We start from the raw sequence: 142,283 nt of genomic DNA, 5'->3' as shown, positions 1-142,283 counted from the left end.
AACCATCCACTCAAATAGCCTTTGCACAGTGAGTATCTGTTTTGAGCAACTCCTCCAATTACTTCTTTTAAAGAAATGTACCGTATGTGGTTGCTATGCCCCCACTCCAGATCTTTACACACACACAGACTGTATTGCTCTCAGGATATTTGTTTTGGCAAGGGATACTGGTGAATTCCTAAGCAGTTCTCAACTCCGGCTGTTGCTGGGAACAACAACTCCTAGAGAACAATGTAATAAGGCACACATGCAAAGCGCCAGCAATCTGCATGCACCAAACCAGGAGAGAACTCTTAGAAATAGATGGGATGCTCAGAAGAACATAGGCTCTGATCCTAACCAGGGCTTCTTCCGTTCATGGATGGGACTAAGATCTGGTGGAGGAACTTGCTGGCAGAAGAAAGGCTAGGCATTTTTTGCCAGTAAGAGGAGGGGAGAATGCGTGAACATTGCCTCCTCCCTTTCTCCTGATAGGAATGTACCATGAGTGAACATAAGGAGAGCCTGCTGAATCAGGCCAATACTGATTCTAGCATCCTGGTCTCACAGTGGCCAGCCAGATGCCTACTGGAAGACCCAAAGCAGGACCTGAGCAAAATAGCACTCTACCCACTTGCTATTCCCAGTAATTGGCATTCAGAGGCATGCTGCCACCAACAGTGGAGGTAGAACATAGCCATAATGGTCTGTAGCCACTGGTGTAAAACCTCATTCAGGGGATGGCCCCATCAGTAAAAGCCTAGTTGCAAGCCATGGGAAGAAACATAGCAAGCTACCTGTATACCAAATCAATCTAACTCACTATTGCCTACAGTAGGTTGGCAACCTAAGGCCCATGGACCTCCACCGCCCGCTCGGGGACTGCTGTAGCCTGCTTGGTCGGCTTCCGTGCGCCGTGCTAAACCAGCGCAGAGCAGAGCGGAGGCCGCCTTCCGAGATGCTGGCCGGCTTTCCATTGGCTGGAGGAAGCTCCTGCAGCCAATGGGAAGCTGAACACACCTACTCTGCACTGGAAGGAGCACCGGAAGTAGTGTTCGTGCGTTCGTGTGTGCGTGCACACTCCTGCCCACCACGGCGTCTGCAGGACCATGAACCAGCCCAAGCCACAAAAACTTTGCCAACCCCTGTCCTACACTGACTGGCAGAGCCTCTCCAGAATACTTTCCCAACACTTCCTGGAGACGCTAGCGACTCAACTTAGGACCTTTGGCATGTGCTTTAACCACTGAGCTACAGCCCGTACTTCACAAGCTAGTAAATATCAAGCCAATTCTGAACTGACTCAAGGAGATCATATTCATCAGTATCCCAGGCTTTCTCTTAGCGGAAACATACACAAAAGCAACAGATCCTATTGTGTTCTCTGATTCAGGATACTTTTGGAACACTCATACTAGATATTTTGCACTGATTTTGGAATACAGCAACCTTTAACAGTTCTGAATTTTGAAAGTCTAGCTTTCAGTGGTATCTTTTAAAAAGCTGATGAAAGCTCTTGATGAATTTTCAGGCAATAGTGATAATTATCAACTTCTCAAAGTTAATAATTCTATTTCTTTTATAACTCTGAATATGGAGGAGAGGGTCACTTCTAATTAGATGTTCTCTTTGAATGGTTTTTTAAAACATTTTTAAACATCAGACTTTTTTTACTGTATCTAAAACTTAGCTGGTTTTGTATTATGCTTGTAAATTGCTTTGACACATATGTAAAGGGTGATTAATTAATTAATTGAGGAATAGGAATTAGAACTGTAGTAAGGAAATGCAAATTTGGATAATGTGAGCAGCCCCCACTCCCCAAATCATTTCAGCTCTAGTGCATTGTGAGTGTAAAATTAAAACCAGGCAAGTTAGCAAGGTTTTTTGTCCTTGTGTAACTTAAATCCCACACTTCTCAGACTGATAAAAATAAAAGCCAAAAATGGCCCTCTAGTGGTTATGATAAATAAGCTTTCACATTCTTCTCTTACTATTTAATGCTGGGCTGTCAAATGCAAATAGGTTGGAGAGCTGAATTAACTGATGCCCAAAAGTTACAAATATCCCACCCTCCCACCCCCGCCACCACCAAAATATGTCAGCTCCATATGACACCAAAGTATCAATTCCTTTCAAGAAGATGCTAAAAGTGGAGTGGAAATTAACATTTTTCCTGGAGCTTGGGTGATTTATCTGTTCTTAAACATTGATTACATGGATGGACTGACTAAAATGGTATTGTGTATGCATATGTAACACAATGCTGAGAGATGCAATAATGGCCACGCATGAATTTTTGACTGCAACTCTATACACATATCCCTGGGAGTAATTCCTATTGAACTCAGCAGGGCTTACTTCTGAATGCACATGCAGAGAATTGGAGAGGACACCCATGCAGAGAAGAGTCTTTAGCTGGCACACACAAAAAACAAACCAAAGTTAGGATCAGCTGAAATTTGGGAGAGATAGCTGAGAAGGACCCGTGGTGAGTTACCCACCTCCTAGCCTCCTGCAATGATGGCACTGCCAGGCCCTTCCCAAAAGACAACAACCCCAACCTACAAAGTTTAAAAACACGAACCTTCATTGTGAGCCAGCAAAACTGGATTTTCTTATTATGGTATTTATGCTGAGGTACACTTACCAATTTGGCTTTGAGGATTATTATTCTGACCTCAGTTAGGATACCCTCCCACAGTGCTTCATCATTTATCATTTAACATACTGCCTAATATGACCCTTAGTATTGGCCTGCAAACAAATCCAAACCTTCATTAAAAGGCATACTTTTGGAACTGTCCTCTTGTCTTGTACAATCTCTTGCACCCGTCAAGATCTGCACAGTATATTAGTCATATGATTCTTGAAACTGATCAATATATAATTCCTATGAAATGCAATATATAATTCCAGATGAAATTGTACATAATTTCCCAGCATTTCAATGCATTAATTTTCCATCAAATAAAAAAAAGGACTGCTACCATTCTAGAGTCAGCTGCATCTGAAAAAAGCCACAAAAATAAAATGTCTGTGGGATGGTTTTAAGCATGACACCATTTAGATATTTTGTAAAATAAAAACAAAACCACTGAGAACTTTCCTTTCTTGGTAACACTATAACCATTGGACTCAATAATGTGAAGTACATAAACTAACAAGAGTCATGTTTTGGGGTTTCTTCGGCCTCATATTTTTTAAGATCATAAAACAACATATTGTTCCATTATATAAATAGTTAAAACCTTGCATAACAATGCAATAGTCATAATTGGGAATTACCTATGAGAATAAATTTCATAAAATTTGCAACCATAGAACATGCTGTTTCTGCACCATAATGCACATCTACTACATTTCAAAATTTTAGGAGTTGGACAGACAAAACAGTTGCACAAAGGGCACGATCGCAGCAATGGTCTTTTCTTGCACTACACACACATTCGCCAGTGGATGAAGGAGGGTTCCAAGTGTGTTGCGTTGCCTGCTCTGCACCTTGGAGGCAGGAAAATGCCACAAACTTATATGCTTGCATTATTTGTGTAGCCAAAGCCATGGCTATTTGTGTAGCCAAAGCCATTACGAAAACAAAACAAGACAAGATAGGGCAAAATAAAGCACATTTCACCATTAAAACAAGTACAGTGGTACCTCGGGTTACATACGCTTCAGGTGACATACGCTTCAGGTGACAGACTCCGCTAACCCAGAAATAGTACCTCGGGTTAAGAACTTTGCTTCAGGATGAGTACAGAAATCGTGCTCCGGCAGCGTGGCAGCAGCAGGAGGCCCCATTAGCTAAAGTGGTGCTTCAGGTTAAGAACAGTTTCAGGTTAAGAACGGACCTCCGGAACGAATTAAGTACTTAACCTGAGGTACCACTGTAAAGTTAAGCCACAAACTTCTCCAGAAGACTTTTCTGCTCTCTTCCTGTTGAGGCTCAGCCCGTTCTCTGTCTCATCTCAGAGCAACATCCCATTTGGATTCTCTCTCCTTCAGTCTGCTCCCTTATAACCTACCTCAGGGCTTTTTTTCAGCCAGAACTTGCCAGAACCTTTCAGGTTGCACCATTGTCATTCTAAGAGAGCAAGGGAGGCATTCATGGTGCGATCCGGAACCTCTTTTTCTAGAAAAATAGCATTGCCCTACCTGTTGTTGTTTTTCTCCTTTTTTATTTCAAGTCTTTTGTCCTTATTTGTTGTCTCCAGTAGCTGTTTATCTGTTTTCTCTTACTGTGTTTTGTTAAAAAAACAACGCCCTCAGCTTTCCTCACACTTTCCCGCCTTTTTTATTCTTGCTCCTTTCTCACCTCTGCACTGCTCTGTGAAGTGAGGGATTTTGACTGCCCCACTATGGGGAAGACAGACAAAGCCCTACAAGTCAGGGTTACCCACAATTTGAACTTGGGGGTAGCTGCAGTAAGCACCCAATGGCCCCCATTTCTGAAGATCCCAGAGAAGGCCCTTCTCTTGAAAGTGTTGCCTCTTCTTTTGAGTTTTACACAAGGGATATCACCCTCTGCCACCTCCTTAAGCCCCAAATTCTCTACAAATTTCATGGATGCCTCTCTCAATGTCCCAGGCGAGTTGGCCATGTCCCTAGACTCATCCCAAGGCTTGATCAACTTTATGCCTAGGTCTCCTTAGAGGAAATACCTTTTAGGATGTTCACACCATTGTGAGTTGTTTAGTTTCCAAACATGATGGCCAGTTTAATAGGCAATAACCACTATATTGGTGTGTGAGAGAGAAAAGTAGGGAAGGTAGGAGACATCATCAATATTTTTTAATATTTACTATATGATTCTCAGATAACTTTCTCCTATGGGGCAGCATACAAATGTTAAATGATTTTAGAATTGTAGTTACATATCCATTTAATAACATTTGTTTATCTCTTGATTGTATTTTAAAAACCCAACAACCACCCTCCAAGTTATAAGCAGAGTAAAACAATAAAATCATCAGCTGGAACAGTTAGTTAAAAACAGCTGTTTAAAACATTAGTGATAATCCAAACATAGATTAAAGCACATGTAAACTTTCTACATATCTGGGTAGGCATGTCTAAACAAAAATGTTTTTAGCAGGCACAGAAAAGAGTGCAGTGAAGGCAACTGCCTGGTGTCAATAGGCAGGGAGTTCCAAAGTGTGTGTGTCGCCACACTAAAAGATTGACTTCTTATAAATGCAGATTGAGTATTATATACCACCTGTAAGAGTGCAAATTCCACCGATTGAAGTGGTCAAAAGAGCACATGTGAGGTAAGGTGATCTTGCAGGTAAACTGGTCCTAAGTTGTTAAGGGTTTCATATGCTAATCGTAACACCTTTAACTTGGTCAGTAGCAAATAAGCAATCAGGTCTAAGCACAGGTGTTATATAAGGTCACACACCTATCTGCAATCATGCTACACCAACTGCAGCTTCTGGATCAAGCACAAGGGAAGCCCCACCTGGAGTGCCCTGCAGGAATGCAGTCTTGAATTAACCAATGCATTGGCTATCGTGGCCAGTCTTTCCCAGTCCAGCTGTCATATAAATTAAAGCTGCTAAATGCACTGCTAGCTACTGAGGCTATCTGGGCCACCAGCGATGAAAGGTGGACCCAGAAGTGCACCCAACTGCAAACTTTCTCCTTCAAGGTGAGTGCAGCCCAACGGACCAAGTTCTCAGACAATTTTTTATCCGCAGCCTCTGATTCAGCATACTGATGGCACCTTGCCCCAGCATTCCTAATGACTGCCTCCAACAGCTTCATGTAGATAGTAAATAGTGCTAGAGATAAGATAGTGCCTCGTGGCATACCATAACGTAGCTGCCAGTGAGGCCAAAAGCACTCTCCTAATGCTGCTCTCTGAATTCGGTCCCAGAGGTAGAACTGGAACTACTGGAACACAATTCCTATTGCCCAGAGCAGGTCCAGGAAAAGGCCATGGTCAGTGGGAACAAAAGCAGGAGAGAAGAAGAAGAAGAAGAGTTTGGATTTGATATCCCGCCTTTCACTCCCTTTAAGGAGTCTCAAAGCGGCTAACATTCTCCTTTCCCTTCCTCCCCCACAACAAACACTCTGTGAGGTGAGTGGGGCTGAGAGACTTCAAAGAAGTATGACTGGCCCAAGGTCACCCAGCAGCTGCATGTGGAGGAGCAGAGACGCGAACCCGGTTACCCAGATTACGTGACTACCGCTCTTAACCACTACACCACACTGGCTCTCCAGAGATCAAGAATCAGGAGGAAGGCCATGTTCCACTTGTCCTGCTCTCTGCAAAGGTCATCCATCAAGGTAACCAAGACCAACTCAGCCCCATGGCCAGGACTGCACCCTGATTGGTATGGATCTATATAATCTGTGGTATGAAAGTATCCAAAGTGCTAAGTTAATGTTCACAAGGGCTATAGAACCCTGTGATGTCATACAACTGAGGCAGTTATTTCAGTTGGTACAGTTATGGCAGTTATTAACAGTTAGAGCAGCCAGTATGTTCTGTTATGCTAGGGCTGCCATACGTTCAGAATTTCCCAGACATAGCCAGGATTCATCCGCCAAAAATGGCGTCCGAGAGGAATTTTCAAAAACTGGCTAAAGACATCCTGGAAAACCTGGGCGTATGGCAGCCCATTTTTGAAGTGTTGGGGGGGGGGAATAGTTTAAAAACTTATTTTAAAAAAAGATTAAAAGCTCAACAACTTTTGTATCTGGATTTTCACTTCTTAAAATATTGCAGCCCTATGTTATGCTGCTGTCCGCCTCAGAGCTAATCCGTATTTATCTTAGATACAGTTTATGTAAGATGTAATAGCAACATAAGTAACACCTATCTGCATTGTATATATTTTAATCTGCAAGTGCATGTACACTAAGCAAAAGTTATATGTTATTTAAACTTTAAAAGAGAGTGTCCTGCATAGTTCTTACAGAAGGGGAAAGGGAAATAATTCAAGGGTCAAACGACCCAGGCTCTCTTCCATATAGCTCTGAAATTAGGAACTAAAGTTTAATTCCAACATCATCTGTGTAAGAATGCTTGCAGCTGCCCCACCACATCGCTCTCCAGCATCCTCCCCAAAAAGGGGGTATGTGATGTATCTGGTGATTATCTGGTCACTGGTGCTTATGCCAGCCTTCCCTATCCAGATGTTTTGGGCTGCCACTACCATCAGCCCTAGCCAAAAAATATAATAATTCATATCTTCTGGCTTGGATTTTGCATTCCAGGACAGCTATATTTTAATGCATTGAACAAAGAAGAATTCACTGTCCTTCCCAAGTGGGATTAGAGAGAGGGGTATTATGCATTCATTGTTGAAATATGACTTAGTTTGGCAGTTGTGAGTCACAACACTTCAAAAACGAAGCACTGTAAATCAGTGGGTCTTATTGCATAAGCCAGCTCCTTGATTTATATCTGCTGTGTCAAGAGTGTTTGTGAATGGTGCCACAGCACAGTGTCATGGAAAGCAATAGTACTTTCACCTACATAGAAGGATAATGTCAGCCATTTATACCGGCAGAGTGCAGAATGTGCGACAGGAGAATTGCTTGGTGTTCAGGACATTACCAGGAATAATGGCATTGATTCTGCAGTGGTGAGTAACTAAGGCAGTTTAATGTTCTTTGGGGGGGGGTGTCCAACTCTCCTTCTCTTCAAGGAGATGATTAACATGGTTGTTTGATCAGCCCTTCTGCTTTATAAGCACACCATAACCTATGCATTAAGCAGCACATTTTTAAACTATGGAATTTGTTCCTGCAAGCTGTAGTGATGGGCCACCACCTTGGGTGACTTTAAAAATTCATAGAAGATAAGGCTATCAATGACCTTACTATATCTCTACTGTCAGAAGCAATATGCCTCTAAATACTAGTTGCTGAAGAGAAACGGTAGGAGTGCTGTTGCGCTATTGTGTTCATGTCCAGTTAATGGGCTTCCCTTAGGCAACTGGTTAGCCACCATGAGAAAATGATGGTGGACTAGATGGGCCTTCAGCCTGAACAAGCAAGGCTCTTCTGATTTTCTTTGGCACATAACTAAGAAGTGGGCTCTTACATTCTTACTCCTTCAGGGCAAAGATTGTGCCATTTCTATATTCTGGGCACTTTCCTGGTGTGAAATAGTGATAGCAGGTAGCCTTGATCATGCAAACAGATTGAACTGCAAGTAGACCTACAGATTCTATTTAGTAAAATAGCACACAGAATATTCTGTGTTTGTTCGTATGTTGTTGTTGTAGGGTGTGTGTGTGTGTGTGTGTGTGTGTGTGTGTGTACACGCTGAAAGCACAAACACATGGAATATGGCAGACCCTGGTCAGTCTATATGTGTTCTGTGTCCCTTTAACCTGGGATTCTCTAAGGACTATTAATCAGCGGTTCAGTGGAAGTGGTTTATCTGCAAGCTGCTGGGAAATTCATCCAAGGAGAATTTTGCCATTGATAGGATAACAAAGCCATCCTTCTTCACTTGTCCACAAAACATGAGTAATCTTTCTGTCCAGTTCAACTCATCTAGTTACTCATTGCTGTTAAATAAAACCCAACAGAATACATCTCCAATAGACGTCTGTTGTGCCCACCCAAACATTCTATATTTACAGTGGGTTTGTATGCATTTGACTAATGCACCGATATGATCCTCCTGCATACTTCTGCTACATCTCTTGCATAAGTAATACATTGGCATAGCTCTGCCATTTGTCAGCCAGCAGTCTGCGAACACATTTGCTCGTCAATCTAATTTTAACCTTTTCTCACACAAGCACTTGTAAATCAACCAGGCATTCTGTCGTTCCCTACTCCCTGCTCTTTGTGGTAGTCTCCTTTATTTATTTTTATTTTTCATTTAATGTGCTTTATAAAACATTTTCCTTCTAGCCGGCAGGAAGAAAATTAAATGGGGCCTTTCTCTTTACTTCTAGAATGCTGATATGAGAATGCTGGGAACCTGTTCATTCCTAGGCCAAGGATAAATGATATGTCTGCTGAAAACGATTGATAATGGACCCAGCTAATGTAATTCGGCACTTTCCAAAATGAAAGACCTGCCCACCTTGAAAGGTAAGTCCTTTGATAAATGCATAGCTAATAAACTCACAGTACAGATGCATAGATCCATTCATGTCCTGTTGATCCCCCTTCCCTCCGGGGTCACTGGGGCTGAATCCATCAATGTATTTATAAATAATCCCTTTTTTGGTTTATTTTAGTCCAGAGCACATTCTTGGCATAACTGAAATGAAAGGGAACTTGGCTCATATATTTTGGTGAAACAAAAGTCACTGTTAATATGGTTTTCTTCATGTGTGCTTTTAATGCCAGTTTCCCAAGAATGTTACAGACTGGTATATGTAGAACTGCATTTGGCTTTTGTGAATGGTTTTCTTCAGCTGCTCCTGGTCTTGGATAGTGGTATGCTTTTTAAATCAGAGAGTAGGGTGTTTGAAAGTTTAAAATACCAAAGTGGTGGTGTCTTGAGTCTATAATTCCATTCTGTTTTGTGGCACCTTAAAGACTAACAAATTTATTATGGCATACATTTTGTGAGCTAGAATCTGCTTCATCAGATTCTGTGTACCTGGTGAAGCATACTCTAGTCAAAAAAAAAGCTTATACCTTTAAAAGGTGTTAGTCATTAATGTAACTCAATATTTTGTTTTTCCTCTATCAAAAAACAGAACTTTGACTCTGATAAATCATTTGATTTGTTTCTCCAAGATTGATGTAATCAAATTATTTTGTTTTGATTAATGAAATGTCAGGGGAAATTTGGGTACAATCCTAAAACATCTTAAATGCACCTAAGTCCTATAAAATTCAGTGCAAATTATGCACATAGTTAGAACACTTCATTCTCAGATTTCAGTGTACCTAACTTTCTCTAGATTTCACCATTATAAAGCTACATTCAAACCAACTACATTCAAACCAATAATTTATTGCTTGAAAAGTATCTTAAAACAACACTCAAATTCTCAACAGATTCAGTCCCACTCAATATTTTCCTTTTCCTTTTAACCTGCACCTTTGGAGTACTCAGCACTAACTTAACAATTCATCAAAACAAAATGCTTACACTGACGTATTCAGATCCAATAAACAAGTTGAAAATTATGGTGCCTGACAAACCTTTAGTAAACATTTTAGTTAGCCTTATATAACAAAGAGCTCAAGCAGTACTCTTCTTAGAATATGGTCTTGTTTAAAATCACTGTTTCCAGCAAATGAGGTTGGGAAGTTTCCTCAACCAACCTAGTTCATCTTCTGCATCACTGACACAATCTAACCATACCAATAAACATTCTAAACTCCATACATATGTACCTACACCATACACACCCTTCAGAAGCAGCTTGTTGTTGTTGTTTAGTCATTTAGTCGTGTCCGACTCTTCGTGACCCCATGGACCAGAGCACGCCAGGCACTTCTGTCTTCCACTGTCTCTCGCAGTTTGGTCAGACTCATGTTTGTAGCTTAGTGAACACTGTCCAACCATCTCGTCCTCTGTCGTCCCCTTCTCCTTGTGCTCTCAATCTTTCCCAACATCAGGGTCTTTTCCAGGGAGTCTTCTTTTCTCATGAGGTGGCCAAAGTATTGGAGCCTCAGCTTCACGATCTGTCCTTCCAGTGAGCACTCAGGGCTAATTTCCTTAAGAATGGATGTGTTTGATCTTCTTGCAGTCCATGGGACTCTCAAGAGTCTCCTCCAGCACCATAATTCAAAAGCATCAATTCTTCGGCGATCAGCCTTCTTTATGGTCCAGCTCTCACTTCCATACATCACTACTGGGAAAACCATGGCTTTAACTATGCGGACCTTTGTTGGCAAGGTGATGTCTGCTTTTTAAGATGCTGTCTAGGTTTGCCATCGCCTTTCTCCCAAGGAGCAGGCATCTTTTAATTTCGTGACTGCTGTCACCATCTGCAGTGATCATGGCGCCCAAGAAAGTAAAATCTCTCACTGCCTCCATTTCTTCCCCTTCTATTTGCCAGGAGGTGATGGGACCAGTGGCCATGATCTTTGTTTTTTTGATGTTGAGCTTCAGACCATATTTTGTGCTCTCCTCTTTCACCCTCATTAAAAGGTTCTTTAATTCCTCCTCACTTTCTGCCATCAAGGTTGTGTCATCTGCATATCTGAGGTTGTTGATATTTCTTCCGGCAATCTTAATTCCGGCTTGGGATTCATCCAGCCCAGCCTTTCGCATGATGAATTCTGCATATAAATTAAATAAGCAGGGAGACAATATACAGCCTTGCCGTACTCCTTTCCCAATTTTGAACCAATCAGTTGTTTCATATCCAGTTCTAACTGTAGCTTCTTGTCCCACATAGAGATTTCTCAGGAGACAGATGAGGTGATCAGGCACTCCCATTTCTTTAAGAACTTGCCATAGTTTGCTATGGTCGACACAGTCAAAGGCTTTTGCATAGTCAATGAAGCAAAAGTAGATGTCTTTCTGGAACTCTCTAGCTTTCTCCATAATCCAGCGCATGTTTGCAATTTGGTCTCTGGTTCCTCTGCCTCTTCGAAATCCAGCTTGCACTTCTGGGAGTTCTCGGTCCATATACTGCTTGAGCCTTCCTTGTAGAATTTTAAGCATAACCTTGCTAGTGTGTGAAATGAGTGCAGTTGTGCGGTAGTTGGAGCATTCTTTGGCACTGCCCTTCTTGGGGACTGGGATGTAGACTGATCTTCTCCAATCCTCTGGCCACTGCTGAGTTTTCCAAACTTGTTGGCATATTGAGTGTAGCACCTTAACAGCATCATCTTTAAAAATTTTAAGTAGTTCAGCTGGAATACCATCACTTCCACTGACCTTGTTATTTGCAGTGCTTTCTAAGGCCCATTTGACTTCACTCTCCAGGATGTCTGGCTCAAGGTCAGCAAACACACTACCTGGGGTGTACAAGACATCCATATCTTTCTGGTATAATTCCTCTGTGTATTCTTGCCACCTCTTCTTGATGTCTTCTGCTTCTGTTAGGTCCTTACCACTTTTGTCCTTTATTATGGTAGTCTTTGTACGAAATGTCCCTTTCATATCTCCAATTTTCTTGAACAGATCTCTGGTTCTTCCCATTCTGTTGTTTTCCTCTATTTCTTTGCATTGCTTGTTTAAGAAGGCCTTCTTGTCTCTCCTTGCTATTTTTTGGAAATCTGCATTCAATTTCCTGTATCTTTCACTATCTCCCTCGCATTTTGCTTGCCTTCTCTCCTCCGCTATTTGTAAGGCCTCGTTGGACAGCCACTTTGCTTTCTTGCATTTCCTTTTCATTGGGATGGTTTTCGTTGCTGCCTCCTGTATAATGTTGCGAGCCTCCATCCATAGTTCTTCAGGCACTCTGTCCAGCAAATCTAAATCCTTAAACCTGTTCCTCACTTCCACTGTGTATTCATAAGGGATTTGACTTGGATTGTATCTTACCGGCCCAGTGGTTTTTCCTACTTTCTTCAGTTTAAGCTTGAATTTTGCTATAAGAAGCTGATGATCTGAGCCACAGTCCGCTCCAGGTCTTGTTTTTGCTGACTGTATAGAGCTTCTCCATCTTTGTCTGCAGATAATATAATTAATCTGATTTTGATGCTGCCCATCTGGTGATGTCCATGTGTAGAGTCGTCTCTTGTGTTGTTGGAAAAGAGTGTTTGTGATGACCAGCTTGTTCTCTTGGCAGAACTCTATTAGCCTTTGCCCTGCTTCGTTTTGAACTCCAAGGCCAAACTTGCCAGTTGTTCCTTTTATCTCTTGACTCCCTACTTTAGCATTCCAATCCCCTATAATGAGATGAACATCCTTCTTTGGTGTCAATTCTATAACGTGTTGTAAGTCTTCATAGAACTGGTCAATTTCAGTTTCTTCAGCACCAGTGGTTGGTGCATAAACTTGGATTACTGTGATGTTAAAAGGTCTGCCTTGGATTCGTATCGAGATCATTCTATCATTTTTGAGATTGCGTCCCAATACAGCTTTTGCCACTCTTTTGTTGACTATGAGGGCCACTCCATTTCTTTTACAGGATTCTTGCCCACAGTAGTAGATATGATGGTCATCCGAACTGAATTCTCCCATTCCCATCCATTTTAGTTCACTGATGCCCAGGATGTCAATATTTATTCTTGCCATCTCATTTTTGACCACATCCAACTTACCAAGGTTCATGGTTCTTACATTCCAGGTTCCTATGCAATATTTTTCTTTACAGCATTGGACTTTCCTTTCGCTTCCAGGCATATCCGCAACTAAGCGTCCTTTCGGCTTTGGCCCAGCCGCTTCATCAGCTCTGTACTTGTACTTGTCCTCTGCTCTTCCTCAGTAGCATGTTGGACACCTTCCGACCTGAGGGGCTCATCTTCCAGCGTCATAACTTTTATATGCCTTTTGTCTTTGTCCATGGAGTTTTCTTGGCAGGGATACTGGAGTGGCTTGCCAGTTCCTGCTCCAGGTGGATCACGTTTGGTCAAAACTCTCCACTATGACCTGTCCATATTGGGTGGCCCTGCACAGCATAGCTCATAGCTTCTCCGACCACTGCCTTGCCGTGGCGAAGGGGCTTGAATAACTCAGAAGCAGCAGTCACACATTAAATCAATGTGAGAGCAGGGATGTCTCCCTAGCCTTGTCTGCTAAGTTGCTGGTTCTGGCTTCCTCTGTCCCTGGAAATAAATTCAAGTGTGCCGCACAAATGCAGGCAGCAAGGAAGCCTTCATGCATGATTAAGATAAGGTTACCAGACGTCCCCGTTTCCCAGAGACAGTCCCTGGATTTACAAATCAGTCCCCTGACAAAATCCACCTACTTAGTAGGAAGTTGAAAAGTGTCCCCAGCTTCATTGAAAAAAATCTGGTAACCTTAGGTTAAAATGCTTAAGATTTTAACATGTAGATCATAATGTGTAATGAGATCACATTTCCTTTTTTATGCATACACATGTCCACTCGCTACGTGGGGTTATCTACATAGCATGTTACACATTTTCTCATGATAAAGTGCTTTCAGTCTAGGGAGATGTTGTCTAAGATGGTCTACAGACTCCAGAAAGAAATCCACACTCGAGAAACACAAGTTATATACACAGATGTGCTACCTGAAAATATTCTTTGCCTCCACAAAATGTTACCTCTGCTGCTTCTTCCATACACATTGAAGTAGCACTTCATTTTCACACACACACACACACACACACACACACACACACAGCACTACGCAAATTATCTCACTAAGGTGGTTTTGATAATATATATGATAAGGAACTGGTCTCACTACCCTGATCTTTTTATACAGAGTGTGATATAAATCTAAATAACCAAATAAGAATAATCTACTTGGTATGTGAACTTTCAGCTTGTGATATGGATGTATTTGAGGCCTATAGGATCCATGACACTGGTCCGATTCAGCATCTGACAACAGCTGGACTAAAATATTTTGGCCTGTATTTTGAATGACACTTATGAAATCCAGCCAACTTTGATAGCGTTTACTAGGCAATATTAATAGAACTGCCTAGTTTTCTGACTTCCACCTGGGGAGTTGAATATTTTGGTTCTGGCTTTTCTCTCTCTGATTCAAATTGCCCCATATAAGCCTCTAAGTAGAAAAGGGAAATGTTTGTATATAATTTAGGTTTTCCCATTTTGAAAATAATTACCTGTTATTTCCCCCCACCCCAATTACAACGTATGTCAGAAATCCTTAAACTTACACGATATGCTTGGAAGACTATACAAAGCTATATGATCATGAAGGGGAAACTTTGGCCCTCCATATGTTGATGGACTCCAACTCCCACCACCCCTGACCATTGACCATGCTGGCCAGGGCTGATGGGAGTTGAAATGACATCTGAAGAGCCAAAGGTTCCCCACCACTGCTATACCAAAATGAACCATTTTGTGGACTCGTTTGAATATTAGCCTTCAGCGTTGCATTAGGATCTATGAGGCCCGTGTATAGAACTGAAAGCAGTAGGCAATCATGTGCCCAGAAAGGAGCAATATTAGGAAAGGAAAATCACCCCCTTGTTTGTGTACTGCTTACATTTGCGTAATACTGAGATGCTTCTCACAGCAGGGTGTTGAGTCTCAGTCAGGACAGCTTTCATTGCCTCTGAATGCTTGTTTGTCCACTGGCTTTTTGAATACTTTATACAAGGAAGGCACTAAGATACCCCTTTTTAAAAAAATTAAAATATACTATAAAAAGAGAGAGTACATCTTTGTATTTCATAAGCATTCTTGAGCATACTCACTTGTCATTTTGTATTGCACACTAAGATGAAATGGCTCTATATTTATGTATTGAAAAACATAAGCATTGTCTCATGAGACCAGACTCTTATCTAGAAATAGTACTCCACTTCAATGTGTGATCAGCCCAGTGTCTCTGCACCGGACTTTACAAAACCCAAAAACAAATTCCATAAAACTTGGCAATATTTTCTTATGTACTCTATTGGCAATCGCCATTAACAAATGGACTTTTATGGAAAAACACTGTGGGATGGCATGGCAAATGGATGGGATGGACATGATTTGCAATGCCATGCCCCATACGGATTTGATAATATAGTCCCATAATTCTGGTTTGTTATAACTGGGGGAAACTCTTGTGCATATTATGTTGTCCTCTTTCTTCTTTTTCTTCCTTCTCTCTTGGTTAATGCGTTGTACATAATTTTCTATAAAGGGAAAGTCCCACTGGATGTATGTACCTCCAAGCAAAGATTTTTTTAGGAGTGGGCTGCACTGACAATAAATGCTTAATCTGAGAGACAGTGACATATACTACTTTCTTGAAGATACTTCCACTACAATTTCAGATTAGAATTTGCGTTAGGTAAAAGCCCACAAACACAATTTTGTTGTGTTCAGTATGTGCTCCTGCTTCACTGTGTCTCAAGAGAGAACTTAAAGATATGAGGAAATCCTGCACTTTGCAAACTACCTTGTATTTGAGATAGCAATGAGATTGTGAGTGGAGGGTGTGAGTTCCATTCCACAGATAATGGGAAAGGAGGCTCCTTTGAAACTATTTGGCTTGGAAGTAGAAATGTGCCTAACTTCAATGCTGCTGTATTTATTATTTTTGCTGCTCCAGTTTTTCAAACCATTTAATCTGAGGATTATAGAAGATAACTGCAAGCTAAACTATCTGGGCAGGCCAAATAAACTGATTACATATTAACTCTTTTGTCCTACAATCATCCTAGCAGACCGATATAGAAGCACTGGTTTCATCATATAATATGTGTCTGGGACAGGAAAACAGTTATGTTTAGACATTGAGGATATATTTTTTAAAATACTTGGCATTTTCAGTTGGAGGGCTGTGCCCCAGTAGCTCCAGAGGACCAGCCCAAATCGCTGATGAGCAAACATGAAGGCCAAAGGCTTTTAAGCCATTTTCACAGGAGAGATTTAAGCACCCTCTTACTTCTTCCATTAAAATAAATGGGCTTCAGTGGGCTTAACTTTGATTTTCTTCTGAGGGTATATTCCCGCCAATAGTGAGTTGCTTGATAAGGGGGAGATATAAGTATGTGTTTAACTGTTCCATCCTGTCTGGATTTTGCCTTGTGATTGATCGTATATGTACCAGCCAGTCCTTTCTGTTTAATTATAGTATACCTACAACCCCACTGACATTTGTACAACCTAAATATCATGGCATACTATCATGACATGAATATAATCTCATACACACAGCATGAGTCATGAAGTGAAACTGCCAAAAGCTTTTTCCTGGAGACGCTTGAGCCCTTGTCAGATTTCAATTTCAATTAATGGCATCCCATGCCAAGCAGTGCTTCATTTCTAAAATAAGAGGTGCCAGGAGGATCTCTAATGCCGGGAAACCATCCCTGAACCTGGGAAAGTTCTGAGTCCTAGGTATGTGGGTGTTGGTTGTGGTTATTCATACATGAGAAATGGGATCAGCGTCACACTCTTCAATTTTATTTCTTCCCATATTCCAGAGCTAAGTTATAGCATTAAAAAGCCTCCCCAGATATACAGGATGCAGGTGTGCCTTTAGTTTATTGCTGGTTTTATTTTTTTTAAAGCTTTGTTTTTATTAATAACTTTATTGTTTTATTCTTTTTGCAAACCGCTTTGCTTTTTTGGTTTTTACAATCAAGCGGTATATAAATTTTATGAAAATAAATCAATAGCTGAAACAAAGCCTAAAATCAACTTGAGCAACCATTTTGTCTCAGAAACGCCACTAAAATCACACAAGTAGAATGTTTACTGTCATGCCTAGCCCCACTGTTTCAGAACAGCTCAAAAACTTTGCTTTGCCCGGCATTCCGCTGTTCGCCTGGCATTCCCTATAATAAGCTGTGTGTGGTCACACCCATAGCTTAACATCTATGCAGAAGCATCTCTTTAATGCTTCATCATGTTACAGGCTTCATCTTGGGTCAGCTTGATCTAGACTGAGGCAACTGCACTTAGCAATGGCTTCTGATGACTAAAAAGAGAGAGAATAAATAGGGTTCAGGCTGATGTACCCACTGTCACCCACCTACCCCATCAAGACTGTGCAGAGCTTGTCTGAGGCCCATGGCATGAATATTGTTAGAATAAAGTTATAAACTCAACAGCGTAAGTCCAGCAGGCCCCTGGCAAGGCCCCCTGCCCAGCTTAGCCTCTGAGGCCCGGAGCAAGTGTACCCTGCTGCCTCATGGGCCTGCACACCACGACTTTTGACAACAAGTGCATTCCAGCCCAGCATTCACCACCATGACATAGGTTATGCATGTTGGCCTCTATTTTTGCATTACCATCAAAGTACTCAAGTTGCTGGGCAAGCACAATCAGACCTTTTAAACTTGTTTTTCTGTTCTTAAACTGCTTTGCATTTCTTTGTTTGCCTTTGCTTCTTTGTTGCATTTCCCTGGCCATTCCTTTTTTGCTTTGTTTTCCCACTCCTCAGTAGCTTGGGGGGGGGGAGTGCAATTTAATATGAAGCATGTCCAAAACAGGGTTCTTAACACTTGCCACAGGAAAGGCTCAGAGGTAGAGCATCTGCTTTGCTTGCAGAAAATCCCAGGTTCAATCCCCGACATCTCCAGATATGAATGGGATGTCCCCTATCCGAAACTCAGGAGAGTCACTGCCAGACAATGTGGAAAATACTGGGATAGATGAACAAATTATCTGACTTTGTATAAGACAGCTTCCTATATTCCTAAAGCTCCCCACCTCCCAAAAAGAATTCCTCTTTGCTACCTCGATCAGCTGCCATGGCTATTACAAATATGTTCACCCCTTTCCCCAGCCTCCCTGGGCCCTGAACTAAGAGGTACAAAGAGCACATGGCAGCCTTTTGAACATATAAATAACATTGTCAGATCTGGCCTCCATGCTGTTCTGAACAATAACTATGCCCCTACAGATGGCGTAAGGGAAGGTCCAATAGACACAGGGACCTGAGAGTGAATATTAATGTGTGTGAGCACATCTGTGAAAACAGAGATGAAGGAACCCCTAGCATTGCACTGCACTCAGAGATGTTGATGGAGTAGCCTGGGGATAGTCATAGAATGCACATCTGCATAAACTGCCCAAGCGTAACATCCAATATTCAAAGGTTCATAACTTTAGAAAACTTAACAGATGCTCAAGCATTTTCCCACCTCAATGATGTATTTGTTTTTTCTATGCACTAACTTTCCTCCCACTGTTTCCTATGTTGGAGAATAGGGCACAGGGTGCAGAAGAGATCATTTGTCTTTAATACAAGAGGAAGGAGCCGTTATGGCACTCCCTTCTTATGTCTAATATATCAGGAAAAAATATCCCCAAATTTCTAGACAGCATGATAAGTTTGGGATGTGGAATGCCAACCATGTAAAGTCAGAACATTTTACTGCTACAAAAAAATGGAGTTAAAGTTGAATTTATTGCCCTATGATACACTAGAGGGCACTCCTCCAAACACACTAATATATATTTATTCATTTGCATGTAGATCTCCTAGCAGTTGTGTCACCTTTTGTTATCTCTTTGGGAAACCCATTATATAAAATGAATGTATGTTGATATAGACAAGAGTTAGTAATGTTTAAGACACTGTCAGTTGTATTATAGCTTGGCAAGCATTATAGCCAGAGGTGGTGAACCTGCTGCCTCCCAGATATTGTTGGACTCCAGCTCCCATCAGCCACAGGTGGCAGTAGGAGGGTTATAGTCCACCAACACCTGGTGAGCTTGAGGTTCCCCAACCCGCCTTAGAAAATAATTAAAGGCAGCACCAAGCATGTCCAGTGGAAATTACCTGTTAACTAGAAAACATATGGCAGGTTATTTATCCAGGATACCTATCAGATTCCATTGGTACTTGAATTATTTCCAGTCTGTCAAACTATATTTTGGCCAACCTACGAATGGCAGCTATACTTCAACTTCATCCCAGTTCCATTTAAATGAGCTATGCATGCATGAAAAAGTTAGGATATTAGAATTTTCCATGATTTCATATCGTTTCATATAGATGGAGCAATATATTGGAAGCTGTTCCTCCAGCAGACGCTGGGCAGGAAGTGGAAGCATATCCCAAGCAGTATTAGAACACATATTAGATACACAGAATTCCATCCAACCACTGCCGCTGTGCCGGTTGGCTTGCCCAAGTATGAGTGGGAGGTATTTAGGCCCATGATATCGGTAGTGATGAGTTACATAGCTTCTTCTGTATAGCCAAGCAATCCTCTGTGCCTTAGCTGTTAACTGTTATTCAAGGATGCATTGAGCATATCCTATCGTCCTTCCCCTAACTCTTTAGAAGCAGCAAATAGTAACAACATCGCTTCTCCCCATACCCAATCTCTTCCTAGATCTTTTCCTTTCCACTTTTGATATTTGGATTATCTTTCCCCCCTTCTTGATACAACAGTCTTCCAGGCATATAGAACAAGGCTTATCAGTTTCACCTTAGACAGAAGATGTGAACTGATAAAGCATCACAGCAAGGTATCTTTCCTCTGGCCTGTTTCTTACTCCATGGAGATTTGATATGGTATTTTATGAGATGAAGACAGGAACACAAAGGAGCAAAAATGCAGCTCATGTATACTGTGTGGAATTGTGTGGATAAAGCCTTAGAAAAAGTATTGCATTGTAAGTGGTATGTACTAGTCACAATCCAATGCAGAGGGTGAAATCCAGTGAAATCCATTCTCAGAACAGCTTTTGATCAAGTGGAAACATCTGCAGACATTAGAGAAGGGGAAGTGGTTTTCCCTGATTTTCCCTGCAACCCTTTCCACACAGTTCTGGATGGTCCTCTAGCCCTCTGGAGCAGTTTTTAAGTGGCTGTTGTTTTTATGCTATGTATAAAGTATATTGGTGCTTAAAACACACTTTAAAAAACTCATCCCCTTCTCTTATGTTAACAGACACATCTGCTGGATCAAAAGCCATTCCACAAGCAGAACAGCAGTGGTGGGTTTCACCCAGAGTCAAGCAAACTTATATCAATGTATTTCAATACAATATATATGTTAACATTAGACCATGAAATTAGCACTTTTCGCTGCTTAAACTCAGGGACCTAAAAGATGCCCCTCTCTGCAGCACAGATATTATAGTAAATCATTAGTCCACAAAAGAATATTCTGAAAAATAGCAATTGCAGAGGGTACTGAAAACATCATGACAGTCATTATGTATTTATAAAATGATCTCATGTCTGAACCTTTTCTATGCAAACAAAAGTACAAAAATCACATTTGTCTTCCATAGAAACTGACTCAGATGTCTAATATTCTTTCTTGAACATAAATAAAAGGAGAACTCATTATATTTTATCTATGTTGGCTATTCAGACATTTATTTCCTATTAATCAGGCTGAACATTAACTCTAGTTGACTGACTCTTTTTATAACAGACAGAATGTTGTTAAGTAGGAATGATTCAGCAGCTATGTTGACGTAGGAAATCAGTGTAAGAAGCAAGACAGCATAACCCAGACTGCCTTCTAGTGCTGACGGCATTCAAAATGCCTGCAACCTGGCAGTCCATGAATTTGGCACATGGTGCCAGATCACTGAAGTGCCTAAGTAATGAAATTTTGCTGATGTGTGTGTAGAAAGGGGGGGGGAACCTTCCCCAAGAGGTATTTCCATTTTTACTTTGCAAAAGTAATGAGTATCTTGGCATCAACATCTTCAAAATTTGGGGGCAGTGTGAGCTGCTCTGTCAGGTCTTGCCAGTCGCACCATGGGAATTCAGCAGAATTACTGGTATGTAATATATGACATCAGATGTATATTTTGGTGGGCATGGCTTGGCCAAAATGGCCTCATGGTCCAAATGGAAAGGCCTGGTGGGACTCATTAGCAGGGGGAGCTCTCCACCCCTGCTTTATGGCTACTAGCAACCACAGCCAGCCACCCCAAGACATCCAGGTATGTCCTCTGCCACTGCAGCACCACCCAAGAATTTCAGGTGTATTCTGGAGTGAAAGTTAAGGATGCTGGAAAATCCGCCAAATGAACAGACAACGGCATTTGCAATAGTGCCTGTTGCCCCACCCCTCTGTAAACGACACAGAAATGATTGATTTCTTTCTTTGAGGGTGAAAAAGAAGCAAAGGTTAAAAACTAGGAAATATCTTGATGCCTGGAAGTATGCTGCTTCCCAAAGAAAGAATATCAGCTGACAGAGGGTGGGTACTCAAGTGGTCTTCACATATGCACTGAACATGTTAATGCAACTTAAGGTTTTTAAAAATATCTTCAGCATTCCCAGGAGTGACCAAACTGCAGCTTGGGACCTGAGCAGTTCCAGTGCAGCTCTGCGGCCTTATCTCCCTGTCATCTCCTAGGTAATCATGGTCAAGTTGGCAGGAAATGAGAAACTGGATTATCCAAGTAGAAGTGACAGAGTTGGCCGAGTCCAATGGGGAGTATGGTTGTGGCAGTGAAGTGGCATGAGCCACACTAAGAATGCTGTGAGGTAAAAAAGGAAGCAGTGGGAGCCAGAAAGCACCTGGGGTTTTATCAGATTCTATATATTTTAGATTATAAATGCAAACAAATGAGTTGCATGCAATTAAATTGTATGAGTCCAGGGCAACAACAACATCCCAAACCATTGCATCATATTATTTGTGAAATGTTAAACCAAAAGTTATGATTGGCTGCCTTTATTCTATATCTTATCTTAAAAACAACAACAGTGTGCTGGTTTTGTATTGATTTTCTGTATAGTATCAGCTAATCATTAACCAGAAGTGCCTTAAATACTTTCAGGAGAAATGTTGAACAATTGAACAATAATTGTTGAAAACAATTTCAATATTTGTTGAAAGCAATAATCAAGTTGAAAAAGGACCATATTTGTACCATAGCTTTTCACTAGTTATTTTTTTCTATTGATACCTCTTCTGTTTAAAACTTGTCCCATGTAATAATAATAATAATAATAATAATAATAATAATAATAATAATAAATTTATTTATTTATACAACACCCATCAGGCTGGGCTTCCCCAGCCACTCTGGGCGGCTTCCAACAAAATATTAAAATACTGTAATACATCAAACATTAAAAGCTTCCCTAAACAGGGCTGCCTTCAGATGTCTTCTAAAAGTCTGGTAGTTGTTGTTCTCTTTGACATCTGGTGGGAGGGCGTTCCACAGGGAGGGTGCCACTACCGAGAAGGCCCTGTAACTTGGCTTCTCGCAGTCAGGGAACCGCCAGAGGGCCCTCGGCGCTGGACCTCAGTGTCCAGGTAGAATGATGGGGGTGGAGACGCTCCTTCAGATATACTGGACCGATATTATTATAAAATCCAAAGTCATTATCCTTATTTGTGTGTATAAACTAGCAGTCTTAGTGATCATTATAAAGGCATATATATTGAGACAGAAGCCTGGCTACAAAAATGCAACCATGTACTGTAAGTCAGTCAAGACTTCAAGTTCTTTATTCAGATTGTTATCATTTTGGTGATTAAGCCTATTATTGCTTTAAAAACAAATGAACACCAAAAACAGAATTATCTTCAGACTTGCAGAAAGTTAAAATGGTAAAATTCCTGATCTTTTTTACATAGGAAACAGGTGGATAAATCTTTAGCTTTTTGTGCCTTGCTGAGTCAGAAACCTGGGAAAGAATTAATCAGTCAAAGGTTTTTGTTCTTGAAGAAACTGCAGCTGTTGTCGGGTGTAACTGTTCACCCACATAGTGGTTTGGGCTGAATTGCTTTCCATTGACTGAACTGGAAGTGCACTAGACCAGAAGATCAGGTGCCAGAAATGATCAAACTAAAATATTTCATGGCACTGACCCATCTTTTGAGCTCCTCTCTCCTTCCAGTCCCACCCACCAGCCTCTACCCCATGCCATCCTTTGCATGTCTCCACTTTATCCCTTATGAATTCCACAAAGTCAATTTGTACAATGTTGGTGTCACAGAGGAATTCACTTAAAAAGCTTCTCTGTGCCAGGGACAATAGGCAGCATTCCATATGGCATCTACCCAGGCCAGATCAGGAGGGTGGGGGTGGTAAAAGAGGGGCACATGCTGCAGGCAGCAGATCCTCCAAGTCTCCCTATTTTCCAGGGACAGTCATGGATTTACAGAAGCCGTCCCAGTTTCTGATTTGATCCCGGAATGTTTTCCTTAGGAGGTCCCTATTTTCATTGGAGAAATACTGGAGGGTATGGTGGCAGCAGGTGAGGGGTGGCAGCAAACAGCAAACTACCTCCTCCCTTTTTCATACCTGTAGCAATGCAGAAGTGAGTCCTTTTGAAATGGGCTTCTTTAGAGGGTTTGTACTCTGCTCAGGGGTTGGGGAGGAAAGGAACAGCTAGCTAGGACAGGAAGGCGCGCAGGGAGGAGCTGAGTTGCCAAAGAGAGCAGCAGCAGGGGAAAAAAATCAGCCAGCAAGGTGACACAGATATTTATGGAAATCCCCAACTTGTGATTCCCAGCAACTAGTATACTGATGCATACTGCTGTCAACAGTGGAGATAGAATACAGTGGTCACTGAAGGTCTTAAACTCCCTGAATTTATCCGATTCTCTTTTGAAAGCCACATGGAAGCTTTTCCAGAGGCTTCCATTGGGCACCCTGAACATGCAAACAATACACCTATTATAGCCACTTTCCTGCTACTGCACTGGATACTTCCGCTCTGTTTACAGGTAGGTAGCCATGTTGGTCTGCCGTAGTCGAAACAAAATAAACAAATTCCTTCCAGTAGCACCTTAGAGACCAACTAAGTTTGTTATTGGTATGAGCTTTTGTGCATGCACACAAAAGCTCATACCAATAACAAACTTAGTTGGTCTCTAAGGTGCTACTGGAAGGGATTTTTTTACTTTGTTCCACTCTGTGTTTGTGTTTGTGTACTTGCTGCAGCTCTCATTTTTGGGAGCAGTGAACTACTACGCTGTCAGCTACTTTCCAGCAGCTGACCAGTATTTCCCATCGAGTCTTATATCTCTTCCTTCGGCCTCAGAGAGAAATAATCAGTCATGCACTTTTTCTTATAACAACCAGTTTTCCACTTTTTTTTTAGTGCAGCTAATTCTCAGTAATTGAGAAAAAACAACAGCCAAAAAGAGGGCAGCCAAGTAGCATTATTTTAAGTACCAAACAATGCAAAACACAACGTTGTTACATTCTGGTATGGCAAAGGCCCTTTTTGTCAAGCTATTAATTTGTACTTGATCTTTGGGCAAGTAGGGGAAGGCAGCTATTAAGGCAAGAATGATTTCAGCTACCTGAGGAATTTTTTTAAAGACAACAATAAACGAAACCTAGGAAATCCCCTGGCTAGACCTACCAGCTTCAGGAATGTTCGTCACATTGCCTGGAGCACACAAAGTAGCACGAAGAACATGCCAGACAAAGATAATATTGTCTGTGCTTTCCATTGCATTAAGAGATGTGTCATAAACACCCAGGTGACCTACCTAGCCATGTGCTTGAGCATATTTGTCCAAAGAGCAAACCAAAGAACTTTAAAAACAGCAACATTTTGCTTCATACAAGAGGAAAAGATTGAGTTAATATGCTGTTGTTTATAACTGGAAGCTTTACAAAGCAAAGAAACCAGCACCTGCAGTGGTGGAGTAGCTGAAAATGAAATAAGAGGTTGAAAAGAAAAGATCCGTCATAGTTTCTTCATGATAGACAACCCCAGCATGTAATGCTTTTCTGTGATCCTGATATATAGAATGAGAGAGAGAGAAAATAACTTCACTGACAGCACATCAAGGACTTACTTTTTAAAACTGGGACTTGAAAAAACAGGGGATCAGTCTTGGTGAGTTATAGTATTATTGTCACCCTACATGAATGTGGTTACCAGTGCTGATTCCCGATCATTGATACCAGTTTGGAGATCACCCTTGAAGAAAATAGTTCTTTTCAGATGCTGTAGGGATGTGCTACAGGACACAATAGCCATCGTTTGGCACTGTGGGGACAACAAGACCCAAAGGGAATTGGTCCTCTTCCTACCCCCCCTTTCACATATTGTGATCCAAGAGTCAGCAGAAGCCTGTGCAAGGACTTCGACTTGTGCATTGGGGCTTCCTCCCTCTCCTCCCCACATATAACCTCTTCACACACACCCAAAATTTGGCCCTGAGTGGGTCAGGAAAAACCCCCCAGGACAATGCATGGGGGTTGAGGGGGGTTGTAATATACAGTTACTGATTGTCATGAATTGACAGCACAACGGGGAGGAGAAAGAGGATCCCATTGAGGGGTGTAGCTGGGACTGGGACACACTGAGGCAAGGTGGGGATGGGGAAGGAGAGGTTGGTGTAGGAAGTACTCATGATGTGATATGTTAATTTGTGTCTGTACAGAAATTCAGCACTCATGCTATCTATCTAACCAAATAATCAAGGCTCAAGAACTAATTTCTCCCTTCACCCCATTATTTTAGTCACTGTGCAAACCTAAAGTGTCTATTCTGACATTTACACATTGTATAATGAAGATAATGTATTATTTCTGAAACCCTTTCCAATTTTTAGGATTCTTTCACTAACAAAAAATTAAAAATGAAAGCCTGCAGGAGAGAGTTTATTTGTACCCTTCTTTCTTTTAGAATTGGATTCACCATTCTTGTCTCCATTACTTCCTTTAGCAATGTTTGAAAAGCCATTCCAAGGTCGTGAAGTCTTAGTCAAGCATAATGTATAAAAGGTGCTTGAACATCACAAGATTGTGTAAGTCATGTCTGTAAAATCCAAAGTTTGAATTTCTAAAACTTCAAAGGCCACAGTGTAATATTTTTGCCTGCCAAATAGTTATGTTACCAGGAGATGGCAGCACTTTATATAAACACAACCTGTATATCAAGCTGTTTTCTAAAACAGCATAAGAAAGATTCTTCTCTGCCATCCATCCAGCAGTGCTTCAGTGTCCCAGGTGTCCAGGATGGAGCAGTGTGTTGGGTGGCCAAAAGAAACAGTGCATCAGATCACTGGAAAAAACTAGAGCAACTATAATTATAAGGGCAAACTCCCCAAGCTCTACACCAGGAGTGAGGAACTTTTTATTTAATCTAGCCATGCTGGCCACCTGTCAATCACCTGGCGTCACAATAACATTAAGCAGAAAGGGAGGGGGGAATGACATCAGCAGATAGGGCACTTTGATGTTCCAAAATTAACTGATGTGCTGTGGAGCCAAAGCCTGGTTTTTGCAGGCATCAGTTGCATGAGCAATTTAACCATGGAGAACTCACAAGCACAGCTGATCTAGTAGACTTTTGTTCTACTCTCCATCAGCACTTTAAGACTCCTGATTGTGCACCTCTCCCTGCTCCCCACGTATGACCATCAGGTGTGGGGCGGGCATACATGGCTTGACAGAAATGGCCTTGTGGGCCAAATTTGGCCTGAAAGCCTGAGATTCACCATCTGTACCCTAAACTGCCGCTAAATATGAGTCTTTCTGCCACTTGGAGAAGTTATACTGTTGGCAAATCCTTTTCTTTTACTGTAAGCCCATGCATGGCGATTTAATCTCCTCATTTTCCCATGAAACAGTTCTTGTACGAAAACCTGCCATTTACCACAATAGAGTAAATACTTTAAAAATCTATCATTTATGTGGTAGTTACTGAGATTTCTGTATGATGACTGTTTCACACATGCAAATATATGTGAAATATATATATTTTTATTTTTTTAGAGTTGAAAGGCAGGATATAAATGTTTTAAAATACATGATTCAATTGCTTAAGTTCTTTACTAGCTTGAAATTCATATATTGTCATTCTCAGGTGTATGTACACATTAAGAAAATAATAATACAGTAGAAAGAAACACTGGAACACAGTATTCTCACAGGCAGGAGAGTCATTTTCCTCTCTACCCTTTATGAGTGAGCCCCATGCCTTTCATATGTGGGCACAAATGGCCCCAGAAGGGTTAGGTGGAACTAACAGCACCCACAGGTCAGTGAAGTAGTCCTTGGGACTGCACATGACAAGCACATGTCTGCCTGTGGTTTAGTGAGTCTACACTTTGCGCTGGCAGATTTGCTATACACTGATAACATTCAATAATTCCTCCCCTCTTTGTCTTTACCAAGCCTTGTAATCTTCTGCCCAGTGATCTAGCTACCCACAACTCATGCACTAATATGTGCTACTTGATTAAATCTGAATCCAACCAAAAGTGCTGGTGGCTTTCAGCTCTTGTCATGCTTAAGGAGTGTTGCTGAATGATGAACTTTAAGGAGTCACTCCCTAGTCCTGAAATCCTGTGAATTACATTGCCACTCTAGGGAGGCTTACTCAATAGGACTTATTTTGAGTAAGCATGTATCTTATTACACTGCACATCATATGATAAATACGTTCAAACAGTCATGATTTTCTCATCCCTGACCCTGGTCACCCACTGCCCTGTTTCTCCTTATTTGTGCAATTGAAGAATGTCATATTCACATTTTAGGGCAAGTTGTCAGGAGTTGACATTATAAGCTCCCTCCCATCCAGAGAACCCAACTGGGATCTGGGAAGAGAATAACTGGCAGGTAATGGATGCCTCTTGCCTCATTTATTTATTTATTTATTTATTTATTTATTCATTCATTCATTCATTCATTCATTCATTCAATCTAGCTCCCTTCCTCCCAAAGGAGCTCAAGATGATATACAACATAGTTCATTAACAAACATCAACAACACTTCCATGCTGACCCACAAACACCCACCTACAGTTCTTTGCTCTCCTATGGTTGCTCCTCTTTATTGTTGAGGTTGCATAGTAGTGTGTACGGAAGTAAATTGGTACAGGCTTCTGATTTGGATTGGGGCACCATGACTTCCTTTTCTTCAGAACTGATGTGGACAAATTAAGCATGCATATAACATAAAATGTAAGTAGTGCACAGCCTGTCATTCCACACACCATAGCTTCTGAGGAATATTTTTGAACTGTCGATAACCTGCTGCAGAACAGTTACACACACACACACACACACACACACACACACACAAAACACCCTAATATATTATTTCTCTCAGCAAACTAGCAAATGCCCTTCTGACTTTTAAATCAGTAGAAGACAAGCTGCCACTTCCTGCCAAGGTCGTGGGTTTGATCGCCATACAGGCCACCTGCATATTCCTGCATTGCAGAGGGTTCAACTTCAACTACAGAAACCTCTGGGTCCAACTCTATGATTCCATGATTTTGAAGCCATTGTACTGTGACTCATATATGTAAACTAAAAACGCTCTTCAGTTTGCTTGCTTACTTTCTTGCTCCCCCCCCCGCCCGCCCGCCCCCTGCTTCTTTCCCCTTATGATTACTCGGCTTGTGTTTACCGAAGGTGAGGACGTGATTTTTCAATCTGAATATGGCATGTCACTGCACCTCGCTACAAGCAGCCTAGGGAACCATTTGAGAGATGTTGTGAGTCATATTTCCTCCAATAGTCATCTTTAGGACTTGTGGAGTAAACTCCCTTGCATATAAAGCTATTAACTCTTGAAATCAAAACTACCGGTATGTTGGTAACTGAACGGGGGCAGAGTTCAGAGGGAGCTGCAACTGTGGTCAACCTTAAGGGTAGGTGAATCCGTCAATGTGAGTTTCTCGTTTTTCCAGTCTTCCACATTTCCACATCAGTTTGTGATTTTATTTTTAGTCCTTATGGAAATTCAGCAACATTTTTGTTCACCATTTCCACATATAGGCACATTTTATCTTATTTTGGTACCCATTAGTTGGCTGGGAACCTGCACTTCAAAATTCAGAGAGATGCCAGTTTTGAAGGATGTATGTATTTCAGTTCTCTTATTGTTTTGGAATGTGCAAATTAGTTAAGTTTGCCTTTCACTTGTAAATGAATCAGATTTCTCTCTTCTCCCGAGTCAGCACCCAGTTGTCTGTGGTGGGTCTGTATTATAGCCAGCCTAAGACTCTTTCCTGCCTGAGGAGGAGTAAATGGCACTCCATCCCCTCCAGTCAAGGCACAGAGCACCAGAGCCTAGCCAAGTCTGAACCAGTAAATTCCACATGCATCACTCCATCACCCTGGCAGCACAAAGACAACAATAATATATTAAATAACTATCTTCTGCCCTTTCATGACATCCAGCTCAGGGCTGTCTTAGGTAGGCTTAGCTCTGTGCCACAACAGAAAAGTTGCCTCTACACATAATATATTCAGCTATTCAAAAATTAGCCACTTATTTACCTTCCTGGCCTGAAAGCTTTGCTGTTGTTTTTTAACAGACCATTTCTTTCTTTCTTTCTTTCCTGGTCAGATGTCAATCCCATTTGCATGTCTGGCTATTTTCTTTCACCAGTGAAATTTGTCCCCCTTTCTGCTCCATTTCTTCTCTTCTATACTCCCTGCCACTTCATCTCAGGGAATCAAAAGAACCCATAGTATTCGCAGCAGTGGAACGTATTTATTTCTTCGTTTGATTATTTAGCAATTTTTGAACTGTCCCTTCACCGAAAACATTCACAGGGCACTTTATTTTTTTTAAAAGCAAGAAAGTAATTGTAAAGATATAGCCCACATTTAAGAAAAACATTGAAGCAATTCTCATAAATTACACAAATGGCATACACGGTGGCCAAGTAGATGCCTGAGGAAAAACCACAAGCATGACCCTGAGTACAAGAGCACTCTCCCCTCCTTTGGTTTCCAGCAAATGGTATTCAGAAACATTACTGCCTCCAACTGTGGAGGCAGAGCATAGCCATCATGACTAGTAGCCTTCAAAAGCTCTCTCCACCATGAATTTGTCTAATCCTCCTTTAACTCCATCTAGGTATATGGCCACGACTGTTTCCTGTGAGTACAAATTCCATTGTTAAACAATGTGCTTCATGATGGAGAACTTTCCTTTATCTGTCTGGAATCTTCTGATATTCCGCTTCATTGGATGCCCATGAGTTCTAATGTTGGGAGGGAGGGGGTTTCTCTATCCATGTTCTCCATGCCATGAATAATTTTAATTGCAAATTGGTTTGTTTTTTATGGTAAAGTGCATTGCGAGTCATTAGTTGGGTATAAATATAGCCAATGAGTGAATGAATGCTTAGCAGGAGTACCATAGAAAGGAAATGGCTTGCAGTGAAAGGGGCTTTCCTCCCAAATGATCCACTGAGTGTCCTGACTTCACCATGACTCCTACTCATGCCTAATCAGATAAATTCAGGCTCTTAATGCAGGGAACAGTAGTTATCATCTGAAGGGCATAGCTCTCACCATTCAGGTAACAGGTGAGTCAAGGCCTCTAGCCTGGGAAAGGGACATAAATAGCATTGTAATAAAGCAGCTGACTGAAGCTTAATGTTGGGCGGGGGTGAGCTAAAATAGCAGGGATATTGTTTCAGATGTCAATTGGGGATGAGACAAAAGTTTTCAGGAAGTTGTGCTTCAGCAAAATCTAAAATCCTGCTCTTTGATTCATTCAGGGATGTATTTAAAGTGTGTGAGAGTGAAAGAGAGCACATTTTTGTTTCCTATAGTCAGTGCTTTTTTTCTAAAAAAATGTTTAGGGGTACCCTCATTTTCTTACTCATATTGAAATACCACCCCTCAATGAGGCCAAACTTAAATTCACAAAATGTTTAGGGGTGTGCGTACCCCCAGGGGAAAAGCACTGCATATAGATATCGTGAGATGTTAAGCAAAGAGACTTGTGCCTTTGATGTGCTTAGCACACCAAACAGGCCCCAAAATCCCCATAATGTGAGGAATATGCTAGTCTGCCACACACAAAAATATCTTGTGTGACCCAATAGTACTGCTCCCACAGAGGGTGCCTTGCCCTCTCCTCACCAGTGTATCTGCACGATGTACTGCTCAGGCTTTGCTCATCTGTTTGAGGGTAATTCCATCTCTCTGCCAAGTATGATGGGAGCATACGTAGCTCTTCTGAGGCATTACCTCACTTTAAAAGAGACCATCTGCTGTGCATCTTCTAATTAACAGGGACAACCAGAATACCGACATGCAGAAACAGAAAAGGGTAGTCTCCTTTGAGGCAGGGCTGGCTCAACCATTAGACGCAATGTTGTGCTTGCCTCAGGCAGCAGATGCTGTGGGGAGGGGCAGTGGCAAGGTGTTGGAGGACACAGCTGTGTGTGCCCTAAACTAGCCTGCTGTCCTCAGTTGCAGCAGAAGACACTGGCAGTGTATTAAAGTAAGATTTAAATGCCAGCTTCTGAACACAGTATGTAGGAGTGTCATCCTGTCCTTTGCCTCAGGCAGCAAAATGTCCTGGGCCAAGGAGGCACTCTAAATGTGAATGTTTTCAGCTGTAAGAGTAAAGTGTGCCCTAGGTTTCCCATTTCTATTTCAGAAAATAGTGCCCCTCAGTTATCAGAAAAGTGGGGATATTTTATTTATTTATTAAAAAAAATGTATACCACTATTTCACAGAAAAATATAAAAGCGGTTTACAATATTGCATAAAATCATACCGTAAAAACCACATGAAAAAATGAAATCAGAATTGAAATCAAACATCAGTTAAGTATTGTGGAAAGATGTGTTCTTAATTCCTGCATAGACTTAGCAGAATAAAAAGGTTTTCATAATAATATTAATAATAACAATTTATTATTTATACATCGCCCATCTGGCTGGGTTTCCCCAGCCACTCTGGTTGGCTCCCAACAGAATATAAAAAACATGATAAAACATCAAACATTAATGCAGGTGTTTAGAGGTTGAAATAGAAGGCGCTTGCTGAATCTCTCTTAGCAGAGTATTCCACAATACTGGGCCAATGACACTAAAGGCTTGGTTTCTTGTTGTCAAATGAGCCTCTCAAACAGGGGCAACCCTGTGATAACCCATGAATGACATGGAAAATTCAGAGATTCTAAATGCATAGTGACTGCTGCGGTCAAATGAACAGAAGGTCTAAACTATAAATGCAGAGAACCCTCCATTTGGTTGGTTATAACTTTATCCAAAGCAGAAAAGAGTAGATGCTCTGGCACAGCTCTAGCAACAGACACACAACACATGCTGTGTGGTTTATTGGAAAGCTTTTTTTAAAGCGTGAAAAATTGGAGATGGTAAGACGCTCCTTTGCTAGGAACTGCCACTCCTCTCTGTGGGTTGGATTACAAGATTGATTGAAACTATTTTGCAAACAGTATGCCACATATATTCAGCAATGATGCAAATGTTGCCCCCAAGTGATACTTTCAATTAATATGTTACATGGAATGTCAGGAGGGATAAAGTTTTATCAGTTGTGGAAAATTAAATGGAGATTTCCTGATAAATAATAGTTTTCCTAACAATGTGAAACTTGACATTTCTTGCTGCTTCCCTAAGTCAGAAGGGCATGGTACTAGGAGAAGCAGTACGTGAGAGTGGAGCAGGGGACATCAGTGAGCTTCTTGTATAAGCAATACAGCAAAACTGAACTCAAAAGATCATTTCAAATCCATCCTTATATGCACAAAATATTTTGTTCAGGCCAAAATTGTGCAGTCAATTTCCAGATAAAAATCCATCAATCAACCACATGATCTTGGCCTATGCATGTAGGATGCTATGCATATAGGTCTCTTCAGAGATCTATGGACAGCAGAGATAAGTCTAGTGCACCTGCTCCATGAACAGAGCCAAATTAGGCCTTTCCAGTAGTGCATAACCCAGCCCTTTCATGTCTTAATCTGCATAAATTGAATGCACTGAGAGATGACTAAATTGATATCTACTTATTCACTCTTACATTTGACCAAAGGTCTGTAAATGGTTCACATGGAAGGTCCTTTCACAGGTCAAGTAAAAGGTATGATTCCTCTCTTTCTCAGGGACACTGACAGAGGGCTACCCTTATACCAGCCCCCAGACACTTAGCTTTCATTTAAATAAATAAAAAAAGTCAGTTGAACATTTCTAACAAAAGTTAGAAAGCAAATTGTGGAGGCAATTCTAAAGCTTCAGCATGTGGCAGGCAGCATCATAGCTAAGGAAACTTAATCACTGTTTTTAATCAATCAGAGGAAGAAATGCTGACTATTCTGACACTGGACAGACTGGATTATGTTAGTTTAAGTACTTTCTTTCATGTCCGCATTGTTTCATTCATTCCCAAAGTATGCTTTCTTTACAGAATAAAACCGGTGGGTGGGGGCACATGTCATTATGACACATGTTGGCTAGGTGGGCTGCCCCAACTACCTGTCAGAATCCATGCAAAACATTCTTTGAAGCAGCATCCCCTATCCTTTAAACATTGCTTGAGCAATGTTAAAAGGAGCGGTTGCTGCTTCAAAGAGCACTTTTGCAAAGAGCTTTAAGACAGCTCCCATGTTCCCATCTGGGCCTTCTCAATGCTTGAAAAACCTTTAAAGGGGAGGCTGTTTCAAAGAGTGATTTGCAAAGGGCTTTAATACAGCATCCCTCCTCTGTCTGTGATTCAAAAGGTCTGAGATTTCCACAACATCAATAGTAAAACATTTTTAAAAGCAATTTGTGAACAGCTAATACATTCTATGAACAGTGATCTCAGTGACTCAGGAACAGTGTCTTTCAGCCATCAAATGCCTGGGTTTTTAAACTATGCATGAAAGTCAATAATGAGAGGCAGCTGCACCTCACTAGGGAAGGCATTCCACAAACAGGGAACAGCCATTGAAAAGGCCCTGTCATGAGCCAATACCTACCATGCAGCCTCACCACCACCAAGGTGTCACCTGCCGATCAAAGGGTGTGAGATAGTTGATACTGGTGAGCATTCACACAAAATGGCACAAGAGTTGATTTCCCATGCTGCTTGTGTGAATATGTAAATCTCATAAATGTGTGAGAGGAGTCTTTCCCAGCCAAAAAAGGTCTGTCTCAGCCATGCAGACAGAAACCTCCACACACACACAAAATCCCACTGAGGTAAAATAGCTCCTATGCTGCTCGATGTCCCTGACATCAAGGGCCTTAGCCAGCCAACATTTTAGTAAGCTTAGTGATTATATTTCAAAATGTATTCCAGCAAGCTGACATTCAGATGTGTCTCATAACAGTTTTTACTTTTTAGCCACACACATTTGCTTTTGCTCTTTTTATCCTTCTAATGCAAAGTTCAACATTCTCTGCAAATTTAATCACAACTTCCAACATTGCTGGTTAGGATTACACAGTGGTGACATATACTTTTTTCCCTTTTCAGAACTGGTTTTACAAGGTTCATATCCAACAAGGAAGTTGAGGAAAAAATGGGATTTATACACGTCCACTCCAGGTATTTTACCCAAATAATTCTACCATTCAGTTAACATAGGGAACATCTTTGAAAAACGATATTGGGCCTGTATATCAACTCTAAATGTACTATATTCCAACATTCATGGGTTCCTAATGAGCTCTGTAAGGCTAAGTCTGTGGATTAAAAACAGCAACCAGGAACTCAGGACTGTACCTGTATGAATTCCCCCACCTTCTTCTGACTATATACCTGTCTTCCTTATAAGGGAAACAAGGAAGTAAGATAAAGAATTCCATAACCATGCTGATAGCCCTTAGGCACAGCTTGCAGTTCACCTATCCAGGTGGCACACTGTATTGTTGCCTTGTTTATGTTAATGTAGTGTTCTGGTAACTGAGAATATTTCTTCTAAAACCTGCCTGGACTGAAGTTCTCAATCGTCAAGTTCTCATAAAGTTTCTGCACTGGGCTCATTACGCTGGACATAATTAATTTTGATATGTTTTGTATGTGCAGCCAGATCTGAAAGCGAATGGGGATTGAATTGCTTTGCCTTTTTTTCCTATTCCTGCAAAGAATTAACTATGTACAAGGTAAGGCTCACAGGTGATGTATTAACTTTTGGAAAAATGTCCTATCCTGCTCTTTTAAAAACTTTTTTTAAACGAGTATACTAGTTCTGTTATGCATGTAGCTGTATCTTTCCACTTGACTATCGTGTAGCTCTTTTGAACTGAGTTTCGTTCCTGTTACCGAGGCTATGTATGGAATGTAATCCTAAGGACTGCTTAATTTTACAAATGAATAGTGTAAGAATTTACACTGCATCTGTGATTCTGTTCTGTTTTATAGAACCTAATACATTTTTAACTTACAGCACAAATAAATTTCCAGAAAAGTAGCAGCTGTAGAAAATATCTGGTGCACAAAGAGCTGATGATCCAGCTGAATCAGGAATGATAGAGATCAAGTACATGAAACACAATGACTGATTCATACAAAAAAAAATTTTTTTTACAAATCTTTCTTTTTGCCAGTTGTCACCTTGGGAAAAGCTGGATATTCATTTCAGTCAAGACTATGCTTCAACGTAATTTTGTTTCATAATGCTTCAACGTAATTTTGTTTCATAATGACTTCAATTTCACGGCACTTTTTGGTCACCGTTTTGAATATCGACAGACATTCAGTTCAAAGGGTGGAAAGGGTACACTGGCAGGCTGTGTTTGGTCAAGTTGGAACAATACCCAGAACATTTTGTTATCTGCAATAATTATGCTGTGTTCTGATCTATTATATTTCCTTGATTTTTATATGCAGGGAATTGTAATCCAGGGAGTGCAGTGAATTGTAAAGAGTGTTTGCTTTCTGGACCGCATTGTGGATGGTGCTTTCAAGAGGTAAAGTGAATTATCTGAAATATTTTAAAGTAGCACCAGTACTGAAGTTGTTATGAAAAGAGTCTGTCCAACTCTCCGCTCTGATTCTAATCCTGCCCTGAGGGAAGAAATTCAGAAGCTGAATCAAAAGATTTATTTCAGAACCTAAGGGCTTGAGCACACCCAGTAAAATATTTGACTTCTTTTTAAGTAGCTGGTCCCCAGCCCTAAACCCTAATCTACCGCACAAACTAGGTTGTTTACATTCCCCTCCATTTCAAAAAATAGTCTGATCTGTGGCATGGAGAGCTGCTGCTTGAGAAACACAAATCCAAAGCATTTATTAGATTTCTAGCAAAAAGAGGCCTTGCGTATTAATAGCATAGAAAAGTATTTTCCTAAGGATTGCTCAGTGTATACATTTTCTGAGATTTTGCAGAATTTGAAAGTTTTTGGCAAAAAAGAAATATGGTGACAGAAACAGATGGATAAATGACATGAAGCAAAGGCCCATTGGTAAGAAGATATAACACAAATCTATCTGGAAGGGAAAGGGAACTAGGTTTCAGAACCCACCTAAAGAAATAATGTGTAGATCTAGTAAGGGCAATCCATGGGCAGAAACAGGATTGACTCGAAACTCTTTGTTGACAGACAGGGGGCAAATGCCCCCTTAAGGCAAGGTGCTTAGTACTCATGGCTAGCCAAGTCATTTTGGTGCTTAAAGAAAAAAACCCCAAAAGGCCACTCCACCCTGCTCCTGGCAGTAATAATAATAATAATAATAATAATAATAATAATAATAATAATAATATTGCTGCAGTTACTTAGAAACTGTCATTCAAGGCCAAAGGTACTAATTTTCTGCAATTCTAAGCATGTACAATTCCGCATAGAACTCGATATGTGGCACAATATTTGCATTCCTCACAAACTCAGCTTTTGCTTCCAAAGAAAAGGAGGAGTGCAATTATTATTATTATTATTTAATTGAAGGAAAATGGTTGACCTTTCATGACCTTCCTCACTATGCCTAATGATAGGGCCGGTCAAGGCAGAAAATATGTTTTGAATTTGTTCTTGGAGCGAAAATTTTCACACACTGCAACAACTACATGAAAAGATCTATTGAGTGGCCTCTCTAGACTCTTAATGTACAGTCTGCATGTTTTCAAATGACTGTCCACAGTTAAGAGAACTTGAACCTCAGTCATGGACCAGCCACAGCTAAGAATTTTACAGTGTAATCCAATATGTATCAGCTCAAAAGTATATTCCGTTGAGTTCAGTGGAGCTTACTGCTTGGCAAATGGGTATAGGATTATAACCTTAAAGTGCTGTCTACTTTGATGGGGAGATTTGGCCATGTGGTTAACATTCAGGCATCAAAATCAAAAGGAACTGAATGTGCTTAACGTAGACTGAATTGCACTCCTCCTTTTCTTTGGAAGCAAAAGCTGAGTTTGTGAGGAATGCAAATATTGTACCACATATCGAGTTCTATGCGGAATTGTACATGCTCAGAATTGCAGAAAATTAGTACCTTTGGCCTTGAATGGCAGTTTCTAAGTAACTGCATCAGGCATTATTTTCACAACATATACAGTACTTAGAGAAAACAGTCTGTGAAACTATTTCTTGTATTCAGAAGTTTCCAATGAAGAAATTATGTTCTACTGTGCATCAATGTTCCATTGTTTGGATTTTCTTGGAATATCCCAAACCTTTATATTTTTGTTTGTTCCTGAAAGCGAACTAAAATATTCACTTTCAGAATACTCCTTTTGTATGGGGTGGCATTCTGAGAAAGAACTAGAAACCTCATTGATTAAGCAAAGAGAGGGGAGAAGCAGCCTATCAGTTCTTCAGTTCCTCGGTTTCTTCTATACAGCATTTCAAACTTTTAAATGTGCCAGTTTTTTTAAAAAAAACTGTACAACTATGTGTAAGCAAATGCTACAGGTACATGTGCATAAAATGCATATATTAGCATTTAAGCATACACAAATGCTGAATTTTCATGAAAATGCTTTTTAAAAGCAGATAATTGCAAATTGTTGTGGAGGGGTACAGAAGTGAATTTAAGATTGGGAAAATGAAAACTGAGGGAAACCAGAATTAACAGGTTCATCCTTCTCTAATCCAACTAGACCAATGCTTTCCCCCCTCACAAAATGCATGTAAATTGTTAATGGTCTTGGCAGACCACTTAATTATTTTTCCGCCTGTTGTAGTTCACTGTGTTAGATGCTATTCGATTTTTAAGTGTATCTCAATGGCTTCTTTTATTTATTATACTGGAATTTAATAGATTACATTTTGCATTTCATAGAACTTGAATTGCCATGAAATATAAAAAGCAACAAAAATGTAAAATAAAATAAAATAAAATAAAAAGCCTGCTTGCTTTGGAAAAACATTGGAATCAGTCCAGACAAGTGCAGATTCAGCGATGTTTGTGAAGGAGCCCCCCTGGATTCAACAAATCTTTCCCAGGCACAACACAAGTGTAGGGAATGGAAGTCTCATCTGAAACCTTTGCTTTGTGTTGAATATCAAGCTTGAGGAATAGTTGTGTGAATAGCTGGTGACTTTTAGTTAATCCCCCAAAACACACTAAACTATTGTTTCTGTTTGCATTTTTTTTTTCTGAGCATGTCCTTTGCCTTTTCTTTTTCTTTTTCTTTCTTTCCCCTACCTCTTTTTTGTCTACAATCACCAGCACAGACTGTTGGCTAAAAATACTGAGTCTAAGCATCCTTAAAATATGGGCTGACGTGGTAATGCATCTTTCTTTTTTTGAAAACTCAGCAGATTCAGAGTGTTTTTCTGGAGATGATCATATGCTGTTGTCTCTAAGCATTTCATAGCAGTAGGTGATTTTTATATATACTGCTTTGGCTGTGAAAGCTTGGTTGCCAAATTAAAAATAAGCCAACATCCCCTTTGAATATATTAATAAACTAAGTTTGGTTTTCATGGAAATATGAGGAATAGCAATCTTTCGAGAAATTATGTTGAAGACGGAAGCACTGAAAAGTCTGTATTGATACTGTTATGGTATATTCTCAGGGAGGACTGCAAAGGCAGATCTTATATTTGTAGATTTAAAATAGCCATGCTCTATTATTTATTCAGTTGCCCTATCTGAAATTGCATGACTTGAGGGGGCAAATGTGCTTAAGACAGTTTTGGTTTTTTTAATGGTTGACAGATATATGGCAATCACAGAGACTTGTCCAATCCAGAACTTTCACGTGATCCATTTGGGCAGTGGAACAAAAATGGCCCACTCAGTAGCTCTCTTTGTAAGTTGCTTGAATAAAGAGGAAAAGTGAATATATAAGGAACTGTGGGCTGCACTTTTGACCCACCCGCTATGGCACATGATTCCCCAGCCCAGCCACCACCATACAAGTGTTAGAATAGCTGTCTAAGGCAGGCAAACCTTCAGGCAGTTGCTCAAGATCCATGGAAACCTTTGTGCAAAGGGGTAAAAGTGCAAAGGCATCCCTGCCTTAGATGACCATGCTAACACATGGATGGCACGGGTGAGACTTGGTGGGGGGGGGAGCCTTACATCAGGGAACTGGGTCAGATGTGCAGCCCCACAATCCCACTCTACATGCTTTTCATTTTCACATCAGCAACTAGAAGAGTAAAAGCTAATGGAAGTTTAGAGATGGTAGTCTCTAGAACCACCATCACCTCATCTAACATTAACACAGGAATGGCTCTATTTAGCACACTCTCCCCCCCCCTTTTTGCTATTATTATTATTTCTGAACTTTGAAACACTTACACAATTTACTTTAAAAATTACAAGGATAAAAATATATTACAAAAAACATATTCCTCCTCCTTTAGAATGATTCCTGAGAATATACCCCAACTCACCCTTCCCAACACGGAAGAGGTTATATCAGAATTGGTTTTTCCCCAGTGACTTTTCTAGAAAAGGCCTGTAAGTGGACTGCTGGGTCACACTTACGCTTGCTATCAGATCCTTCAAAAAATCCTAAACTGATGACATAATTGGACAAACTATTTTTTGAAATGATTGCATGTTTATCATTTCAGATCTATTTCCAGCTTCCTTAAATTATTATATGTCATGCGATATTTCACAAAAAAGGAAACCATAATATATGAAAGTTATTAATTTTGTCAAATTATCTTTTTCTAATTATCACATCTTTTTCCCCTCCTAATTTAGCCACAAGCTATTTATCCATTTTGAGATAGAGGGCATATAAGACACTTCCCAATTACCCAAAGTCTCGCTGTTAATAAGAAACAACAAATAGTCAATAATGTTATCCAATTGATTTCATTTGTTCCCCTTAGATCACCCAATAGAATTATTATTGAGTCTAATTGTAACTGGTCCCTTTGACATTTTGCATGTAACAAAGTAGTTGTTAAAAATATTTTTGTGCTAGGATAACCCCATCATACTATGGGTAGCATTTGAAAGGGACTTGCAAGGTGGAAACGGCTTCTCCTGCCAGCTTCAGTTTATTTGCAAAAGACACCATTGTGTGTCAAGGCTTTATACGACAGCAAAGAAATACATTTTTAAATGATTTCAAAACTTCCCCCTTGGGTAAACAGCAGTTTTTGAATGCAAGTACTGTACAGGAAAGGCATTTGGAATGCTATACTGGCTCATATTTTCATCTATTCCAATATGCCTTCTTTAGTTATGATGCCTCAAAATGCACTCAACACACAATGTTTGTTCAATGACCCATCCTTAGTTTTGACTTGCAGTTTCTGGCAATCAGAATTTTTGCATATCTTGAGAACTAGATGCACATTATCATTTTGGGCAGAGACTCCCTGACCACAAATTCTATTCTCTGTAATGTGTATTAAATTATATACTGCTGAAAATTTTGGTGATGGGTGTAATGGAATGTATGACTATGACATTATAAGCAATGACTCTACTGCATTGATTTTTTTTTCCTATTTAATGAGTGTGCATCCTTGTTGCTGGAAGGGTAAGGGGCAGAGAAAGAGACTAATCTATTGAAAAAGTCAATTATAAGTACACCCCTTTTGCACACAAAAGTTTCAAAGTAAGTCATAGTTGCACTGTTCTCCTGCGTATCCCCACTTACAAATAGGGATTTGTGACATAACTTATATAAAAAATATTATGCTATGCCTTCAGTCATTTGCAGAATTGGTATCATATAGTGTTGCATTTCACTCTGTTCTTGCACTCTTTGTTTCTTATAGAATTTTACTGATCCATCTGAAATTCTTAGAAGGTGTGGCACTCCTGAAGAGCTTATTTCAAAAGGATGCCAATTGAATTTCATTGAATTTCCTACTTCTGAAGTGGTAATTCACAAAAACAAGCCTCTTAGTGAAGGGCCGCAGGAAAACAACTCAGATGTTACACAGATTTCTCCTCAAAAGCTAACTGTCCTACTGCGGCCAGGTAAGTTGTATTGTTCATAAATGCTATTTTTTTAAAATCATTTTGTAGCTTTGTATATAGCTTCCATTTGTTCATATTAAATATCAGGATGTGAGATGTGACATATTTAGGTTGCAATCCTAAACTTGCTTACCAGAATTGCGCTGAACCTAGAGGAATTTACTTCTGAGGAAACATATTTAGGCTTCTTAAAAATGGAAGTTATGAAAGAACACTTAGTAAAGATGTGTAAAGTTGATGAGCTTCTGTGAAGTCCCGCCCCTGCCCCACCCCCACCAAGCATCTGTGCAGGGCAAGATTTATTTCCTTGTATTTCTTCTATTGCAACATTCACATGGCACAAAAGCAGCATTTTTTTTAAGGACTCGCCCTATTTTTCTGATTGTAAATTATTTTAACTAATTTTATAATTGTGCTTTTAAATTGCTGTAATCAGCCCTGGGAACTAACGATGAAGGATATGTAAGAAATATAAAGAATTAAGAATATCTACCAATATCACCTAAAATCATATCTCCCCAACATTTGTAAGAGTGTTACAGATACAGGTCAACTGTTTGTTTGTTTCCTAAAGGCTTGGAAATGGTCACTGCACATTTTATAAATAAATTTGGTAATTGTACTCCACAGTGGCAGTTGGTGAAAGCTGTAGCTGAGATCACATAAACCAACCTTCATATGTAACTGCCTCACACTATTCACAGGCTTCAGATGAATCTCCAGGATAATGATCGGTGGGATTCAACTAATGAGTCCCATCAGCAGAAAACACATAGATTTTGGCTTGCTCAGTGGAGCTTTCCTCCCGTGAGCACCCTGAAATTTGCTTGAATTCCTCCCATTGAGAAATTAGCATAACCAACATGCTACTTTTTGTTGGCTTTTGCCTACTCAGACAGTTTTCCTATCTATGCTTTTCACACGTGGCTCTTATACTGCTTTGTCAACTTTCTTAAATTACCATAAATATGGAATCAGGGCCAGATCTCAATATTATCTTTTATAATTCACGTAGCACTTTCAGTGCGCATGGCACCACACTCCGTCCCCACTGAAGCTTCATTTACTAGGGTCGTGTGGCTGTGGCTTCTGACAAGATCGAAAGAGAGCCTAGCAAGATCACACAAATGCCTCTTGCGAGATCTCGCCGGAACCCAGAAGCCGCCCCAACCACTTCTCCTCACTTGACTGGCACTAGGGGGGCATGCCTGCTGAGGTGCCCATAGAGGTGCCCCTTGGAATCTGCCATCTGAGGCGCTCCCCCAGTCTGCCTCATTGACAGGCTAGCCCTGCAGCTAACACAAGAGGAGCCAACACATTTCTTATTCTTTGTGAGGGCTACTATCAGGTGGGGTGACACGGCTGGGGTTGGCGCAAGGGTGGCATCAATCCTCCACCCCCAAGCCAGGTCACCACAAGGGCCTGGATGCCCAGCTGCAACACCACCCACCACCAAAGGTGAGTGGTCCTACTATAAGAGGATAATATTCTGAAATGGGATTTAAAGTTTTACATCGGAAAGAAGAAAAACTGGATGCTAATTCAGTTAAAATCTTGATGTGGCAGTGACAACTGCCTTTCTGACACAGCTTCCCATTTACAAAGTGATCAAAAACTGAAATGTGTGGTGTAAATGTAATGCACATATGATGAATCAACACATCTGCTTGCATTTTTGGAGTCTTCTTAGGGGGTTGGTAAGAACTCTGCTTGGAAGTGTGACTATAGAGGCTCATTATGAGCTTCTGAATTTCAGAATGTAAAACTCCTCAGCGCATCTCAGATGTGTCCAGAGATAGAAAGGGTACAGAAACTGATGAGTAGGAGGTTCTATATGAGGGCAATGTCAGGAATGCATCCCGTCAAATGATTTTTCCAAAGTTCCCAAGGCTATTCCCCCATGTTTTATTAAGAAGTTTACATGAATGCTGATAATTAACAATCGACTTTCTACACTTCCAACATAAAATATTTTTCTTATGACATGGTTGCCACAGCGAACCCAAAGTACATTGACTTCTTCTGTGTTTGTGGCTTGTATAAAACAGCACCCATGTTGCTTGAGATGATTTTATCCATGCCCAGGAACATCCTATACAACAAGCATAATGTGTGAAGGAGGACTTAGGCTGCAATCTCCACTTACCTGGGAGTAGACCCGTTGAATTCTTTGGGCTTACTCTTGTGTAGACACCATTAGAATCACACTGTAAGTATGTCTTGTAGCGCATTGTGATGGCTAGTAATACTGCTGGGAACACTTTTTGTTACAAAGGACCAGAAAAAGAATACTGTGAGGCAACAAGTATAAACAGTTCCAGTCAATATTGCATTTCCCTTTTCACTCTCTAACGACAGCTGTGTTAATTTCTTTTCTGTTTCCCCTGTGGTTTCACAAGGAAATGAAGAAACAATACAAATCAATGTTCGTCAGACTGAAGATTATCCAGTTGACCTCTACTACCTCATGGATCTTTCAGCTTCCATGCATGATGATCTGGAAACCATTAAGGAACTGGGTTCTTCCTTGTCAAAAGAAATGTCTAAACTGACAAGTAACTTTCAGCTGGGTTTTGGGTCTTTTGTAGAAAAACCAGTTTCACCATTCATTAACACCGTGCCAGAAGAAATCAAGAATCCTTGCCAGTGAGTAGCAAAAACATCTAGTTCAAATACATTTTGGATCAGATTTCTGTCCTTTTCAGGGGTAGAAGTTAATTTGGGTCTAGGGGGCAGGGTAACCAGTTACCTTCATTTTCAAGGGGGCTCCAGTCTCTTTAGTTGCTATTTTCTTGGGGTATCAGTATTTCACCTTTTACTTGTGTTACATGAATTGAGAACAATAGAAATGTGGGCAGAGCAATCTCAAAGTGTGGGAGGAAGGAGAACCAAAGGCAGATGAACCATCTTTTCCTATACCCTTAGCTCAGTAAAGCAAAGGCTGCCGAGGTTTCCATGGTGGTGAGCAATGTCTCCACAGGTAAGTCTCTGTCTCTAACCTTGGAGAGACAGTCTCTGAAACATCCTGTAGTTTCTTGGGGGCCTTCCCAAGGACCTTTGGATTGGCACCTGAAAAAATTATCTTTCAAATTACTTTTTATTTTTTAATTTTAATCAGACAATTATACATGAATGTGTATTTGTGTGTAGACAGACAGACAGACAGACAGAACAAAAGTAGATGTTGTGAGCCCTTATGTTTGCCAATAGACTTATACTTCAATCCTAGAAGGATAAATACCCACTGTCCATTGCACAGTGATTTGAGGACCTTACCACCTTTGTTACATTTGAACATATTTTTATGAATGCCAATTTCATGTGGATACCTATTTGGGCATCTGAAGGACTTTTATCATACTGTTTGTTTAATTTTAGAAGGAAGAACTGGTGGCTATTTTGTTCTCAATGTGAGGTGACAGTGTGCATATTTTTTCAGCCATTTTCTAATCTATCTTTTTATTTGTTAAATATGACACTTAAAAGAATAAAATAAAAATAAAACTAGATAGACAGACACATTAGGATATAGGAAGGCACTATTTTGCGTTCCTCCCTGTATTCATCACATGCAGCACTGTTTCCATTACCCTGTAGATCAGCTTCTGCCAAAAATCTTGTTATTTGTCTTGCTGCCCGCTCTAGCAAAATTTTGTAACTTAGGTATTTATTTAATTGATTATGGTTTGTGTTCAACAGATTGTTCCATCAGTGCAAAAATTTCTGCTAGCCTGATAGAACTATCTTCTCTCTCCTCCCCACCCCCTACACTATTCTGAGTGTTCTCATGATCCTCTAGAACAGATTTGGGAAGGGCATGGAGGCTCATAGGAAGAGCAGAGGTGTGGGGAAGTCCCATTACCCTCGCAAGAATTAGGACCGCAATACCTCAAGGACCTCCTCTCCCCCATATAAACTGACTCAAACTCTGCATTCATCTTCTGAGGCCCTTCTTGGTGTGTCTCCTCCACATGAGGCCCAGAGGGTGGCAACATGAGAACAGGCATTCTCTGTTGTGGCTCCCTGATTGTGGAATGCTCTTCCTAGGGAGGTTTGCCTGGTGCCTTTAGTGTCTATTTTTAGGTGCCAGATGGAAACATTCTTCTACAACTAGGCCTTGGGCTAATTAATATTCTAGAGCCTTTTAAATGTGTCTGTGGGAAGGGTGGGTATTGTTTCGCTGTTTTGTTTTTAATTATTTGCTTGTTTTTATCTTGTATTTTATTCTGTGAACCACCCTGAAATCTTATGATGAAGGGAGGTATATAAATCTAATAAATCATCATCATCATCATCATCATCATCATCTTTATACTGGCTTCTGCTTGTGCAGTGCCTTAAATGAATATGGCCAAATGTAACTATTATGTTATTCCACCCCATTCATTTTAGTGCAGAGCAAAAGCAATGAAAAAAACATCATCTTATATGTATTATTCACAGTCTGAAAGTAACAACAGTGAATACTGATCATATTCACTGCATTAATCTCCATTCCAGACATGGGATGAATAAGTGAAGGCCTGCAATTTCTGCAGCCATTTCCATTTTTGTTGGGAATCTGGGTGATTTGATGCAATGTGTTGGTTGTCTCACATCATCTCTGTGTTGCCTCCTTCTTCTTGAGTTAGACTTTTACCCCTTGTCTCTCCAGAAGCAATTCCACTGATACCAACTACATTTTCTGCTTTTAACACAGCCTAGTAGATTTGTTTCACTGCTTTAATAGTTTTGACCCCTTTCTCCCTGCTGTTTGGAATCTGTCCTTACCTGGATTTGGTACAATCTGGTTTAGATGTTAATTCTTGAACATTTTTGAGCTTATTTTGCCTCAGTTGGAGGTAGTGATCATTTTTATAACATTAGTTGTGAATTATGAGAGCTTTTACAAATTATAAGGCTAGAGGGAATGTTTTGGGCTGATGGATAATTGATGTGTTGGTCTGGAACAGATGAATTTAAATCCCACTGCAGTTGTAGAGTACTGAGACTCTGTAGTAGTCAAGTCCTGTGAAGTCTCTGTAGCACCCTGCTTTATGGGATCATTATGCATTTCACATCTGATCAAATAAACACCGTAAGAACATTTAAAAGATCCGTTTTTGTCATATAGCTAGGGTGTAGAAGCTGAAAGTATCTTTACAAAGACTACAAGCCGCCTTTAAGCTATTACTGAGTGTATGCTAATCTACAAGCATTTGTGGGTAAATAAAGTTACACAGTAGAACATTGTAAATAGCAAAGTGCCATGCTGTATGTTTCATTAATAAGAATTTTCATTGTGTGTCCGTATCTACAGAAGTGTCCCACATGACTGCTCTCCAACATTTGGATACAAACACATTCTGTCATTGACAAATGATGCAGAAAGGTTCAATGAAATTGTGAAAGAACAGAAAATCAGTGCTAATATAGATACTCCAGAGGGAGGATTTGATGCAATTATGCAGGCAGCTGTGTGTAAGGTAAGGAAATCTAAATTAAAACTCTTTAGGTAAGTTCTGTTGCTGTGCTCACCATAGTAAACCACTTCCCACAGAGTCCAAGTTTATCTAACATGAGCAGGACTGAAATCTTAACTTCCATTTTATAAACGCTGATGAATCCAAGGTGCCAAGAAAGTCCTCTCAGCAGCATCTGGTAGCAGTTGGTACCATCAAGAGGGCCTCTGATGCTGACTGTACTGTAAGGCCTGAAATGGTTAGTATTAGGGAGAAGACCTTTTGGGTATTTGGGTCCCAAGCTGTTTAGGATTCCACATGCTAGTACTAGGGATGGAGAAGAAATTTGATTCAGTTTGCATTTAAAGGAGAAACTGCAAATTTTGTACTTTCCAAAACAATATGTGAACTGAAACACAGCCATCCTTCAAAATTTCCACTTCTCTGAATTTTGCAGTTCTCCACTCAAGTAATGTGTACAAAAATGCCAATACTAGGGTAAAGTGTGCATATAAGTGCATATATTAATGCAGATAGCATTCAAAATGCATTATATTAGGCAAGATTGATTTGCAAAAATGTGTGTATTAGAAGAAATTCACACTATGATTCCAATGAATTTTCATGAGGACATTAAAACAACACCACACAGTTTCTGTAGAAGGCTTACTAGGAAAAAAAGAAACAAAATTGACAGATTTGCCCATCCCAGCTAGTACTAACACTCTGAAATGGGCCTGATAGCTTGCCAGCAGCCCACACAGTACATTCAGGACTGGTCATACATTATCCCATTGGGCTGCCCCACACCACTCACTTATCTGGCAGCTGCATTCTGCACTAGCTGCAGCTTAAGGGCAGCCCCACATAGTCCATTGGCATAGTCCAGATGGAAGGACACTAGAGCATGGACTGTTATGGTTTTTATCACTGAAGCAAGACAATGATATAGAAGTACTGTACTCATACATTACCAATGTATCTGCTACCATAATCTGTTTACATTTTTGTTGCAGGAAAAAATTGGGTGGAGGAACGACTCATTGCATCTGTTGGTCTTTGTGAGTGATGCCGATTCCCATTTCGGGATGGATAGCAAACTGGCAGGAATTGTAATTCCAAATGATGGAGAATGCCACTTGGATCATAATAATGAGTATTCCATGTCAACTGTTTTGGTAATATGCTTCAAGTTTTACACTTTACTCTTCTAGAAATTAATTGTATGTGCAATGTGCACATTCACAGAAAACAAATGAAAGGACTATTGGGGCCATTCCCAACTGAATTTGAATAACACTATCGGAGATACTTAGATCGTAGAATGCTGGGGGGAGGGGCAGGAATCCATCTGAGAACTAAAACATTTATTATTTTATTTTATTTGCCTGCCTGTCTGTCTGTCTGTCTGTCTACCTAATTATATTGCTATCCCACCTCTCTACTGTTGTGGAATCTAAGGCAGCATGCATGTGATCACCCATCCAGACACTGACCAGACCCAGTCCTACTTCACTTCAGGAAGGTGGTGGTCTTACCTGACTTCAGACTATACCACGGAACACACGTTCCTTTTCAGGAGTGTGGAAAGCAACCACCTCTCTTCACATCGGTGTATCAGTCCTTTTTTAAATATGCAGAGCCCTGGATTTCTTTGGTAAATGGCACTGCATTAATCCCAGTAGGGCAGCTCTGTAGCAACTCATATAATAAGATGTGCTACTTGAGTTTTGAGTTGTCACCTGTTTTATTACAGGCATGGTTTCTGTAGTTTTTTTTTATTAGGACTTCAACACAAATACATTTTTAACAGGTGAAGGTTTTTTTTTTAAATGCCTGGAGATACGTGTTCGGCAACACATCACTGGATAAATTAGCATGCGTTGGCCTGGTGTTGAAGAGCCATGTGCAGGACTGTAAAATAAAACAAATGCAACTTTTCACCAGAGGCATGTATTAAGGATATACCGTATTTTTTGCACCATAACACTCACTTTTTTCCTCCTATAAAGTAAGGGGAAATGTCTGTGCGTGTTATGGAGCGAATGCCTGCGGGTGGCGGAGGGGATCTGCTGCAGTCGTGAGCAGAGGATCCATGGTTCCCCTTCCTTCCCTCCTCCGTGGCTCACTTTGAAACAGCAAAGTGGGAGAAGAGCCGCTGAGTGGGGAGGAGAGAGGGACAGAGAGCCTGCTTCTTTAAAGGAGCAAAGTGGGAGGGGAGAGGAGCCTTCTCCCCTTATACCCCTCTTCTTCATTATTAGCAGCATCCTTCTCCACCCACCCCACACATGCTTCTTCTCCCCTTAAACCCCTCTTCTGCATTATTAGCAGCATCCTTCTCCACACACCCCACGCGTGTTCCTTGTCCCTTGAGTGCTTTTCCTTCCTTCCCCACTTAAAACGTGGTTACAAAGCACGGATCCACATGGATCCTCAGGATTTTTGCACTGGGTCACCCCAAATTCACCATCAGATCACATAGCATGTCCATGGCTACATCTTGCACCAAAAAAATCACACACACACTGTTGCCTGGGGCCGCAGTGGTGCAAAAACGTGGTTACAAAGCATGGATCCACATGGCTCCTCAGGATTTTTGCATTGGGCTACTCCAAACTCACTGTCAGATCACACGTCTGTGGCCACAGCATGAACCACAAAAATCATATATCCACTGTTTCGTTTAGAATATTTTTTTTCTTGTTTTCCTCCTCTAAAAACTACGTGCGTGTTATGGTCTGGTGCGTGTTATAGAGCGAAAAATACGGTACATAGGTCCAACTAATCCAGAGATGAGCACACAGAGGCCTCAGTTTCTAGACTCTTCTGTGCTACCATCTTCTTTTGATAAGCCAAAAGACAGCAAAGCCATGTTTTTGATTTAAAGTTTAACTTTTGCTTGATTTATTTTTCTTTATGTTTGTCTTCAGGAATATCCAAGTTTGGGACAATTGATAGACAAGATTGTGCAAAACAACATTTTATTAATTTTTGCAGTGACAAAGGAACAGGTTCCTTTGTATAAGGTAAGAGACATATTTCTTACTTGATCCTCCTGTTCATGTGTGTTAAGATGGCACATCAGTAGAAAAAGCACTGTAAAGCTTCCAACATCCTCTAATTAAGGATCCTAATCTCTTTTATAGTAGCATAGATTCAGCACACATAGGCACTTAGTCTAATTCGACACTAAAAATATGGAACCAAGACTTATTTAGCAGAAGAACTGCATGCTCTACAAGACACAAAAAATAGAGGTAGTGTTTTTAAGAAGAGGGGAACAAAAATGCCATAGAAAGTATAACAATAGAATAGGGGTTCATACATTATAAAACTTGGTATAATGTTCCCAATGAACAGAGGAAGTCACTTGAGAACTCTGATACAAGGATAAAACTGATGAAGAGATTCTGAAACGTGATGCTTTTTATAACAAGAGTGGTAGCCCACTCAGATAGTGAGGGATGTAGCATTCCAAAGGAAAATGGAATTTTGCAGTCATTGAGAGGTGGTTAGTGTTTCAGGATGAAATAATACTGCAGAGACTGAACGGAAGCCAGAGACTCCTTATCTAAAAACATATCCACTCAATATTTTCCCTTCAGTTCTGAAAGTCCTGTGTTCCCCTGGATATAATGCTCAGCCCATGCAATTAATGCTTTCTGAACAACACAGTCCAGACCACATTTCTGCTCCATAATAATGTCATGTGTGGCTTAGAAAGCGTCCCCTTGTCTCACAGCACTAATATCCCTCTACCAAAGACATTATAGCTCCTGTTGCAGATTATGTACCATATTTTATTTTATCCCTCCCTCCCTCAAACACATTTGGCCTTTGGTCAGGGCGCAGCCTGACCCCCTCCTCTGGCAATCTGCACAGAATTTTGCTTAACTGTTGCCATCAATTTGATTTTAATTAATTTTTATAATGAAATGTTTTTAGAATGTTGGATTGTTTGATTGTTGTTAGCCGCCCTGAGCCCGGCTTCGGCTGGGGAGGGTAGAATATAAATAAATTTTATTATTATTATTATTATTATTATTATTATTATTATTATTATTATTTTTAAAAGACTGTAAAATATTAATCAGCCAAAGGCCTGGTTGAAGAGGAATGTTGTCGCCTGGCGCCTAAAAATATATAATGAAGGCACCAGGCAAACCTCCTTGGGGGAGAGCATTCCACAAATGGGGAGCCACTACAGAAAAGGCCCATTCTCATGTTGCCACCCTCTGGACCTCACGTGGAGGAGGCACAAGAAGATATATTTATATTATTTATATAATGACATTTTAATGTGTGTTTGAGAGGGAGAGTGTGTGTGTGCATGCCAGTGGTGGGTGTGCACACACTTGTGTACACACCACCCCCTTTTCAGTTAACCTGTGCAGATCACCTGAGGAGACGCATTCTGAATGATCTGATGACTGAGGAGGGGAGGGAAGAAGAGCAGAGGCCAGGTCTGTCCCTCAAACCGGGTGCAAGTCTCTCCTGCCTTAGAGGAAATAGGCTGCTGAAACTTTGAGCTTGAATGCTCCTCGCTTCTGTGCAACCTGGAGAAGGAGATTGTAAGTACAGTGGTACCTCAGGTTACCGGTAAGTACTTAATTCGTTCCGGAGGTCCATACTTAACCTGAAACTGTTCTTAACCTGAAGCACCACTTTAGCTAATTGGGCCTCCTGCTGCTGCCGCACCACCAGAGCACAATTTCTGTTCTCATCCTGAAGCAAAGTTCTTAACCCGAGGTACTATTTCTGGGTTAGAGGAGTCTGTAACCTGAAACGTATGTAACCTGAAGCATATGTAACCCGAGGTACCACTGTATCTGCTTCTTGATTCAAACTATGAGATGTTGTTTCCAAATCACAAACTGTAGTTAAACTATGGATTACTGGAGTCACAAGATCAAACCATGGTTTCTGATCCTGGCTTGTTTCAATAAACCATAAGCATAATGACAAACTTGTTACTTTAAACCAGGAGACAAATGACTCCAGTTGCCTCAAAGTTGCAGGTTATTGAGCCTGAGCTTGCGCAGCTGAGAGGCTTCAGGAAGTAGTGCTAAGTGCTGCTCCACCAACAGAGACAGAAGTGCACTGTGGAGAGCCAACACTTTCTTAGCTGGAAGCCCCCAGACACACTGAAGGAAAGCTCCACTAGTGGGGTGGGTGAAAATGTGTTGTGGGCAGGCATAAAGATGCCGTATCCAAAGCATCGTAATTTCCCCAGCACACCTGCATTAATGGTAGGATTCTTATGTCAATCCAAGGGCTGGTGTAGAATCATAGAACTGTAGAGTTGGAAGGGACCACAAGAGTCATCTGGGCCAATGCCCTGCAATGTAGGAATCTTTTTGCCCAGTATGGGGCTCAAACCCATGACCCTGAGAATAAGAGTCCTATACTCTACTGACTGAGCTATCCCAGTGGGTAATTAAAGCGGCCCCCAAAACCTCCCCTGCCCACAGTGAAACGACATAGCAATAGCTTTGGTGGTTGTTCCACCATCAAATCTCACCTGGCACCCCATGCCCACTGCTAGTGCCCCTATGCCCATGCCTATTCTTTGTCCCAGCAACCCATATATGAATAGTAGGGTTGCCCTGTAAGAAACTGAACTCTGCAATTCGTGTATCATTAGAATTAAGATTTCTTGCTGAACAAGGGACTCATTATTTAGTTAGACACAATCGCAGGTGCAGTTTGACCCTAGATGTCACTCCATATGTGGAGATACACAATGGAAGCCCTCACTGTATCTATGTGAACAGATTTGGACCACCATGTATGAATACAAACAGGAATGTCTACCTCCAAAAGCTCAGTTTCCAGCAAGTGTCAGTCAATTAGTATTGCACACAGACAAGATTTCCATACATATAAAGAAGGGCATCTTTAGAGAGAATCCTGGTGTAAGCTGCAGCCCCCTTCTCATACAAATCTCCCGTAGAAATAGACTGGAATACAAGTAAAAGCCCCCAAGATTAGATCTAACAGCTTGAAATAACTGGCATCACAAATAGAGGGTTATGTTTTATGTGGAATGACTGAGAGTGGTGTTATGCTACAGTTAACAGAAATCCTTTTCATTTCTTTGCATTACAATATATACTATTTAGATAGGTAGATAGATATTATAAAATTCGTATTTTTAAAATATGTATATGAAATCTATAAACATGTTCTCAGAGGGGTTTATAGTAAAAACAAATCAGAAATGCAAATATAAATCCATAAAACCACCAAGAACATCATTTTTAAAATGCACAGCCCATGAAAAATTAATTTAAAGTAGGAGCATATTTAAAGGTCTAGGACAGTTTTTAAAAAGAAAAAGAATGAAGTCTTTTTATAATGCCAAAATTGCATCAAGGTAGGCACCAGACAAGCCTTTCTGGAGAGAATGTTACATGACCAAGGTGCCACCACTAAAAAGATCCTTTGTCCAATAGCACCTCACCCGAAGAAGCAGCCTCAGAAGAAGATCTTTAGATCTGAATATGTGCACATGGAAACAAGTGATCCTAGAATTACCCTGTTCCCAAGTCGTGAATACAGTCATACCTCTGGTTGAATGCGCTTCGGGTTGAGTGTGTTCAAGTTGCACTCCGCGGCAACCTGGAAGTAACAGAGCACATTACTTCTGGGTTTTGCTGCTTCTGCATGAGCAGACATTCAAAATGATGTCACGCGCATGTGCAGAAGCGGCGAAAAGCGATGCACGCGTGCGCAGATGTGCCATCGCTAGTTACATTTGCTTCTGGATGCGAACAGGGCTCCAGAATGGATCACGTTTATATCTAGAGGTACCATTGTAACCTTAAAGGTCAAAACCCTGAGCCTGAATTGATTTGGAATCACAGTGAGCCAGTGAGCTGGCAAACATCGATTAATATGCTCATATCCCCCTTACCTCCCCAAGCCCAATTAGCAATCTTGCAGCTATGGTCTTAATGAAATGAAGTTTCTTGACCACCCTCAAAAGCAGTCCCATCTAACCCACATTGCAGTAATCCACATATAATTATTACAACTTCCACTTATCCAACATAGCAGGGCTTGAATCTATCATTAATTCATCCTGGAAGTTCTGTTCTGCCATTTAAATCAAAAGCATTGCATTCCAGGCATGTTACAAACTTGTTCAAATCAGCTCTATTTATTTATACACTTAGATTCAGTTATCCTGTTTCACTGTTCTCCAATTGTGTATTGGGGTGTGCTAGTTTAAAAATCTACTGGTAATTACAGCTTCCTGAATTCACTGTGCTTGCTCACACTCTAATTATTTACCTGCTCATTGCTTCAGTTGTGTGAGTAGCATGATTCCTCCCCGCCCCCCTTTCTTTCTGCTCTATGTAGGTTGGTTATTCAAGTTGTACTGTATCCTCTTACTGTTACTTAGTTGCTTTTAGACATTATGTTCTTTGTTGTGTTTTAGTTGAAAATGTCATTCAGCAACAATGTGTACTCTGTTTTAAAGAGAAATAACAAATACCAGCGGTATATTCTGAGACTGGTAATTATCTGGAGTGACATATACCTATATTGGCCAAGATGTAAAGAGATACAACCTGATCCTATGTATGCTTATTCAGAAATAATTTCATTTAGAGCTGAGATTGCAGTTTTAGATATGTCCAAGGGGATGCATGTTCCAAAAGACACTTTGTGTTTTACTCCATAAACCCTGGGTCTGTCTAATATATCATGCTCTGCTTTTGAAGTTCCCCTCAATTTCAAAAGTGAATTTCCAGATGCAACCAGTGGGGCCCCTGTTCAAAGAAAATAATTTACCATCTCCTAGGCAGGTGAAATTAGTTGTGCATTTCTTTGGATTCTGGACACTAGAGTCACACATAATAGCTGTGTTTGAACATAAGGCCAAGCCATGGTTTCTTTAAAACGTGGTTTGTTCTATTAATCACAGGTTAATTACAGTCATACCTCAGAAGTCGAACGGAATCCATTCCGGAAGTCCGTTCAACTTTCAAAACATTTGGAAACCAAGGCACGGCTTCCGATTGGCTGCAGGAAGCTCCTGCATCCAATTAGAAGCCATGGAAGCTGTGTCGGACTTTCGGGTTCTAAAGAATGTTCGCAAACTGGAACACTCACTTCCAGGTTTGCTGCATTCGGGAGCCAAAATGTTCGACTTGCAAGGCGTTCAACTTCTGAGGTACGACTGTATTTGTTTTTCCAAAGCTTGGTTTATGCTCTTAGTGCTGCTGCCTTATTTATGCCTCTGTAGTTTGGCAAGTGTCCAAGGTGGGGTGGCCAAACCGTGGTTAAACGAGTTTATTGAGTTTGGATACAATAGCAAAAGATTGTCTTTAAAAGATGTGATTCATATGGTGATTAGTTGCCATAAAGCAAACCACATTTAATCAGCTGGGTTCAGTTTGGACATCCAAACAAGCCACACTTTGGCTAAACAAATCATGGTTTTGTGTTATGGGTGAACCAGGATGTAGCAACACAAAATATTAAAAACAGGCCTATTACAACATGATTCTTTTTCCACCTGTCCCATTTTCTTAAATAGCTTTGACTATATTCCAATATTATTTCTTCCAGTAATGGATTTCTATTCAGTGAGATTGCACTGATGGAAATAAAGTGATCCCTAATGAGTTATGTCATGCTGTAGTTTGGCAATGTGCCAGGAAAAGACTGCACTATTTCAGAGTCTGACTTCACAATTTCTCACTTACAATCTATGAACTGTCTTTTTTTTCTGAAATGCAATGCCAATATACTCTAAGAATCATCTTCCAGAGTACTTGGGCACAAGTATTTGTCATGTACAACTGCCTGCTAGAATGTGAAATATAGTTAATCCTGCTGACTTTTCACTGTAAACGTAAGGCATGAGATATTTCCGTTGTGTTGCTAAAATGTTATGGTACGTCAGCAGGATCATAATGCTGTCAGCAGTACAGAGCACAAGAGAAGTATGAAGAAATCAAATGGTCAGAGTTTATAGATACATTTAGGGCAGCTTTACACACGACACTACACAGATGCTTTCTGCATTTCCTGTCCAGTGGTACCACAGGTTACATACGCTTCAGGTTACATACGCTTCAGGTTACAGACTCCGCTAACCCAGAAATAGTACCCCGGGTTAAGAACTTTGCTTCAGGATGAGAACAGAAATCGTGCTCCGGAGGCGTGGCAGCATCGGGAGGCCCCATTAGCTAAAGTGGTGCTTCAGGTTAAGAACAGTTTCAGGTTAAGAACAGACCTCCGGAACAAATTAAGTACTTAACCCCAGGTACCACTGTATCTGTAATGTGCAGATGTACGGTAAATCCTATAATGGCCAACATACACTCTGGACTTTAAAAAGAAAAAGCTCTTCTCCTTATTTTGTCTCACTTCCTTGCAACGTCAAGCACTTTCTCCAGCATCAGCACCCAACTAAGGAGAGAAGGATGGTGGCGGTGGTGTGGAGAGAAAATACTGCAGGGTGGTAACCCATGGATGGAGAATCCTACATTATACTTGCCTTTTGCTTTAACCTGTAAATTGATAATCCTATTGGAACATATAAGACAATATCCCACTTATGCTCACACAACACAGCTTCCGCTCCTCCCAATCCAGTTTTCTGCACACACCAATCTGCTCCAGAAGGTTTGGAGCAGATTCTGGGGTTTTACAGGAAGCTGGAGGGAGGAAAGGGGAAGTCAAAAGGGGTTTCATGAAAAGCATTCAAGAAACATATTTGTTTTCACCAATTATAGATTACATTATTATAATTTTTGTGATCATAATTGTGTTTTGCAGAACTATGCTAATCTTATTCCTGGAGCCACTGTTGGAAAACTCCAGATGGATTCTGGAAATGTTCTCCAGTTGATCATTGATGCATATAAGGTATGAATATATATGAAAGCATATCTGGAATAATAATAATGGTGGTAGTAGTACTAGTAGTAGTAGTTCTGAATGCCTGTGGAAACTTAGTGATTTGGTGCAAATAAAAATTTGGTCACACTCTTTTTTTGGTGTGTGAAACATTTGTTATGCACAGATGTCAAACAAAGAAACCACACAGAGAAAAGTTCCAGAATCAAAAAAGATGTAATAGAAAAATGCAAGAATTATATTATTGATGAACAGTTTGCCTAGCTATAGCTATGTGATTATTATGCCCCCCACTGCCACCCAAGACTTCTTAAGAAGTAGAATGCAGTCAGTAAATTATGGTTTTGACAATATTTGTCAAATATATAAGCTCCTATTTGACTGATGCCCCCAATGCTCTCAAAGCAGTGTACAATAAAATAATTAAAACACAGTAATAGTGTTTATAGGGTGTGTGTTGTAATGGTGTAGCTTTCCCTTTGTTTCTGTCCACATTTAGCCAGTGAGAAAGATAAAACTGGAAAAACATATATTGCAAACAGTCAGAGTCATTTGCTTAGATTATAGGCACAGTTCATAGCTCCATCTATAAACATGTGCTTTCGGTTACTATTCTTTATTCGGCTACTTGCAACTTTGAATCATCTTATTTCATTTCATATTCCACACTTTCCTGGGAAATGGAAAGTTCCAGGCAACTTATGAGATCACTTTCCTTTGGAGCAGAAAGTACTTGTGGTGTTTTTCGTAATACCCATTATGTACAGATGTATATCAAAACAAGTAGAGGTGTGCATGGCAACCGATATGCATGACAGGAATGTAGGAATCTGCCTTATACCAAGTCAAACCATTGATTCATCTAGCTCAGTACTGTTGACATTTACTGTCAGTGGCTCTTGAAGGGTTCAGGCAAGAGTCTCTCCTAGCCCTACGCTACCTGCACATGCCAGGAAATGGACCTAATACAAATTATGAGCTTCATTCCCCTAAAATACAGCCTTAAAACTCAATTCCTACCAAATAATAAACCCATGTACCTCCAACCAAAAGGCCTTTAAAATAAGAAACAAGTATTTTTTTTTATCATTTCTCCATCCCTGACAGAAAAGTGTAACAATTTTTAGAAGCCTAGGCAGGGGTCAGCAAACTGTTTCAGCAGGGGGCCGGTCCACTGTCCCTCAGACCTTGTGTGGGGCCGGACTGTATTTTGAAAAACAGCAACAACAACAAACAAATTCCTATACCCCACAAATAACCCAGAGATGCATTTTAAATAACATGACAAATTCTACTCATGTAAAAACACGCTGATTCCCGGACCGTTCGCAGGCCAGATTTAGAAGGTGATTGGGCTGGATCCGGCCCCCGGGCCTTAGTTTGCCATCCCATGGCCTAGAGTATGTAAATGTGACTTTAGGAATCACTACTTTGAATGATCAGATCACACCAACTCTGCTGTGAGAAAATACTTACATAGGATTCTGTTCATAAAGGTATATAAGCAATTATTTCTATACCAGATCTGTTTTATAAAAGTAAAATAAAGTAGAAAATTTGCAACTGTGGTTAGAAGTGGGTTTGCAAACTGTAGTTTGGTTTAACTATGGTTAGTGAAAATGCTGATGCTGATGTAATACCAAACATCAGGGATGCCAACCTGAATTAAATGTTGAGAGGCAGGTAAGCCCCACCCACATAATTGATCACATGACGTGGCACATGCACACAATTGGGGTGGCCATAGGGAACTCGGTCCCTAGGAGTTGGCTCCTATGCCAATCATAGTGTTAATGGAACAGGGAATGGTACCATAAGAAAGAAGGAGGACGATACTGTGTGAACCCATGGGGTGCTTGCTCTTGATTGCCTGACTGTGCGGTGCTTCCATCACAACAGTCTAATATATTTAATTTCACTTCACTGCCAAATGTAATTCCTACTACAAAAATATTGGCGCTCTTTCCCCTGCCCCCATTCTGCCACCCCATGTCACCAGCAGTACTATGTAATTCAGTAATGTATTTGTCCCAAGAAAAATAACTTCACCATTCCGCCTCAGTGTGCTCATAAGGGGGGGGGGGAAGAATCATAATTGTCATTTGCCCTCAGAAGGATAATCATGCTGAAGTTTCTTGAGTCCTTGGATTTCTGCCACAATTTTAAAGTGGAAAGCTCTAAGTTATTATTATTCACAGATGTGTTGGCTTTTAAATTCTTCAGAGGAAGTGAGCATATGAGAGAGCTGTCAAAATATTTGTTGTAAGACGTTCTCCTATTCCCTTCCAACGTAAGTCACAGCCTCCAGCGAGCATGTCAGTACGTGCCTTGAGAGGTTAAAAACTGCAAAAAAAAAACCTGAAGTGATGTTTTGTGTCTTCAAAGCAGACATTTCAGTCAAAGTTTATGTGAAGTACAGACTGGCGCTGGAACACAAAGTTATTAAATAAGACCACACGGAGACCCCTTTACCAGCAGTTGACTCTCTTTATCAGTTAATATATATAAGACTGAAGAGAAGTAAGTTAAACTGCAAACACAGGTTTTGCATATTTCAGCTATAAAATGAAATGTTGCAAGACTCGCTGAGCAACATTTTCCTACTGCATGCTTGCTCATGTATCTTAGAAACCTTCAAGGCTTTCACCTGAGGGTCACTAAGATCATTCAGGCATAATTCATTTAAATTCAACCTAGTGTTCATCCATTGTCTTTTCTCACCAAATAAACTACATTTGGAAGTTAACTTTGCCCACTCTGAATGTCTGCAATGTGACCAGGGCTAGAAGAAAATTCTTTATAAAGATAAAGGTAAAGGCATAACAGATCAGCCTGCGATTAGAATCACCCAGATTTCAGACACAGAAAAAAATTGTATTATCAATCTTTATTTCATAGAATCATAGAATTGCTGAGTTGAAAGGGACCCTAAGGGTCATCTACTCCAGCTCCCTGCAATGCAGGAATCTCACTCTGCTAAAGCACCCATGACAGATGGTCATCCAACCTCTGTTTAAAAATCTCCAAGGAAGAGAGTCCACAACCTCCCAGAGAGACTGTTCTACTGTCAAACAACTCTTATTGTCAGAAAGTTTTTCCTAACGTTTAGTCAGAATCTCCTTTCTTGTAACTTGAAGCCATTGGTTTGAGTCCTACCCTACAGAGCATTTCTCAAGTAAAAGATGCCATTGCACACCTCAAGCTATTTTCACAATCAGTTACTCTTTCAGACTAAATTAATAGATATCCTCCTACCTAATCCAAAGCTCTTTTCAGTCATTCATTCATACAGAAGCAATAGACAGGGGATTCATCACCCGCAACCTACCCATTTTCCTGCAAATGTCTGTAAGGGGATGAGGGTACCAATCAGAAAATTGGTTCAGACTTTGATTTTGTACTTCTGAAAATAACCCAGTCCCAAGCACTTTGAGGCTGCCCAGTTTCATTCAGGCTCAAATTTGAACCCCATTTAGAAAAATAAAACTTCATGCCTACCCCGTTCACTAATAATTTTTACAAGGCAACTGAAAACATCTCTTTTTACAAGCATTTGGGTGAGCACTGCAGGTTGCTTGAGTTTATTTTAAATTGCAGCTGAAATATATTAGTTGCAAAGTTGTTTTTATTGTCATTTTGATTTTCGATGTTTTTTAGACGTGTTGTGCACTGCCCTGAGATCCTTTGGGACAAAAGGCAGTCTAGGAAAAAAATGGTACATAAATAATTAAAAACATAATACAGCATAAAAACGTGAGTGAGAGAGATTAAAACCATCTTAAAACTTAAATGGGTTTTAATTCATTTCTGAAGTTTTTTAAATTAAATTTTCCAAAATTTCATACATAAATTTCAATACATAACAAAAACTTTTTTTTTACTTCCCACCCCTTTTTTCATTGTGTTTCTGTTTCTCTCCCTCTGCTGCACACTGTCTTCTATCTCTTAAACCTTAACAAAACTACTATAATCTTCAATACCTTCTGTTGCTCATAGTTCAAATCCTGCTTGCGAAAAACTTAAATGGGTTTTAAAAGTCCTGGGAAAATAAAAAAAGATATTCAGTGGGTACTGAAATGATGTCAAATGAAGTTCCATGTGAGCCCCTCTCTGTGGAAGGCATTCCACATACTGAGAAGACCCTCTCTTCCACAACCACCTGCTGAACTTCACTTGGCAGGGCAACTTGGAAAAGGGCCTCCCAAGATGTTAGTTTCCCAAATGAAATGACATTGTTCCAATCATTATGTCCTTTAAGGCACTCCGGTCAGAAATCGAGCTGGAGGTGTTGGGAGACACAGATGGGGTAAACCTTGCTTTCACTGCCATTTGTAACAACAACACTGCTTTTCCACACCAAAGGAAATGCTCTCACATTCAAGTGGGAGAGGTGGTAAGTAGGTTCTGATTTCATAAATCATGTTTCTCATTGTAAATCTGATTATAACCTGATTCTAAGGAACAGTCAAGGTGTGTAGCAGCCTTTCCCAACCTGGTGCCTTCCAGATGTTGTGGGCTACAACTCATATCAGCTGAGAGTTGTTATGAACCCCCTATTCCCCTCACAGAACTGCAATTCACAGAGTTCCCTGTGAAGTTCCTGCATGCAGAATGTTAATTCCGACATTGGACTAAGCTGGAATTGACTTAATGCTGTAACAGAATTTTCTTTTCTTTGCCTCCAATTATAGTTTTCTTCTTTTTAAAAAAGAAAAAGAAAAAAGAGTTCTTCTACTAGATATTATGTTAAATTGATTTTAAAATTGCATAAAAGCGAATGCTTCCTTCTTGTGTTTTCCATTGTGTGCAGTGCAATGTTTATGCATGTTTGCTCAGATGTAAGTCCCCAAGCAATTCCTGCAAAAAATGTGCTTGTGATTGTGTTGTATGGGGCTTACTTCGAAGTAGGCATGCCAAAGTTTGTACTGTTGTTGTTATTATTTAAATTTATATACTGCTTAATACTTAAGCCAGTCTCTAAGCAGTTTACAAAATAACAAATTCAACATGTATATAATAACAAACAATAAAACCAAAGAAACTACATTACAATGCAATAAAACAATGAATTTTCCCCAAGCCAAAGACAGCATCAAATGGTAAAACATCTTTAGTCAGGGATTTCATTCTCTTTCTGCTTCCCATCAGCTGCATTTGGGGAGGAAATGGAGTCTAATCTGTGTAAGCTCGTGCTCTAATAAAATGTTAGGGTGATATCCAATAAAATAGTTTTGTTAGTTCAAAGATGTTTGACTGCACAATACAACTTCCCCTCTCCTCTCTCCACGTACCGCCTCCATCCCCTAAATCTGTTCTGGAATTCCCAAAAACCCTCCAAAGCAGATTTAGGTAGGGCATGGGAACACATAGGGAAAGGAGAGAGAAGGGAAGTTCTGTTACATGAACAGAAATCCTTGCACTAATGGAACTGCTCTCTTGAATACTTAGACTTTGCTGATTTTGTTAGCTTATATTTTTAATATTTGTTCTTTTGCGTTTTTGTACACTGCAGCAATAAATGGTTAAATACAGATGCCCCTCCTCCTTTCCTAGGTCAGTTTCAATGTGACTTTAAGCCTATCTGCTTGTGGGAAAAGTCCGAAGAACGTCATAATAAAACCGGTGGGCTTGAATGAAGCTCTGGAAATTGAGATCCAGTCAGAATGCAGCTGCAATTGTCAGAAGGAAGCTGAAATGAACAGCTTCAAGTGCAATCGCGGACATGGTTATTTTGAATGTGGGGTATGCACCTGCAACCCAGGCTACATGGGTCCTCACTGTGAATGTGGTGAAAAAGACTCACTGAGTACAGGTTCCTGCAAAAGTTCTCCAGAGGAGACCTCTTGTAGTGGAAGAGGTGACTGCTTTTGTGGACAGTGCATTTGCCACCCATCGGCATATGGACATATTTATGGGTCATTTTGTGAATGTGACAGTTTCTCTTGTGGGAGATTTAGAGGACTGCTATGTGCAGGTAAGTCCACTGCAAACTGCCATTTTTTAAAATTATAAATAATAAAATAGAATAGAAGTTGGCAATTGAATATATGCTCTATTTCAAAAACAGTATTCAAGTATAAGCAGTATTCAGGTTTAAAACAGTATCCATTTAAAAATTCATATTGATTTTTCTCAAGGAGCTCTTGCAGACTACTGCTGCAGTCCTAAACTAGGGTTGCCATGTGTCCTCTTTTTCCAGGACACATCCTCTTTTTCAGGGGTAACATTTCTGTCTGGGTGGTTTAAAAAAAAATTGCCAAAATGTCTCTGACTGTACTTTTTGGTTTTGACATAACTGATGGTTGAAGACTTGCTTTCCTCTTCTCTTCTCCTGCCCCCCTCAGCAATATATCACAGCTTCTATAGCCTCCCTATAGTAGGGGTATTTAAAATGAGAGTCATCATAGCATCTCTTTTTTGCTCTTCAAAATATTGCAACCCTATGACCTAAACACATTTACTAAGATGTAAGCCCCATGTGACATACTTCTGAATAAACACGCATAGGATTGGCATTGTCAGGGAGTTTGTCTGTGAAACATCAACCCTTCGAACATAAAAATCTAGCTCAGTACTTTGCCATTTTAGCTGGTCCCAATGAAAGTGCTACAATACTGTAGCAGCTATCTGAATTTCTTCAAATTATATTAATTCTTGGATTTATCATCCCCAAACTCCACAATCAACATTTGAGGCGGCTTTGTGGGGATTAAGAGGGAAAGGTTGCGAATGACAGAGTTATTTGAGGGACATAATGATTGATCGAATTATTCTGGGCTTTGAGACCTTGGCTTGGGGGAGAACAGAAATCAAAACAAGAACTAACCTCCATGACTTTTCTTAGGCAACGGCAACTGTGACTGTGGTCAGTGTAGATGCCACAGTGGATGGACGGGTGAATACTGTAACTGCACCACTGACACCAATAGCTGTGCTTCTGCTGACGGCACAATCTGCAGTGGGAGAGGTGAATGCATGTGTGGAAAATGTGTGTGCACAAATCCCGGGGTTTCAGGAAGCACGTGTGAAAAATACTCACCCTATGCCGACCCTTGCAATTCTAAACGGTAAATTATACGCCTTTAAATGTCTGGAAATGTCTGTTTCTGTCGCATGTCCAAAAGTATAGCAATATTTCAAGGGTGCTGAGTTTGTGTCTGGTGTATTTACTGTATTTCCTGATATAAAAGGAGCGGGTGGTGCTGTGGTCTAAACCACTAAGTCTCTTGGGCTTGCTGATCGGAGGGTTGGCAGTTCGAATCGGCACGATGGGGTGAGCTCCTGTTGCTTTGTCCCAGCTTCTGCCAACCTAGCAGTTCGAAAGCACGCCTGTAGATAAATAGATACCACTGTGGCGGGAAGGTAAACAGCATTTCCCTGCACTCTGGCTTCTGTCACAGTGTTCCGTCACGCCAGAAGTGGTTTAGTTATGCTGGCCACATGACCCAAAAACCTGTCTGTGGACAAATGACGGCTCCCTCGGCCTGAAGCAAGATGAGAGCCACACCCCATAGTCACCTTTGACTGGACTTAACTGTTTGGGGTCCTTTACCTTTACCTTTAACCTTTTATTGCCTGATATATTTTTCTTACTTTCAATGTCCTGTTGTTGTTGTTGTTGCTGCTGCTGCTGCTGCTGCTTTTTATGCTGGTATTCACTGGTAAAGAGTACCAGCACTTCTCGCTTTTTACTCCCCCCCCCCCAAAGCACTGGTTATTATTATTCAATTTCTATCCCACCAGTCCTCCCAAAGGAGCCCAGGGTGGCAAACACCAAAGTGGGGAAAACAACTATTAAAATAAAAATTAGTCACTACTGTTGCTGTGCCATGGTTTGGATTGCAACATCAAGGCAATGCCCCATATAATGGCTTTTGCAAGCAGAGTGGTCATTGTGACCTGTATGAAACACGTATTTGCTGGCAGAATTACTCATAGGATCAAGTTGCACTCCTTGAACTCCAGTTCAAGTTATCGTTAGATTAGTCATTTTTCTGGTAGGTTGTATGAAAATACATGTAAATTTCTTTCATGAATGTCATTCATTACGTTCTTTAACTAGGAAGCTCAGACCTGGCTTCCATTGCAGATGAATAATTAACAACCTTTCCACTAACTTGTGTGGGTGTTAGATCAATTCAGATACGTTTTTTCTTTGCGCATAATTCTTCAATGAATTTAATTATGTCATTTCTAGCCATCAGTTAAATCAACAAACACATTTAATTTTAACTAATATTTTCATTTGTACCTTTTAAGAAATGTGACTAATATGCTAGCGACTTCCGTTAAGAGAAGAAATAGGGTTCTCTTCTCTTCCCTTTTATCATGATGCTACACTTGGGGAGGGTCTATTAGGAACCCAGTTTTGATTATGACTAAAGGCTAAAGTCATAGGCCATACCCGTCCCAAAGTCAGGCACACTTTAGTCCCTTGGATTTTAATGAGGTTTAAGTAGTTAAAATTATACATTGCACCTGCAGTCTTCATCTATATGTCAAGTTGACTTTGGAAATTATATATCCCATTCTAGAGCAAATTTCTGTTCGACAACAATAGTCTGTGTAAACAAGAAAATAAAATACCATACTATAAGCCAAGGCATTTTCTAGTAACTCTTTATTTCTTGGGTGCCATGGTCTCAAGTTGTTAAGCGCTTTGTCAGAGGCATACCTAGGGTCCCTTGCACCCACCACTTGCACCCTTGGAGCCCTGCTGTGGAAGTGCCTAGAAGAGACTACATGCCTCACCTTTCCACCCAGAGCAGCAGAAGAGCAGTGAGGAAGCATGTGGATGGGCAGGTGGGCTCCTAGTCACTCCAGCTCGGAGTGGAGAGGCATGATTTTTGCAACCCCCGACTCTGTGCCCTTGGCAGGTGACAGCCTGGGTATGCCCCTGGGCTTTATAGACCAATAGCTACAACTTGCCTCATAGCGGCCAGTGCTGATCCCATAACACAACTGTTATGTGTCAGCAATCAATCACTCCAGTTAGCAATCTTGCCACCACATTCAGCCTCTGGACTAAGCCTAAGGAAAGCTCTGTAGAGAGCACATAATGCTAATCAAGCCTCACGTTTACTCAAGGTTTTCATTGATGCTGTACATCAGAGCTTTCCAGACTCTTCATGTTGGTGACACACTTTTTTAGAGGTGCATCCTTTCATGACACAGTGATTCACTTTTGCATCATTTTGCAACACAGTAATTCAGTTTTACTAGCAAACTGGAGGTTAAGCTAACCCTTTTCCAGCCCTGGGAGGAGTGTGGGTAGTGTTCGCGTGACACATCTACACACTGCAGCCAACACACTAATGTACATGTATAATGTTGCCCTCTTGTGTTTTATATCCAATGAGAGCTTAAAGAAGGAAGGGGGAAGTGCAGGAAAAGAAGAAGAAGAAGAAGAAGAGTTTGGATTTGATATCCCGCCTTTCACTCCCTTTAAGGAGTCTCAAAGCGGCTAACATTCTCCTTTCCCTTCCTCCCCCACAACAAACGCTCTGTGAGGTGAGTGGGGCTGAGAGACTTCAGAGTAGTGTGACTGGCCCAAGGTCACCCAGCAGTTGCATGTGGAGGAGCGGAGACTCGAACCCGGTTCTCCAGATTACGAGACTACCGCTCTTAACCACTACACCACACTGGCTCACAAAGACTTAACTGCAGGATATTTCTTCAGAGTTTTTAAATGCAGTACACATAACACTGCTAAGTACTACTTATTGACCCATGTAGATCTTTTGTAAGTTACTTTTGAAAATGAACACTACATATGTATTCCCTTTTGTTCCTGGTGCCTTGTAACTGACAGAGATTGATGAGCTGTTGAATCATTTTTTTCTCAGGAGCTGCGTAGAATGCTATTTAGCGTCTAATGATCAGTCTCAGGAAGAGTGCGCTGAGAAATGTAAATTGGTTGATGCGACTGTCAGTAGTGGAGAAGGTATGTAGTACATTTATTTATTTAAATGTATTGCTTAGGCACCGTTGGTTGTAAGCTTATTTATCCCCAGTAGTATTTATTACATGCTGCTGCTTGTATTTTTCAAGTCATTCTGTTATTTTATTGTAGAAGTGAAGAATCTCTGTGACCCTCCACATGTTGTGGGACTTCAGCTTCCATCAACCTTAGCCAGTATGGCCAGTGGGCAGGAGTGATGGGAGTTATAGTCCAACAACTTCTGGAGGGCCTCAGGTTGCTTATCCCTGATCTAAGGTCTTCCTTCAGGAAGTGGGGGTAGCTTATTCAATATAAAGTATAGACTGGCCTGTATGTTTTTAACTGTTAATGTGTATTTGGTTATTTTATTCTATTGCATCTTGCTCTAAGAATTCATGTCAGAAATCTTAGCATTAAATATATAATATTTTAGACATATACATGGGATAAATACATCAGGCGTATGACTTATATGTCTACCTGATTTAGTGTGCAGGGAGTAAATTCTGGTGTTCAAGGTCAAATGTTTACGCAACTAAATGTATGCAACAAATTCATTATGCTGACAACAGAACTGATTATCTCGGTTTACAGAAATGTGATCCAATGTGAAGGAAGATGAAAAGAGTAGATGTTTATGGGATTTGTTTGCAAAATAAAGAAATGCTGGGAATAGATGAGCTCCCTGACACTAGCACTAGTCAAACAGAAAAGAGCTACAACAATTTCAGGTTCAGGGCTGGCAATGTTTTAGCAGGTACTCCTGTGCCTTTCTTTTAACTGCAACTTGATGCAGGGAAATTAACCATATGAAGCTTTTAAAATTTATTTTGCTCTGAGACAGGCACTGCCCCTTATCCAGAACTGTTTAGCAGCAGAAGGTGCCTACAGACAATATTCTGGGACTTCTTTATCTCACACAATGATTTCTGTGCTACAAAATTTTCACCTGCTAAATTTGTTAAAGGTACAGGAGAAGGGCCCTTCTTGAAAGAATTTTCACCTTTCATCCTCAAACTTGGATAGGAATTGTTAAATTCTTTAAAGCAGGAAGAGAGGCAATTTCTCTTTCCGGTTTACAACCCAGACTCATGGTTGACCCCAGCGGCAGAACTGATGTCAAATAGCTGACCAAGAAGTAGAGCTTCTCTAAAAGGAGGGGGGAATGAGACTCATTCTTTTTATCTATTACATGAAGTCATTTGTCAACTCTATTCCCACCCACAACAAATATGAATAACAGACAAAACTGTAGTTCTTGAGATCAAGTAAGATCATCTGGGGTGCTGTAAACACTTCACAGACATGACCTCACAGATATAATAATTAGGTCAAACACCTAAATGAAGTGTTTTTAGTAGATCAGCGTCTTGACGATGGTTGCCCCAAATTGCTAGGAACAAATGAAAGGCTTTTCAGATAGAAACAATAAACTGATGTTTACATTCTGTACCAACATCATTATTATATATATATATATATATTTTAAAATGCAACAGTATATTTCTTGGCAGCAGAGAACTGGGTGAAGGGAAGCAAAGCAAAGCACTGTACAAGGATCCCTATACATGTGAGAATTTGTGCAGAGGATTTCTTTTACATACATTGAAGGCACATGGCTTCCCCTAAAGAATCCTGAGAACTGTAGTTTAAGTGTGCACCCTTACACTACAGTTCAAATATTCTTTAGGGGAAGCCATGTGCTTTCAGTGTGCTGGGTATGCAGCCTTAGTGGAATGAAAACTCTGCTTACGTTCCATGAATCCACCACAATTTCAGCAAGACTAATAGCTAACATGCTATTCCAGTGCTATGATGAGGGAAGTGCATATGTGCAACCTAACTTATGACGCTTGTGGAGAGAAGCATTCTCCTGCTATTTTTCTGCATTGGTATGGGAAGAGCCTGTCTTCACCTAGGCCTCATTTAGGCCCAGAGAATGGTCATACATGGGCATTCAACTTTTTCAATGTTGTAGTGTTTTCAGTTACAATTATACCCACCTTATTATCTTTGCCTTGTCCTTCCCTCCTTCTATCCTCTGCCCCACTGTCAAGATATGCACAGCAATTATATGCATTTTACTTGGAAGCAAACCCATTGAAGTTCAATGGAAGTTACTACGAAATAAGTACTTATAAATAAGGTTGTTTGGAGGGCAAGCGGAATCTTTCAGCAAACTGTTTGTTTCTGCCAATTACACCAATATGGTACTTTACATGGTGTGGCTATAGATTTCAGAGGAACTTCCATGAGGACCATTATTACTGTTTTTTTGAAAATAGTTTGTGGATTGTAGACTTGACATTTAGCACCTGTAGGTACATTAAAGTGAACTAATTCATATTCCATTGTTCTTCCTTTTCGTGGTCAGTCACAGTTCTTCACACAAAACCCATGCCTTCTAGGCTCTTGAAGGGGCATAAACTTTTTCCTATTTAGGTGAAAACATTTTTTGCAGAATCATATTAAATGCACAGAGGCAAATAAAAATAGGAAAATCTTAGGTTAATCTTAGATTCATTTTTATCTATTTTTCAGTGAGCAACATTAGAATTCTCCAAAAGCTTCAGTTCTTTTCATAATATTTTGATTTAATCACTATTGAAATGCACTTTACCTTAACCTTTATAACAACATTCTGGAAGCAATATGCGGCAGCTCCTTTGAAAAGGATCAGTAGCCTTCCTTTCTTTTTCTGAGAAGTGAACATGCTATGCATTGAAACACAGTCTAGACATACTACCAGTAGCAAAAAAACAAAGAGAACATATTATTTACTTTGTACTATAATCAGGGCTATTATATTCCCTAAATAGCTGTGACATCTCTCTTGGAAGTATTTCCAATTCATTGAATTTCAAATTACAGCCGACTTGGTGGGTGCTCTTGATGGTCAATGCAGATTGACAACACCTGGACCTTCTCAACTGAAACCTAAGTGCAAAGTGTAACAAAAACGGGGAGGGGGGAACCCTTTTAGTGGTAGAAGTATTGTGTGAAATTCTTTTAAGTATTTTAGCTTCCTTCCTTAGTGCCTGTTGAAAACAGCCTTGTGATATAAATCCTTTAATCTGCATGGTTACTGCATGATGAATGGTTTTTACCTGAAAAAAAGTGTTTTCCCCCACAGATATCATGGAAGATAAATTTGTCCCTTGTTTGTTACTTGGAGAAAATGAATGTGCTATCACATTTCAAATGGCAGCTGATGAACAGGGGAAAACAACCATTCGTAGCATAAATCAAAAAGGTAGGCAACTTGGGTTTGGTAAATAATTTCTTACATACACTACTAACAAGTATATATATTTTTAAAAGTTGGCCTGGAAATTTGGATTGGATCCTGAGAACTGCAGGGAGGAGGACGCTCTCAGAAGGGGTTTTTACCATTTTCCATTCCTATCCTTTCTACTATCTGCCTGAAAATGCTCTCACATTTTCCTATGCTGAGGTTGGGGGCAGTGGAGAGCAAATTGGCCAAAATCGAACAGTTGCATCATGTGCAAGTGGAGCTCAACCATATTTTGGGTAACACTCTCTGGAAATGCTCCATTCCACCAGTGGAAGACTTGGGGCTCTCAAATTTCAGTGGCACCTTGTGCAACGCAAAAAAATTCAGTGCACCCCACCTCTCAGGTTCTGTTGTAGTAGTGTCACCACACCAGTCGCAGTGCCCTAAAACTGCCTCTGAAATTTCCGCAGTGTTCAGGAGAATCCACTGACCCCCAACCAAAGAAGCTTTTCAGGGGCACAGGGAGCTGAAGAGGAGGTCCAGTTTTCAGTCTCGAAGACAATAAGTTATAGAGAGACTGTTCTTCAATGAGCTAAGAAAGTGCACCTAAGATATTCGTTTCTTACACAACCATTGATAAGAAGCAATATGGAAAAGAAACCAGCCTGGCTGACAATGCTAAGTTTATTTTCAGCTATGTATCATCTGATTTACTGTGGATGCTCCCAAGGTTTGTCCTATTCATTTGAATGATAGGTGGAGCTCCACACGTGCATTCCTTCATGCATGCAGAATTTCCTCATAAAATGAAGTGAATGAGGCAGCCAGCATACATAACATCCCTTGTTGTTTCACTGGGATCTGGCTTAGGATGCCAGTCTTTACATGAAAAGCATACAGAACTAAACCACTCAGAGCATCTTTTCAAATGTGTAGCCTAATTTGTAACCATATGTGTGGGTTTTCCTTTCTTTTTACAGCCTGTCCACAACCTCCAAATATTACAATGATTGTGCTGGGTCTTTCGATTGCTATCTCCCTCACTGGGGTTGTCTTGCTTTGCATATGGAAACTGTTTGTTTCATTTCATGACCGCAAAGAAGTTGCTAATTTTGAAGCAGAGAGATCGAAGGCCAAATGGCAAACAGTACGTAAAATTTCATAGTTCTTTACTTTATTCAGTTGTGAAATGGCAGCTGCCACATCTTTTGGGTAGATTTTGTGTTTCAAGAAAAACTGAATGTTCTGCAGTGTACTCCACTGACTCACTAAGACATACCTGAACATAGTGGCATTAAAATTGTTGAAATGTCTAAAATAAGGATATTTCAGAATACGCAAGGAAACATCATAGTTCTTTCCTGAAAGTATCTAAAGTAAGGAGTAAATATACCGGTATTCACATCTGAAGATCAATTTGGCCCAGGCAGAACTTATTAACATCTATATAGAAGGCAGCATGCAACAAAGGCATGTGCTGCTTTCAACCCAGTAGGTGTCTGACTCCTCATGAAATGTCACCCCCTGGGTTTACTTCTCAATGGAAGTGTACCACCATATCTGAGAGGGACAGAAGCACATACAGTTTCTCTAGCTCTGTGTTGCAGCTTACTGGCAAACTTCCCTGCCCATTTCTTGAGTGTGTAGAGGCAGGCTCTCCCTGGCCAAACTGCTAAGGGCAAGTGGCAATGGCATTATGGCTGAGGAGATTCAGCCCTCACCCCAAACCCCAGCAGCTTCATATGGAGAATCTGTGTTCCACCCCTCTGCCTCCACTCCTCCACTCCTCCAGATGTTGTTGCACTCTCACCATCCCTGACCATTGGCCATGCTGACTGGGGCTGATGGAGGTTCTCTATCCCTGCTTAATGGCGTCCTCCTCATGCAAGGAATTCCAGTGTGTGCATCTTACTAATTGGCTTTGAGGTAACAATTAAATTTTAAAGCCCAGTATCACACTGGATAGCCAACAACCTATGCTGCGCTTTTCTCTACCTAAGCCCCACAATCTATAAGAGACCCTATGTCTTGTGATGCTAGAAGCTAGATAGGGTTTCTGAGGTAAAAGGAACAATGCACATATAGAACATAGTGAAGTATGACATGTGAAAAGCCTTTTCCACCAGGAAGAACAATGCTTGTAGCAATATCAAATTAAATTGCCATTAATAGGAAGAGCTTGTAATTTGTTTTATCATTGATGCTCCATGAACAAGCAATTAAGAGCAGGAGGAATGAATTGCTTGACACCACAATCCCATTCAGTGGAGTTACTTTGTTATATACAAGCACAAATCTGGTTAGAGATTGCATTTTTTAGCACAGGACAACTAATATAGTATACTACTAATTCTATGTGAAGTAGACTAACTTGTTTCTGTTATACTTCTGCAGAAATAGAAACTAAATAGGATCATCATGACCCTTCGATGGCCTAAGTTATTTCTTGGGAAATATACAAAATATTTTACTTCAGTTGTTTGCATTTTTCATTTAACATCAGATTTAAGTACAGATCTATTTATTAACTGTTTTTGTTAAAAAAACCAAATGCAGTAAAAAAAAAAAGCCACAGAATCAAATATGAAGTAGTTTACTGAATACAATTTTCCCGCTCTTTTCTAGGGAATAAACCCATTGTACAGAGGCTCAACAACAACATTTAAAAATGTTACATACAGGCAAAAGGAAAGACAACCCGGATCTGCTGCGGATATATTTTAGCACCCTGAATGACTTTGGGGGTGGAAGGGGAATAGTTTGAAAAAATGTTACATTTACTAAATTTGTTCAAAATTTATTATTAATATGCTATAGTGGTGCAATACTTTAGGATGACAGAATATGTGCTTTTCATGGTTGGAAGACCCGTAGTCATAGCTTAATTTGATCTATGAGAACTCATTTTCTGTATCAGAATTCAGAACTGGATGTGAAGTAACCAAAATGCTGAAGAGGCTGCAGTTCCACAGGCACATACTTCCACATGTGGCGGGAATGTCCCAAAATCCAACTCTTCTGGACAACAGTCCTACAACAAATAAGCAAAGTAACTAAACAGCTATTAGAAGTCATCCCAGAACTGGCCCTACTAAACATCTTCCAAGATAATAATTCCCATGCGCACTATAAACCCACCTACTCTCAGCAGCCAGAAACATCATAGCCAGACGCTGGAGAGACCTGTCAAGAGTAAACTGGTGTCACTGCCTGAAACCAAACCTCTCTTAGGATGCACTGTGTTCTGAGGTGTACACACAGAGATTGTGCGTATGGAAACTTCCCTACTCACCTCAACAAAGATGGCAGCTATGTTCATTCCTTTGCAAATCACTTCAGAAAGCAGATCATTATAAAAAATACACGTGAGCCATCTCAATAAAATGCTGTATGTTCATTAATCATTGCATTTGTGTCCAAATGACAAAACAGAATGTAGCTTTACTCATAAGCAGTAATAGTCATGGAAGATGTTAGTTGCCACTTTTTTGAGGCATGATTCCTATGCTGTTAACAGCCACATGACATAAACTCAAGATTTTAACACTACTGCTTTCAAAACCTGTTGAATTTCTTTCTCTGATGTGAACATTAAAGCTCTGACATGGTGAAAGATTCCAGTACTAAAAGTAATCAGACTTAGGAAAGGTTTCTGTGATTGGCTAATAAAATTCCCCACAACTAAGGCTGCAATTTTAAATAGACTTACAGTGCAATCCTATAGATCTCTACTCAGAAGGAAGCCTCACTTACTGCATATAAATATGTATAGGATTGTCCTGCTACTAGGATGTAAATCATATTGCACAAAATAGAACTTACATTTGCTTTAAAATGTTGTTTTGTATATGTAGTTATACAAAAAAGTCTTTTTGCAGAGTGCCTCTTGCATTTTAGAAGGTGAGAGAAAAGATGGAGGGTTTAGCTGGCTTGTAAGCGGGGTGTCTTTTTTTTTTTTTTACCATGAAGTGGTATTTGATATTTTTTTTCCCCAGAGCAAACTTTCACTATGTTATTCATAGTATGAATGTACTTGGTGAAGACACTGGAAATGTCTGAACAGTTATGTTTCCTGAAATAGTTTTGACCCAAGGCTGGACCTTAAATGAGGCCAAAACTACATTTTACTCATTGGATTCCCTTGGGCATTTTGTTACGAGGTTTTTTTTAATATGTAAATATTGTGTGAATGGCATGCATTAAATTAAAAAAAAAATTAAAACCTGACATTTTAAGTAGTTTTTCTTTTCTTTTTGAAATGTTAATATGTAAGCAGAATTGTTCTAATCAAGCACTTTTGCACAGGTTTTCAGATTCTATAACAAGTCAAATATCCTGGGCATGGTTATGACCCATAAAGATTATAATTTGTGTGTGCCATGTGTCACAACATTTGGTACTGATTCCTGCTGTTTGTAAGTAACTCGGGTGGGTGGGTGTCACAATTTCACAATGTTTATCTCAGGGCCACCACACATCACACTGACTTTCAAGAAAGAGCTTTGGATCCCTATTCAGTATCTAACATATATATTTAATTACATGTGTGTATTGCCACCGTCACTTGAATTCACATGCCCACCTGGATTTTCCTGAAGCATGGAAAAGCATAACATAATTTCCACAACACATAATATAAGGGATTCTTCACCATAGGATGTGGTGATGGCCAATGGTCTAAAAGGATGGGGATTAGACAGATTCACAGAAGGCAAGTCTGTCAGTGGCATTTAGTCATGAACTACACCACAGAACACCTGAATTAAGCTAGTCCATGGACCACAGTTTTGGAACCTCTCACTTAATCAGATATAAATCAAAATGACTTGTGTCACCTCTACTGAAGAATGGGCATGTACCCATACACTCTGTAATGCAAATACTGAAGGTGCCCAATGTTGAGCCTTGTACATGGGGCAAACAGGTCTGCATTATTCTTTCCCCTCAAACATGGATAAAAAGATTGCACAAATCAGGATTTCAGGCATATAGTTCTCTACAAGGGACAACCATATTACATGACCATTCTGGATGCATACTCTGGTATCCCATCACACATAGAGTATCACAGCTCAGGCTATCTGGTTCAGACCAGATATTTTTGCCACATAAGCATAATATTAAAAAGTTTATATGAGATACTAATTACCCCTCTACTCCCTTTCAAGTAAAGTCACTCCATCTTATTTGCAGATGCAAGTTTCTTGCATTATTGCATTATTTTACAATGCAAGTAATGCAAGAATGCATTATTTTACAATGCTTAGGTTTTCTACAAATACTGCCAATTCTGGAAGTTCTCAAATTGCTTTAAAGAGTTCAGTTATCCCCAGCAATCCCCATAGACCTCCATTTGCTTTCCTACAGTGTTTTTGCTTTTCTTTTCTTCCCCCAACCTATTTTGTCCAAGAGCTTAAATTATTGATTACTTTGGGCAATATCAATAACGATACCTATATAACCCCAGGTCAAATTCTGGACATAGATGTTGTTGTTGCAACTTCCTAAAACATTGCTCTAACTCAAGCATTGCTGCTCATTTTTGCATCTGCTTTATGAAGAACTTTCAAATAAATGTAGTCTTTTGTAGTCAACTTGCTTTTCCAGGTTATTACACAATTATGTGTAATTGTTGGATAGAGAAGACATATGCATTATAATTATTTTTCATCTACACTGTTGTACAATATTGGAGAAATTGCAGGGTTTTTCTCTGTTGGTTCTCATTTTCCTTCCCTAATATAAATTCATATATCCTTCTTGCTAATATCCTGCTGTGATGAAGAGCACATTCCTTCTCTGTCTTTGACAGGGGCTATATTGCCACTCTATCATACTTCTCAAGCACACCATGGGAATGTCTGCTTATATTTCACAGTGGGGTATGAAAGCTGGAATTGATTTAGCTCTATAGTGGCTATCCGTGGTCTGTAATTTATAGCAGAACCTACCTACAATCAACCTCTCTCTAAATCTTCATTTTCTATATTCCCAGAAAATGGTCCATACTTTGAAATCTTTCCACTGTCTTAACATTTTGTCACCAATTGGCAAAGATGGATAGATATCTTTAGAAGAACCATGATTATACATGCCAGGCATAATAAAAAAGCAAAAGCTTGCCAAAAGCTTTCACAAATTTGGATTTTTTTCTAACTATGACTATACTGAACGGTAAGGGAAGAATCCTTGATCTGTGTGGGTTTGTTTCACCCTTACAGATTTTTTAAAAAAATTGTATTGGAGTGTGCTTCTAAGCTATGAAGCATACTCAGATACATTTTTTTATCTGCAAGGATGGAACATAACCCACATGGATCAAGGAGTCTTCCTTTATTGCACAATATAGTCAGAGTCAGAAAAAATGTGCATTGTTTTGGATTACTTACATAGGGCGGTAGCCAATGTTTATCATACTTAGAGTAAACCAATTGAAACTGATAGAATTAAATCCACATTCAAAAGGTCTACTTTGATAAGGCCTAACATTGGATATCGTCACTGGGTTGTTTCCCACAGAGTCAATGCACAAGTGGAACAACTCTCTCATCTCCTCTCCCTCTCCTTCCTCAACTCCCCCCCCCCCACAAAAAAACAAACCCTACTCTGGGAGTCCCCCCAAATCTCTGCTGCAGATTTGGGAGAGGTGCACTGGGGAGGAAAGAGGGGGAGGGGAAGTTCCATTGCCCAACCCCACACAGTGACCACACAGCCTCACTACTGGCTTACATGTGTTGTTCAAGCACTTGTCATGGGAATCCCTGGTCCTTCTTTTAGCACGTTCCACTGAGCTGCAAGCCTAGCAGCAAGGGTTAACTATGGCACTCCTTTAGCACTGAAGGAGGGATTAAAAACTTCTTTTTTTGTAAGAGCTGAAGCCTTAAGGTTGACAAGCAAATCAAAGGCTTTTCCCATTGGAGAAGGCTGTCAAGAAAGTTTTCCAGAGGCTCAAAATTCCTGGTTTTAAAAGTTGCAACTTTGGCTGGCTCTCTTATTTCCTCCCACAACAATCTTCTCCCACCCTCCCTCCCTCTCTCTTTAAAAAAAACCACTTTAAAATATTTTACTGCAAGAGTTACACAGGTAAGCACTTGGCCGGCTTTGAAAAGGAGGCAGGAGGACTCTATCCGAACCCCCACACCACCTTCCAGAAGCTGGGCAAGTGCTTATTAGGCTTTGCATGCCCAGTGCAACACTCACACTGCCCTAAATCCACCTCTGCTTGCTGGATGCATCTCTCACAAAGCTTTATGGAAAGTTCAAAAGGTTCTGGGTGGGCTTCTAAAACCTGGCATTTTAGATGTCTCAGAGTAGGGATTTGGTTGCTTCTGTCTCCACAGATGTAACCTCTAAATTGTAGCAAGCTCCCTTAGGCAAAAGTCTATTTTTAGCTTTGTGGTTTTCCATGTTGGAATTCCAAGCACTTCTGTATATTGTGTTTATTATATCTTTCTCTTTATGAGACCCCACTGGTCAAATGACATTGATAGTAATCAATTATTATGAACACAGAAAGCTCCTGTTGTATCTAGAGCTCTGAGCCCAGCTTTGGCTGGGGAGGGTGGGATATAAATAAAATATTATTATTATTATTATTATTATTATTATTATTATTATTATTCTATTATTTAGAACACTACTTTTCAGAATGTTGCCTTTTTTAAAAATGATATCTATGCACTAGAACTAGTTCTTCACAGTGGCTTGTGGTCAGCAAATATATGCAGTTTCCTTTCCAACAATGTGGTCCATTTTGCTGGGGTGAGGGTGAAATACCCTTCTTTTCTCAGCTGCAATGATCAGTGGAAGCAGATGGGTCTGGTATGTGAATCAAATTAAATCTATCCCTGCACAACCTGCCAAGTAATGAATGTGCTTTAACTGTTGTGGCACAAAACATTTAGGGCTGCCTGGCTGTGATCCTAAGCATACCTGTGAGAAATGCTAATACACATCTTTTATAATTTTTGCTTTCCAATAATCAATTCTGGGTAGCTCATTTGGACTAAACATAGAAGCAGTTTTTCCCTGTAATTTCCCTAACCATTGAATAATCCACTTACACCTTGCTGCCCATTCATCCATGTACAGTAAGCCCTGTTAAAGTCAGTGTAAACGTGTCTCAAACCCCATTGTCAGTGGTTGTTCCACGCTGCAAGTCTAACCCCACTGAAATCAATGACATGTAAATCTGGCATCTGTAGGGGAACCAGACTAGCATGGCAGTCCGCTTGCTACATGTTCTGTAACCTTATGCGTGCCCAACCTTCCAACCATCAGAGTCAACCATAAGTCAACAGTTAAGGTCAGTCTCAGTTATCTGTCTGTGTGAGTAGGTGTGAGAGAGAATGGAAGGAGCATATGAAAGGAGCAAGGGGTTAATTGTAGTCCTCCCTGCTTGGAAGACCCATAAAAAACCAAGAGCTTCATCTATATGTATTTGCACAAGGCTACCACACTGCTCTAGTTTGCCAGAAGCGGCTTAGTCATGCTGGCCACATGACCCGGAAGCTGTCTGCGGACAAACACCAGCTCCCTCAGCCAGTAAAGCGAGATGAGTGCCGCAACCCCAGAGTCAGTCACGACTGGACCTAACAGTCAGGGGTACCTTTACCTTTACCACTTCACAGCCCAAACATATACATATTTATTAGTGCTGCAGTTTTAATTTATTAATACTGAGATGTATATATAAACATTAATATATTTGGAAAATTTATTTGCAGAAACTTGCTTATAATGCCATTAATATATAAATTTATAAATAATAATAAGTAAAAGCCACCCATGACAGAGATCTCCAGGTTTATAGGACTCCAACTACCACGTCAACATGGCCTACACTGAATGTAACCAAAACACTATACAATCTGAACAGAAAAAATGAGATTGCACGTTCTTTTGTATTTCATGAAAATCTTTTAATTTTTTTTTTTAATGACCAATGTTCACGGATGTGGTTGAATCGCACCCAAAAATACAAATCTGGAAGTGCCTATAGAATGCACATCAGTATTTGAGAACAGTAGATGGAAACTCTTGACTCCACCTAGTTACTAAGTCCAGCGCCACCTAGCAATTTACCTGGCTGCAATCCTAGAGGCTTGTCTTGACAGTAAGCCCCATGGAATTCAATAGGATTTAATTTTGTTACGATTCTGCTACAAACTATACAAAATACCACTAGCCAGAGACTTGGATAGGAAGCGCCATGGCATGGGCCAGTTATACGGCAGCTTCCCACGTTTGTAGGAAACACAATTATCCGCCTTGAAACTAGGAATCTATAAATAAATAAATAAATAAATAAATAAATAAATAAAACGGCCGCTGATTGTGGCACCAGGAATACATGTGATCTGGTAGCTTTTAAAGTAGGAGCGGGTTCCTAGTTAATGTTACTAGTTGGCGCCAGTGATACTAAAGCTGTATAAGAAGAGCCAGAGAAAGTTGCCCTTTGTTTACGCAGCAATCTCCGCCTATGGAGCTGGAATTTCGCCGGAGATGGTTGTGGGGCAGGATTTTTGCTCAGATGCTTGTCTCTTCCTCCCTGGGCTAGCTTTGCAAATGACAAGCTGCCGAGCCTACGTTCCATCACGTCACCAGTCCGCTGTGGGTTGAGCAAACTCCCGTTGCTACTTGCATGCCAAACTCTTGCGCGCGCCAGCAGCGCCAAAGCCGCAATGAACTGAGTGCAACCTCCCCACAACCCAACCAGGAGGAGCACGTCGTCTGGAAAACACCGCCAACCAGAGTGGCCTGTCCCCCATTTTTCTAGCTACTTCTGCCAACGTAAAGGTGGCTTATTTATTTAGCGCCCCGCAGGGCCTGCCTGTTTCTTTCTGCCGTGGTCACGGCCTGGTTCCTTGACATCCGCCTCCCCTCAGGAGGGAGGAACTTGCAGCAACGAGAGAGAAGAAATTGCGGCGTTTTTTCTCCCGCGGGCGGAAAGGGCGGGAAGCGCCTCCCGCCTTGCTCAGCTCAGCCCCACCGAAGCAGCTGCTCTCCCTCCCCTCGCTCCCCATTCATGCTCTCCCGGAGGGGGCTGTCCTCCTCCTGCCAACTCCGCGGGAAGATTTCCCCCTCTCTTAAAACGTGGCGGAAATGTCCCGTGCCAAGTCCCTGCTGCAGCTCGTCTGGGCTTGCTCCATGCTGATAGTTCGCTCCAGCTTGGCTGAAGAGGAGCTCGCCGCTTTGACGCGCGACCAAGTGCCCTACTTTTGGAGTAAGTCAGCTGGACGGAGCGGCCGGGGTTTTGTTGGGAAAGTGCAGTTGCCTTGGACGGCGCTGAATGGAAAGCGGCGGCTCTTTTCTGCGCGTCTCCTCTCTCCCTCTCTCTCTCTCTCTCCTCTCCCCTTTGATTCCCTTCCAGCTATTATCACAGTGAGTCAGCCGTCAAGTTCCCCCGGCGTTAATCTTCCAGTCGGGGGGGGGGGGCCGCTGCACGCTTGGCATCGTGCTTAAGTGGCACTGTCCCTCCAAATAACTTGGGTTGCTTCAGCCCAATCTAGGAGTAAACCCACCGAATTTGACAGGGCTTACTTCTGAGTAGGGATGGTTAGGGTTGTGCTGTTGGCCTGCAATCCTAAACAGGCTTAGGCCTCCTCCAAGCAACATTCATTCATCCTGACTTGTTTGTGCACTAATGATTAGAGTATATCTAGCTTCCAGTGAGCATTAAGTCTGATTTGTTTGTGGGGTGACTGAAGCATCTGCCCCACTAATCGTTTGTTAAACCCACACTTCTCAATGCATTTCCCCACATCACTTCCCAAAATGCAAAAAGTTCTCTGTCTTTTTAAGTGGGTTTGCTGTGTTTAAAAAAGGTAAAGGTAAAGCGGCTTAGTCATGCTGGCCACATGACCTGGAAAAACTGTCTGCGGACAAACGCCTTCTCCCTCAACCTGTAAAGTGAGATAAGCACAGCAACCCCAGAGTTGTTCCTGACTGGACTTAACTAACAGGGGTCCTTTACCTTTTAGATTTTTACACTTGTGTAGTGGTTCTTAGCCTTTCTAAATTAGTTAGAAGATTATTTTTGCATTAAGTGTTATGATAATAATAATAAGAAAGCCTCTATAGAACTGATTTCAGAATAAGCCAGTTTAGGAATGCATAGTATGGGTGATTCCAGACTGATGTGGTTTTCAGGTGGGATCCAGTCATATACTATCAAAGTTAGGTTGTGCAGTTAAAATTGATTGGGAGGCCTTGTGCTTCAAACCTGCTTCCTTAAAAGGTCAGACTTTTTGCAATAAGGAAAGTGACAGGAAAAATGCAGTGGAAAGTGTGGGATAGCCCTTGCTTTGATGCTCTGTCACCTAACCTCCCTGCAAACAAAACAGGATGAATATTCAATAAACAGTTCAGCTGGAAGCACCCTTAGCCATTCACTAGAGGGCCCCACTAATCAATCATTTCATTATGTGGATTATGCAATGTTTTTAGCTTATGGAGAGCTAGTAATCCTAATATTTCCCCCTCAGGTAAAATGTCTGTTGTGAGGAAATAGCATTTTCCTTGTCTTGTTCTGAGGCAGAGGAGGACAGCGTAGCCGAGACATGCCACACTTTCACTTTAGCGGGCATCCAAGTTCTGACAAATACGTGCGCTCTCGTTGCACAAGAATCATAGGTGCCTATTGGCTAGCACCTGTGTCATTGTAGTGGTAAGGACTTGCGTACTTCCCCAACACATCTTTAACAACTGGAACACCTTTTTCAAAGTTTTAAATTTTAAAGTTATAGTTCTGAGGTGGCTGCTGTGGCAGGAGCACTTGCCTAGATGTTTTTAAATGCTACAAAACGTACAAATATTGACAAGCCTGATTCTTCTCCTGCGGCAATCCCTGCTCCTACCATTTGCCACAGAGAGGTAACCTGGGAACCAGGGGAAAACATAGTATCGCAGGGTGGGACATTCCTCCTGGAATATTGAGGTAATAAATGTATTACATAGTTTACTTTGCAGTACTTAATAATAAATTCATTAATAACCATGACTATCAATTTGTAGGAAAATTAATTAATTTGATTTTCAAATTAATGGGTAACCAGATTCAAACCCAAGGTTATCTGAAAACTCAGTAGGCTTGGAAAAGCCATTCCTGGGCAAGTTTGGTTGTAAGTTTGAATGAGTAAAGGATTTTCATGCATTCATTCAATCTACATATAATTAACTGGGAGTAAGACCCATTGCGACGCGGGTGGCGCTGTGGGTTAAACCACAGAGCCTAGGACTTGCTGATCAGAAGGTCGGCCGTTCGAATCCCCGCAATGGGGTGAGCTCCCGTTGCTTGGTCCCTGCTCCTGCCAACCTAGCAGTTCGAAAGCACGTCAAAGTGCAAGTAGATAAATAGGTACCGCTCTGGCAGGAAGGTAAATGGCGTTTCCATGCGCTGCTCTGGTTCACCAGAAGCGGCTTAGTCATGCTGGCCACATGAGCTTTACGCCGGCTCCCTTGGCCAATAAAGCGAGATGAGTGCCGCAACCCCAGAGTCGGCCACGACTGGACCTAATGGTCAGGGGTCCCTTTACCTTTACCTTTTAAGACCCCTTGCACTCCTGTGCTGCTTACTACTAAGTAGATATTCATTGGATTGCATTGTGAATGTCTTATCTCTGTTATTGAATAATCCAGTCATTGTAATGAACTGAAATGGAGCTTTTTTGTTCTAGAAAAAGGGATATTTATTATCCAAAGTGATTCCCTCAACACATGTGTTAAAGCTGAGACATCGAAGCTCATCCTTGAAGACTGCACTCGGCTTTCGAAATACATGTTATGGAAATGGGGTTCTAAACAGCATCTTTTCAACATCGGCCGAAGCACTTGTCTAGGACTCAATATCAGCAACCAAGAGCAGCCACTGCTCATGGCTGAATGCAATTCAGCTCAGCACTCACTGTGGTGGAGCTGCCTTGGAAAAGGGTTGATTGGTGCATCGCAGTACAAATTAGCACTTGAGGGTGGCAAATTTGTTGTGGCAAAAAAAAATTCAGCATATGGATGGAAACAATTCCTGTCTCTTGATGGGGATCTTTGTGAACATGCATTCAAAGGTAAAATAAATATTTGCTTTCTTTCCATGCTTCCATTAATATTACTGGTAACAGGTTTTTTTTTCCAAAACAGCATTTTACAAGTGACTAAAATAAACAGAAACAGGATCCAATCACATGGGTTAAGGAAAGCCATTGTTGTGTGTGGCTTGCAAGCAAACACACCTTGAGCCAACTATTCCCACATTATGTGGAGAAGTGCTCCAAAGACTTGTTCTTGTGTGTTATGCATGCCATGAGTTTGATTTGCCACAAAGGGCTTCGATCTCTCTCTAGGCTATCAGTGTGATACCTTTCTCAAATATTTATTCAGTTCAAAAAAGTGGCTGTGCTCTAAAAAATATTGTTTAGCTTGCTAATTTCAAAGCACTCCCACAGTCACCAGTTTCTATGTGCTTATGCTCCTAATTCTCAATCTATTTCACATGGCTAAGCCCAACAGTTACTGGGCTTACGTGATACTTGTTCCAGTCGTGCTCCTGTGTGAAGCCTGCAATTCTGCATTCACAATTACAAACCTATTTATGAATCAATGATCTGCACAGTTTTGTGCTCGATATACACCACGTGTTCCGATGTTGCAGAAAGACCACCTGTGAGTATAAGTTTTACAATAAATATATACTGCTTGTCTTGGGGTGCAGCCATTAGCTATTTGCAATGCATTGTAACTAGATGAATGGCTGAATAACAATACTGTAATATCAAGGCTTGGTGGTGGAGCATTTGGTTTGTGTGCATAAGCTCTTCAGTTCTCCAGGTAGGGCTTGGGTTACACCCCTGTCTGAAACCTTAGAGAGGTACTGCTGCTCAGTGTAGATAGTACTTATGGTTTGAGTCTGTGTAAGGCTGCCTCCTATGTTGTGTTGCAAATCAAGTTGTTACTATCAAGACATAATCCATACCAAAATTTGAGGGCAGAGGGGAGAAGTATGAATTTGATAGGGAAACAATGCAAATTTTTTTTAATGTTAAAATACATTAAATTTGGAGGCTGTATGAATTTACGCTGGTATAAGTACTGTATATGACATCCTGACACAAGGACATCATTTGGATTTGATGGCTTGTGGAGTAATTTCTAATCCTTAGTTATCCTATGATGGTTGTAGTAATGCGTTTTAAAAGGCCAAGTCTACTGCTACCAAATAAAAATATGAGTGGGTGTCCTGGTTTAGGAAGCTAACTCTGGCATTCTTTGTCCATGACACCTACATAATAATTCTTCTGCAATTTTGTCTTGCTATTATTAAAAATTAAAAACCATGAAACTAAAATAATGACAGCAGTTGAAAATCTTTTCTGATTGTAAATGGATGCATTTTTTAAGCAGTTCATTGTCACTTCTGCTATTCTACTACATTATAATATCAGGAAGAATGGAAAAACAAATATAGTTAGAGTAACTCACAGCCTTGGTGTTGAAAATCTTGCATTATTGACATTTGATCCTAATCCCAAATGCATTTATTCTGAAGTACTACTGATTTCAAAGGAACTTCCTTTCATGTAAGTGTGATTACTATTCCAAATCAAAGGACCGTTGTGATACCAGATTTGGGGGAGTACAAATTAGAGGGTTTCCTATTGTTTTCTATATATTTTTTCCAAGTGATTTATCCTCGGTATTTTATTTCATGCAGAGACATATACCCTGTTGGGAAATTCCCATGGCTCGCCTTGTGTTTTTCCATTTAAATACAACAATCAATGGCACTATGAGTGCATCAGAGATTCCAGAGAAGATGACTATCCCTGGTGTGCCACAACAAGTCAGTATGAGCAAGATGAAAAATGGGGACTTTGCCCAAATTCTGGTATGTGCTTGTGTTCTTCAACAGTTAATCAATAACAAGATAGTCACATCTTACATGCTACATTCAGTATGTCCCATACCTTATAGCAGGGATTGCCAACTTGGTGCCTTCCAGATCTTTTTGGACTCCAGTTCCTATTATTCATGACCAATGGCTTTGTTGGCTAGGATGAACAACTGAAGGGCACCAGGTTAGTAAAAGCTGCCTTGTACTATCATAAAACCAAGTGAGAAATTTCACCAGCATTCATCTGCTTTCTTTCTCTCCCTCTCTCTAGTTGGCCACTTTCAAAGAAAGTATTGGAGTACACTATGCTTGCAAGAACAACATTCACACATGATCCAGCCAAAGTTAAACACTTGCACATCCCATTGATTTCACTGGAAGAAAACAAAAGTGCACACTTCCCCCACTGAAATCAGTAAGATTTTCAAGTGTCAATGTGTACTTTTTCCTTTTGCTGATACAATATTTTCAATTGTTATCATAGCAAGGGAGATGGACTTCCGATGCAACACTACATGCTCATTTCATTAAACGTTTTCCATAATTCTACATGAAAATATAAACTTTTGACTCCATCAGATCAGATTCTATTCCTCTTCCTCCCCCCAATAATTCATTAAAGTCTTCCTGACATCATGGAGAGAAGTTGTTGTTATCTTTGTAAGAGATTTGTTATTTCCTCAGCCAGTTCCATCAATATGCACTCATAAGAGCGATTCCTTACATCTTAGGTTCAAGTATTTAGCAGCCCCATAACCACCTAGCAAGAAAGATACAACTTTTGAAAAGGAATTCCCACTTGTTGTTTTTAAAGAACCAACCATGTTTTCCTTATGTGCAAATACAGCAGGAATCCTGTCTCTTTCCTGTCTTAATCTAGAAGATAGAAGAAAGGGGAGGATTTTTAAGAAGTGAAGAAGCTTTGAAGTGCACCTCGGATATAAATGCCCTAGGAAAACAAATGTTGCCTTTGAACAGTGTCCCCTGCTACAGTACTTGCAATTTTTATCAATTTGTTTATTGTTGCAGTTCTTACTAATCTGAGGGTTTCATTGTCCATAGCTGCAGTTGCCACATGATGTAGCAATTCACTTCTAAACAAAAGAAATGTTACTTAATATGCACCTCTGTCTACTAACTCTATTTATGTGTCTATTGGTCAGTGGAGATCAGACCAATAAATGGACAGTGAGAAAGGAAAGATGGGGAAGTAAATGTTTCATTAGATGCTGCTCACCAATTCAAGTGACTGTTTCCTTAATTGTCAAAACTTGTATTACTCACTGACATTATCAAGACAGGAGGAATTCAGTCCTATGTGTGAAGTTGATTTTCCTTTTCCTTTTAAATTTCAGAGTGCATCCTACTTCCTGATATAGTTTTGACACCAGAACGTTGAAAGCGAATTTGTAATAATAACGTCCTAGCAGTTCCATTTGTTCATTTGGTGTTAATTAAGCTAGATTGTTATCTCAGAGTGTTATCTTTCTTAATTGCTTTGTAATATCATGCTGTTTTTAACTTGATTTCTTTCTCCTTTTTCACACAGAGACTGGCTGTGACATTTTTTGGGAGATGAACGCAGACACTCAGATCTGTTACCAATTCAATCTTCTTTCTGTTCTCTCTTGGAATGAGGCACGTGTTGCATGTCAGAATCAAGGAGCAGATTTGCTAAGCATCACAGATATGGCAGAACAGAAGTATATTAGTGGTCCACGTGGTAGGTTTGAAACCATGTTTGTGAGTGAAACCTTTCATTTGACTCTGTCAGCGGCTAGAATAGGAGAGCTGTCCATTTCACATTTCATCCTAGTTGCTCTAGCCCCATTTGTGCAAAATTCATTGGTCCAGTTCACGTGTAATGTGAAACCATAGTTTAACACTACATGAAAGAGCAGCAACAAACCTTGGGCTCACATACTCCTTCCCCTCTCTTCCATGTTCAACCATTGCGCAACCCTTCCTCTTCCTATTTTCATGTAACTGGAGTTTCTGTTATGTCTTAACTGAGAATTCTGATTAATTTAACATGGTTTATTGAATCAAGCCAGCGTCATAAATCACAACTTGATCCTGTTTTGTTTCAACAGTGCATAGTTTAAAGTAGCCACAGTTTGTCCTTTTCAGCCATAAAGAAAAACCACAATTAGCTTGAAACAGAAAACAGATGCTTTCAATCTCTTGTTAGGGGATGAGGGAGTACACAAGCTTGAAGATCACTGTTGTTCATTCACATAGCACTAAACTATGGTTTAGTATTATGTGTGCAACGTGTTGTTGTAATCCTGAATGACAGGTGATTCACAAAGAGGCATAGCTGTGCTTCTCAAACTTTTTCAACCATCCTACCGCCTCCCCAGACACCCTAAACTGCACCTACCTTCCACATTCCCCTCTCCTACAACCTTGTTCAGCAGGTAAACTCACGGGGAACTTTGTGCTTATCCATGTGGGTGGCTATCATAGGACATAGGGATCATCTTGCCCCTTGTCTACTACACTGGATGTGTCCTGGTCTTCCTATATGTTGGGGGCATGGTAATAGGAATGAACCCATGCACTTGGCAGAAGACATTCATTAATGTGCAAGAGGATCTATAGTTTGTGATGAAATAATATTAAAAGTTTCAATTTGACTCCTCCTACTTCCCCTTCCACTGTTAATCTCCCCACCCTGCGCACTCTTTGCCTTTCCTTGGTTGGGAGAGGCTAAGGGGAAAAGGCTGACAGCAGCTAAACTTAATACCAGGAGAGAGGTTAGCAGTACATGTTCAACTGGAGCGGTGAGAAGAAGAAGGAACTACACTTGTCCCACGTAGGCAAGGAGGCAGTGCCATATTATCAAACAGGCAGAGCAGGCATGGGCCTATTGGCCCCACGCCTTTTAGGAGCCCCAGGACAATGAATCAAAATAATATTGATTTGATCTTGCAAAAAACATAATAGGAGATAATTTGCGAGGGGGGCCTAGAGATTTCAGCTTCAAGCAGGCACTGCAAGGAGGCTCCATCCAAGTGTTTGAAATCAGTGGGCTCATCCCTGTTACACTGCTTGGCATCTTGGGGTACCTGGGCATGTCCAATGGAGTTGAAAGTGACTCTTGTTTCCTCTGGCAGTACTGAATGCAGAATGCTGTTACCTGTACCTCCTGCTGATGTCTCATTCTCCCTAGTGGAAGGTGGAGAAAGTAACCCACCAGCTTGGAGATGCAATTCCTGTATAAATTGGGCAATACTGAACTGGTACCTGAATGTCAAGCTAGATCTCTTGTTACACTGCAGAACAGGTGGGCACAAAGGAAGTTCTGATGTGGACAGGTTTAAATCAGCTGGATGGAGCCGCTGGCTGGCAATGGTCAGATGGAGCACCCTTGGCATTTGTGAACTGGCGATCAGGTACGCAGATCCTCATCCTTGGCTCTGTTATAACACCAGGATTCTATGGCTATTGCTATTGCTATTGAACTCAAAATACGAGCTGGCAATAGTATGTTCCAATATAAACATTAGAAAGACCAGGTTCTGAGTTTTCTGTTCCCCTGATTACTGGTAGATGTAAGAAGTTAATACACATGCAATAAATTACTGTTTTAGAATGCTGTTTTAACTGTTTTAGAATGCTTAAATTCTATCCATCTATTCACCCATCTATCCAGTAGTTTGGCAATGGACAAACTACGGGATAGATGGATGAACAGATGGATTGAATTTATATCCTGTCCTTTCTCTCGAAGGAACCCAGAGTGGCAAATACATCCACAATATTTTTAAAAAGCTTTTTAAAACAGTTACAGTTAAAAATGTTATTTAATCCACTGACCTCAGAGTTGCCAAGAACAGAATTTTTCAGCCACCAAACTGAAAAGAGCCAGTGTCAGACTAGGACCTGGGAGAGTCCAGGGTTCAAATCCACACTTGGCCATGAAGCCTCGCAGGGTTGTTGTGGGGATTAAATAAGATGGGGAAGAACCACCTTGAGCTCCTTGGAGGAAAACAGTTGGATGTAAATTCTATTTTAAAAAATAAAACAATACAATTAAAAATAAAATAAGGGATAAAGTAAGTGGTGCACTTCAGAACACCATTTGGATGGAAGGCTAAACTTGCCTGATAGATTCTAAAAGAAAGCCATTGAGACTCATGCCTGCCCAGATGTGGTTCTGTTCCTTGGTCATCATTCTGGACTTGCTGATTGGGGCAGAATGTCAGGTTTTTAGATACAGAGATATATATAAAATACCCACTGCATATTGTATTGTACTGTACACATGGTGCTAAAATAATATTCTGTTTGCAGATCCTTCTGACAGCTCTCTTGGGCAACATCGCTGCAAAGTGTTTAACTCAAAAATACAGCAGGACTGGCAAAGTTACCCATGTGAATCTGGATTACCATATGTATGCAAAAAATATTTAAATGCTACTGAACACGAAGCATTTGGTGAGTCTCTAACCAGCAATGTAATTTGATCTGTGAGGCTTTTTATATCTCTTTCTACTTTTAATAAGGGGGACATATGTACATTCCACATCTTGGGCTTCAGGCAGTTTGAGTGTTTGGGAATTACAAGATGTGCTAAGTATGCCAATTGCATTCAGGAGAAAGGTAGTTTCAAGTATAAATCATTGTTCAGGGTCCCTTTGTTTGTAAATTGGCATATAAGCTTTGAAGGCAATCGAACACTTAACAATCCCACTTTTACCATTCTAAGGGCAAAAAGCATACCTATTTCATTAGATTTTAAAGAGGAGAAATTAGCTCTTCAGAAGAACATTTTCTGCATGTAGTGGAGAATAGAATCCCATTTATTCTTTTTTTTATCATTTCATTGTGCAGGAGTGGGAAACCTCCAGTCTGCAGGCCTAAGTTAGTCGTCGTCATCGTCCCCCGGCCTTCTCCTTTCACCTACACCAGATAAAATAATACATAATACAGCTGATCAGCAATGTTGGCAAAGGTCCCTCCACTGGGCTTCTCAAGCACCGACAATCAACTGAGTGGCACTTGGGAAGCACATTGTGCCGATGTTGGGCTTCACAAGTGCTGATGAATCAATTGATCTTCTGTGCTTTGCAGACTGTTTTGCTCACAGTTTGACTTCGAACTGTACAGGCTGAATCGGGTCACATTGCAACAGCATTGTGATGTCACGTGATTGACGGGGGCAGGGCAGTTTTGCCTACCTGTCAGATTTGGCCTGCAGGGGAAGATTTGGCAATAAGGATGCGGCCAGTTGCCCAGATGCAGTTCCCCAGCCCTGTCAAGGTCGTGTTATTATAGATTATAGTCCAAGGATCGCCAGGCTTTTTGGACTAGTAGGTACAGTTAGACTTTTGAGAGAGTACTGCAGCCACCACCAGTCACCAAATGGCTGCAGTGGGGAGCATGGCAGAACATAAAATTAGAGGGGATATACTCATTGCAATTTCTCTTCTCTGCCCAGCCCTAATGGAAGCCAACTGCAGTAGTACCTTGGGTTACAGACGCTTCAGGTTACAGACTCCTAACCCTGAAGTAGTACCTTGGGTTAAGAACTTTACCTCAGGATGAGAACAGAAATTGTGTGGCGGCAGCTGGAGGCCCCATTAGCTAAAGTGTGGGTGGCGCTGTGGGTTAAACCACAGAGCCTAGAACTTGCCGATCGGAAAGTCGGCGGTTCGAATCCTCGCGACGGGGTGAGCTCCCATTGCTTGGTCCCTGCTCCTAGCAGTTCGAAAGCACGTCAAAGTGCTAGTAGATAAATAGGTACCGCTCCGGCGGGAAGGTAAACGGCATTTCCGTGCGCTGCTCTGGTTCGCCTGAAGCGGCTTAGTCATGCTAGCCAGTAAAGCAAGATGAGCGCTGCAACCCCACAGTTGGTCACGACTGGACCTAAGGGTCAGGGGTCCCTTTACCTTTACTTTACCTCAGGTTAAGAACAGTTTCAGGTTAAGAACGGCCCTCCAGAACAAATTAAATTCTTAACCCGAGGTACCACTGTATGTCTTATTGGTGCAGATTCCGGAGAAGGTTGTTTTTGTATGCAAACAAGCAAACAGATTTTTTTCCCTCCCCTTCTGAAAGAATTTGTGAGCCTTTACAATGGTTTAAGCTTTCTAAAACTAACAAAGCTTTCCCTAGAGTTTTAATGGAACCCAAAATGTGGAAGCATACATAGGTTTATAATTTTAGAATAGATGTTAATTTCAGCAACCTTTTCTTTATTCTGTTAGGTCAGAGGTGGGCAACCTGTGGCACTCCAAATGTGGCTGAATTATAACTCACATCACCCCTGACCACTGGACGTTTTGGCTGGGGCTGGCGGGAATTGGAGTCAGCAGCATTTGGAGGCCCAAATGTCCTCCACCCTTCTGTTAGGGTCTTGCTCCAGAATATAGACAAATACAGCTGAGACCTGTATGTTGTTAGTAATGCATTGGTTGTTAATGAACACTATTTACACAAAGTACTCAGAAGTATGCCCTATTACAGTGGTACCTTGGGTTAAGTACTTAATTCGTTCCGGAGGTCCGTTCTTAACCTGAAACTGTTCTTAACCTGAATCACCACTTTAGCTAATGGGGCCTCCTGCTGATGCCGCGCTGCTGGAGCATGATTTATGTTCTCATCCTGAAGCAAAGTTCTTAACCTGAGGTAATATTTCTGGGTTAGCGGAGTCTGTAACCTGAAGCATATGTAACTTGAAGCGTATGTAACCTGAGGTACTACTGTACACTCAGTGAAAGGTAACAGTATAGGTAAATCAGTCTGTTTCTGTTCTGTTTGACCCATAAGTCTACATTAACCCGAAGTTTTAAAAAATCTGTATGAAAATCCAATTTATTTTTTTAACTCATGAATTTTTTAATCATTTTGATACTTTTATTGAGTGAGAACTGCATTGGAATGTTCAGGAAGCTCAAAGGTTGATGGGTAACTGTGGCGGCAGTCTTTATTTATTTATGTATTCATAAAATTTAGATGCCACTTGACTGTAAAAGAACCTCAAAGTGGTTTGCAAAAAAAGTCTTTACTATGTCTACTTGGAAATAAATGGAGTTAGGATTGTAGCGTATGTTCCAATCTGCATATTTGGCTGGAAGGTGTGGTTTAGGTCAGATTATGTCAGAATTCACAAAGACTGAACTTCTCGAACATTCTTAGGGCAATTTTATTTTCTTTCTTTGTGTGGGGGGTGCTTATGCATGCATAAACATATTCATATAACACATTTTTGCACTGTAGCTAGTTCTTGGTAGGCAAATGTGTTCTCTTTTCTTAAAAAAAAGAAATAGTGAAAAGAGCTATTATATATGTGCATGTATATTGCATAAATAGATTTATGAGGACTAGGAAAGAATTCATTTGGTTAATATGGCCTTGTTTCTGTACATTTTAATTGAAAAGATTCGTGGAAATTTTATCCTACCGACTGTGACTATAATTGGTATCCATATAATCGTTACTGCTATAAACTTTATAAAGAAGGAAAAAACTGGAATGAAGCTTTGCTTTCCTGCCAGGATGATAATAGCACACTCATTAGCATAACCTCTTTGGCTGATACAGAGATGCTCATTAATCTTCTTGAATATGGTGAGTTCTCATAGTTAATGTGCACTAAACATTGGTTTAAGGTACAGACAATTTTCCTTTTAAAGGCAGCCACACTGAATTCCTTTTTGTCAAGTGTGACAATCCAACCCAAAGTCGATAGAAAAACCCCACTGGAGGCCAGTGTCAGAAGTTGGCATCATCAGGAATTTGCTAAAGGCTTAGGGCCCCAAGAGGGCGTACCTGCGCTAACCCCTAACCTGCAGCTCAGGAGCAATATCAGTGTAAGGAAGAATAGCAGCGTAAAATGTTCAAATATGCTGAAGAGGCTGATCTGACGAACAGGATAAGAGAAAATGGAGATAAGGAATATAAGGAAGAATGGACAATGTTTATTGAATATTTTAACAACCAGTATAGACGAATACATAGCTTAGCAGGTCTTGAGTAAATCCAACAGAGCTGAAATAGATAGAGTATTTAATAGATAACAAATTGGATGGCTAAAAAGATGTGGATTACGAGGAGTAGTAGAAAAGCAAAGGAACCAGGAATAGTGTGGAAGGGAAGTCATATGGTATATGTATGCATGCTGTATTTGGTATGAAGTTGTTAGTGGGACAAGGGAAGGGGAGAAGGGTTAAATATGCTCTCTGTTTGCATGTTTTTGAAAATGCAAATAAAAATTGAAAAGAAGAAGAAGAAAGAGAGACAAAGAGAAAGGGAAGGGACACTTATTATTTTTTATTTGTGCTCTCTCTCTAGATATATTTAAAAATATTATATCAATAAACTGCATAATATAATCCATTTAAATTACATTCACAAAACAAGCACAAAATAAATCACAGATCAATACATCAGCAAAACTGAATTTCCCCTCGGGGAAATCCTGGTATGTATGTGTAGAGGGAGGTGTGTGATTGGCGTATGTATGTGACTTTGATCCCGCCTCCTTTTGCCTTTGCCCACACCCACTGCTGGCAGGTGAGCCTTGGAAAGTTACTCAGGTGTGAATGTGGCCCTCAGGCTGAGATGTTTCCCCGCCCTTGTTCCAGGCTGATGTGCTTAGTTCAAAGCAGGAGGAGGAGTTGTCACTGAAAATGTACAAGACCCACATGGCCGCTCATGTTGAGGTTCCTCCTCGGCTAGTTAAAGCTTCTGTATGCAGAAATGATTACAGACCCTGATGTTTGTTTCCTTATCTAAGTATCACATTTGCATCCTGCCCTTAAGGCAGTTTCCAGTGCCTTTGAACACCAGTTGTTGGGGAGCAACAATGGCAGAGTGGCATTACCCTCATATTCCCAAAGGCCATCCCCATTGACCTCTGTGGCAAACAGGATGCTACGCAAGATTGGCCTGATCAGCGATTTCTGCCCAAACACTGTTTCCGACTGCCGTATTCCAGCTATGTCTGGGAAATTCCGGACGTACGGCAGCCCTCAAAACATTAGTTCACCTGCATATTAGGACAGGGCATCAAATTAGGGGCCTGTCTAGGTTGCAAAAGAGTAGACTAAAATATGGAGACAACTTTGTGTGTGTGTTTTTATTGTGCTGTCAAAAATGACCTGGTATGTCCAAATCATCTTAAAATGCACTTAATTGTATACTACAGAAAATATGACAGAAACTTGGCTTGGACTGAGCAGTCATAAGACCCCAGTTGAGTTTGAATGGTCTGATGGATCTCCAGTAACCTTCACTTACTGGCACAAACAAGAGCCAAATGTCCATCAGGGGGGAAATCAACTTTGTGTTTCAGCTGAGCAATATGTATGTTTTATTTATTTTCTCTTTTTTATATATAAAAATAATAATATTTTGTAAATGTTTCTGTCCTAGAAGTGGTGGTTTTTGTTTGTGTGTGTTTTGTTTTGCTGCATTATGTGTGCAATGCCTCAGAAGTAGAATATTCTGAGAGCTCTATTTGCTTGATGATTCTCAAGTAATATAATGACTGCTCTCATGCACACAGCAAATCATAATGGAACAATATTCGTCCACAATTACCTTGTCTATCCAGTCCAAATGTGTGTTAATAAGGCACAGCTCTCCTCTCCTTAGGCTGTTTGATAAACCTTCTTCCCCTGTAGGCCCACTGGTTTTTCAGTTCCATTCTTTCCCCCTCCTGCACTATCTCAGGGCTTTGAGTGCTCTACCTATCCTTTTTTTTCAGAATCATTATTCCAATTTCACGTTTCCTGTCCTTTAGGTTTCTACTTTCCTCTCCTAGTCTCATAACCTTCTACTTGGCCACTCAGTTTTCCCCTATCCTCAGGCTGTAGATGAGATGTCCTCCGAGATAAACATTTTGCAAAAACACAATTCTTCACTGTTTGGCTTTGACCCGTTACAATATCGGGAAATACTCTGACACTTCAGAGTAGCTCATCAAGCTCTTGAGACAATTCCAGAGGCAAATAGGTAAACAAGCAGTGGAAGCTGAAATACGAATGCCTTGACATGAATTTATCGTATTTTATTTAATACATTTATTATTAATATGTGTGTGCGTGCGCACACGTATACACACAAACACACATACAGATTAAGGTCACATCTAACGAACATTTGCTTAGTCAAGTAGAGACTACTCATGCACTTAACAGTATGAAACTCTATGGGGGATCTAAAAACGCTAGCAGAATGCACAACTCCTACTTGTAATCAAAGTATTTTAATATTCTAAAAAAACAAAAAGCAAACCACCACCAGTTTTCCTTCCCATGTTATGAGCTAATACCCCCCCCCAAATAATGACATATTAAGCTTCATTAATTCTTCCTGTTTGTTTTTAACTAGGAGGGACGCTGGAAAGTTAAAAGTTGTAAAGACATATATTTTTATATTTGTAAAAGAGCAGGAACTGTTGGAAATCTCATTTCAGAGGAAGAATCAGGCTGCCCAGAAGTAAGTCTAAACCAAACAATTATGCCTCATTTAAAATAGTAAACATTGGAAGTGTTTGAATATATCTGGATAGGAATTCAAGCATATTTAGAATTTCACACCTTTTCCCAATTTGCAGTCTAATCTTATGTATGTTTATTCAGAAACAAATCCTACTGAGACCAATGGGATTTATTTTCAGGTAAATATGCATAGCACTGCTTCATTAACAAAATTCCAGTTTCCAAAACAAGTTGTGCTGCTATAGATCAGGGGTGGGCAGCCTCTGGTTTGCCTCCCCGTTTGGCCAAGCCATGGCCACCTGCCCTAAATCGTCATATATGACATCATCCTATATGACGTCAGGTGGGAGGGCAGGTAAAGTCATGTCTGAGTCAAAAACAGGTTTGCAGGCACCACTGATCACCTGATTGGCAGGCTTTGCCATGCACTTTGAAGCAGAATCTCTGTAAGCATGCTGGAGCGCTTATGGATTGAGGTCATGAAGTTTTCCTTTTGTGGGTCACTTGCTCTGTCAGCGATTTTGAATGCAGTTCTTCTAACTTTCTACATCAAAAGGCACGGCACTTTGGTCGACCATCTGTACAAATAACAACTGCTCTATGATGTTTAATCTTGCCTGTGGCTTTTATACTGTTTCTAGAGGAATGACAGGATTGAAAACAACTGTTTCTTTAACATAGAAGGTTGTGTTAACCGTCTATCCATACATGGGCACTAGGATTAATTGGCTATTAAATTTCCTCTTTCGAAAATTATTAATTTATATCATTTGCTTTCTCTAATTTGGGGTGTGTATGTGAAAGTTGTCTATAAATATATCAGTGTTGTTATTCAGTGACCATTTAATATATTGAAATATTGAAATTCAAGACAACTGAGGCTCTAAGAAGTACCCAGTGAGACACAGGTAGCCATCATAGTGGTATGAATAGTTGATTTCTCACCTTCATGTTTATATATGCTGATATGCCCTCTGCCTAGTCTTTGAATATAAAGTTAATGTAAAGGGTCACATATATTTTTGAATGGGATGATAAAGTTTAACATTCTGGAAGTTAGCTGCTAACTTTGTGAGACTGTTTGGAGCAACACCCCATTCATTTTCCTGCTTGCAGGTGGTCTGCCATGCACACATGTCTGCCAGCAAGCATGTGCTTTCTAATTTGCTGCAATATTTGGACAGCTCTGTGTGCATAATGAGGATGTGGGCCTTTCCCTGACACTTCATTGAATGGGAGAAGCCATTCATTGGCATGAACTCCTATTTGAGCACCAGAACTCTTGCATTCACAAGCAGCCTTTGGGCTGAATGTCTTATTGAAAACTCTGCCTCCATTTGTCATTCATAATACTGAATGTCGCCACTCCAATCTGAAACTACTTCTTCAATTCTAATGTCGATGCACAGCTAGCCAGGAGTTTAGTTGACATTTTAGAGTAAAAATTAGAGGATCCAGATCCAGATCCATTTTGTTTTCATTTGTGACTATGAGATACATGTCAGTATCTCTAAGTTCGTAACCCATTGGTGCCGTCATTTGTTCTTGGCTTCAGGCATATGTGCTTGGAAGACTATCCTGCTTATTTGCTTTGATTGGGTTTTTTAAAATCATTTTGATATTTCTGACAAATTGATGATTCTATATCTTTCTTAGACACTGCAGCAAAGTGCTCATTGCTCAGTTGGCCATATGCCATGTGATTTTATTACTAATTCAACAAACTGTTCCCCCCTTCTCCTAATCTATAAACTGCTAACAGAGGGCAAATGTTTTGTTACTGAGGTCAAATTCCTTAAGCTAGCTGTCTAAACACTAAAGCAGTGATTATCTAGGCACTTTCCCTAAGCCAGCTTTTGGAATGGCATCATGGAGCTGTCAGATGCTTGACAAGGAAGAAAGGAAGAAATGTTGCTTTTTGAAGCTGACAACATTTGGGTTAAACTAGGGTCACAATACTTACAATTTGAAATGTCAGAATTTTATGTAAGTAGCCAATGCTGTAACCAATTAATCCAGTTTGGTCCATTGAATTCCAGGGAAAGGAATTAGTTGATTGAATTGAGCTGATAAACTTAAAACTTGGTGATGATTCACACAATTAGTTGTTGTACAACTATCATGTGTCTCTATTCTGTGACTTGGAATATTCAGAATCGTAAATGGCTCTTAAACAGAGCAGTTTCTTATAAGGTCCACCAGTAGTTCACTGGTGGGTAATCGTCAGCTAGCAGGTGTAATTAGGCCCACCAGACCTTGAAGGTTGGTTTACCAGTCTGTTTGGGGCAAACCACACCCAACTTTCCCTGGTCTGACATATATAATGTCAGGCGCAGGAAAGTTCAAGCTGTGGCTTAGAACTTCATGCTGCTGATAAATGTAAGAAGAATTGAGAGCACACTCAAACTTGCACTCCAAATTTTTCCTTTGCATTCCTGGCTTGAAGTCAAGCTGGGCTGGAAGAGAAAAAATTATTCACTTGCAGGTGGGGCTGGAAAGTAACCTGCAAATAAAGAATCATAAGTTCTTGTAATAACAGATACCGGTATATGCCTTTATCTTTGGTGAAAAATGTAGGACTCACAGGCACAAAGCTTTTAGATGTGTTTTCATGCTAATAATATGATTGAGATAAAGGTTCTACATAATCCCCAATACATATGTTGTTGTTGTTAAAATTTATATACCACCCTTCATCCATAGATCTCAGGGCAGTTCACAACATAAAATCAAAATATAAAAAACACAAAATATATAATAAAAACAAGAACAAGAAAACCACAAACCAATAAACCCCCTCCCCACACCTCCTCCCACAAACACATTTAAAAGGGGTATAAGGTGTTAATCAGCCCTGGTTGCAGAGGAACATTTTCGCCTGGCACCTAAAGGTGTATAATGAAGGCTCCAGGTGGACCTCCTGGGGAGACCATTCCACAAAGAGGGGAGCCACTGAAGAAAAGGCCCGTTCTCATGTTGCCATCGTCCAGAGCTCTCATAAAGGAAGTACACAAAGAAGGGCCTCAGATGATTAACTCAGGGCAGGGTCCAGATAGGTTCCTATGGAGAGAGGTGGTCCTAGAGATATTGCAGTCCTGAGCTATTTAAGGCTGTAGGTCAAAACCAGCACTTTGAATTGGGCCTGGAAACTAATTGGCAGTCAGTGTAGTTGGGCCAGGATCGGTGTAATATGCTCAGACCGTCTTGCCCCGGTGAGCAACCTGGCCGCCAAGTTCTGCACCAGCTGAAGTTTCTGAAACGTCTTCAGAGGCAGCCCTACGTATAATACATTGCAGTAATCTAACCTAGAGGTTACCAGAGCAAAGACAACAGTAGATATAGCTCCATAGCTAGTTAAAGAAAGATTCTTTGCTTAAGTCAGAAAGTATTGTTTTTATTTGCAAACAAAAATTGGAATGACCCCTGAAGTTCATCTAAAAGAAGTAAGCTGAAATAACTAATTGATAGACAGTTTTGCCTTACCAGAACTTAAATAAAATACCAGTCCCTTCTTACGTGATTCCTCAGCCAAGTTTAGTTAAGCTGCTTTAATATTACTATACCAAACATATTACTGGAAGTAAGCTCCAACAGTTCAGTTGCTCCAGACATGTGGACTACCACTTGGGCATTGCTTTATCATTCTCTTTCACAACAGGGAAGCATTCACTGCAGTCACTGGGAAGCAATGATTTAGTCCTTTCAACTTCTATAAGAGACTGGGGTCCTGATTCTTAGTATTGAAGAGCCTTCTAGGCAACACCTAAACTAACAATTTCCTACCAGAGTCATTGAAGAAATGGGGTACCAATTTTGAAGTTTGGTAAGAAACGTAAAAGAATAGCATGGATAAAAGCCTTCTAGGACCTCATCCATACAAATCAAAGGCAAAACATAATTTAAGGATTGGAGAAGGAGGTTTAGTAACATTAAATTAAGTTAATATGGAACTACTCTTTGATGAGTTAAGGTAAATTTGTGCAATGAATAATAAGAGTTTGACGGTATTACAATTCACATAAAAAATGACCTTTATCTGCAAGTTTATCTCTAATTGGACAGAGGTACCAGAATTATTGGGAAATTACTGTATAATATTACATTGGCAATTCTAGTTGTTTCAGTTTAAAATACTCAGAGAAATAGTTCAGCCAGATGTAAATTCTACCTTCCTTAATTTAAAATGGTCTCCCCATCTCTCTCTCTCAAAATATACAAAGGCTAGTATTTAATTCAATAATAGTTTTCTTGTTATTTCAGTGTGAGGTTGATAGCCTACTGCACTGCACTGAACAGAGTTCCCATGTAAAGTCTACCCTAATTCACCGAGTTTCTATAACATTTCAGTATGTATTTGATACAATTAATAATGCTTAAGTGTTTGGCTGTAGGCTGTTTCAAATTATAGGGCTTGTTAGTGAATGAGGTCATGACATTGACAGGATATGCTGGGATGGCACTCTTCCAGGGATGCTTATTTATTTTTTAAAACTAATTTAGAGGCTTATCTTTATGAGCAAGAACGCTCTCCAGCTGGCTTACACACAAATAAAAACACAACTTTAAACAGCGATAATATTTTTAAAAATACAAAACATCCCATATATCCACAACATTAATAAATCCAGCAATAATTCCATGTCCAGCTGAGAACTAAAACGCAGGACCTGGGACCTTCAACACCACACTGAAAACCACTCCCGTCAGCTCAGGTAGGGAGACTATTAGGTAATGAGTTAGTCAGTACACTTACATCATAGGAATATAGGAATGTGCTGGTCCACTGGTCCATTATCTCAGTATTATTTACACTAACTGTCAGAGGCTGTCCAGGGATTTAGGAGATGCTGTGGACACAGACTTTCTGTGTGCAAAGCAGATGCTGTAACACTGAGCCACAGCTCTTCACCAAACTAAATCCTTATTCTGTCTTGGAAGCCCAGCGCACTCAAAGTTAGCCATTGTCTGTGTTGCTAATCAGAGAGGTGGTACACTGACTCCACCCTCTTTGCTCCTTTAGTTGAGCCTGATGCTGAACCTGAAAGCCTGGAGAGCTCATTTGGGATAGGTTCACACCAACCTTTGATCGGGATAGGTTTCAATAATACAAACTGAGTCAGCATGATGTTCAGTAAGCAGGTTCAATATATTTCTGTATAGAGAAGATTTTAATGTTTGATGTTTTACTGCGCTTAATGTTTTAATTTGTTAGAAGCCGCCCAGAGTGGCTGGGGCAAACCAGTCAGATAGATAGCATATTTTGTTGTTTCTGCTGCTGTTGCTGTTGTTGTTATTCACCATTTAGAAACTATTGTAGTTGAGTGGTATATAAATTGTTTAAATGAGTGATTAAATAAAATAATGAAATACTTACCCACTGACCTGACATTCCTCATCAGCTCTCGATGCTTTAAGCAGCCAAACGTCTTTAAATATTTAACAAAATAACTCTCAATTTTCTACCTTTCTTACACACTCTTTATACCCATCTTTATCATCCTTATATTTGCATTGAATCTTGACACTTTCTTCTCAAGATGCAGTGTGGTCACAATCCAGTCAATGTTAAACACTTCAGTGCAATCCTATGTACATTTTCCCGAGAGCATGCCGCATTGAACCATCAGTCTTATTTCTGATTAAATGCGTATATCATTTCTCCACTAGGCTCTGCTTAACTCTCCCCTTGAAATTACTGTGTCCTGAATAGATTTCACTATGCATGGATTCTGTTCTCTCTCTCTCTCTCTCTCTCTCTCTCTCTCTGTGTGTGTGTGTGTGTGTGAATTATATTTGCATGATGAGTGGGTAAAATGCATGTATAGAAAGGGAACAAAAGAAGCCGATTTTGCCAGCTCAAACTTTTTACCCATCTAGGCCAGCATCACCTACTCTAGGGATCGCCAACATGGTGCACTCCAGATGTTGTAAACTCCAACTCCCTATCAGTCCTAGTACAGCATGTCTAATAGTCAGGGATAGTTGTAGTCATAGAATCATAGAATTGTAGATTTGGAAGGGACCATGGGTGTCATCTACTCCAACCTCTGCAATGAAGGAATCTTTTCTCGAACATGGGGCTTGAACCCATGACCTTGAGATTAAGAGTCTCATGCTCTACCAGCCGAGGTATTTTCCAATGACATCGGGAGGGCATGGTGTTGACTATTCTTGCCTACTCTGACTGTCATTGGTTCTCCAGTGTTCCTTCCCTTCCTCAGTAGTCTCTCTGGTACCTACTTGGGTGGCATCCAAGAATTATTTATAGATAAGTTCATGTTTATAATATGCCATATGTTACAATAACCAACGTTTGTTTTTGAAGGGATGGGAAAGGCACGGTGGATATTGCTACCATGTGGACAAAACTCCTCGAAGCTTTGAACACTCCTCCAGTGGCTATTACTGTCCTTTACTTGCAACAATAATGAACAGGTACCTAATTCTACCATACAATTTAAAACAACAACAGTATTTTAATTCTCTTATGACACTGGAGAAGAAAATGGAAGAACCATGCTGGATCAATAGCTAAAACTGACGGAAATAAAATGTTCTGATTGTTATTGCTTGAGTCAAAATGAAAACCGGATTGAATTAATCAGTTACTTGCTAGATTGAAATGTTCAGTGACATGCAATTATTCATGCATGCAAGAATTCTGACATTTTAATTCCTTCAGGGTTGATTTACACCATCTTCATTACAGGAAGCCGGGGAGTGTTTGCTAACAATCCTGACAAATATATACTCATTTGCTCACATGCAGCTATTTGATGCAAACTATTTTCATTGTTCGGTTTTCGTTTTAATAACCCAGTTTCGCCATATGGAAACAATAAGAAATAACTCCAGTAACAGGTTTTCTCTGGTTACTTAGATGATGCGATTTTCTCTTTTTCGTTACACTTTATTCTTAAATTGAAGTAAGCCCCAGACAATGAGAGGTATTCAATTAAATACTTACACTATTGCAGGGTTTAGTGCTGGCGCAGTGGGATTTCCCCCCTTTCTCCTCCCACATATGCCCTGTGCTGTCCTGAAATCTGCTCCAGAACAGATCTAGAGGGTACATGGGTCGAACAGAGGGGGGGGGGATGTACTGGTGTGCAATGAGAAATCCTTGCACGGACTTAGTGTTTGCCTTAGTACTACACTGAAGGCAACTCAGTTTAATCTGTCTGCTCAGAAGTGAGTCCTATGAAGTTCATTTGGACTTACTCCCTGGAAAGTGTGTATAGGATTGCAGCCTTAATTATATTTGTGGCTTTGACAAATTTATGAAGGACAGGATATTTTCAGTGCGTGTTCCCCATTGAGCTAAATTGAGCCTCTAGGAACAGAGGTGTTCATTTGAATACCAGTTGGGGGAGGGCTGGGGTGCAGAACATCAGGGGAGGGATTCTGGCTTCATGCCCTGCTTGTGAAGGATAATGTCCCAACTCCCTTTATCTCTCTGTTAGGATTCCATTTTGCTTGTTAAAACTCCGTATTTGACATTAGCAGCGCTGCTTAGCAATCCATGTATGAATTCTCAACAATCTCTCCTAGTAGAAACGCACGCACACACCCCAGTATATTTCAAGCATATCCTGCATTGTGATGTGAAAATCATTCCAACGTAAAATAATGAAAAGTTGAGAATACATGAAAGGTGATCGGCTAGGTGGGACTGTATCATTGAATTTAGGTTAATGTAGGGAATGGATGTATTAATCATGGGTTATTATGAATAGGCGTTTGTAGACAGGTAATGAATAGCATAATTAATCAGTAATTAATTAAATCAAACATTGAAGGATGGCAGTGTGTGGTTACATACTATTATAATGACAAGGTTGGAGTGGGCTAGGCAAAAGAGCATAAGGATCTCCGCTTGGTTTAGAATGAAGATTATGGGTTGGAATCTCTATGGGAAAGGAAATGTATAAGAAACATTGCTTTGGATGTGGTTCTTTGCAGCCTCTCTCAGATTTTTCAGGAGGCTGTTTGTATGTTTGTATTCAATTAAAAGCCTATCTTTTCACTTGCAGTGTGCATCTTTTCCTTTTGGGTCTCTGGGAGGGATACCTCCAGTCAGTGGTGGAGCTTCATGCTCTGGCACTGGGGGTGGAGAGCAGATGGGGGCATGGCTGGCACACATCCCAGGGGTGTGGCACGCTGCCTGCGGGGGCGTGGCACCCACAACAAGGGGGGACAGCCGCGATGGCCCCCCCACTGGGATCGTGGTGCCAGGGGCGGTGTGCTCCCCCCGCCCCCCTCTTCCTCCACCAGTGCCTCCAGTCTTTAAAATTTCTCCAACAGTTGCAAGCTTTCTGGAGGCATCCAGATTGGTCTCAACTAGGGCCAGGGCCTTTTCAGTACTGGCCCCGACTTGGTGGAACGCTCTGTCACAAGAGACTAGGGCCCTGCAGGACTTGACATCTTTCCGCAGGGCCTGCAAGACAGAGCTGTTCCGCCTGGCCTTTGGTTTGGACTCAGTCTGACCCTTATGTTTCCCTCCCCTAATGGTCTTGATTTATCGGCTATTTTAAAATGAGGCTGCATTTTAAATTGCATTTTAACCTGTATTTTAAATTGGTCCCGCCCTCTTTTTCCTCTATTATGTTTTCACTGTGATTTTATTGGTGTTAGCCGCCCTGAGCCCGGGGAGGGCGGGGTGTAAATAACATATTTTTTTTATTATTATTATTATTATTATTATTATTATTATTATTATTATTATTAATTATCTGGCTGATCATTGTTTGTCCATCTGATTATGTTGATTATGATAACACATTTTTATTCATTATAAACTCTGTGCTTTAAATGTGCATAGGTTTAATTCATGGCAGGTGGGGAGGGAGAGTTTAACCCTCCCCTCCCCTGCTGCTGTCCTGATTTTTTTTTTAATAAAAAAAACCAACAACTCTACTTTGAAGCTATTATTTGCACTGGAAGAAACCTCCTTCCCCCATTGCTCTCAACTGAGAATTTCTTCCCAGCACAAATACCAGCTTTGAAGGAATGCTTTTCATCAGGAATGCAGCCAGGGGAAGAAAGAGTTCCATCCTTCCCCCTCCCTGCCCCCGTCTGCTGAGATCCCAATAATTATCAGTTCCCATAACAGGTGCAAATGTAAGGATGCATTTAACACTGTGTCTAGTTCAGGCCTCAACTTGCTACCTAAGTGCACAAAGTACAGAGGCTTCCTTGACCTCCCCGGGTGGTGAATTCCATAGTAGTAATTTAGGCAGTACTACGGAGAAAGGCTGATCTTAGGTTTCTGTTTTCCATACCTCACAAGGTCGCAGGACAAGATCACTTTTTTAAAAATAGTCTTGCAGTGTTTCTGGTAGATGTTCCACACATGGGGGTTTACAAACCTATGTAGGAAGCATGTTACAGAGATATAGAACAACCACCAGGGATGGCTTTCTGCATAGTCTTATTTGAATGATGCACCAATCATGCCAACTGAAAGCAGCCTCTTCTGTACCTTTAAAAGAATAACTGTACAGTGGTACCTTGGGTTACATACGCTTCAGGTTACATACGCTTCAGGTTACAGACTCCGCTAACCCAGAAATAGTACCTCGGGTTAAGAACTTTGCTTCAGGATGAGAACAGAAATTGTGTGGTGGCAGCGTGGGAGGCCCCATTAGCTAAAGTGGTGCTTCAGGTTAAGAACAGTTTCAGGTTAAGAACGGACCTCCAGAACAAATTAAGTTCTTAACCAGAGGTACCACTGTAGTTGGAGAAAGAGATGCCCTCTTAATGTGTGCTGCCCAAGTCATGGATAGCTCAGTTGGTTACAGCATGGTGCTGAGGACACCAAGGTTGCAGATTCTATCCCCATATGGGGCAGCTGCATATTCCTACATTGCAGGGGGTTGGACTAGATGATCCTTGGGATCCCTTCCAACTCTACGATTCTATGATTCTGTGATTCCATGTAGAACTGTAGAGCTGAAAGCCGGCATGCTCCTGGCATGAGCAGGATGCCAGTTAGAAGAGGCATGTCCTGAGCAAGCGGCCATTTGAACTTGCATTCCAAGAGATCTAAGCCAGGGAGATCTGGCATATTGTTTTTCTTGAAGTAACTTACAGGTTTCCTCTAGCGAGGCTTGCCTCTGCATCACAGCCCACCATTTGCCCCTAGTGAAGTATTAAAAACCAGACACTTAATGTGCTTCATCTGCTGTTCTTATGTACAGTGGTACCTCGGTTTACAGACGCTTCAGGTTACAGACACTTCAGGTTACAGTCTCCGCTAACCCAGAAATAGTACCTTGGGTTAAGAACTTCAGGATGAGAACAGAAATCTCTGGAGCGGCAGCAGCGGGAGACCCCATTAGCTAAACTGGTACCTCAGGTTAAGAACAGTTTCAGGTTAAGAACGAACCTCCAGAACGAATTAAGTTCTTAACCCAAGGTACCACAGTCATTTGTTCAGTTTCAACAGGATTCTATACTGCTTTATGTCTTGCTCAAAAGGATGAATAGGGGGTGCCTCTTGAAATGTGATGTAAGGAATCTAATACCTTGTTTTTATTTCATATTTTTTCAAGGTTTGAACAGGCTTTTCTCAACAGTATGATTCACAACATGGAGAAAACGGATAACCTTTATTTTTGGATAGCACTGCAAGACCTCAACAATACAGGAGAATACACTTGGCTAAATAAAGATGGGAAGCCTCATCGTCTGACCTATACAAACTGGGGAAAATATCAACCTAGTGAGTTATAACCTTTATAGCTCTTGCTAATATTTGATTCTTGAAGCAAACGTGCCACTTTTCCTCACTTTCTGCTTTCCGCTTATTACCAGGATGTCTTAATTTGGGCCAGAGTATAACATTAAAATGGGACGCGGGTGGTGCTGTGGGTTAAACCTCAGAGCCTAGGACTTGCCGATCAGAAGGTCAGTGGTTCGAATCCCCGAGACAGGGTGAGCTCCCATTGCTCGGTCCCTGCTCCTGCCAACCTAGCAGTTTGAAAACACGTCAAGTGCAAGTAGATAAATAGGTACCGCTCCGGCGGGAAGGTAAACGGCGTTTCTGTGCGCTGCTCTGGTTCACCAGAAGCGGCTTTGTCATGCTGGCCACATGACCCAGAAGCTGGGTCCCTCGGCCAATAAAGCGAGATGAGTGCCGCAACCCCAGAGTCGGCCACGACTGGACCTAATGGTCAGGGGTCCCTTTACCTTTACCTATAACATTAAATTTTACCCCAAGATAATGGAACCTGAAAGTACAACAAATTAAGTGTTTGATAGCCTGCTAGATACCAGGGATAGCCTTCATGGTATCTTCCAGCTGCTGTACTACAGTCCCCATAATAGAGGACAGCATCTGGAAGACAATGCCTTAGCCAACATTTAAAACACATGGCTCAAAAGTGTGTTTGGAATGGCAGCCTTAATTTCCGGATTCCATTCTTACAGTTAGCTGCTCATACACTTAACCTGATTAGCAATCTCTTGTGGGCAAATAGTCTGCTAGCAGCTTCACCATTAAAATTGCCTTGTAAGTACTTGCAGAACTAAAAGGCTTGAAAACTATATTTTGTGCTGGTAGGCTTTTGAAGTTATCTGCCAAGCTGCTATTTATCCACTTGAGACAGCCCTTCGAACATCTCTCTCTTTGTATTCTGTCCCCATTTAGTAATGCACAGTGATTTAAAGTTGCATCATTCTGTAGTTTCATTTACTTACTCATTTCTTATAGCCGGAAGGACAAGCATTGCCTGGTTTATTATGGAGGAGGTTTCTTCTTGTCCTTCAACAGTGACCTCTACTGGTTGACTATAGGGAAATATATTCACAGACTTAAAAAGCCTAGTTATTTGGTGTTTCTTATATCCTTTCCCCAGATAACTAAAGCTGCTGTCTATATTATGGTTTCTCAAGAGGGAATTGCTTTGGGTGCAAGTTGTTATGTCTGAGTTTCATGCGCACCTTGCAGAACCTCCAAACAATATATCTAAAACACAAGACATCGATCTTGAATCCAGTAGAAAACAGGATCAGGTCTGTAGCAGACAGATGGAGATAGCAGAGGGGAGGGCAGAAAGGCACATGGCCAGGTACTGAGTTATTTGGATGAGTTGGCATATTTTTGTAGCATAAGAACTTAAACCATCTGGTTCTAGTGGTGCCTACTTCAGTTCCCAGATGTTTTCAGTGTATGCACTATAGATGAAACTGTTGAATAAGGTTGCAATTGTGACTCTATTACTCTGGGAGTAAGCCACATTTAATGCAGCAGGACTTACTTCTGCATAGGCATTGTGAAGATTGTGTTGTAAATTAGTTTACTGCCAACATTCAATGTAATTCTGTAAGTTTATCTAGAAAGACTTCCATTGTATAAAGTAATTCTCTGTCTGTCTCTCATATTAAGCATGCACAGGATTGCAGCCTTAAATTATAGTAGTTATGCAGGCACACCTTCAAAGCATAGCAGGGTTAGATACTTTCCCAAGCATAGGGGAGGAAAGTATTGATCCTTATCCTCTTGGACTCCTAAAATAATTTTTGTTCCCTTTTGTGAAACTATGGTATTTAGATATTATTTTGGGAATCATAAGTTAATGGCTACAATTAGGGATTAGTAATAATTTTCTTTCCCTGCCCACCACAATTTTTGTTTTTACTTAATAGGTAATAAAGCTCAAATTTCCAAAACTGGACATTATAAACACAGAGTAGTAACAGCATGAAGAATGCCTGCAATGTTTTGAACAGTATTTTTGTTTTAGTAAATGTAATAATTTATTGGAGGCAGTGGAAGACAGGAGTGCCTGGCGTGCTCTGGTCCATTGGGTCACGAAGAGTCGGACACGACTAAACGACTAAACAACAACAACAAATAATTTATTTAGGTAGCACTGCGTGTTTGATGTAATGAAATAAGCCTTAGGTATCACTCAGAACCAGTGTAACAAAAAGCAAAATTTATTTATTTATTTTATGGCTATTAAAATTAAAAGTGGTCATACTATGTAAACATCACATTTGGTAACAGTAAAAGCATGACATCTGAAAATGGCTTCCTTCTGCTTCTGTCTTTTGGAAGGGAAAAACCTACCATCCAACAAAAAAAATTCCACATTTGTAAAGAAAAAAATGATACCGCTAAAATGTCTTTCTCTCCCCACCCCCACCCCCACCCCACTATAGGGCATTCTGGAGGGTGTGTTGTTATGCAACGACAGAAGGGACCTCTTGGTGTTTGGGAAGTGAAAAACTGTACAAGCTTCAAGGCTATGTCACTGTGTAAGCAAAAAGCTAAATACCAAAGAGAAAATGACCCTAATGAAGGATCACATTTTGAGAAGACTTTTAATTCTTGCATGTTTGGATGGGAATTGGACCACAATCTGCTCAGCTGTTATAAGGTGAAAAGGGAGACAAATTTCTCACTGAAAACTCAAATGAAATGAACTTAGGAATCCATGATGGGGTAATAAATAGTATAATATATGCCAGACACAAAGTTCAAGTGGCCCTACTTAGTATGGACAGTTCTGGTTTTCCTGGGAAAACAACATCCACACATTGTTCCTATTTTTTACTTCTGAGATGCCTTATTAAACTGCTATAAGTTTGAATTGCTCAAGTTGCCATTCTCCAGGAACAAACTACCCCTCCAGGGCTTCAGTTGGGAAGGATGCAACTTGTCTCATGTGCATTTAAATACATAGGTATAAATGCTAAAGCACTATGCCACTAGTGCTTTAGCATTTATACTAGTGCCACTGTATTCTGCTCTGGTCAGACCTCACCTGGAGTACTGTGTCCAGTTCTGGGCACCACAGTTCAAGAAGGACACTGACAAACTGGAACGTGTCCAGAGGAGGGCAACCAAAATGGTCAAAGGCCTGGAAACAATGCCTTATGAGGAACGGCTAAGGGAGCTGGGCATGTTTAGCCTGGAGAAGAGGAGGTTAAGGGTTGATATGATAGCCATGTTCAAATATATACAAGGATGTCACATAGAGGAGGGAGAAAGGTTGTTTTCTGCTGCTCCAGAGAAGCGGACACGGAGCAATGGTTCCAAACTACAAGAAAGAAGATTCCACCTAAACATTAGGAAGAACTTCCTGACAGTAAGAGCTGTTCGACAGTGGAATTTGCTGCCAAGGAGTGTGGTGGAGTCTCCTTCTTTGGAGGTCTTTAAGCAGAGGCTTGACAACCATATGTCAGGAGTGCTCTGATGGTGTTTCCTGCTTGGCAGGGGGTTGGACTTGATGGCCTTTGTAGTCTCTTCCAACTCTATGATTCTATGATTCTATGCAGTGGAGAGCCTGCTGTTACACATGCTGCAGAAGCTGAGATATATATTTGAAGTTTGATAGAATATCGCCAGGCAGTTTGGGTTTTTTTAATACTGTATCTTTTACCAAAAAGAACAAATAACACCTAAGCTTTTAGACAAAACTATTGCAGAGTGGGTAAATGAATACAACATGCAGCAAGCAAAGTAGACCCTTTAGCCACATATAATAGTTGGGGCAAGCTCAGGCAGTGACACATGACAGGACACATCTCTTTTTTTAGTTGTGGAATGTTGGAAAGCATGGAGTGATATGTTTGTAGATAACAAAAGAAGAGAAATTTATTTATTCTAGAACAGGCTTGTAGTTTTTTTAGTATATGTTGTATACAGTGGTACCTTGGGATGCGAACGGGGTCCATTCCAGAGCCCCATTCGCACCCCGAATGGAACATAAGACGCGACAGCGCGCCTGCGCATGCGCGGGTCGCATTTCGCCACTTCCGCGCATGCGATTGGTGTCATTTTGACCATCTGCACATGCGCGAGCGGTGAAACCCAGAAGTACCGCGCTCAGTTACTTCCGGGTCGCCGCAGAGCACAACCCAAAAGCGCTCAACCTGAAGCATATTTATCCCGAGGTATGACTGTATTCTCTTCCCTCCATAGTATTTTGACAATGTGCAAATCAAACTTTTTTGGGGGGTATTTGTTTTATTGCACAGGTATTTCACAGTGAAAAAGTACTGATGAAAAGGGCTTGGGATGAAGCCGAAGCATTGTGTCAAGATTTTGGAGCACATCTTGCTAGTTTTACACATGCCTTTGAAGAGGATTTCTTGAGCAAACTTTTGAACACCATGTTTCATGTGTAAGTCTTCCGTTGACTATCTTCTGCAGAAGAGAGGGGAAATCAGATGAGTGTTTGTTCCCTCGATTTCTTTTCAGATACAGATCTTTTGAACTTGGAATTTAATCTAAGAATAGACTAGAATATTTCTGCTGTAATCATACAGTGTGTGTAAGTTGTAGAAAATAATGTTCACCCGGAAGACTTTACCTTCTGCATTTTGTGGTCTTTTGGCCACACTGAGTGAGGATGACACCACATGCATCTGAGAAAATGGATTTCAGCCCACAAATAATGCCAAGAAAAGCTGATTGGGTGTAATATGTAGAGCAAAGATGGGAAAACCTTTGGCCCTCCAGATAGATGTTACTGAACTACAACTCCTATCAGTCTCAGCTAGCATGGCCTAAGGCTGATGGAAACTGTAGTCCAACAACATGTGGAGGGCCAAAATTTCCCACTCCTGATTTATAGTAAAAATATCAGGAAGCGAATGTGTTAAGCACTGCCTTTCTTTACTCACAAGCTCCTCTAATAAAAATTGCAACTTCTTTTCCTTAAAACCAATTAAGGCTTCTCTATGTGCTTGTAGCATGCTGTTTGCTTCCTGTTTTCAAAAGGTCAGGAATTGGGTCACCCTTTCAGAAAACTCAGGAGTGAATCAAACAATTCAGTCAATTTTCCTCAGCTCCATGCACACATCCTATTCTGATGTGTGCAAAGGTACAATAGTGGCTAACAGTGTTCATCTGTCTTCTGGGGTTTGTTTGTTTTTAATCATAGTGATGAAGAAAGACAGTTCTGGATTGGACTCAACAAAAGGAACCCATTAACTGGAGGATCCTGGGAGTGGTCTGATGGAACGCCTGTAAATATTTTTTCCCCTCATTACATTGAAATGGGCTCTAAATAGTAGAAAACAAATTAGATTGTTTCCAGTGGTGGCTTTGCTGTATGAAGAAGCATTTCTGCTCATGCAAGGCAGGGAAACCAATTTTCATTAACCCATCCTACCAATTCAACCTCTAAAAAACCCTGTTCTAAAGGTTCTAGTATCCAATGGAACAGAATCAGAGAAAAGCTATATAAGGTAGGTGGGATCAGTGAAAATTGGATGGCCTGAGTTGCATAAGAGGAAAAGTTTTCCACTAAGTCAAAATTACCATTAGATACAACTTGTTTTTCCTGCACACCTGCCTGCTTCACCAATTGATAAACTTCCTGACCATTCAAAACAAGATTCAGTCTGTGGTCTGGGTCACACTTCACAGTAAGTCAAGCCACAGTTTACATGGTCCATACAAATTTGCTGATTCCCAGAGAGGAGCTCACACTCACTTTGCCCCTCCCTGGTCCTTTTAGCTCAGAATGGCAGCTAAGCCAAGTTTTAGCTTGCTGTGACATCCAAACATGAGATTGTGGTTAAGCTGCCTCCTCGCCACACACTGTAATGGTAGGGCAAACCTTGGCTAACTGCCATGCCTGCTGAGCTTAAAGGATTGGCAGAAAGCAAAGCAAATGTTCTCTTCCAGGGGAGCCAGCATGTTCATGCATTTGAACTTAGTGTTGCATTCAAATGCAGCCTATATCTTTTAGTACACTTTAAACTTTGACCAGCCCTTGCCTTGATATATCATATCTTAAGGAAAGAGATTTTAAATAATGTAATCAAAGGGAAATTAAAACGGCAGAGTCAGAATGAAAGTGATAGGGGGAACTATCGTAGGGCCACTAAGATGACTGGACTACTATAAAATAATAAACATAAGGGTCATGGTGTATCATTGGGGACATAAATGCTTCAGCATCTTGGGTACGTACCTGCCCCTGTGGTTTGTTTGGTGTGTTTTTTTTAAAAAAGAGAGATTTTTGGTATTTGGTTGAGATGGCTGCCTTTTGATGGGGTTTGTGTTTTGTTTGGGGAATGGGGATGTTTTTTCCTGTTTTGGGGGTTGTTTCTGAGCATCTTCAGTACCGCTCTCAATTTTTCTTCTTTTAAAGGGATATTTTGTTATACCACAACCGTTGCCACTTGTCCAAATGTTTCCCTGGGCCCAAAAAAGTTGTGGACCCCTTGCTCTATATACCAACGATGAATTAAAAACCACCCAGCATTTGTTGCTATTCATATTTAGGGATCACACAGGTGGGAAACACTTCTCTACCTGCTTGCTGCTTCCATGTAGTTTAAAGATAGTGCTATCATACACACATGCTCATCTTATCTGACACAATCCATGTGTCTGTGGCCAAGTGTCCTGTTATGTACTGAAGTTCTCACCCTGGGCCAGCAGGGGGATACTGTAGATAGTTATGCAAATAAGGGATCGAAAGTGACGTTCAGTGATTGGATAGTTTTAGAAAATTGTTACAGTTACATTGTATTGGAGCTCTATATAAGCAGGCTGACTGAACCCTTCAGTTCAGTTCTGTCCTGGCCTATGAATAAACAAGAGCTATTTGAAGAATCGCTGTGTCGTCTGATATGTTCATCCACAACTTAACATGTACAATGCACTTTGAGAAGTGTCCTTTAGGGTGACCATAAACAAATACGGTCCATACATAAAAAAAGAAGGAGCATAACCTGTACAAAAGTCTTTTCCTTACTAATAGTATTCGTCTTTGTCTGTGTATCATAACTCAGTTTAATGCACTGTTCTGTGGCAGGTTGCATCTGCTTTTTTAGAAAACAATTACATTGAAGATAATGTGAGGAGCTGTGCTGCGTATGCAGTTAATGGAACAGTCTTGCCGCTACACTGCAGTTCTGAGCGTGAATGGATATGCAAAATACCGAAAGGTAAAAAACCTAGCTTAATAATTATATTTCACTATATGTGGCTATGACTATTTTATAAAGAAGAGGGGTGATGGCTCAGTAGAGTGCATACCTTGCATGCAGAATATATTTGAGCTGCTCCCCTGGCTTCCCAGTGTCATGCACTATGGGCGGCAAGTCAGTGGGGATCCAATCCAGAGTGTGACACCAGGAACGCAGGTGAACAGACCTGCCTTGCCAGTTCCTACCGGCAGAAGGACCTGGGTTCAGTCCCCAGAATCTCTAGATACAAAAGGTTGAGGTAGCATGCCTGCGATCCTGGAAAGACACTGTTTGTCAGAGTAGAGAATACTGGGTTAGATGAGCTAAGGGATGCGGGTGGCACTGAGCCTCTTGGGCCTGCCAATCAGAAGGTTAGCAGTTCGAATCTGCATGATGGGGTGAGCTCCCGTTGCTGTGTCCCAGCTTCTGCCAACCTAGCAGTTTGAAAGCATATCAGTGTGAGTAGATAAATAGGTACCACTGCAGTGAGAAAGTAAACGGAGTTTCTGTGCACTCCAGCTCACGGTGTTCCGTTGCGCCAGAAGCGGTTTAGTCCTGCTGGCGACATGACCCGGAAAGCTGTCTGTGGACAAACGCCGTCCCCCTCGGCCTGAAAAGCGAGATGAGCGCCACAATCCCATAACCGTCCTCAATTGGACTTAACCATCCAGGGGTCCTTTACCTTTTTCCCTTTACCTTAATCTTGTCCTCAGGCAGGATACATCCTCACTCATAGCACCAGCAGAACATAATCACAGTTACCAGGATTTGAAGATTACAAGGCAGTATATGTAGCTCGCTTGTATTGTTCATTAGTTTGGAAGTTTTCTTTGTTGATGAGCATTTGGTAATGAAATCCTAGCAAAAGATACTTAAGAAAGGGAGGGTTATAGTTAAAGAATTTCTGTGAAAGCCTATTGCATGAGTGGCACAAATTATTCGTTGTTTCTGTTACAGGTGTGAAACCAAGGATTCCGCAGTGGTATATACATGGTATGAGGTGGGGAGGGGAGGGTTTGTTTGTTTGTTTGTTTGTTTGTTTGTTTGTTTGTTTTATTGACACATGCTGCAACAGTATCATTTTATGAAATACTGTATACATATTAATGAACATAATTTTAAAAAGGTTTTTCTGTGTTTCCTTAAAGACATGAATAAAAGCAGTCAGTTGTAATAAATTTTACTTGGATTACCAAAATGTCTTCAAAAACAAAACAAAAACAAGTCTTGTATGTAATCTGAAAATGTACTTGCAGCAGCATCTCCCAAATTAAACAGTTTTAGCAACATCTTACCACTAGGGGTGCATCTTTATCCAAACATGCTGCAAGTTCTGATCTAGAAGGATTTTGCTCCTTTTGTGGAACATCAGCTCCATGGCAATAAAACTGAATTAACTATAAAATTACCTCACGTACATATGCAAATAGATAATATTTAACTTGATTTTTTTAGAGCCATCGTGGTTTTATTATCAAGGAGCAGAGTACCTTTTTTATGACAGCGCCTCAGAGTGGTCCACTTTTCAGTTTGTTTGTGGCTGGCTCCGTGGTAATATAGCAACAATACATTCTTCCAACGAACAGGAATTTATCCACAACAGAATAAAAAAGGTAACATAACCAGTTATTTTTCTACATTTTCAAGGAACAATCCCTGCCTTCTCTGCCTTACCAAAAAAAATTAACCTGGGGATTAGACACTTTAAAATATTTATAGTTCAACTCTTATAGTAGCCATCTCTACATAATCATGAAAAATGTAAATATATAGTAACTCCAAATTGGTGAAATGCAGTTTCTTTTCTTTTCAGAGACTGAGGCAAGTTAATGGTGTAGGTGCTCTCTGAAAAAGACAGTTGTAATACTGTTCTTGTGTATCTTCTCTTGACAAATGGCTGGGTAGGTGGTGTGGCTGGGCTGTATCAAATGGGAAGTCTGAGAAGCCTAACTTGGCCCACAGGCCAAAGGTTCTTACTACCGCTATGTAAAGGTAAAAGGTAAAGGGTCCCTGGATGGTTAAGTCAAGCCAGAGGCGACTGTGAGGTGGTGCTGTTGTTGTTTAGTCGTTTAGTCGTGTCCGACTCTTAATGGACCCCATGGACCAGAGCACGCCAGGCACTCCTGTCTTCCACTGCCTCCCGCAGCTTGGTCAGACTCATGTTCGTAGCTTCAAGAACACTGTCCAACCATCTCGTCCTCTGTCGTCCCCTTCTCCTTGTGCCCTCAATCTTTCCCAACATCAGGGTCTTTTCCAAGGAGTCTTCTCTTCTCATGAGGTGGCCAAAGTATTGGAGCCTCAGCTTCAGGATCTGTCCTTCCAGTGAGCACTCAGGGCTAATTTCCTTCAGAATGGAGAGGTTTGATCTTCTTGCAGTCCATGGGACTCTCAAGAGTCTCCTCCAGCACCATAATTAAAAAGCATCAATTCTTCGGCGATCAGCCTTCTTTATGGTCCAGCTCTCACTTCCATACATCACTACTGGGAAAACCATAGCTTTAACTATACAGACCTTTGTCAGCAAGGTGATGTCTCTGCTTTTTAAGATGCTGTCTAGGTTTGTCATTGCTTTTCTCCCAAGAAGCAGGTGTCTTTTAATTTCGTGACTGCTGTCAGCATCTGCAGTGATCATGGAGCCCAAGAAAGTAAAATCTCTCATTGCCTCCATTTCTTTCCCTTCTATTTGCCAGGAGATGATGGGCCCAGTGGCCATGATCTTAGTTTTTTTGATGTTGAGCTTCAGACCATATTTTGCGCTCTCCTCTTTCACCCTCATTAAAAGATTCTTTAATTCCTCCTCACTTTCTGCCATCAAGGTTGTGTCATCTGCATATCTGAGGTTGTTGATATTTCTTCCGGCAATCTTAATTCCAGTTTGGGATTCATCCAGCCCAGCCTTTTGCATGATGAATTCTGCATATAAGTTAAATAAACAGGGAGACAATACACAGCCAGGTCGTACTCCTTTCCCAATTTTGAACCAATCAGTTGTTCCATATCCAGTTCTAACATAGAGATTTCTCAGGAGACAGATGAGATGATCAGGCACTCCCATTTCCTTAAGAACTTGCCATAGTTTGCTGTGGTCAACACAGTCAAAGGCTTTTGCATAGTCAATGAAGCAGAAGTAGATGTCTTTCTGGAACTCTCTAGTTTTCTCCATAATCCAGCGCATGTTTGCAATTTGGTCTCTGGTTCCTCTGCCCCGTCGAAATCCAACTTGCACTTCTGGGAGTTCTCAGTCCACATACTGCTTAACCCTGCCTTGTAGAATTTTAAGCATAACATTGCTAGCATGTGAAATGAGTGCAATTGTGCAGTAGTTGGAGCTGATACATGATTTCTGCCGTTCATTTTAATGATTCCCATATTTTCATTTTAATGGACTGGTATAACATAAATAACGCAAGACAGAGTTGGATAAATCTGTATACCAGCAACCAAGAAATTCATCTAACATTTGTTTTTTAAAGAAATTGTTAAAAAAATTTTTTGCAGGTATCAAAAATGAACAATGATTGGTGGATTGCACTACATTCAGAAATAGCTACTGAAGGATTTCGGTAAGACTGAATTATTATGTCCACTCTTACAAAATACGCTTAAATTTGACACCAAGTGAGAGAGATCTGGACTTCAAGACATTTCCCTTACAATAATATCTTCTGGATTATAAATATAAGTGTAATACGTGTTTTTTTTTGTATGACTTCTTGAGGGAGGTTGGAAGGAAACCCACCCCCCGCAAAAAAAGCCAAAACAAATTATTTCTGTCTTCTTATAGTTGGCTTCTGGTGAAAGGATTCTTTTTCTGTCATCTGTTCTATTTTGAATTTACAGAACTCCTGTTTTAGATTAAATCTTTATTACAGATTCAGGGGGGGAAATATTGGTACTGTAGAATATGCTGGTAATCTATTATCTTCAAGCATTGCAGCTTCTTTGACTGTTACAGAGTTGGATTCCTCTGGTCCTGTCCCTCATTTTTACACTTGTATTGAATAATCATTCAGTCATGGATTTTTTTAAAATGATATATTTAATTACATCTTAATTCACTAATTGATAAGCAAATCAATGAATTCAAAGTCATTCTTCTAGAAAATGCATTATATTTTCCAGTTATTTCTCCCCTTTCTTCAATGGAATTCCAGGGTGGTTTCCCATCCAGTACTGGCAAGATGCAGTTATGCTTAGCTTCTCAAGATTGATTCAACTTGCCTTCAGACTGCCCATGCCCTGGGTTTAGAATAAAGGGTTTTTTGAGAGTCATTTGCAGTGAAAGAACTAAATACTTAAAATGTCTACACAGATGGGCAGACGGCTCACCATTATTATACCAAAACTGGGAAGGAGGTGAAGAAAGACCTATGAATGCGGAAGGAGAGAAATGTGGTTTTATTTCTTCCCAAACAGGTACAGTATATATATATATAGTGGCTCACTGCTATAAAATTCTGGCTCCGCCTACATTTCATGGCAGAATCCCACCACTCCAAATGGCTAGCTTGCATTTAGAGCAAAATCAGAACCTGTGGTCTGTCACTTGAGTCGCTGCTTGTTGTTGTTTAGTCATTTAGTCGTGTCCGACTCTTCGTAACCTCATGGACCAGAGCACGCCAGGCACTCCTGTCTTTCCCTGCCTCCCGCAGTTTGGTCAGGCTCATGTTTGTAGCTTCGAGAACACTGTCCAACCATCTTGTCCTCTGTCGTCCCCTTCTCCTTGTGCCCTCAATCTTTCCCAACATCAGGGTCTTCTCCAGGGAGTCTTCTCTTCTCATATGAGGTGGCCAAAGTATTGGAGCCTCACGATCTGTCCTTTCAGTGAGCACTCAGGGCTGATTTCCTTTAGAATGGATAGGTTTGATCTTCTTGCAGTCCATGGGACTCTCAAGAGTCTCCTCCAGCTCCATAACTCAAAAGCTGCTTATGCTCCCACAATTGGAGGCACTCCAGACAATCAAGTGCAGAATCCTAGAGATCGAATTCCAAGCCCTTTGCAGCGCAGCCAACAAAACCTGTTCCCCATTGGGGTTGGGAACTCCACCCTCATTTGGCCAGGACACTCCATATTTAGACCAGCTTTATGATCCCCAACTATGCAGAGCTCTTTCCCTCGCAAGTTTTAACGTCTTACCAGCTGCAGTTTTGCAAGGTAGATTCTCGAAAATCCCATACTCTGAAAGATACTGCCCTTGTGGCACAAAACAGCTTGAATCCATCACACACATTTTATTTTATTGCCCATTTTATACAAAAATATATGATAAGTATTTGACCTCCTTATTGAAGGAGGCGATTTATCGCACAGACTCTCCCAGGGTGTCTTATCTGCTTAACAATTGCAGTAATGACATTGTGGAGAATGTGGCAAGATTTTCGAGTGACACTATGAAATTACATCACCATAGGTCCTAAGAGCCATTTTCGTACAACACGATGTCTGGACAGTTTTATCCTAAAGTATCTCCTACTATGTTTCATTAACTGTGTTGTGTTCTGATCCATGTATACAATGCACTTTTTCCTATGTCAATAAAGGAGATGGATTGATTGTATTTCGTGTATTTCTAATATTTAATGAAACTTTTCTTTGAAGTAGCTTTCATTCTGTTCCAAAATATCTGTTCCTGTTAAAGCTGGTGACGATAATTTGAACAACGTATTGCTGTTTCTCATGTCCCAGGCATAGGGGTTGGTATGCCCCATGCTTGGCCTTTAAATGTTGACAGCATGACTTAGTCATCAGTGAGTCATTGAAATGAGATTGCACTGAAGGAGATTTGCTCATGGAAGCAGGCTTCTGTATGCATATCAACTGTTTGTTCAATAATGCATAAATTAGGTGCATATGCAAATTCTGATGTTGTGTATTACTTTATACTAGGTGTGAATTCTCATCTACGTTTTAGTGCAACCAGTCATATGCAACTGCACATGACTTAAGCTGGGTTGTGAGTTCAAGGCTAAGCTACTGAATAACATACAAAACCAAACTGAGTCATATGTGATTAGAGAAAAAAGAACTAAGGTGTTCTTCCTCTTTTATACAACACACATTTCAAAGTAACTTGCAAAGAAAAATGGGGTGTGTATTATCTTTTGATCACTGGTATCCCAAAACAAATCCTAAAACACATTATTTTGAAGCAAGTCTTGTTGAAAACACTAGGACTTGCCCCCTATTTCCTGCAAATGAAATATTTAGGAAGCTATTTCTGTTACATAACTTATTGCAGGGGAATAGGAATGCAGTCTAATTTAGGTTGGATCCAGCCCAATATATTCTCAGATAACACAGTAGATATTTATATCATTTCTGCCAGGTTTTTCCTCCATGATAAATTATGCATATGCATTTCATAACAAAAAATATATATAAAAATCTGTTTTTCTGGCCAGAGCTGTGTTGAGGATATGTTTCTGGCCACAGGTGCTGTGTTTATCATCCAGACTGCAAATCCTCGAGGAGCCATATGCTTTTGTTTTGTTTCTCCCTTTTCTCTTTGTATACCTGTTCTTTTAATCTTTTCCTGTATGGAATCAGTTGCTCTGCAGCCCAATTTAAGTGAGCAAGCAAGCAAAACATTGGCATTTTGCTAACAGATGAAACACCCTATTAGCAAAAGTTACTTAGCATGGTACTTATGTGAATAATAGTAAGCGCTGCCACAGTGCCTCTTTCTGTGCTCAATAGGACTTATCCACACTTGCTCTTGTATCACTTCGTTTCCCTGGTGGAAGCTGCTCTTTACTGCTTATTGAGAACAAACAGCAATTTGGGCTTTCCCTGGATTGCCATTTGTTCCTATCTATTTGTTCCTTTCCCTTGGAAAGGAGTGGGGCAAGGAGAAAACCACTTGGACCCATGCTGTCTAGGCACAGTACAAGCAGAAGTGTGGATGAGCCCTAAGGCTCAAGAAAATGCACATAGGATCACAGCCTTAAGAGTACAACCCAAATGACGTGATCCAAGTGCTTCCTTCTGCCATGGCCATCAAATTGCCCTTCTACAGTTTTACCTATGGCATTACACTATTGCTACAATAAATCACTATTTCTACAATAGAAAGTTTACAGTCTAATCTTGGGAAGCTCAGGAAACATCCCCACAAACCATACAGCAGCTTCTTTCATCCCAGCAATGATTGTTGTAGGTCCACACTATACCTTGAAAAAGAACCACAAGCCCTAATATCGGAGAAAGTTTTGAGCACTGTGAAATGGCCTTTTTCAGTTTTTGCTCCCACATTATTGAGCTTAGAGCAAAGTTGCTTCATTTGTGAAAATCAAGGCTTCAGACATGGAGATGTTACATTTTTTGTCCTTGTAATTACTAGCTGCAAGAAAGAGGATTCTGGAACAAAATCAAGCCTGTTGTGTTTCTTACACTGAGTTTTCAACAAAAACAGAAGTACATAAGTACTATTCATGTGTTTTTAGTGTTGCATCAGCAGCTGTTTATGGCAATATAATTTGATTAAATAAGTTGGGATTTAATAAGTGTTCTTCTGGAAGGGACATAAGTCTCAATAACCATTGCCCATAAATCATAACGAATAAAACAAATTTATAGCCAGTGTTTTTATATCTGTATTTACATAGTAAGTTTAGTATTAATAAGTATTCTGATTTTATTTTTTTATCATCTTAGGGTTGTGGGGATTTGCAAGCTGTACCAATTCTCTACCTTGTATCTGCAAACGTAAAAAGATATGGACTATTGAGAGAGAAATACCCAAAGAGCAGCCTAATCAAGGAGTGTGCCCAAAAGGATGGCTTTATTTTGCATTCAAGGTACTTTCTTGCTTGTTTGAACAAACAAAAACCAGAGCCTATTAACATACACTTTTAAAAATAAATGCGCATTCGGATGCTGCTAGTGTTTAAGAGGAAAGTTTTTCATATATAATTTGTTCCCATTGATTTATAGCAGAGCTCACCAGCTTGTCAGCCGCAGAAGCATACGTGCTTTGCCTGATACTCACAGGTTCTCCCTCCTCTTCCCCATTGAAATTAGGCTTGAAATAAGCATTCTTTTGCAGCCAGTAGAAGTACAGTTTCTACAGTTTGTCCCTAAAGTGGTGACTACTGATTTATTGGAAAATCTGACGATTTCGTCAGAAGGAAGACAAATGTTGAGAGCAGATGAAACAACTGGGAGGCCTTGATATCATACGTTACAGCTATGGCTAATAATGACCACCTTCCTGAAGGTGGCAGGCACCCCTGTCAACATAGCAGTGCAAAACTAACTAGTTAATTCAGCAGAACCTGGAAATTGGATTTACACTGTGCCTGTGAATCTGGGCAGCCTCCATAGCAAAAAGACATACAATTCCAAACTGGAAGGGTGCTGTAAACCCAGCTATAGAATCACTGTTAAACTCAGGTTCTGCTTATGGGCTTCCCATAGAGCATCTGACTGGCCATTGTGAGAACAGAATGGTAGACTAGATTGGCCTTTGGCCTAATCCAGAAAGGCTGTTCTTATGTGCCCTTGGTGAGTTACCTTAGGTAGAAGCATGGAAAATCAGCAGCTCATACCTGGAGCAACCATTCAGGCTGCAACTATGCACTTGGCTGGGTTTTTTTGGCTGAGATTTCTCCTGCCTCTAACACTTCCTCCCAGCACCCAAAAGTAATAGTGGGAATTTCCACACAGACACACACTTTAATTCTCCTTTGTCTTGACCTAATCTTCACACAGTCACCGTCAGCAGTTTCCCTTGGCAAGCTGCCTCGCTAGCCAATGTTGCTCATCACTTCACTTTTTTCCCCTGTCAGATTTCTCTCCCTTGTGGCTTTCTGTTTCCAAGTACACTTAATTCTTCCTTATTCATCTGTTTTCCTAATCTGGGGTTTCTTTTGTATTTCCTCCCCCACCTTAATACGCTCAAGAGTATGTACTTGTTTTCAGAAGTGGCCAGCATTGTGGGGCGCCTGCTTAGCCCTAAATCTTGCCCCATCCTGGTAAGTGGAACAGCACCACATTTGGAAGGGTGGTCTCTGTGCGCGCGCACACACACACACATACGTCAGCCACTCCTGTTCATTTTCCTTTCTTCAACTTACTTCTTCATTCTTTCCAAACTTCCTCTTGTCTAGGCCATGCAACTCAAATCCTATATGGGTTATTCAGGGCCAAAACACATGTGATCTGTCTTTGTCTTTAATGGTACAAGTTTTCTTTTGGGGGTGGGGGTTAATGGACAGTTTTTTAGGGTTTCCCCAATTTTCCAATAGCATAGTTTGGTCTTTCCCTCCCCACCCTCCATTTGACTCCTTAATCTCTTCAATCATGTCATGGTTAAATGTGTTCTGGGCAGTGAATTAAATAAAGATCAAAATCAATATGCAACAACCTTTTGTTGCGTTATCAGTGAAGCAGATGGCAGATTGTTAAGGCTGCTGTTTCTACACTAAGCCTCCCGCTTTTCGTGGCAAGATGTGAGCTACTTGGTGAAGAGCTGCAGAAAGTCACTCCAAATCTCTTGAAAGAATGGGTTTTTATGTTGTTTGCAAAACAAGATTTTCTCATGAGCTGCTAATTGTAAAAAAAAAATCCTGCATCCAACCATCCATAACTGGTGTGACTCAGGATTTCCAGTGATGATGAATTTTTCGTTTGGCTGCCAGAGAAGCATTTGTCTGTGGGCAAAATGCCCAGGCGTTGAAAGCGTGCTGGTGTCCAGTAGGCTCGATGCAGTGTTTTTGTTGTAGTTGTTGTTGAATTAGTCTCAGTCTAATATCGCAGGTGGCTGCCTTAACGCTGCACAAAGCTTTTTGTCCATTGTGCTGTTGCTAGGCAAGTCTCCAGTTATGTGTTCCAGTTTTGTCTGGTTGAGTTCACGACTGGGCTTAGTGCATTACATACTAAGGAACAGAAGCATTTGTTAAGTTTTCTGCAGAGTGCCAAGGAACGTGCCATGAGTAATAGGTCTGGTGTATCCCTGCACTTATTGCATCTGATCCAAATTTTCCCTTTCTACTGTGTTGCGGAAATTGCCAAGTTCCTACCAAGGGCAGAGGGGACCTTAAATGCCTTCTGGAATGTAGCCAAGGTTTAAAATGTGCTGTTCTGTGTTGGGAGCTGTGTGATCCCTCTTTCTACCCACTATTTCCAAAGCACGAAGTTGTTGGCTATTATTATGTATGGGTTGCCCTAGAGAGTAAGGTCTAGGTGAGAAAGTAGGTCAGAATATACCTTCCCCTCCATTAAGAGTTACTGCTCCATTTAAATAACTATTTCCTTTTTTGAGCAGTGCTTTCTGGTGCAGATTCCAAAGGACCCAGGCCTCCTGAAGAGCTGGAATTCTGCACAAGCATTCTGCAGTCACTATGATGCATCGCTTGCTTCAATTGAAAATGAAGTTGAACAAGGTATAATAGTGAACCATTTCATAACGGCACTATAAAGATTTTTTGTTTGTTAGTTTGTTTTATGAATAGGATCCCAGGCCTAACCAACAGATAACCTGTGCACCTTAAATAAAACCACAAGTGAGTTGTAACAGCTTCAGTAGCTATTCTTAAGTATTGGTACTGAGAGGATCCAAATACGATTCCTTCAACACTAAAAATAATATGACCTGAGTGCGTTTTCTGTGCTAGATTCAAATATTTGTTGTTTTCTACTCTGGCTGTAAAATACTACTGCACATTGTTTAGTTACCGCTACAAATCTTCTCTTCCAGCTGTACTTTGAAGTCTGTAGTTAAAAGAGGAGAAATGTATTTCGGGGGGGGGGGAGTAATGATGTCAAAAGAGATGTATATTCTCATTTCATACATTGGAAGTCATTCCATTCTGGGAAAGGTCCCATCTCTTGGGAAAAGAAAGCAGGGCTAAAACTGTTTTCTGGCATTTGGGACGGACACACACACACACACACACACACACACACACACACTTGATGTCTATTTGTCTTCCTGCCTCAGACAGCAAAACAAGATTTCTGCTGAGCTCTTTAAGAACTGCAAAAATCAAAAGGCAATGTCAAAACAATATCAGAAAGACAATCTGCAGACACCCAACGGCTTCAGCACTTCCTCCCTTTAAGCCAGATAGGAAGGGAAGGTTTGCGAGTATGTGGCTTAGGGTAGTACCTGAAAATGTACTTACCTAACACTGCACAGACTGGCAGACACTTCACTCTCTCCACCTGGGATCAGCCAGGGGCCAAGAGAATAAATATGTCATTAAGAAATAGATATATGTAGCTCTCAGAAATGTTTTGGAGGAAAGCATGCCAGCTTCTTCTGATTTGATTGAAATCTGTCCCATACAGTATATTTTCCAAAGACCGGATGCCTTCCCTAAAAACATGTCCTGTAGCTGAAGTTATCCTTTCCATGGGTTCTGATGACTTGCTGTCACATCTCACACTAAAAGAGGTGAAAGAGGCCACTGCATAGATTTTGTATGGCCTTGTGCACTTCATCCATGTGGGCAAATGGGCTGTCCTCCATCTCAGACATCTTCAGATGCCTAAAACATGGCCTTAAGAGGATGTCACTAGTTGCTGCCCTCATAACCTCCTCCAGAATTAAAGGTTGATTACTTGAGGATCAAGGATTCCTGCCTCACGCAGGAAATGGCCTTAGACCTGCCTTCTGTTCACAGGAGGTGGGTTCTAACCTGATATTGAAAAGAGCAAAAATAGCACCGGGTTAAAACTTCCCGTTTCAAAATACTGATAACTAACTAGTGCAAGTGCTTGCTAGGGTAAGGTGCCAGATCTAAACACTATCACTATCACCCAGTCTTGTATTGTGTTTGCATTGGTAAAGTATTCTACTACATTCAGCCTTGGCAAATAAACTTGGAAATTGACAGTACGAAGGAGACAGAGGTACAGAGAGCTATATAGGGAGGTTACTTGAAAGTAAGCCTGAGTTACTCCCATGTAACTGTGCCTGGCATGACAACCTTTTTGCCATTTCACACTTTCTCTGGGAGGAAAAAGGAGAAGAAGCTGCTGTTGTCTGTGTCTGTCGCATATTGGGCCCTCATTTCTTGTTCTATTGTTTTGACTGCATTTATAGTTCTGGCTTCCGCCAGAGCAAATGACCTTTTTGGAAAGATAGTGGAACAACTGAGGACTAGACTGCGGTGAAGAATGCTGTAGCTACTTCTTCATTTCCCTTCCAAAGAAAGCTTCAAGTGGGTGGTCACAATTGTGGGAACAGTTACCTAGAATTAAGGCTCAATTAATTCACCAGGACTTATTTTCGAGTAAATAGGCATAGATCAGGCTGTGTTAGCCTCTGTTGTAGCACACACAAGAGGCAAAATACACCACAGAGTAGGTGGGAAAGGAAAACAGCATTACATCAGTTCATTTCCCACTGGCTTAATCAGTAGTTTTTTCGTTTCTCACTTCCATGTGACTTCCGCCTCTGTAATGTGCCACTGAGTAGAGACTAACTTAATTGTTTTGCTTCTGTTCTTAATGAGTTAAAAAAAAGTCTGTCATCTTCAATTGCTTGATTTATACCTACAGGTGATTCATTTCTAACTGTGATTTCCTTGTCTAGCTTTCATAACAATGAATCTGTTTGGGCATAAATCAAATGTCTGGATTGGCCTGCAGAGTACTGATTACGAAAGATGGGCCAATGGGAAAGAGGTGGAATATTCCAACTGGTATCCAGCAGAAGCAGTGCAGGCAAGTGTTAAAAGTAGCTTTGTGTGGAGTTTTTGTTTGTGCGTTTTTTGACATTGGCTTTTTCCTCCTTTTCAGTCCTTTCTAATAAACATTGTCATAATAATAATAATAATAATAATAATAATAATAATAATAATAATAATAATTTATTACTTATACCCTGCCCATCTGGCTGGGTTTCCCCAGTCACTCTGGGAGGCTCCCAACAGAATATTAAAAGCACAATGAAACATCAAACATAAAAAACTTCCCTAAACAGGGCTGCCTTCAGACGTCTTCTAAAAGTCAGGTCGTTGTTTATTTCCTTGACATCTGATGGGAGGGCGTTCCACAAGGCGGGTGCCACTGCCGAGAAGGCCCTCTGCCTGGTTCCCTGTAACCTCACTTCTCATAGTGATGGTACTGCCAGAAGACCCTTGGAGCTGGACTTCAGTGTCTGGGCTGAACGGTGGGGGTGGAGACGCTCCTTCAGGTATACTGGGCCGAGGCTGTTTAGAGCTTTAAAGGGCAGCACTTTGAATTTTGCTCGGAAATGTACTGGGAGCCAATGTTGGTCTTTCAGGACCCGTGTTATATGGTCTCGGCGGCCACTCCCACTCACCAGTCTAACTGTTAGTTGAAGTTTCCAGGTTGCCTTCAAAGGTAGCCCCATGTAAAGTGCATTGTAGTAGTCCAAGCGGGAGATAACTAGAGCATGCACCACTCTGATGAGACAGTCTGCGGGCACGTAGGGTCTCAGCCTGCATACCAGATGGAGCTGGTAGACAGCTGGTAGACAGGATTGCACAGGGGGATTAAGGCTATTAATGGCTACTAGCGATGGTGGTTATGCTCTACCTGCACTATCAAAGTCAGCCTGCCTCTGAATTCCCGTTGCTGGGACTCACAAGTGAGAAGAGTGCTGTTGCCCTTGGATACTGCTGGCTTCCCATCGGCCAATGTTAGAATAAGTTGCCTTTGGCTTGATCCAGCATGGCCTTCATATATTCACTATTAGACTGCATTTTCATTAAACTTTTTTTTTAAAAAAATTTTTATTGATTTTCTTTTTTCTCATTACAAATATACTTATAACATACAATTTACATAGCATCTCTTCCTCCATCCCTTTGGACTTCCCTCAACTTCCATTTCTGACTTATTATCCTTATTATTATATTCTGCTATTTTCTACAAATACCATATTTTTCCTTTAATTGAATTATTTGTTCCCTATCCATAAAGTTGTAAATCCTGCCGTCAGGTCAATATTCTTTCTTTGTTTCTGCAAATTTAATATAAAAGGTTCCCACTCTTTTTCAAAATCCCTATTGTCCTTTTCCTGAAGTCTGTCTGTCAGCTTCACCAACTCTGCATAATTCATCAGTTTTTCTTGCCATTGTTCTTTTGTTGGAATTTCTCCAGTCTTCCAGTTCTGTGCTATCAATATTCTTGCCCCTATCATAGCATACATAAATAGTGTCCTTTTCTCTTTCGGCAGACCTTGACCTAAAATACCCAACAGGAAGGCTTCTGGCTGCTTAACAAATGTTATTTTAAACATTTTTTTAAATTCATTATATATCATTTCCCAATATACCTTAACACTTTTACAATCCCACCACATATGGTAAAAGGTCCCTTCAACCTCTTTCTACCTCCAACACTCCCTCTGTTCATTTTTATATATTTTGGCCAATTTCACCAGTGATATATACCATCTATACATCATCTTCATATAATTTTCTTTGAACAATATACAGTCTGTAAACTTCAAATTTACTTTCCAAAGTTTTATCCAATCTTCGAATTGTATATTGTGGCCTATATCTTGCGTCCATTTGATCATAACTGATTTTACTTCCTCATCTTTCGTTTCCCATTCTAAGAGGATATTGTACATCTTTTTTAGTAATTTTGAGTTCTCCTCTATTGCTTTCTTTTGGAATTTAGAAACCGTGTATAGAAAGCCTTTCTTATTGTCCTCTTTGAAGATATCTTTTAGCTGCCTATGATGCAACCAACTTTGCAAAAGTTTGTTGGTCAAACTTTTTATTTTTTAAGTACTGAGAAATCTATTGCTCTTTCATAAAAGGTTCAGGGTCTTTTCATTACTGTATACTGAGTAATCTTCTCTATTTTTTCTGATGATCATTTTGTTAATATGTCACATATATATGTGTGTGTGTGTGTGTGTCCGTATATATGTGTGTGTGTGTGTGTGTATATGTATATATGTATATATGTATATATGTATATGTGTGTGTATTGTTCTCACAGTGATTTCCATCATAACATATTGTTTACAGAATCACCATGATCACAGTACTGAAATCCAAGAAAAAGCTCCGCTATGTGCTTCCATATTAAATAAACCTAGCTTCAGTTTAATGGGAAAATGGCACCTAGAAAACTGTGGAAAAAGTAATGGGTTTATCTGCCAAAAGGCTCAAGGTAAAAAAATATTTTTTTCCTACTTACCCACCCCTAAAAAGGCACTTATATATGTCTACTCCAAATTAAGTCTTACTGAATTTACAGGGGTTACTCCCAGATAAGTAGATAAAGGATTGAAAAACTATTGTGTATGTTGAATGAGTATATGCACATCTGTTGAGTGAGGGTGTGTTTGTGTTTGTGGAGGGGGGCAGGTCCTGAGCACACACCCATTGCTTCACATGTGGCCCTCAGAAGCAAAAAAAAAAAAAAAGTAACATAAATCATGTAACATTTCTTTTTGTAAGCATGTATGTTCTGTTCCTTTTCTGTGTGAGAAAATTTCCAAGACATATTAGCACTTCAGGAGGTATAATAGTCATAGTATGGGATTTAGCTTACTATTTAACATTTAACATTATTTTGCTCCAACAGTGTTCCTGGCATTGTGCATAACACAGAATGCATTTTCCCTCCCATCAGTGCTTACTGCTACAATTAGTAATTGGATTTTAGAAGGATGAGAAGCGTGAAGAGAATGGGCCAGCACCCTCCCCATTCTGCAAAGTATAAACTGCTAGTTGGTGCTGCTCTTTCCACACATCTCTCTTGGCTCTGTTGACTCCTGGAGTGGAGCTACTTTTCAGGGGGTGCAGTTTTTGGCATGGGACTGATCTTTATCTCAGTGGCGGAGCTTCATACTCCGGCACCGGGGGTGGGGGTGGAGAGCAGGCGGGGTCAGGGCTGGCGCACGTCCTGGGGGCATGGCGCGCTGCCCGTAGGGGCGTGGCATGCATCCTGGGAGCATGGTGTGCCGCCCATAGGGACGTGGCGCCCAGTGCGGGAGGGGGGCAGCCGCGATGGCATCCCGCCAGGATCACGCTGCCAGGGGTGGTGTGCTCCCCCCACGCCTCTTCCTCTGCCAGTGCTTTATCTTACAATCAAGAGAGAATGTACAGGGTTTGGTTTTAAACAAATGGCATAGTGGGGTTTTAAAGGTCTGCCAAAAAACAGAACCTCTTCTTTTTCCTTTTTGTGCCTTTTTTCTCCCAGTTCTGTCAATCCCCAGTGAGTTATCTTAAAGAAAATACAAGCAAATGATATTTTAAGATACCATATGAGTCATAAATTGCTCTGAGTTAATTTTAGTAAGCAATTTAAGAAATAGTAGACACAACAGTATTATGAGACAAAAATGGCCTATGATCATCCAGCTGCAATGGTACATTTGTATCTCTGCTCTCTTCTTTGGAAATGAAACATGAAATGTTTTCTCTCTAGTGAATGTTTGGGCATGTTACAGTCCTACTGGCTAAGATTAGTGGTTGAGCTTTTCACTCTTCCCATTTCCCAAGACTGCTTCAAGCTTCATCATATGATTTTATTTTATTTTTTACTAGTAGCAGATGTCACCCTAGACCAAAGGAGAACTCTTGTCCTTACAGTGGTACCTTGGTTTTCGAACATAATCCATTCCAGAAGACTGTTCGACTTCCAAGGCGTGTTCGAAAACCGAAAACTCAATACGGAAGCTGCATGGCATGTTCGACTTCCAAGGCGTGTTCGAAAACCGAAGCATTTACTTCCAAGTTTACGGCGTTCGAAAACCAAAACATTCGTCAATGGAGACATTCGAAAACCGAGGTACCACTGTATTTGGATACTAGTAGTAGCACCCCATAAGCAAGAGTGATTCATAATGTTCCATTCAACTAAGTCCTGCTCAGAATCTATTTCCATTGGATAGGATTCAACATGGTGGGGCTTATGCACATGGGAATGCAGTCCACGCATGCAGTGGGACCTTACCCTCTTCTCCTTCCTACCACGCTCCCCCCACCTGTTCTGGGGGTTCCTCCAACCTTCCAGAGCAAATTTAGGGGGCAAAGAGGGAAGAGAGAGGTAGTCCCATTGTGTGTGCAGACCCCAATCTGTGCATGCAACAACTTAGTTGAAACTGCTTGGAGAATTGTCATACAGTATTCACTCTCTTTGTTATGGTAATGTACTTTAAAATTCAGCATAAACTTAAATTCTCAAAGTACTTACAGCTTGAACTGTGATGTGCTAGTATGGGGCTTATGCCTTTTAATTATGCTTACAAGGATCTGTCCTTCCAGTGAGCACTCAGTGCTAGTGTCAGTGAAAAGGCACAACTGGTTCCTTTATGCTACTATTTAGTTCTGGTCCAAGTCTGTGCAGTGATTGGTGCTTTCAAGGTTTTCAAATACTGAGCCAACGAAAAATGTGATTTTATTATTTACTCCTCCACTGGCTGAATTTTAAACAAGTTCTGGTAATAGTATTATGTACCATAATATCCTCTAATATCTTTTGGGGGGGGTTTCCTTGCTGCTTTTAATAGATTAATTTAGTTGTTACTTATATTACTTTCACACATGGCTATATCCTGTTTGAAAATGTAAATTTCTTAATAGCATACATAAAACTGAAAAGGTTTTCTACGGCTTTGCGGGTGACTCTTGATCTTTCATTTTATTCTTGTCACAGATATGTCTAGAAATGTCATACACTCTTCTGTGATGTACCCAGTACCAAATACTTTAGAGTATGCAAACAAGACATATACATTAATCCGTGGGAATATGACTTGGTACATGGCTTTAAAAACCTGCAAGGAAAATGGGGCTGAATTGGTCAGCATTTCAGACCACTATCACCAAGCCTTCCTCACTGTAATTGTAAATCGACTGGGCTTTGCCCATTGGATTGGATTATTCACTTCAGATGTAGGTATTTAAAATATTTGCTCATTTGCTGTGATTTAGCAAGTATGTTCAAATTTACCCTTTCACTGGCTGAACATGTTAAGTGAGTTTGTAAACAAAACTATGTGTGTCTTTATTACCATTTGCCTCTATAAGTACCTTTTTAAAAAATACTAGGGGGAGAGGCTGCAGTTCAGTGGTAGAACACCTGCATTGCATGAGGGTCCGAGGGTCCATCCTCGGACTGAGAGCCAGTGTGGTGTAGTGGTTAAGAGCGGTAGTCTCGTAATCTGGTGAACCAGGTTCGCTTCCCCGCTCCTCCACATGCAGCTGCTGGGTGACCTTGGGCCAGTCACACTTCTCTGAAGTCTCTCAGCCCCACTCCCCTCACAGAGTGTTTGTTGTGGGGGAGGAAGGGAAAGGAGAATGTTAGCCGCTTTGAGACTCCTTCGGGTAGTGATAAAACCGGATATAAAATCCAAACTCTTCTTCTTCTTCCATTCCTGGCATCTCTAGTTGGGACTGGGAGAGACGTCTGTATGAGAGAGGATGGGCTGCAATTTTGTAAGAAAGAGTTAAAAAATAAAAATCAGTTTGTGAACTGCCAGAGGTAATCAAATATTTTCCCCCCAGAACGGCCTTAATTTTGAATGGTCAGATGGTACCAAGCCTCCGCATACTTTCTGGAGAGATGAGGAATCACAGACCTCTGGAAGCTGTGTCTACATTGATATTGACGGACGCTGGAGGAGCACTGACTGTGAGAGACTTCTGAATGGGGCAGTTTGCCATATTCCACCCCGTAAGCTGGTTCTCTCTCACATTAAACACTGAAACCCTCTCAGCAAAGAGCCCATTCTGGCCTCTGGGCATCGTCTTAAGGAAGTTAAAATGAGGGAAGGGCCTTGTTTAAAATGCTCCATGTTGAGATGTATTTCGCTTGTGTTGTAAATAGTCAGACTTTGTAATAACATTTCTGCCTAAGGAAAGAAGACAGCTTTCCCCAAATATGATGAGAAGTGCAACCAGTTTGCTCAGTTGAGCTGGTTCTTTGTGATGGGGATGATTCGGCTGCCTGGGGCTAAGCTGATAAAAAAAAATAAGAGAGTACAGTGAAGGCGTAGAAAATATTATGTCATGAGCCCACAGCATGCTTCATGGTTCTTGGGGGAAGTTCCTTAAAAAAAAGCAAAAGATTACTTAAAAGCAGAGAGTTGCCCCATTTCCTTCCAGTTTTTGGTAATGTACGTACCCTAGGCATAAGGTACACAAGTACTCTTCTACAGAAAAAGGACTGGTGCTGATGTAATATATTTGTCTCAATAGGCTATTGCAGAATTTGTTAGATCTCTGGAGAGCAAATTCTGCCTTTCTGTTGTGGCTAAACTATTCCTTCTGTCACAGAGGAGAAGCCAACTGAATATAAGGGACTGTGTGATGAAAAACCTGTCCCTTGGATAAAATTTGAAAGGAGCTGCTACAGCTTTTCCACAGTTTTAGAGAACTCAGACTTTGATGAAGCATTTGAATTCTGCAAAAAGCAAGGTAATCTGTTGGTGGAAAAATTGGCAGAGGATTTATGGCCTTGCATCGCCTAATCGTCAGTGTTCTTTTCAAAGTTTCAGAGAAGTTATTTCAAAGACTATTGATCTGTTTTGATGTTGTTCAGCATAGCCGATGCAGTCCAGAAAAAGCTAGATAAATCTCTGGTACTGCCAAAGCAGTGAGTCCATGGCCACTTCTCACATTACTGTATGTTATTAATTCATTGTACTCTAAATATTTGAAAAATAAAAATTAACTGGGCAATTTACATGCAACACCACATTGGGCACCATACCAGCAAATTTATGGGGTTTTGCAGTGTCTCAGCACTCTTTTTTGAGGTGGGGGAGAGCCACCAACGGCATCATGTTTGAGTTGAATGCATCCAAAATTCTGCACCCCACCCCCTGCTTGTTACTTCAGATTTCCCCTTACTGGGGGGGAAATCTGGTTAGTATTGTTATGACTAGTATAGACACCAAAACTCCAAAAGCAGAACTATTCCGTTTCTGGAGGTGATTTGTTTCTGAGATTTGGGGGGATAGTCTACTGCTATACCTCCCCAGTTCCAGTTTGGCCTAGCTGGGCACACCTGAACCATTGTATTTATGGAAACAGCTATGGAAAGGTTATTGGTGCTGCTTTGGAATGAGGAAGTATGTAATCTTGCTGTGCATGTAATTTTGTTTTTCTTCATACCAGAGTACATCATCAGAAGGCCTAGCCTGGAATTTTTTTGCTAGGCTTTTTTGTTGGTGCGCAGGTCTCAAAGCTACTAAGGAGGGGGAAATTCCTGACAATTTCACATGCCTGCAAGAGAAAATTGCAATGAAACAGACCCGTGCAACTTTCTCTTTGGATTATTGTGCAGCCTTGCTCATCTCTACTCTGTAAATATACATCTTGAATTAATATGACGTTGTTTCTTGATCTAAGGATGCACCCATGATATTGAGTAATGATTCCGATATCATGGAAGGTAGCTGAGGATTTATTGGGGGGGTATTTATGTACTGCCGTTCATATTTGAGTATTAATGCCCTTTCATTCAGTGACTTATCAGGGCAGTTTACGTAGTCAAGAAATACAAAAGCAAAACAATAAAACAGAAATATGTGTTAACTTGCTTGCGCGCACACCGAAACAAAACATAGATTTGAAGCTAAAACGTGGAAAGTTTTAAAAGAAAGTATTTGCCTGCTGCTGGACTGACATTAAGATAGGCAAACCTCCATAAGGTGAGCATCACACAGGGAGTCTGTCCTCAGTGGATGAAGGGCTGCTTACTAGTAACCTCCCATTGTACTTCACTTGGTGGGGACAATCGGAGAAGGTCTCTGGTTAAGATCTTAGGTTCCAAGGAGGCACATGTGAGGGCAAGCATTCCTTTAGGCACTCTGGTCTTAACTTTAAAAGTAAAAACTAGCACTTCAAAGAACTGAGCCTGGAAACAAACTAGAAACTATTGCAACTGGCAATGTACTGGCATGGTCTGTTCATTGTATTTGATAGCAATGCGTAGAGTTCAGATAGCGTTGTGAGAGAGTGTTGGTTTTTAAGCAAATCATGCGTAAATCTGAATCTCTCTCTTTCTCTCTGCTTTCATCCTCAGGTTCTAATCTTCTAACTATTGAAGATGAACATGAAAATGCTTTTCTTCTGGAAGAATTGCATTCTTCTGGGCCTTCAGTTGAAACAATTTGGCTGAATATCCAGTTTGTTACTGAGAGTAAGTAAAGGGAATTGATCAGATACATCCATCCGTTTCTGTATAGCTGCCTTTACAGGGCAAGTTGCTTGGCTCATTAGTTAACATATATGCTGTAGTCGCTAAGACACTCTGCCAAATTCTGGCTACATAATCACTTTGTTTCTGTTGCAGTTCCTCTTATGTAATGAGCTAATTCCTCAGTCTGAATACCTACTAATAAGGATGTCTCTGTGTTTGAAATACGGATGGTCTGGCAGGAAAACTGGTTGTTGTTTCCTCCAGGGGTTTTCCCCACACACACCCTGCCACACCTCTTGGTCAATGCTGTTCCTTCCATCTTGGGCTTTTTCTTGCCATATCTGAAGGAGCATCTTCACCCACATTGTTCAGCCCGGGCACTGAGGTCTAGCCCCAAGGGCCTTCTCGGCAGTAGCGCTTTCCCTGTGGAACGCCCTCCCATCAGATGTCAAGGAGATGTCTTTTAGAAGACATCAGAAGGTAGCTCTGTATCGGGAAGTCTTTGATGTTTTATTATGTTTTTATATGTGTTGGAAGCCGCCCAGAGTTATTATTATTACATCTTATCCAGAAGTGACTAGGAAGCACATCCTGCTATAAGCTATTCTGATCAACCCTTCTTCCCAGTACTAAAAAGGGAAGGAAATACAAGTCAAGGCATATTTGTGCATTTATTTATTTATTTATTTATTTATTTATTTATTTATTTATTTAAAATTGACACTCCATCGTGACTAATCTGGGAGGAAGTTACAATGTCATAAAATTTACAAATTTGAAAGAGTAATAATCAGTACATACAATTTTAAAGGTCTTGTGGGGTCAGTGTTCCTATGCCGAAGTTCTTAAATGTTCCTAACATGAATTGGAATTCTTATAGGTACCATTACCAGAGAGCCCAGAAACATTTCTGTTTTGCACACTGACAAATCTTATTTAGAGATTTCTTTCTGCTGAACTGCTCTTATAGGCTTGTTAAAGGTTTGAGGGATGATTCCAAAATAGTTTTGGAAGAACACACAGTAATGGCACTGCAGCTGAATTAAACATGCGTTTGGACTTAGAGGAAACACTTCATTTTGTTTATTATTTCAAGTACAGTTGTGAACTTTTTTTGGTTTTACTGTTTGATCGTTTGTAAATTGCTTTGAGGTTTTTTGTTTTTTTAAATCAAGTGATGTATGAAGTTTATGAAATAAACAAATAACTTTATTTTCTTTGGGGTTGTAAGCCACTCCATCCCAAAGGCTGTGAGCAGCAAACACTTAAAAACCAATATTTTTTAAAAAAAGAAATAAACATATTGCATTTTTAAAAAATGAGGGTAGATCCCCAAAGAAATTGAATTTTCATAAATATTCAATGAACACCTCCAAAATAGCTTAACTTCTATGGCAAGGAGGACACCTTCTTATTCTTGCTTGGAGGCAGCTAAAGGTAGATGGAACTTACCCTCACCTCTGCAGACCCCAAAAAACTGCTTAGTTTTTATACAGGAAGCAACAGAAATATGGTATTCTGCTCATAGATGCTCTTAGAAAACCCCAAAAAAAATTCAGTTCTGATGTAAGCAAATATTTGGGAAGGAAGGTGACAACTAGAATTGCATTCTGCTCTGCACAGCTGTATAATGATTTCCACATTTTTTTGCCCATAGACAATACAATAACGTGGTTTACTGGTTCCCCCATTCAATATTCAAACTGGGGCATCCAAGAACCTGATCTAGGTCAGCTGACAGGAAAAGTTTGTGTTGCCTTAAGGACCACAGATGGAGTCTGGCAATTATCAACCTGCCAAGATAAAAAAGGATTTGTATGCAAAAGAAGCACAGGTATGAATCCACATTGAAAACAACATATGCAGGTCCCCAGTCTTGGGCCTGGGGAATGCACCTGAAATCTGCAAAGCTGTCAAGGCCCATTTTGCAGAAGAAAAACAGGTGATGCTCAGACCATTCCCCACCCCCCACCCCTGCAAGCCAAGCCAACTGTACACACATACAAAAAAAGCAAACAAATCAAGTAACACATCTATCTAAACCAGGGGTAGTCAACCTTTTTATACCTACCACCCACTAATGGATCTTACTTGGTGGTAAAATTTCCTTACCGCCCACCAGTGCTTGATGGAAGGAGGATTCAGCTTGTGCCATAGAACCCCCTACCGCCCACCCAGAATCCTGAAACGCTCACTAGTGGGCAGTAGGGGCCAGGTTCTGATCTAAACAAAAATTTCAAAATACAAAATTGAGAGAGCTGGAGGCGGGGTTGCCAAAGGAGATGTTTGAGGGCACTGTCGTTTCCTCTTCGAATTCTAGCCTTCCAGCTTACGCTTAATCAGATTATTGACGCCAGTAAAAATCCCACCTCCTGTCAGCAGGGCTCTATGGAGTGGCAAAGCCGCCGCCACATCAGCAGCCCGGCTTCCCACAGCATCAGTTTTGTTGCACCCATCACATACCTTGAGTAGGGGGGTTTTCTGTCACTTGGTTGGATACTGAAAATTGATTCCTGTTAGTGAGCAAGAAATGTACTACTTCATCACTTTCCTGTGGGATTCCCTTTCAATTACTTCCACTGAATCAGTTGTGATTACTTCTATTCTAAGTAAATATTGGGACTGCATTGCTAGTTGGTTAAACCCTATATGTACAGGTGAATAAAAATCAAAAGCATTTTTGTTGCTAGAAGAATGAATGGTTAATTGTTGATAAAATGTTCTTTAGCTGGACCATTTTTAGTTAAGGTATTGATGTTATTGCCTGGCCAGATTTGTTCCTTGGTTCTCAAATTCTTTTTTCATGTAAATGAATTTATTAAATGTGAGACTTGACTTGATGACTACAGACTAATATCTTCTGTGTATAACTATTTAAGCAGTTAATTGTGCAAGCCCACTCTTGTACACTGTTCAATTCTGGGTTATTATTTTTCAGCTTATCATGAAATTTCAGTACAGCCCGTTAAAGGTATGTTTTGTAATAACTTTGCTATATCTGAGTCAGAGAAATTGAAGCTAAAACAAAACATAGTGTTATTTCACTTGATGTTTTCTCCTCTCCTCCTTCACCTTTCCCAGTACCGTACCGTAGAATTGTGGTCTTGGTGGTATTATTGACATTTGTGATAGCTGCCAGTGCTATATTTGCATGTTGGTGGTGCTTGAACAAACCCACCCATCTCTGTAGAAGGATGCTGCAGCTGAGAAGTGCTTGTCCAGAAGAAGCAAACTCTGACACTCCAGCCATTGAAGAAAGCATCCTCATTTGCAATCTTGAGAAAAATGATGAAATTCAATGATACAGCAGTATCATTCATTTAATACAAAATATTATATATTCAGCCTGTACAATTAAAATCAATTTCGTGTTCTTAACACAATGTAAGATCAGATCATTGTGTGCCTATACCCTTTTGTAATCAGCTTTTGACTGATCAAGAATGGAAGAGACCTGCTACAGCCTACACCATGTTATATGTTCATTGCTATATATGGGCTGAAAACTCTGGAAGTAGTGCACAGACTTGAAGCAGATACGATGCTATTGATATTTATCGTCCAGTAAACCCACTGGAAGAGTCGAGATCAAGCACAAGGTTCTCCAGCGCAAGACTCTTTAGTAAGCAGCCATTGAGTGACGTCTAAAGATGATATCTTGAAGAACATGACCTTCTGTGATGCTGCTGGAATCAGAATCCTTAGAAGGATTCAAAATACCAGCACCCCATGTCTTATTATTCTCCTCTTCCATGGACTAGAATTCTCTTATTTCACTGTGTGAAAGGGTCTGTGAACTGTTGTGGTTTGGAGTGGGCTGAGTTTGTTTCTCCTCAGTGCTCATCAGCTATGGTTTCTACATACCCTTCATGTGCCTTCTTTCATAAAGCTTCTAATAATAATGTGTGTGAAAACATGTCTTGAGCTAAAGAAACCAATACAAAAGCAAGTTATCTTTTTGGTTTTAGGGAAGTGAGGCACTTTCTTCCAAGGAAGGAAAGAGAAGGTTAGCCCATTTCAACAGAAATTGTAAAAACTGATTAGTTCTGAAACTGCAAAGCGACTACTGTAACAAGAGAGTTGGGTTGCTAAAGCTTGTTCTCATATAATACAGTTCCTCATTCCCACCCCGAAAAATAACACCGCTGGGGTTAAAGGGCTCCATTCTTATTTGCTCTCCTCAGAGAACTATACATTCCCAAGTTAAGGAAGATGTGTCACAGACATAGCCTTCCAAGTCAGAATAATAATTGTTCTAGCCAGATGGGAAATGAGAACACTTAAGCAGCATGTCGCATGAAATTAATGTCCTGTGCTTTAGTGGTAAAGTGTGGCGCTGTGGGTAAAACCTCAGCGCCTAGGACTTGCCGATCGCATGGTCGGCGGTTCGAATCCCCGCGGCGGGGTGCGCTCCCATCGTTTGGTCCCAGCGCCTGCCAACCTAGCAGTTCGAAAGCACCCCCGGGTGCAAGTAGATAAATAGGGACCGCTTACTAGCGGGAAGGTAAACGGCGTTCCGTGTGCTGCGCTGGCTCACCAGATGCAGCTTGTCACGCTGGCCACGTGACCCGGAAGTGTCTGCGGACAGCGCTGGCCTATAGAGTGAGATGAGCGCACAACCCTAGAGTCTGGCAAGACTGGCCCGAACGGGCAGGGGTACCTTTACCTTTTTACTAATGAAGTGGGTCCTCCAGGCAGAACAGTTTGCATCAAGAGGGAAGAGGGGAAAAGAAAAAGAAAAAAACCACTGCAGACCAAGCTGTTCTTCTGGTCAACTTAAGTGTTGCTATTTTATCAGATAAGAAGTATAGTAAATATTGGATAAGCTGCTTCTAAAGCATGTTGCTTGACTACCACTTCCTTTGTGGAGAGACTGACTAATTTGTTTGGCAGGAGAAGGAATCATTTCAAGACTACATTGATTACACATATGCTAAAATCTCAGGACACAGTGACATCAAATAGGACCCACAGATATTTGTCATTCAGTGTTTTCACAAGGAAGCAGATGTTATTGTTATAAAGCGTGTATTCACAGCTGGATTACTTCATTTAAAAAGTATTAATTAAAGTTCACAAGAGTGCATGCCCAGATCTTCAATCTCTGTTCACACAGCCTTCCATGTGTTTTGGACTATAAATCCAGATGTTTGGGACTACAAACCCTGACTAGGGCTGATGGGAATTGAAGTCTAAAATATCTGTAGAGCACCAGGTTGGCAAAGACTTCTTTAGCATCTACTAAGTGAACTTTCGGGGCTCTTTGGAGGAAGAAAGTGAGTAAGGCGGGGCTCATGATAGACATATATAACTTTGAGTGGTATGGGAAAAGTGGATAAGCCTTTTTCATAATACTAGAACTTGGGACCATCTAATGAAGCTGAAGAAGTCTTCATGCGGAGGCGGCAGAGCTAAAACTGGTTGATGTGCTTTTGTCTTGCTCCTTATACAGAGATTTACATAAAGAGCTAATCATTCCATTATTATTGTCTCAGTGAGAGTGTCCAGCTGATTATTATGTGACTTTTCTCACTGGAAATCAAAACAAGCCCGACAGCAAAAACTGCAAAATTCTTTAGAAACCCCAACTAAAATAAGGGCCACAACAATGCATTGAGTTTTAAATTGTATAGTTCTTAAATTTTAATTGAGGTTGGTGATTTCACCTGCTTAGTTGTTTATACATGCTTGTATTGTACTCAAATCGCAAAGGCCATTGGAAGTTCAAGGGCAGAGAAGATAACTATGAGTTATGTGAAGAAGTACTTTAACCCTCTCCAAGATGTACTGATGGCTATCCATGTAGGTGGCTTCAAAAGCAGATTAGACAAATTCATGGAGGAGGATGCCTCCACTGCTGGAGGCAGTATGCCTCTGTATAATAAGTATTAATTATGTCACACATGGGACGCGGGTGGCGCTGTGGTCTAAACCACAGAGCTTAGGCCTTGCCGATCGGAAGGTCGGCAGTTCGAATCCCCGCAACGGGGTGAGCTCCCGTTGCTCAGCAGTCCCTGCTCCTGCCAACCAGCAGTTCGAAAGCATGTCAAAGTGCAAGTAGATAAATAGGTACCGCTCTGGTGGTAAGGTAAAAGGTGTTTCCCTGCGCTGCTCTGGTTCGCCAGAAGCGGCTTAGTCATGACCCAGAAGCTGTACGCCTGCTCCCTCGGCCAATAAAACGAGATGAGCAACGCAACCCCAGAGTCAGTCACGACTGGACCTAATGGTCAGGGGTCCCTTTACCTTTACCTTTTATGTCACACATCCAACTTATGGGCTTCTGGCCACTGTAAGAACAGGATGCTGGACTAGATGGGTCTTTAGCATGATCTAGCAGAGTTCTTTAATGCTTTTTGTCTACATGCAAAACTGAGGGTTTTAGAAAGCATTGTAAAGCTAAGCATTTCCTCTTGAACGATAACAAATATTCTCTTCACCTTGCTCTTACCCAAATTGCACAGTAGCATCTTCTCTTTTTACTAAGATGCCTGCCGAAACCATTTTTTATGTCAGACTTGTACCAATGATGTACTTGTATGCAAGTTGTTTAATTTGAAAAATAAAGACTGCTACACTATATACTACACTTTACAAGATTTCATCATCTCTCTTTCAGGCTTCTTTGATTGTTTTATTTATTATATGTTTTGACAGTTTGGGGCACTTTACGCTGCAGCGTATAAGGAGTTATGTGTTACGCCTTTTCAGCCCATGTTATCTCCTTTTTGCATTGACTTTTGGTGGGCAGGTTTGGAGTATTTTCCACCCCAAAGTGGCAGAGCAAACTGCTTGGATTATATTCAGGCCTTCAGTGTACTGACTTGTTGATATTTTGCTCACATGTTGTATTGCAAAAAGTGCATTTACTCACACTGTGTGCAACTGGGTGGTGGAACAGAGGCAGAAGACTTATTAGGGAATGAAACCTTCAAAACTCCATGTACTTTTATTAAAAGTGGAGTCTCAGGCTTTCAGTAAAGCTTAATTTCTATTAAAGACAGAATAGAAATGCAAATATTTTATTGAGTAATGACAACAGACTATATCGGAAGCTACTTATGGCTGGTCCAAATAGGTGCTTAACAGTTGGCCAAAAATGAAGTAGTTGTCTACTTATTGTTTGCAGACCAAATAGGCTAAAAAATAAACCACTCTCCTGGAGCCCTTGGTTTTTATAATATAGCACAGGGGCAGTGTACTATTGCCCCCCTGAAAAATTACCAATTAATGAGGGCCCTCTCTGCTGCCTCATACAGGACCCATGATTTTCATAATATAGCACTGGTTTTGATGATGATGATGAAAGGCTAAGTGTAATTTTATTTTTCTTCATATTTAGTCCAGAAGACTATGGTTATTAAAATTCTAGTTAAGGGATGCTTTGATTTGTAGAACAGAAGTTTAAGTGCCCAGCAGTTGTCAGTTGGTACACACACAACCAGTGCCCCAAGGCAAAAGTCAACACGTTTTCTTCCTTTTATTTTCCTAGCTGGGAACCTGATCATTCTTCATAGGTTAAAGTTGGGAGATTGTAACAGAACTGAGATTCAGAAAACTAGGATGTTATGGTATGTCATTGAGTTTCAGATGCGATGAGAGTCCCCCACAAATGCTGACTTCGTGAACTAAAGAAAAGATGCATTCTGTAATCAGCGTCGCTTCACATATAGATTTCAATGATGTTTTTTCTGCTCTTCGTTTTGAATGGCTTGATGCTGTCATGCTTGACTGAGCATCAAACACACTACCAAGCTGAAGCCTCCACAACTAACACTGACATGTGATGGAACATGAATTTCTTAAACACATAGGTTAGAAATGCCTGCCTATTTCCACAGTCACATCACAGGTTTGTTCAATAGTCATAATTAGTCATAATTTCCATAGCACTTTTCATACACAAAAGGCATTGCATCCCATCCATGTGCAGCGTT

The 142,283-nt window shown here is 40.6% G+C and overlaps 2 protein-coding genes across 8 annotated transcripts; both read left to right on the top strand.

Annotated features, from left to right (window-relative positions):
* Nucleotides 1-3,966: 3,966 nt before the first annotated feature.
* On the top strand, nt 3,967-74,213 carry ITGB6 (integrin subunit beta 6). 7 transcript variants are annotated; one of them, XM_053407993.1, is made up of 18 exons: nt 3,967-4,046; nt 8,904-9,042; nt 34,628-34,699; nt 35,180-35,256; nt 35,984-36,063; nt 41,290-41,494; nt 43,894-44,140; nt 46,794-46,959; nt 47,952-48,113; nt 49,866-49,961; nt 56,731-56,820; nt 61,070-61,204; nt 62,365-62,785; nt 63,656-63,878; nt 66,657-66,754; nt 69,885-70,004; nt 70,967-71,133; nt 72,612-74,213. In XM_053407993.1, exons 4-18 carry the CDS (start codon nt 35,196-35,198, stop codon nt 72,708-72,710), a joined length of 2,370 nt encoding a protein of 789 aa, XP_053263968.1. In that variant the 5' UTR covers nt 3,967-4,046; nt 8,904-9,042; nt 34,628-34,699; nt 35,180-35,195; the 3' UTR covers nt 72,711-74,213. The 7 variants fall into 7 exon arrangements, with proteins under 7 accessions (XP_053263968.1, XP_053263961.1, XP_053263932.1 ...); XM_053407986.1 differs by lacking the exon at nt 3,967-4,046 and adding an exon at nt 6,209-6,317; XM_053407957.1 differs by lacking the exon at nt 3,967-4,046 and adding an exon at nt 6,470-7,077.
* A 5,488-nt stretch (nt 74,214-79,701) lies between these two features.
* PLA2R1 (phospholipase A2 receptor 1) lies at nt 79,702-134,357 on the top strand. Its single transcript, XM_053407937.1, has 27 exons — nt 79,702-80,211; nt 82,664-83,047; nt 84,691-84,864; nt 86,420-86,593; nt 88,155-88,268; nt 89,170-89,313; nt 92,260-92,448; nt 94,028-94,185; nt 95,215-95,322; nt 101,650-101,759; nt 105,878-106,047; nt 108,492-108,709; nt 110,313-110,458; nt 111,221-111,305; nt 113,108-113,240; nt 114,219-114,254; nt 114,717-114,874; nt 116,760-116,824; nt 117,574-117,677; nt 120,916-121,058; nt 123,527-123,644; nt 125,801-125,937; nt 128,220-128,364; nt 130,858-131,096; nt 131,709-131,877; nt 132,480-132,620; nt 134,233-134,357. Exons 1-27 carry the CDS (start codon nt 80,091-80,093, stop codon nt 134,355-134,357), a joined length of 4,008 nt encoding a protein of 1,335 aa, XP_053263912.1. The 5' UTR covers nt 79,702-80,090.
* The last annotated feature ends 7,926 nt before the right edge of the window (nt 134,358-142,283 follow it).

This window comes from Podarcis raffonei, chromosome 1 (assembly GCF_027172205.1).
Source record: "Podarcis raffonei isolate rPodRaf1 chromosome 1, rPodRaf1.pri, whole genome shotgun sequence".
NCBI lineage: Eukaryota > Metazoa > Chordata > Lepidosauria > Squamata > Lacertidae > Podarcis > Podarcis raffonei.
The sequence above is the reverse complement of the archived record's forward strand: the minus strand, read 5'-3'. Positions and strand labels throughout refer to the sequence as shown.

Bases quoted from the DNA above. Each gene is read 5' to 3' on its own strand.
- ITGB6 (XM_053407993.1), top strand. From the start codon at position 35,196: ATGGGGATTGAATTGCTTTGCCTTTTTTTCCTATTCCTGCAAAGAATT. The intron at 48,114-49,865 runs GTAATATGCTTC...GTTTGTCTTCAG, and splicing joins ATTCCATGTCAACTGTTTTG to GAATATCCAAGTTTGGGACA. The intron at 62,786-63,655 runs GTAAGTCCACTG...GACTTTTCTTAG, and splicing joins TAGAGGACTGCTATGTGCAG to GCAACGGCAACTGTGACTGT.
- PLA2R1 (XM_053407937.1), top strand. From the start codon at position 80,091: ATGTCCCGTGCCAAGTCCCTGCTGCAGCTCGTCTGGGCTTGCTCCATG. The intron at 95,323-101,649 runs GTAAGTCTAAAC...TTGTTTTTGAAG, and splicing joins AAGAATCAGGCTGCCCAGAA to GGATGGGAAAGGCACGGTGG. The intron at 121,059-123,526 runs GTACTTTCTTGC...TTTTTTGAGCAG, and splicing joins GGCTTTATTTTGCATTCAAG to TGCTTTCTGGTGCAGATTCC.